General features: G+C 37.8%; 2 protein-coding genes and 1 non-coding gene across 17 annotated transcripts; 2 read left to right on the top strand and 1 right to left on the bottom strand.

Moving 5' to 3' along the window:
• Positions 1-8,185: 8,185 nt before the first annotated feature.
• On the bottom strand, positions 8,186-78,395 carry SGCE (sarcoglycan epsilon). Of its 15 annotated transcripts, XM_043588885.1 has the most exons (13): positions 78,182-78,357; positions 61,013-61,120; positions 50,259-50,381; positions 48,131-48,288; positions 42,342-42,414; positions 36,914-37,112; positions 26,341-26,503; positions 23,331-23,542; positions 22,369-22,395; positions 21,444-21,632; positions 11,339-11,382; positions 10,422-10,456; positions 8,186-8,472 (listed from the first exon to the last, which is right to left on the bottom strand). In XM_043588885.1, exons 1-13 carry the CDS (start codon positions 78,288-78,290, stop codon positions 8,422-8,424), a joined length of 1,491 nt encoding a protein of 496 aa, XP_043444820.1. In that variant the 5' UTR covers positions 78,291-78,357; the 3' UTR covers positions 8,186-8,421. The 15 variants fall into 15 exon arrangements, 14 of the variants coding, with proteins under 14 accessions (XP_043444820.1, XP_043444823.1, XP_043444821.1 ...); XM_043588888.1 differs by lacking the exon at positions 61,013-61,120 and having other exon boundaries at positions 78,182-78,376; XM_043588886.1 differs by lacking the exon at positions 22,369-22,395 and having other exon boundaries at positions 78,182-78,358.
• Positions 78,396-78,560: 165 nt separating this feature from the next.
• Positions 78,561-91,640, top strand: PEG10 (paternally expressed 10). The gene is given in 3 exon segments (XM_043588900.1): positions 78,561-78,798; positions 85,233-86,437; positions 86,440-91,640. Coding segments are annotated over 3 exon segments (2,382 nt in total). The 5' UTR covers positions 78,561-78,793; the 3' UTR covers positions 87,612-91,640.
• A 34,600-nt stretch (positions 91,641-126,240) lies between these two features.
• On the top strand, positions 126,241-126,347 carry LOC122488788. Its single transcript, XR_006298711.1, has one exon. It is a non-coding gene; the product is annotated as a U6 spliceosomal RNA (small nuclear RNA).
• Positions 126,348-144,179: the final 17,832 nt, after the last annotated feature.

The following is a 144,179-nucleotide window of genomic DNA, read 5'->3' on the forward strand; positions in this document are numbered from 1 at the left end:
GGCAGAGAGAAAGGGAGACACAGAATCCGAAGCAGGCTCCAGGCTCTGAGCTGTCAGCACAGAGCCCAATGTGGGGCTCGAACTCACAGACCATGAGATCATGACCTGAGCCGAAGTCGGACGCTCAACTGACTGAGCCACCCAGGCACCCCAATGCAATTTATTTTCTAAAAGAGCTGGGAATTCCAGTCCCATATCACACATTGCATTTGGTTGTAATGTCATTTAAGTCTCTTTAAGTCTGGAGTTCCTCAGTCTGTATCTCCATGAGTTTGATAGTTTTGAAGAGTAAGGCCAATTAGTTTGTAGAATGTCTCTAAGTTTTATATTGTCAGATTTAGATTCAGGATATGCATTTTCAGCAGGAATATCACAGAGATGGCGGTTCTTATTGGTACATCATATCAGGAAGCACATGTATCAGTTTGTCCCATTACTGGTGATGGTAACTTTGATCATTTGGTCAAAGTGGTGTTTTCCAGGTATCTTCACAGTAAAGTGTTTTCTCCTATGCCAGTGCTAAGATATGGTGATCAAGTAGATATCTCAAATAGATATTTGCACACCCATGTTCATTGCCCCATCACTTATAATAGCCAAGAGATGGAAGCAACCTAAATGTCCATTAATAGATGAATGGATAAAGAAAATGTGATATAGACATACGATTAAATATTATACCACCATAAATAGGAAGGGAATCCTGTCACAATCTATAATATGGTTGAACCTCAAAGACATTATGCTAAGTGAAATAAGCCAGTCATAGAAGGACAGCTACTGTATGATTTCCCTCATATAAAGTATCTAAAGTAAGTAGTCAAAGTCATAGAAACAGAAAGTCGAAAGATGGTTGCCAAGGGCTGGGGAAAGGGGGAGGATAAATTAGTGTTTAATGGGTATATACAATGTATATTACTGTATAATGGGTTCAATTTTGCAAGATGAAAAAGTTCTAGAGACCTGTTGCACAACAATGTGAATGTACTTAACATTCGTATGTGTACTTAAATATGGTTTAAATGATAAATTTAATGTTATTTTATTTATTTATTTTTACTGGAGTAAAAAAAAGATGGCCAGAACATTATGGGGAAAAAGTGTTTAACCTCAGTGGTAATCAAAGAAATATTGATTAGAACTAGTACCAGGAATGAATATTACTATTTTTGTCATCTTTACCAAACTGTCTTTGCATAAGTTAGGATGAAAATTGATATTACCTTCTTGAAAGCAGTTTGGCAATAAACCTATGAAACATGGGGAGTGGGGAAGGATATGTTGAAGTCCTAACTTCTAGTCCCTCAGAACGTGAACTAATTTGGAAATAGAGTTACTGTAGATGTAATTAGTTAAAATGTCATACTGGAACAGGGTGAGTCCTCAATCCAATTTGACTGCTGTCTTTTTAAGAAGAGGAGAAAGACACAGAGACACAGACATGAAAGGGGAGAATGCCATGTGATCACAGAGGCAGAGGCTGAAGGTCTGCCACCACAAGGCAAGGAATGCCAAGGATTGCCATCAAACCACCAGAAACGAGGAAGAAAAAAGGAAAGATTCTCCCCTGAGGTTGCCCTGCTTATGCATTGATTCCAGATTACTAGCTTCTAGGACTATGAGGCCACCCAGATTATGGTACTTTACTGCAGCAGCCATAGGAAACTAACATAGTAATTAATTATTACGTTGTAGGGAGATACTTTGAGGCTATGTAAATATCCTATTTTATTATAGAGACAGAGGATGTATACTTACACATATACATCTATCTATACATATATTTTTTATATTTATATTTTATATATATATTTTAACATTTATTAATTTTTGAAAGACAGAAGCAGAGCATGAGCAGGGGAGGGAGAGAGAGATACAGGAGAGAGAGAGACATAATTTTTGAGAGACAGAGAGCAGGAGAACATGAGAGAGAGAGATACAGAATCTGAAGCAGGCTTCAGGCTATGACTGTTTGTTAGCACAGAGCCCAATGTGGGGCTCAAACTCACGAACTGCAAGACCATGACCCGAGGTGAAGTTGGACCTGCAACCAACTGAGCCACCCAGGCATCCCATACATCTATATATTTTATAGCTCTGTCTCTGTCCATTGGATGACTTAGAAGCAATGACACCCTAGAATATCTAGCTCCCAGATCTTGGTTTCCATATAATTACATATGATTCTTGTGTGAAACAGTTATTTCTGTGGTGGTTGCAAAATGATTTCATCATATCGTTTGCATCAGTTGGCATTCTACCATAAGGAAGCACTTTTCATTCATTCATTCATTCATTCATTCATACATTCATTTGTATCACTATAGTTTCAGGGATCTTATTTAATCTAGAGATTATAATACATTACTATATTTTGTTAATCAAATTGTCCCATATCTGGCCACTGTGAGCTGAGCCCCTTCTAGCTGGCTCTTGAATTCTTTTGATAAATCTCCATTATTCTTTTTCCTACCTTCTGGTGCAAGAAGACGTTCTGGGCTCATCAGTGCCTTCTATTCCACAACCCTGACATTAGCGGTTTCCTCAAGGAGACTTGGCTCCTAGAAACCAAAATTTGAGTCCTAGGGTTTGTGAGGTATTATTGCTCTTAGGTCCTCTCAGTGGATAGAACTAGGAGATGTATTATATTATTCTCTTAGACCAGCTTGTCTCAATATTTTCTCATTATTTTACCACTTCATTTGCTTTAGGAATACACATGGAACCCCAAATTTAGGTAATAAGAAGAAGTTTATTGTAGAAACATAATAAAAATTTAAACATAATATTTATCAAATTAGTATAAGCCCACAGTACATTACTGGAAATTCTGAAGACCATGTATATTTTGGTATTCAGTTGTATTCAGATTTTATAAATGTAATCAATGTATGTTCCTTATGTTATGTAACATACTCAGTAGGGTAAAGACAATATCATGTAATGAAATGTTAATGTTTCTATAGCAAAGCATCACACCAAGTGGGATCAAGAAAGATAAAATAAGTCTCCTTTTTGTTCAGGTCATATTCTACCATTAGATTGATTTGCTATGAATTTTCAAGGAAATTGAAATCTTTGGATTTGGGAATTGCAGATAAGGGATTGTGAACCGATAATCATATATTTTTCGACCAGAATTTAATGCAATATTTCTCTAAAATTTATCTAGTTCTATTATTATATCCAGTCTGTTTCTTTGTAGTAGTAGTTGTTGTTGTTTTTATTTCCAGTTGAAAGTTCTAACTCACAATGTAGGTCATTGGGGATGATAGAACTACTTATTTGTGTAATTTTGTCTTCCATTGTTATATACACTTCTATTAGTCCATAATCACTAATCATATGTTTTGCCCAGTCCACATTTGTGGCAAAACAATGCTCACGTTTCCCACACCATTTCCTCCTCCTAAGTACACAGGAAGACAGCATCCACAGCAATACCTTTTGGAGACCATAGCATTACCAGATAATAGAGTATAGATGAAAGTGAGGGAAGCGGTTTTAAAGCCCAGCTCTGAAAAATATCTCATGTGACCCTTCAGCTCTCATTTCCTTTCCCATAGAAATCCTGGATACCACGTGTTCCAGATCATATAGTATACAAGATGGAGAAAGACTGACCTCATTGCACTGGACTATGATATGAGTGAACGGCACTTTTATTGTGTTAAGCTACTGTGATCTCAGGGATATTTTTGTCACATCAACACAGCTCACAAAGTAGTCTTTCCCCAAATGAAAATCCATCCTCTCATCGCATTGAGTTTTCAGTATAGAGCAAAAAACTCATCAAGAAATTCTCCTTTGTGTATGAATCTCATGTTTATCACAAGCTGACTTACAGGTTGTGTGTCAATGATTTCATCCCACTGCAAACTGAAATGTCATCTAATAAGTTCAGATGATAGTAACTGCCTTTTAACAATTTATAGCAATGATGTGGTGCAAAATCCAGCAGCATCCCTTGCTTGATCAAGATATCCTGCTGGTAGCTCATGTAGCTTTCTTTTCTCACCTCAAGTTTCCATAGCATCTCTCAGCTTCCCTGCCCCAGGGTTTTCTCCAGAGCCCCAGGATCTTGTTCTGCCCACTCACAGCCGAAGCCCAGAAGTGCAGGGGAGTTGATGCCCCCCTGGAGCAAGTCAGCTGCAGGATGATGAGTCTGTGGATGAAAGTCTAAAACTCTTATCACTTTGAAGGAAAATTTTGAGGTGTATTCTATATAGTTCATTAGATGACGCCCCAGGAGAACAGAGTTCTTCTTTCCAGAATAATAGCCAGATCAACGACATACTCTTTGTTGGTTTTCCTTCAAAACCTCCTAACCTCAATCTTTCTGCTTCCATAGTCTGGCTTCCTGGGATCATCCCCAAATATATGACCTGTTTTGGGGGAAACCAACTAATTCAGTATTTCTGTTGTATTGCTGCCTTTTGTGAATTTCTTCTACATGAGCGATCAATTTGATTCCCAGTTGATTAGAAAAGAATTACATATTGTTTGAAAATGGTGCAAAAACAGACAACACACTAGTTACTGAGGTGGCACTAGTGAACAGATTTCTGATTCAATAAAATCCACTTTTAAGATCATAGGACACATAGATTTATATTCTATATTTGTAATGGAGCTCTAATCAGTCTTTATTAATAAATTTTTTTAACATTTATTTGAGAGAGGGAGAGAGATACAATGCATGAGGGGCAGAGAGAGAGGGAGATAGAAAATCCAAAGCAGGCTCTGAGAAGAGCCCTACATGGGGCTGGAACTCACGTACTGTGATATGACCTGAGCCGAAATCAAGAGTCGGATGCTTGACTGACTGAACCACTCAGGCGCCCCATTATTATTTTGAATTGAAGGGAAATCTCCAGTCCATGATGGAGATCTGACCTCTCTAAAAGGAAAGCAAGTGGAGAGGAAGCAGGATTGGGCAAGGAGGTCATCCAACTGCAACGCAAACCTGAGGGTCTCAGCCAACCTACCATGAAATTCCAGAGTAAAGATTTCCCAACAGAGGAGTCCTAGGCCCTGGTGCTGATACCATGTTCAGCCATGGCTGGAGGGTGGCTGCCCAGGAAAACTGTTCCTCTGTTCAAAGGCCAAGGCAGATCCTGAAGGTGCTAACAGCTGGGAGCTGGGAGTTGACTGCCCTTTTTGCAGCTGAATGGCAAATTCTTTCCTGAAGGAAGATCCAAACAGCACCTCCCCATGGCCGCCCCAGTTTTACAAATATAAACACCAGTATGAAAACTACGTGGTTAATTACTTAAGATGAACTTCATGTAAAGTGAGATGATCTGACCACAGATGAGATGATCTGTGAGCCTACCTATAGCACTGGATTAAAATGTCTGCATTTCTTTATCCAGTTAATTTTAAAACTGTTGTCAAAGTGTAAACCAGCCCATGATAGTTTTTTGTACATGTGAAAGAACTTTATTCAGTTTTCATGATTATTGTGTAAGGAAGACTGATATAGATGTTCTGTGCTGTCCTGGACCATGTTAATTACACTTCTGATGTTTGGTTAATTACTTAAGATGACCTGCACTCTATTAACTGAATGTAAAGTGGGATGATCTGACCACAGGACCCCTTGTGGGTTAAAAATGTAAGATTTATTAATAAAGTAGTGAGATGTCTACAAAAATCATAATATTATATTTTAATTCTGTGAAATGTGTATAAATTAGATTCTCGCAAATACCCAACTTTATATACTTTATCCTTCTGCTAGCTACTGGAGGAATAGCTGTCACACAAACTTGAGCTGACCTGGGAACATTCAGGTGATACACTGAGGACCAGTTTTCTCATCAAATTTCCCAACTATACTGACTACCGAGATCCAGATGACTTACCAATTGTATCCTCAGTTCAGACCTCTACTTTGACCTTCAAATTCATAGATTCAACGGCCTATTTTGCTTGGCTTTCTAAAGGTACTTCATGTTCACTTTACCTAAAATTGAACTCATTATTTTCCTCAATGTTAGCTCTATCCATGATGGACAGCACCATCATTTGACAAACAAAACCCCGTCATCAGAATTAGCCCCTTTCCTTTACTTAACACTATTACTAAAGTATCAATGTACCAACTGCTTTTTACCTTCTAAATAGTTCTTGAATCTGTCCATTTCTTGCCACCTTTTGCACCGCTATCCTGATCACAGTTATTTCTCCAATTGTGTTTACAACACACCTATCCATACCCGCCCAACCCATCTACTCTATAGTATAGCTGGATTGATTGTATAAAAAGGCAAGATATGACCACATCACAGCCTTCCTTCTTAAAATTCTTCAGACTTTACTTTTCTGCCTTCAAGTCATGCATGGTTTGGTCCTATCTTTTGGATCTCACCCTGCACACTTTCCCAACATCTTCTTCCTATTGTCCCTACTCCAACTGCATTGAACTTTCTTGTAGAATTTTGTATTCACTAGGATCTCTTCTCCCAAAAGAATTCAGTTACTCTCTTTTCTCCATCTCAAATATTCTTTCTTACTCCACTTTATCTTATGAATTTATATTCATCCTTTTGATAGTACAAGCTTCCTTAGGAAACCTCTGACCTTGCTCACAAGGTCAAGTCCAACTTTTTATACCACCAATTATTTTCCTTCAAAGTATTTATTACAATTACAACTTGACATTTATTTGTATGATGACTTGATTAATCTGTCTTTTCTACTACAATGCAAATTCCATGAGGGCAGGGCCTGTGCTTTGTTTGGCTTACCACCATATTCTCAGAGCATGACTTGATTCATTTTAATACATTGGGCAATAACTAAGCAAATAAATAATGCAATATATAAGCAGCTAGTAAGGATGTTGTACAGGAAATTCCAAAATGCAAATTTGTGAAGCTACTCCATCTGAAAATGGCTTGTTGCAATGTTTTTATTCCTCCATTCAATTCAGGACAGTCAGGACATAGGAAGTGAGAGCTCTAATCCTGGATCATTCATTGATCCCAGAAGTCACACACCCCACCTACTTGCTATTTTTGCATTTGGAGGCTCTGGTCTTGGATGTTGTTTTTAAATTATTTTCTGAATATTCTCGTAGCCTCACATTTAGCCTAAACATTTTTGCCTAATATTCTTTTTTATCATCAGTGTAGACTTACAGATATGAACATTCCCAAAGAAAGATCATAATTTATTGGGTGACTATACCTTGGAAAAAGGAAAATTTACAGACTTTTAGGGGATATTTGGAATCCAGATCTGAGTTTTCTGGAATTCCTGAGGGTACTGATAACCACTGCAGTTATTTTGGTGGGGGCACGGGCTTACTGTGGCCAACTGAAAAAGGTGGTCTAATTTAAGGTCACCATTAAGATCCCAAATTTACCATATACTCATTTGCCCACTACAAGGGTGTTTAGTTGGGATAGAAATCCTCAGCATGTGGCAGAATCCCCATCTTTTTTGACCCATAAAGTAAGGACTATTAAGTTAGTAGTGACCACTGGGAAATTATTTTAACTCTTTCTTCCCATCAAAATATTAAGTCAGAGACAAGACCATTTTTTCAGAAGGAACTGCAGAGATTAAGCAATTAACAATTTGTGGAATGCTGGCCAATTTTTATCCCATGCAATTCCTTAATATGATCAGTGCAAAAACCAATGCTAACTCCAACTGCATTTCCCAATCCTCACAGTGGCCTCTGCTCAGAGAAGAGAAGGAGAAGGTTTTGTAGCTGGTCTAGTCTGCAACAAAAGTGGCCCCATGAGGTAGTCGGATAACCACATTGATCCAATAGTGTCCAACACATGAAGCAGACCACCATGGTATGAGGAAAGCCTTGAAAGTAGTGTTATCACAGTGGGGGCTCGGGGTTTTGGAGCTAATTCATGTCACCAAGAGCAGGTAACTATCTCTTTTGAGTAACAGCTCCCAGCTTGCTTCCAAAACCAAATATATGATTATGGAAACAGGTAATTATGCAGCCTGGACCATCCTTCATAAACGAGGTATCATCAGATCCATAATCCATAAAACCAGGTCTACCTTAAAGCACTTCAAGAAGTAGTATCTAAAAGAACAGATTAAATCTTGCCACAAGGATACAAACATTGAACCTCTTCCAAGCAACAGAAGATGCCAACTATACAGGAGGCAATCGAGTATTTTCTGAAATAAATTTCACCAGACATTAAGCTTCATTAATAATATTTATTTTAAAGGTAACTTTTTATTGTAACAAATATAAAGTCATCAATGTTTTACAAATTGTCAAAAATGCTTTAAGTACAAAAAAAATACATTAGTAAAATGAAAGTTATATTGTGTTATTTGGTACATACTTAATACTGTCGACATGCACACCATATGCCAGAAAAGCTCATGCATTATTGGGAAAGAGAAGAAATAAGATAGAACTGCTATATTGTCTGATTACAAATTCATTGCTTCAGTTAGTTTTCTTTCTTCAGGGATACCATTTACCTGCAAAGTGTAAGAATGAGCATAGGCACGAGTTAGGGCATGGACCCTTTTAGATTTCGAGCAAAACATATTATGAGCAGGAGTAATTTTCTATCTTCTTAACATAATCTAAAATAATTATGTTGCATTATATCTCTGCCCTAGGTTTTTCTTTTCTTTTTTTTTTTTTAAAGGAAAAATTCTAAATTAATCCTTTCTTTCTTGGGCCCAAACTATAATGGTTTGTACTTCTCAAAAGGTATGGTCTGAAAATTCCTCCCACAATAAACAAAAAGAATGAGGTTGACTGCGGGATGTATGACTGTACCTTTTAATCGTGACTTTTTAGAAAATATTGTGTGGGCTGGAAGGGCAAAGAAAATGAGAAAACCTAAAGGGGCATCAAACCTAATGGCTTGGGCCTCCTCCAAAAGGCAATGCTATTGTCAGCTTGTAACTGCTCTATTATCCCAGCTAGTGCTTAAGTCCAGGATTACAACACCAGCAGCTAGTTCATTTCTGAAACTTTTGGTGATCATTAAAAAAAAAAAAAAAAAAAAAAAAAGAAGAAGCACACACACAACTAAATAAAACAAACTTCAAAATATACTCCTCCCTAACAAATTCCATGTAAGAAGCTACAGATAAAATTACCCAGTATCCAAGAGACAAACAAACCCTGTGCTTAAATTATATTCATAAAGAAAACTATGACCTCACTTCATGCTTTGAGATACTTGGAAATGGCAGATTATTACTACACAATAATAATAATCACAAATGTGGCTGCCTCTTTGTGGTACCAGGATAAGCAGGAAGGAGTGACAGAAAAGCTGTTGAACCCATGAAAATACATAAATAGCACTAAATCCATGGATGTACATACAGAGCAGAATAACTCAGAAATTGAGAAACAAACTATTTTCTCATTCAAATGAACAGAATGGGAATAAGGAATGTAAGCTGCCCATTTAGCTCCTCTCTCTGGGAGGCATAACTCTATTTGATCATGCATTTAGTAGAGGCGGAAACACAACCATCCATCATAATTATAAAAAATGCTAGGGTGGTCTCTCTCCCTTTAGCACTTAGATACTTTGGGGACTCACTGAAAACAGCAATGACAAGAAGAAAACAACCAAGAGGAGATAGTGCACTTTAGTCAATAATGTGCTCCAAATTACAGAAAAATATAAGAAAACAAGAAGGTAATAGGCTAGAGTATTAACTAAAAAAGAGATCAAAGCTTCCTTGACTCAAGCAAAATGCATGCTCCCCAAAATCTATTTTAGAAAAAAATCTAGAAAATTGGGTTGAACAGCCTAAAATTCCCCTAGGGAAATTCTTTGGCTTTTATCCCATTTGCTCAGACACAAATTGTCCCTGTAGTTGGAAATACTGCCTGTTACTAAAATATAGCATACTAACAAGACTACTTGCTAAAAATCTATACAACTATCAAATCTCTCTCTCTAATATCATCTACTTAGGTTTCCTTATTTTCTCTAATGGAGGAATAAGTAAAATTTACCTGGGTTTTTAAAATATACAGATAAATTATTTACTGTTCTACTAGAAACAGTCTCCCTTCTACTCACTCCCTGCATTAAATAATGAAGAATCAGAGGAAAGACATCTTAGAGGAGTTAGAAGTTTAAGAATTTAATGAGGAAAATGTAGAAACAGTCCCTTACAAGTTTTTTTCTTAAAAAAAAAAAAGGCCATGCAATTAGTGTTAATAGGGATTCATTTTTTGCTTTGCTCTTTAGGTAACGCATATTTATAACCAAGTTTGTTCCTTCATCAATCTCCTGAATGCTTACACAGTAGCACCACCACATCAATATATTGAACATCTTTGTTGAGACATGTTAGCATTTAATTAAAACAAGTGGTCAAAATGGTGGGAGAAAATTCTGATAAACATTATCTCGTAATTAAAATCTAATGAACAACTTTATTATACTTGCCTCAAATCTTTGAAAAGTTGTCAAACGAAAATCTCCTTAAATTCCCGAAAGCAGTAATAGAGAAAATAATTTTTGAAGAAAAACATCCAATAAATTTCTATACGTGCCTAAAGTTTTTAAGAGACTTACTTAATAGCTTCCCTACCATAATAACACTATGCATACTCAGAATTCCACATCCAACTTACATTTTTAAAACTTCTCTTGCTTCTCCAAAAGAGCTACAAAAGGCATGACTGGTTGCCTGGCAATTAGAACTAGGAATCAACCACTAATTAGAAGACAATCATGAATAAGTTATCTACTCAGTGCTGAGATGAATGAAATAATTGGCTGTGGAAATTTTTTAGGGACACTTGAAAGAAATAAACTTAAAGAAAGCAAGTCTTAGGGAAATAGAATAGTCAAGGGAGAATCGTCTGCCATCTTGTTGTCACTGGTCATGTTATAACAGCTTTTTAAAGTGGCATTAAAACCAGGCCAACCATTTCTCATTTATCCCCCCTGAAGCCTCAATGATTAGTCACAATGGTTTCCTTTTGTAAGAGTCAGTTTCAAGCTGCTCACTTACTGAGACAAATCCTGGATGCATCCAAGCTAAGAATCTTTCATACCAAGGGGAAGAATAGGGAGCTTCACTGAAGGAAGGGGATTTTATTCAGTCTTCCTTAATTAGACAGGACCTCCATGGATGCTTTTGCTCTAAGATCATTTACCCAGTGTTTATCACTCCGATGCCAATCTATGCAATAATCTCAGCTATTATTCTGAGGTTCAAACTCTGATTAAGGAATGACACAACTGTTTTGCCTTACTTGGTGAGGCTAAAGCTTCATAAATTATATAGTACTATAATTCTCTTTTAATCTGTTAGCCTCATACATAAACATCATGACATTATTACTTTTAGTACTTACCTGTAGTCTGCTGTTGGGGAATCTGAGTCTGATGTGGCAAGTTCCTAGAAATGATTGACATTTTTGAGTAAAACTGTGTTTGTCTATACACTTGTAAACAGACAGCAGACATACTAGAATGAAAAACGTTATAGTTAAAAAGGGCCCCAGAAATCATCTAACCCAGCACACCCTCATGAGTTTACGGATGAGGAACCTGAGGTCTGAGGAAAATAAATAATAATATTTGGTAACATTCATAAAGTTCCTACTAAATGCTACATTCTACCTCACAACAACCCTAGGAGGTGGGTATTATTTTCTCCAACTTAGAGATGAGGAAACAGGCTTTAGAAGTCCAAGGCTACAGAGCTAAGAAGTGGTGGATAAAGATGTGAACACAGGGATTCCAGGCTTGTGCTTGTAACCTGTACACTTTCAGATCCAGGTCTAGAACATACATACACACTCACACAGAACAACATACATATCCATCTTCATTCACTGTGCCAAATCTGTGCTCTCGTATCTCTGTCCCAGGGAATGACACTGGCCATCCACCCAACTGCACTAGTGAAGATGTAGAAGTCATCATCAACCCTTCCTTCTCCTTCAGTCCCCACATCCCAATCTTGGGAACCCTTGATGATTCTCCTCAATCTCCTTTGAATCCGTCCTCTTCTTCCCCACCTGTGTTGCTAACCTGGTTGAAGCCATCACCATTTCTCACTTGATCTTTACAACTGGGCTGAACTATCTCCTTAGTCTTATTCTTGCTCCCTCATAATCCGCTGTGCACATTCTAAGACACAAATCTGGTTACGTCATTCAAACAACACACATTTCATGATTTCCTTACACCTACATGCAAATTAAGTTTCAAGTTCCTTAGTGTGGCCCAAAAGACCATCAGTATATCTTGTCCCTACATGGAGCAGCCCCTGACTGCTTGAAATAGAACCACCATCACACCATGGCCATTCCCATCTCTTGTACCCAACAAACTCCCATTTGTCCTTGCAAACTCAACTTAAAATTTGTTACAATGGAAACGAATTACTCTTATAATTTAAAAATATCCCACAAGGAATGCTAATTAAAATTTTTTAACTTATTATTTTTTAATTAAAAAATATCTCGAGTACCACTTCTTCTATGCCTCCTTACTCTCTAAGCATTCCCTTCCCATTACCACTGAGCATGGATTTACACACATGCTGCATTGTCATTGTGTTTCTCATCACATAATGTTTATTTGCCCCAAAGTGCCTTAACAGTAAGAATCCCTTATTTTGTTTAGCATCCTCAACAGTAAGCATGAGATAAATAATTTTTTAATGGGTATGGGCAAAAGTGAAGACACCCAGAAAGATTCACATCATACACATGTGTTCATTAACGTTCATACATACTTAGTTTCAAACATTGATATTCAAATTTGTTTGCAAAAATGTACAATTTAGATTCTGTGTGGAAGAGATTCTAGGAGTCAGCCCCTTGCTAGGAGTAGGGCTTGATCCATGCCAGGGGTTTTCAGAGTTTTTTTGTTTCTCTTCAGCAATAGAATTCCTTTTAATTGAAATCCTAAGCAGAACTCTTGACGTACAAAAGAGATAAATGTGAGGTTGCCTGGGTTGAAACAAGGGAGCCAGGAATCCCGCCTGCTTTGTTTCCTTTGCCCCACATGCTGGCCCCTAAGGCATTTCTAAGAAACCTCCAAGAAACAGAGTTTGAAAACCATTGATCTGAATCATTTCAGCCAGGGAAATATTATGTTCCAAATACAACAATCTAAAGTGGAAAGTTGTATATGCTAGTTAAATACTGTTTAAACTCTTAAATTAATCTATAGAAATGTTAATGACCTCAAGTAATTTCTTTTTTAATTTTCAGTTCCATTTTAAATACATTGTTAACAAAATCAATTCTAATTCAATTCGAGGAAGCTACTTAATAATTCATCCCAATAATTATATTCTTTTTTTTTTTTTGCTATTACCTATCAGCCCTACTTATCCTTGTGTGGTCTCCGGGAATATTTCGTTTGTTTGTTTATTCTTTCAGTATTTCACATGATATATTTATAGTGGTCTTCATCTCTAAAGTATCAAAAGATTAATCTATAAATCACAGAAAAAATAAGTTATAGATTTAAAGATGGAAAACAAACATCTGCAATTTCATGGGCATTTGGGAGGGGGATAGAAATTTTGTTTTAACTTATCAGGAACAACTAATTTGGGCTTACCTATTCTACAATAGAAGCTATTACACCATACCTTACACACACACACCTCATACACACACACACACACACACACACACTTCTTCATTTCTCACCACCTCTAGCTCTACCAAGCTTATTAATGGATTAAATCAATACATTTTGACAAAACAAAAATACTGCAGAGGACAAGAAAAGCCTTTCAAAATCCCTAAATCAAGGATACCCCCAATTCAAAATCAGTATTTGGCTAAAGCAGTTGGAACCCCCTTGCTCCTACTGGCCAGTAGGAGTCATCCTACTGGCCTGGCTCCAATTTACCCTTCTGTGGAACACAGTTTGAAAACCACTGATCAAAGTCAATCTCCACCCTGTTGTTTCTTCTCTAGCCTCTGATTCTTTTCCTCTTCGTCTATACTGCTAAACTTTTTAAGTACTAATGGGCTTGTCTAGGTTTGAGGAGAAACGGTTGAGAAAGTGCCACACAGAAAGTAGATCTGTGAGAAAACGGTTGTGCTACTTTGGTTTAGAGATTTAACATTACCTGTGGCGCACGCCCCACTTGGTTAAGTGTGAACAACGGACATGCACTACTTGCAACTTCAACTGAAACACAGATGAGTTACATAAAAGTGCTTATATGTGCAAAAAGGTGCTCAACAAGAAATCAGTGAAGATACAACCTGCCCAGAATCTCCAGGGTTGTGCACACCTGGCTCTGCTTTTGTGGGTGCCCAAACCTGTGATTGCATGTGAGCCTGTGAGTGTCAGGGTGTTAACATATCCAGGGTGGGCATACTTGAAGTGTGAATTACATTGAAGAGTTGAAAGGAGGTCCCTCCTAAGAGCATTGCTTCAGGTATACAGGAGAAATGCTGGAGTAACTCAGCTAAGTCAAGCAGACCAGGCATCGAGAAAACGGAAGCATTCCATCTTTGGTGAAAGCAGACTGCTAAAGGCAATTATACAGGAAAGTGTGGTTGACTTCAAATAGAAGCCCAATCATCCTTCAAAGAAGGACCTCTGTAAAGTCATAAAACTATTTAGAATAATTACGTTATTAATGGACCAACTGAAAGATTATTATGTGTAAACTGCATTACGTAGAAAAAAGATTTAAGAAAACTGTATTTCTCTAAATTATTAGCATTAATTATTTTCTAATGTTGCTACCATTAATTACATGCATTTAAATGGAAAATTATGTAAATTAGCCATTGCACAAACTTTATTCTTTAAGGAAGCAAAGGTAATAACTTGCAAACTAATAAATAAGTGATTGAGGGGAGTACACAATTATTTATTATTTGTACAACCATTTTAAGGTAATCTGACATTCTTGGATATCCTGTAGAGTAATTACATGAGTAAGGTTGATGATTATCAACCCATTATATTCCTACTTGCTTGAAGACTCAGAAGCAAAGAAAGGTTAAGTGATTTTCATTAAGCCACAGAATCTGTGCCAGAATTGAAAATAAATGACATTAGTTTGGCTATGTAGAATACAAAATACTTCTCTTTTGAATTAGTATGGAGCTATTTAGCAGTAAGTAACATATTTAATAATAGTAATATATTTTTGGAATTTCCCAATTATTTCAGCAAAATTGATGTTGCTCAACCCTTGAATTTTCTATAATTTTTTTCTAACAAAAATGCTGATTTGGACCCCTCACCTGCTTTTACTAAGGAACCAGGCCATTTGGATGGATTAAGGAAGAAAGGAAGGACACAGAGAAACGTCACTATAATTTTTAATTTCAAAACCTAATTTTAAATAAATCAATGTAGAATATATATGGAACATAAATGAGAAAGGAGAAATTCACTTATTTCTTTTAGTTAGTTTCCCTTGCTTGTACAAAGCCAAAAGCAAGCCTACCAAGCCCACCACAGCTTTAAACTGAAGCAGTACAAACCTACAGAACCAAAATTCATCACAGATATTGCATCCATTGCTGAATTAAAACAAAAAAAAGTCAATGGCTCTGAAATATCCCTGGCTGCTTGATACTTCTTGTCAACAGGAAACCATTATCTTGGTACCCTAATACATTCTCTTCAACTGATACTAACTTTCATTGAAACCTAATTTTTTATTCATGAAATTTTACCATCGCTACTTCTCATTATTACCAAAGGGAAGACAAACAGAAAAATACTTTAGATAAAAATTAAAATGATTAGTTACTATATCTCTCATTAGAAGACTGAATTCTAGATTTCTATTCATTAATCTATAGAAGATTAAGCACTACCTACCTCCTGTTTTGAGGGAGACCCGATTACTCTGCATTAGGCATTGTGTTTAGTATAATGAATAAGGAAAATTTCATATAGACAATTAAAACCTTTCTAGAAAATGTCTGGATACTTTTCCCTATTATTCATTACATAAAATCTCTTATGAGGATGCCTCCCACTCAGGAAAAGTCCATTGATATTGTGTTGGGATGAGAAAAGGATTAATAAGGAGGCAGATCTACCCCCTAGAAAAACATGTACTACATTATAAATTTTAGAATAAATCCTTTTTTAGAAAACTGAATGTCTGAAATTCCCCAGCAAATGCCTCCTATAAAATTGCAAAATGACAATTTCCCAGTGTTTTTTAGTTTTTCAAGGTTCAGCATTTCTCTGTCCCAGTCAGTACTAATCAGTACTCATTTCTCACTTCTCTACACCATTTCCTCAGGCAGCAGAAGGAGGTGTGAAAAGGATAGCAGCTGATAAACAGAAACCCACAAACAGTCCCAACACTATATCAGGCACCTGAACTGCCCCCTTTCACATTTTTCTTTTGTACATCACCTCTTAGTGGGGAATCAGGAGAAACTGCTCCCCTTTTAAAACTCTAGGAGAAGGACTATGAATAATAGCCCCTTCCCCACCTCCACCCCCAAACACCACCCCAAGCTGGTGTTCCCAAATTCTAAAGCCTAGCCCTTTTAAGTATTTTAATTGGGAATTGTCAATGCTTTTTCCTCCTCCACCTAACTTACAGCTCCACCAGATTCCAAATCCACAGAAGTAGGGCCCTGGGATCTGCATTGCAAAAGCTCCACAGGTTAATGTGATCTGCAATGTGGCTGGGAAACAACCAGGCTGGACTATCTCTCAACATCCCTTCTAGGACCTAAAATTCTATGACTTGGAATTTGATTTTCCTCATTTAAATCATTACAAAGGTTTGTTTTTGAGGTACATCAACCTGTAATATATTTTTATTCTTAATATATTAAGTCTTTGGTCAAAAACATACCCCTTAATCACAACGATTCTTTGGGCAAAGCAACATTTACTTTTAAGAATTACTTTATAGGGGCAGCTACGTGGCTCAGTCAGTTGACTGACTCTTGATTTCAAATCAGGTCATGATCACAGGGCCATGGGATCAAGCCCTGCATCAGGTTCCACACTGACCATGGAGCTTGCTTAAGATTCTCTCTCCTTCTGCCCTTCTACCCTGCTCTCTCTCTCTAATAAAAAAAAATTAAAATTAAAATTAAAAATAAAGAACTACTTTATAATGCAATCTCCAGCAATGAATGGTAATAAGTAAGTAAGGGGACAGCCTGCAGAGAGAAAAGTTTTTCTTACTATTAATGGTAACATGTATTCACTCCACTGCAAAGATAAATACAGATGCAGAAAGGCTGACTGTATTAGGGGATGAGGAACATTCTTCAGAATATGTGGCTAGTGTTCTTCAAGACCATCAAGGTCATGGGAAAAGAGGAAGGTCTAAAAAACTGCTCTGATCAGAGGAGACTAAAGAGACATGCCAATTATTGTGTCCTCAACAGAATCCTGGAACAGAAGGACATTAAAGGAAAAACTAGTGAAATCTCAAATTATTAAAAAAAAAAATCTGAAGTCTGCTTAATAGTCAATGTTGGTTTCTTAGCTGTGACAAATATACAATGGGAGAAACTGGGTGAGGGGTCTCTGGAAACTATATTGTCTTTGCACCTTTTCTGAACCTCGAAAATCATTCCAAAATAAAACATTAATTAATAAATATATTAGCAAAGACAAAACTAAATTGCCCTGGCATTTCCATACCATGTGATCATTTTTTTTTTTTTTTAATTTTTTTTTCCAACGTTTATTTATTTTTGGGACAGAGAGAGACAGAGCATGAACGGGGGAGGGGCAGAGAGAGAGGGAGACACAGAATCGGAAACAGGCTCCAGGCTCTGAGCCATCAGCCCAGAGCCTGATGCGGGGCTCGAACTCACGGACCGCGAGATCGTGACCTGGCTGAAGTCGGACGCTTAACCGACTGCGCCACCCAGGCGCCCCCCATGTGATCATTTTAACAGCCTGTTTATATTGTCTCTGTAACCTGAAATGTAGAAGGAACGCTGTGCAAAATGAAATCGTCCTTCCTGAGCATGTACTCCATCTTCTGGTCCCTGTCCAGGTCTCCTTTCCACTACTTGTTCAATCACTTTGCCTGTTATCTGGATGAGAGATCCCTCTGAGGTCAATGACTACATTATCTTTGCCTTAAAATCAAGATAGGTAAATAATCTAATTTCAGTTTTGACCTAATTCAGTGTTGTCTCTTATCCATGTTCCAATTTCATCAATTGAAAATGATTAAACATTTTTTTACTAATGAACGGTGTCAGTCTAGAGTCCTGCAAAGCACTGTACCAAGAAGAAAATATTACTATGTTACTGACATGTTACTGGGACAGCCCCTCATCATACAACTGTTAGGAGTTCTCTTTACCTCACACTGTTATAAGGTTCTCTAGATCCTGGACTGACTTGTTTAAGAGACCCAAGCAAATTTCCGTGCAGCTCTGAAGAAAAATTTGGAATGTTCTCAAGTCTTACTCAGAAGCCAACATAAACTTTCAGCCATTTCCTTATGCCTGAATATTTCCGGTGTCAAGCCTGACGAATCAACATGAAATCCTGTCGCTAGCCAAATTATTTATGAATGATAAAATCAGTAAAGTTAGTATGAATACGTGAAGATGAAACACATGCCCTTTTAGGAAGGGTTAATTAATAAATACCAGGGAGCATTATCCAAGCTTTGGACTTGGTTATCAAGTACTGTAATACCTCATCTAATGTAATATCTCATTTTAATGTTGAGAATTCAGTTCAATCCAAATGACCAAACTATTTATGTATATATGTACTTGGTGCTGAAATAAAACTTGAAAAACATGCTTTTTAAGGTAAGGAGTAAAAGCTGAATTTGCGTAAAGGACAGCTGTGACGAACCTGATACAATGAATTCCCTATTATCTGGCATGGTTGGAAAATGAGGTTAATCACATATTCTGGCTTATAGGCAGTTACCATAGAGACAGTGCACATATTATCCATTTCCAAGAATAAAAGAAAGATAATATACACTCAACACTGAAACTACACCAAATGTAATTTAATTTTCCTCTGATGAGTCAGACGTACTTGATGATCTCGCAGTGCCTCAGAATAATCATTGTGAACATCATCAATTATCTATGTACCCTATTTATATAGAAGTGCTAGTTAATGGAGTTTTTCCATTAGCAGAAATCTGAATAATGTGAAAGTTTTCTGGACTTAAAAATACGTATATGGCCAAACTGTCGCAAGTTCAAGAAAATAACCTATTGCATTTGCAAATAGATCGGATCAACATAATGATAGTCAATGGGGTTACGGAAGGACTGGGAAGATGTATTTGGTTGTAAACTAGACAGAAATTTTATTGTTTTTGTATATTAGTAGCAACATTGCAAAATCCTAACCACAGAAAATCAAAATAATTTTTAAGGAGCTATTCTTAGTCTCAATATATATGGTCAGGAAGTGTCTCTAACAAATGACACAGCCTTTTTCTTTCCCTTAAACTTCACTAGCAATAGTTTTGCTGACTTGCAAACATATTTAAGTTCCCCTACTCATTATAACAAATATTTCTTTTTTAAAATGTGATAGCATTGTTATTTTTATCACTAGGAACATGTGGTCTTTGAAGAGTTATGTCTGACCTTTTTTCATGGATTCATAAAGCATATCAATATACTCAAGGCCTCTGAAAAATCTTATGGTTTTAAAACAAACAAACAAACAAAAGGACTGTTTCTCAAGTATATTTGACCATTTCATTTTTTTGAGATTATATATCAACATTTGAAGAATATATACCCAGATTTCACTGGCACTCTTAGGTAAAGAAAATACAAAATGGTAGCCTTAAAGACTTTTAAAAATTCTTTCCATTTGGAAATGAATGATAAGTCTGTTCATAATCTTCATCTAAAAAAAGCAAGAAAGATTGCTTACATTGTGAGCTATTATAATACTCTTGAAATTATACTCATTTTTCCCATCAGTATCTAATCCTGGTAAAGTGGGTTTTAGGATGACCCATGAACCAACCATCAGAGAACATAGAAATCTATCCCTTCCATTCAGTACAACTAAATTTTTTGAGACTTTAATATTCACATCCCTGACAAAATATTAATATTTCCAAAACTCAAAAATTTTAAATGTATGCAAGTTTCTCCATTGTCTATCAGACTTGAATCAATTACTGTACACACACACATGCACACATAAACACATACCTTAGCCTATTCACCACTAAGTAGATAATGTTAGAGCAGTTCAGGAAAATACAATACTTTTAGATTTCTGAAGTATTTTGGACAAATTCATCAAATCTATCTAAATTACTCTTATTAATTACCGTTTAATTTTCAAATTACCACATACATTTTACATGATTACAAAAAAAGCACTTGCAATGGGAAACTGTACCCAGTATGGTTCCCAGAGAAATCTTTAATCAGTATTACCTGTTGATCATACACTAAGGTTTATGTGGGGAGAGGGAGGTAGATTTTTCTCTATATCCATCATATTATATTCACAAAAGTAAAGTGAAGAAGAGGAGGATCTCAAAAGCAAACTTGTGACTTCCTTGGGAAACTGAATTTACAGGGGAACCCCATGTTGTTAAAAATAAATTACAATTTTACCTACCATCCCCTTATATCAAAATTGATCTTCTAGGCATATAAGGTGGGTTCTCAAAGAGCAACTGGGAAATTTCCTTAATTAACCCCTTGTCCCCAAAGGTACCCTTTACAAAGGTTTCTTCCAGGCTTTCTAATCATAGTCCTTCCAGTACTACAAAGGTTGGCACTAATAAATTATGCTTATAGTCAAAATTGGAACTACTCATTTTTATATATGAGTATATAAAAGAAACATATCATAAGAAACAACGTAAAAACTTTTTACCCTGAGGCACAAAAAATTAGATTAAATAGATCTCTGGTAATAACATTAAAAAATGGGTTAACGAGATGACTGTGTGGCTCAGTTAAGCATCCGACTCTTGATTTCGGCTCAGGTCACTATCTCACGTTTGTGAGTTTGAGCCCCACGTTGGCACTGACAGCATGGAACTTGCTTGAGATTCTCTCTCTCCCTCTCTCTCTTTCCCCTCTCCTGCTTGCACTCTCTCTCTCCAAAAATAAATAAATAAACTTAAAAAAATAGGTTAACAGAACCCAATAATTCTAATAATAGCTCTAAAAAATAATTTGTTATGTTTTAGGATATGCTTCTCTTTTCACAATTAACTCATCTTTGAGCAAACATGATTGGTCTGTTAGCAGTGTCAGTTTCTTAACTATTAAGGTGGATGTCATCTTCTTTCAATTAGTGAAGAAGAAAAGTGCATTTCCTGAAAGTAATTCTTTATATTTGGGTCAGCACAGTGGGGTCAGTATCTATACCATCAATGTCCTATTGGTATTTTCTCTTAGAGTTACAAACAAACAAATGCAAAGCGAAAAGTTCTGGTCTTTATAGAAATTAAGTAGATATATTCATGCATACTAATAATTATACTACCAAGCGGATACTTACTGCTGTGTTTGCATCAGAGGCATATTGGTGCTCTCATAACTGTCCGTGTGCAGAGGGGGTATGATTTCCCCAGTCACAGGGTGGAACACAGGGAGTGTTGACAGGGGCCATGCTATCTCTCTATTCTTGGACATGTCACGAAGTTCTTTGGTAGATTTCTGAATAGCACTATGATGGACCAGCTGGATGCTAGATCAAAAAGAAATAAAACAACATCTGTTTAAAATCACATATTAGCCCAATGGGTCTTCAAATTTGAAAAACGTTAAGAATTTTTTTCGTCTTTTTAAAACAAGGCATTATTGCACTTTTGGGCATTCTACAAGTTATCTCTGAAAGAGGTACATTTCACATACTTTTAACACAGCAACGCAGAAAGTTGCAAACCAATTTTTAAATAAATGTGTCTTTCATTAAACTAAGCTATAAAGCATTTTGTTAATATCACAGCCCTAAGTAACAAGCTAGTGCTCTATTTAATTTCTACGATTAAGATTAGACTACCATAGCTTTTATATTGTTGCTTCTGATGGGGCATTTATAAATACTCACAGAAGTTTCATTTTATGGTAGGTTATTACTGTAGATTCAGGAAAACGTGTATGAAGGGCCTTTTCATCTGTTATCTGGTTTATAGAAATGCAGGTTGGGAAATCACATAATATAAATGGCAAGTTAATATTCTGAATCTGAAATTTTAGGTTTAATTTTTACTTATGTCGTCTTAGTTTTCAAACCCTTTTTATTTTTTAGTTTCTACCCCTCCTAAATATCTCTATTTAGAAAGCAGCTTTCACATTCATGAAATAAACCGTGAACGATGACAAATGAAAAAATAAAAGCATGACACACATGTATGGAGCATGATGAGCAACTGAGAAGTGAAAGAAATGATAAAGAAAATAACAGGAAAGAAGACACTTACTCTGGTGTTTGCATGTTTCTCTTTTCCCTAGAAACAAAACAAAATTTATGAATTAAATAATAGCATTGATATTTGGAACATTAAGACTATATGTTCATGGGATCTTGCATGATGTGGAAATGCTGACATTGTTACTATTAAATGCAACCAGGAAGCATTTGCCACCAGGTTGATGACATTACTTAGATGAGTACACATACAGAGATGGAATACTGATGAGAAACACACAGAAAAATGAAAAAAAAAAATGGAGATTAAGAATCAAGCTCTTGGAAATAAATTCTATGACATAATGAAATCAGGCTACATGTAAAAAATGGAAGAATTTGTTACTTGCTGCTTCATTAATTTTTTATCCTTTGCTTTGTTACCCTGACGTCTAGATAATCTCAGGAGATTCTTTTAATTGACATAGATGTCCTGAAAGTGCTAACTGTTCATGAAGTGAACACTCATTACTCAAATTATACTCTTATTTTCATGAATTTACTCCTAGGTTTATATGTATAGATACATATTTTCTTAAACATTTAGATTGTGCCACCCGTTTGACAGCAGAACAATTTCAAGAAGAATTCTGACCATCACTTCCGATCGAACTCAGACTATTTATTTAAAGTGCAATCACCATATCAGTAGATCCCACAGTCTCTGCACAAAATGGCTTATATAACCAAAAGAAGTAGCCTCAATTATTCTTGGGACTGTTTTGCCAGCATGAATTTACATCTAGCCTTAATGATTGTTGAATAAAGTAATTATATCCCCTAATTTGATTTACTAGACTCAAACTATTTTAATTCATTTTAAAGGAATAAAGTACTGTAGTTTGACTTGAACACAATCTCAATTAATTTATAAAGTGTTTTATGAACCAAATGAAACTTGGCTTTTAATGGAATCTTATGTGTTGTTAACCTAGTAGGCTCTATAATTTTGTATTAGTGCTTTAAAGTACTCACACTCCTTCCCGTCGGCAGCACATGATATAAGCAAGTATTAGAAAAAGGACCAGTGCTACTGCCGAGGGCACAGCCAGTGTAATTAGGAAATCCGTGTAATAGTCTCTGCTTTTCAAAGAATCAGAAGGGGGTTTGTACTCTCCACCATCAGGTAAAATCCCCTCTCCTCGAATCACCTCCTGATAGGTGGACACTTGCTTTGTTTTATCAACCTGATATAAAAGAAGACAATTACACATCAAATTAATAGCTACAAACATGACAAGAGTTGAAGATCTAGACATATCAAAACATTCTTTGACACATTTCTCAAAAGCAATTTCTTCCAATTCCTTTATCATCTTGAACTTGCAGTTGTTTATGGCAGCTAGGAAGAAGTAATGAGCAAAAATAATTAAGGGTTGGGGCGCCTGGGTGGCTCAGTCGGTTAAGCCTTTGACTTTAGCTCAGGTCATGAGGTCACAGTTAGCGAATTCAAGCCCCATGTCGGGCTCCGAGCTGACAGCTCAGAGCCTGGAGCCTGCCTCGGATTCTGTGTCTCCTGCTCTCTCTGCCCCTCCCCCACTCACGCGGTCTCTCTCAAAAATCATCACTTAAAAAAAGGAACAAAGGGTTTATGTTGGCCTAGTTTTTATGTCCTTTCCACAACATATAGACATATGTACGGGAATCCCTAAGTAATAAAGCTATGTGTGTATGCAGATGTTCTTTCCTAGTTTCCCTCCCCCAAAACAAAGTATGTTCCCACTACTGTGTACATTTCTTGTCTCCTAGTGACAAACCTCTAGTGCAGATGCCAACAAACCATGAACTAGCTGATAACAGGGGTGTGTGTGTGGTTTCTAAGGTTAATGAAAGAGAAAAGACAAAATGAGAGACAATTTCTAAGTGACTACAATCTTGATCTTTCTTTCTGCCATCTAGCAGACAGAAGTAACTTTTAGGAAAGATAGCCGAAGGCACATGTCACTCATTTAATGCTACAGTTTTACTACATTCTATCCCAGAATCAAAAAAAGCACATTTGCACTATATTAATTTACCTCCACATTAACTGAACCGCTTTCACGGAGTTGCATTTAATTGTTACAGGACTCTAAAAATAGTCATGTGAACTTGGTCATTACATTTGCTCCCCTCGCCCTTCCCCCTCCCCCCAAAATGCTGGGGAGAATGATTTGTGGCTTTTCTCAGCATCCTCTCAAAACAAAACAAAACAAAACAAAACACTTGAACAACTTTGTGAAGAACACAGTGCTAGAAAAACTTTTTTTTTTTTGCCAAAGAATTGATGGTCTGCCTCCTTTAAGAAGGAGTGAACTGGGGCACCTGGGTGGCTCAGTCGGTTAAGCGGCCGACTTTGGCTCAGGTCATGATCTCGCGGTCAGTGAGTTCAAGCCCTGCGTGGGGCTCTGTGCTGACAGCTCAGAGCCTGGAGCCTGTTTAGGATTCTGTGTCTCCCTCTCTCTGACCCTCCCCCGTTCATGCTCTGTCTCTCTCTGTCTCAAAAATAAATAAACGTTAAAAAAAAATTAAAAAAAAAAAAAAGGAGTGAACTAAGTAACTGATGAATTTCCTCTTTCAATCTCCAGTGTAGGAAGCTTGTTGTCAAACTTGACCTTAAGCTTATTTTTTTTAATAAAGTTCAGGTCCTGATCTTCCATTTCTTTGATATCTTATTTATTATATTTATTGTTACATTATTACATTTAAGCCTCCCGAAATCTTCTGGGATGAGATGTGACATATAAATAAATGCATGTAGAATAAAAAATGAAAATCCCAATATTGCCATATATAAAGTCTTACCACAGAAACTAAAATCTTCAAAGCCTAAGTCATCTTTAAACCTTTAGAAATTAGATAATATTCCTAAGCAGAAACCATTTACAGCAGGACCACAAGTAAAATGGCACTGCTGGGGCCTGCCATCCACGGACTTTGATTACAGGTACCCCCTCAAGTTATGATTGTGGCCTCTTCGTCTCTGGCACCCTTGCTCTGCAAATTCAACGTTTACCTATAATACACATAAACCACAGAATCTTCATAATTTTACTTGACTTAAAAAGATAAAGAAAGAAACTTATTTTCCTCAGACACAGCCACATACAAAGAGGAGTCTAGGGCCAAGGGCCACAGGTGCTAAGTGCTACAATGTGAATACTATGTTCTCCCTTACTGGATCCGGGCAAGTTGCCTGCAGTTGGTTCTCTAAGACATGAAGTGACAGTTGTGTTTATGTGTCAATAACTTTGTTCAAATGTCAACTTTAAACTTAGATCGACTTCACTCACCACCAATCATCAAGAGTTGACAGAAGTTAAATCTAAAGGTCACTAAAGAAGTAAAACAACTTACCTATCTTCCAGAAAGCAAGATAAAAAAATACAAGTTTTATATAAAATATTATACATATCAAGTGTAGAGGAAACCTTACCTACATTTTCTTTAGTCTTTTAGAATGCTAATTAAAAGGTAATTTAAAAAGAGATATTTAATATTTGTGGGGTTGTGGGTAAGATTCTAATTTTGCACACTTGGAATTATTTCTTATTCCTTGAACTCTCCCTACAATTTGAATTTCTAGGACACTGACTCATAGCACAATATTGGTTTATTTTCAGATTTATTATTGTGCTATAGTCTCTCCTTCCAAAGTGGGTAGTGGCAGCATATTTGAGACTTTCTTCATATGTCACACACACTCCATATTTATTCCGACTTAGCAGCCACCTGGATGTCCAGGGGGATCATTGGGACCACCTGCCAAGCTAATGTAGCCCCAACTAATCAACGGCAGACTGAGGACAAAAGTGGAGATACTCTTCCCTAAATGGATACACTGTCAACGAGCTTGCCAAATCCTTAAAGTAGAGGGAAGTGAATTGTGTTAACAAAGTAAACCTAGGATTTGTTCCCAAAAGCCATTCAGGTTTCAGTCAAATGTTATCTCCAGGCACATCACTTATAATTACATTTGCAAAAATGAGATAAAATAAAAACTCACCAATGAAATTTTGCACCAGTCAATGTAAAATTGGGTACGAAACTTTTTATCACATGTTATCACAGGCTCCATTTCTTGACTGCATCTCAATTGATTCTGTGGATTTTCAACTTCTCGTAAACAAGAAGAAAATGGTACATCGGCACCAACCATGACATAAACGCTGCAAAAATGTGAAACTCTCAGGTTATCCTTTGAGAAAATTGGAAACACTGAAAAACAATCTACGCTGAAAGCAGGATTTATCCTTTTGAATTGAGGGATTATCTAGAATCATCCCTAAGGTAGGGGCCTGGGCTTTAAAAACAGTGATTCATGTAGGGGCTGCCTTCCATTCTTTCCTTTATTCAACCAATATTTACTGAGTGCCTTGGTGTTCCAGATACTCTCTTGATTCTGTGTTAATTTCTAAAAAAAAAAATTTTTTTTTCATCCTATTTATTTTAATTCCAAGTAAGCATGTGTCTGTCACCTTATGATTACTGTTTGATAGATTATTTACATTTAAAAATTATTCTTAAATTATTTAAAAATAACACTATTGCTAAAATAATAAATAATTGTTAGTAATAAATCTCACTCAATTTCATTTTAATAAGACTCTGACATTACATCTCTGGAGGTGTGGACATGTAGCTATTCTACCCAAGAATTCTGTCAGCTTTCCTATTGCATAGACCCCTACTGTTAAGTTTCTTATTATACTCTTTTATCCAAGAAGTCAATCTAAGAGAAAGCTATGATTTGATAAGCACAAATTCAGCAAGCAAACTTTATTTTCTTGGTGCATATCTTAGCAATTAGGGGGAAAAACTCTACTTAATTGGTCAATAAGAGTTTCACACACACAAAGAGAGACACACACAAAGAGAGACACAGAGAGAGAGAGAGGATAGTGTTAAGAGCATTTAAATAATCTTGAAGCTGCTTGAGAAAAGGGCATCTCATAGGTCTTTCAAAAGAAGAGAGAAAACCAGGAAATTACTCTAAATAAATACTTCCTTTTCTAATGCTAATGCTAATGCTGTAGCTACTTATAAAATGAAATAAACCCATCAAAATTCCAGCCCTTTGCAGAAATTGACAAGCTAACCCTAAAATTTATACTGGAAATTCAAGGAGCCTAAATAAATAAATAAAAAATTCTTAAAAGAAAATAACAAAGTTGGAAGACTCACAATTACCAATTTTAAAATTTACTACAAACCAACAGTAATCAAAACAATCAGCAATAGTAATCTAGCATAAGGACAGACATGTAGATCAATGGAATAAAATTCAGAGTTCCAGAATAAACTCTTACATTTAGTAAACTGATTTTTGTCACAAGTGCCAAGATAATTCAATGGAGGAAAGAATAGTCTTCATAGCAAATGGTACTGGTACAACAGGGTATCCACATACAAAAGAATAAAGTTGGACCCTTTCCTCATATGATATAAAAAATAAACTCAAAACAGATCAGAGACTTAAATGTTAGAGCTAAAACTATTAAACTCTGAGAAGAAAAAGTCATACATTTTTATGACCTTGGATTAGGCAGTGGTTTCTTAGATACGACACCAAAAGTAATAACAGAAAAAAATCAGATAATTTGGACTTCATCAAAATTAAAAATTGCGTGCTTCAAAGGTCCCCATCAAGAAAGTGAAAAGGCAACCCATGAAATGAGAGAACGTATTTGTAAATCATATATCTAATAAGGGAATTGTATCTACAATATATAAAGGACTCTTACAACTCAATAACAAAAAGACATATAATCCAATTTAAAAATGGCAAGGGAGCTGGGATGCCTGAATGGCTCAGCTGGATAAACATCGGACTCTTGGGGCACCGGGGTGGCTCAGTCAGTTGAGCATCAGACTTTGGCTCAGGTCATGATCTCATGGTTCGTGAGTTCGAGCCCTGCATCGGGCTCTGTGCTGACAGCTTGGAGCCTGAAGTCTGCTTTGGATTCTGTGTCTCCCTCTCTCTCTGCCTCATCCCCACTCATGCTCTGTCCATCTTAAAGATAAATAAAACATTTTTAAAAATTTAAAAAAAATCAGATTCTTGATTTTGGCTTAGGTCATGATCTCACAATCGTGGGAACAAGTCCCATGTTAGGCTCCATGCTGACAGTGCAGAGCCTGCTAGGGATTCTCTCTCTTCTCTCTCTCCCTGCCCTTCTCCCCCACTCATGCTCTCTCTCTCTCTCTCAAAAGAAGTAAATATTTTTTAAAATAAAAACAAAAATGGCAAGGGATCTGAATAGACATTTCTCCAAAGAAGTATACAAATGTCCAATAAGTGTATGAAAAGATGCCCAACATCATTAGTCCTCAGCAAAATAGAAATCAAAAGCACAATAAGATAATGCTTCACATCCATTAGGATGGCTCTAATAAAAACACAGATAATAAGTGCTGGTAAGGATGTGGAGAAATTTGAACTCTCCCACTCTGCTGGTGGTAATGTAAAATAGTGCAACCACTCTGAAAAATAGTCTTGAAGTTCCTCAAAAGGTTGAATACAGAGTTACCATATGATCCAGAAATTCCACTCCTAAGTATATACCCTAAGAGAAACGAAAATAGATCTCTTGTAACAAACATTTGCACACGAATGTTCATAGCAACGTTATTCACAGTAGTCAAGAGGAACAATCCAAATGCTCATTGATGAATGGATAAAAGGTGGAATATTCATACAATAGAATATTACTCAACCATAAAAAGAAACAAAGTACTGTTACAGGCTACAACATGGATGAATCCTGAACACAATATTGTGGATAAGTGAAAGAAGCCAGTCACGAAAGACCACATATTACATGATCCCATTCATATGAAATGTCCACAATAGGAAAAGTTCTAAAGATATCAAGTAAATAGCGGTTGCCCAGGGCTGGGGCTGGTGGTGGTAGTAAGTGGTTGCCAATGGGTCTGGAAGGAAGGTGTTACGATGATGAAAATGTTCTAAAATTGATTGTGGTAATGATTATACAACTTTGTGAATAAGCTAAAATCCATTGAGTTATAGGTTTTATTTTTAAATGTTTATGTATTTTGAGAAAGAGAGAGTACAAGTGAGGGAGGACAGAGAGAGAGAGAGAGAGAGAGAGAGAGAGGAAGAGAATGTGAAGCAGGCTCTGTGCTGTCAGAGCAGAGCCTGATGTGGAGCTCAAACTTGTGAACCGTGAAGTCATGACCTGAGCCAAAATCAAGAGGTGGATGCTTAACCGACTGAACTACCCAGTGGCCCTGAGTTGTATGTTTTAAATAGGTGAGTTGCCCAGTGTGTGAATTACGTCTCAAAAAAGCTGTTATTTTTAGGAATGAAATTAAATGAAAGTGCAGCACAAAAATTCAAAGCTGTGTCAATGGAAGTACGAACTCACACCCTGAGTTGACAACTGTGCCCCAGAATTTGATTATACAAACTCATTTGGTTGCTCTTTGTGTCAAATTTATATTTGGACTTAAGATTCACTTGAAGGAACATTTTTTAAAAACCATGGTGCCTTTGGGAGACAAATAGTATATAATGGGCTAAAATTACAGATGAAAATAAAAATCAAAAATTCTGTACAAAAGTAGGTAGAAGAAACCACTGTGGAGTATTGAGATGATCAGTAATTATAAATATATTCTATTTAAAACAAGTTCTTACTTTTAAGCTTATAAAAAGCCAATTTCTATTCCCTTACTAACTGCTTAGTTAAGGCCAAGATCTTATTTCTCCTTAATAATTATGAAATGTACTTATAAATACAGAAATAAAATGAGTGTTTTTATAACTGTTAACTTGCTTTAACATGACATTGATTTGCATTTATAATTGGTAAGAGTTTAAACTAATCCAAGATAACATAAATGGGCATAAGTTTTCGGTGCTTTGAAATGTTTTTCCCTCAAATTATAAAAGCAATATAAAAACATTACATAAAAACTAGGATAAAAAAAACAGAATTAATTTATATTACCAAGATAACTATTTTCATTTTCCAATGTACCTTGCAGAGTATTTTTCAAATGCATACATTTTAACCTAACTGCAATCATCTCTAAAATATAATTTTGCACCCTGCTTTTTTTCCTTAATGCATCATAACCATTTTCCACATTGTACAGGCTTTATAATTATAGATTTATGGCAATATATTTTTTTAAGCACATGATTTATTCAACAATTATTTCAGAGTCGGACATGTAAGTTGCTTCCAAAGTTTTGATTTTATAAATAATATTGCAAAGACTATCTCTGTGCATATTCTTTAATGTTACTATCTTAAAAGAGATGCCTAGAAGTAGAAACATTTTTATGACAGTTGACACATACTGCCAAATTACTTTCATCTCTACTTGGATGATCCATAAGCTTCACAGACTTAATATGTTCCGAACTGAGCTCATCGTCACCCCACCCCACCTCCACCTGTTCCTCCTTTTCCATCTTCTTCTCTCTCGATGATTGGCATGGCCAGATGCTCAAGCACCATCATCTTTGACTCCTGTCCTTCTTTCCACATATTCAATCCATCATCAGTCTCTGACATTTACCCTGAAAGAACTCTCCCATACACCTGTCCACTTTGTTCCATCTCACTGTTACAACCCTCCTTCTGATCACCATCACTTTCCACAGACCGTGGAGCAACAGCCCCTTAACGATTCTCCTTGAACCCAGTCTTTCTCACTGTCCTCAGGGAGCCTCTTTGCAGAACAAATGAATGAATAAAAAGCATTATACCAGTTTTAAAACACAGGCAACTGCTTATTTAAAAGTTGCTAAGAGAGTAGATCTTATGAGTTCTTTCTCATCACAAGAAAAAAAACTTGTTACTAAGTGAGGTGACGGATGTTAACTAAATTTATTATGGTAATCGTTTTGCAATATATACATACATCAAATCATTAATGCTGTACACCTTAAACCTGTACAGTGTTACATGTCGATTAAATATCAATAGTGGAAAAATAAATAAGTTAATAAATAAAATGCAAACAGACTACAAATGTCATGCTTGAGAGAAGGAGATATTAGATTTGCCTTGCAGGTCCAGAAAATGTGTATTTATTGTTTCCTTTGCAGAGCCTATAAGCTTCAACATGTTGGCTTTTTACAAAAAAAAATTTAGTATAAGGCCATGGATAATAACTCTATGCTATACATGCTAAAATTACATTTTTCATAATCTGTTTTCCTTTCGGCTCACTTTTTGATATGCAGAAACAAAATTTTTACGAAGTGAAACAAAAAAAGATCATTACACCTTTATGACCTCAGTCACGTGTTTTCAAGCTTTAAAATGTGTAAACAGCTGAGATGGTAACATATTGTCAAGTATAAGGCTCTCAAGCAAGGTTACCAAAACCTCAGAATCTTGAGAATTGATTTACACAGAAGGAATTTGTTCCTTCTAAAGGAATCTTTTCTTCCAGTTTGAACAACTCAGTTTCCCTTGAGGTAGAACATATTCACTGTGCCTTTACACATACAATGTTTTAAACCAAGTAACAGGTAAAAAAAAAAAAAATTAAGCCCAAACTCTGCCTTTTTCAGCCAGATTTCTGTTAGCTAAATGGATCCAATGAATGCATACTTTACCTATTTGTCCAAGAAACGAATGTGCCTTATTCTTTATTTTGTGTATACAGGAAATAAAAGACAGTTTAGGGAAGAATGTGTCCACATGTTACATGTTGCCTGGGAACTTGAGCTCTTAAAAGAAAATGCACTATGATTCCTGCCTCTGTCCCCCACACTATATCTTTGTTCTGTGCATATCTGCAACCAACCAATCAATAAATAAGATGAACAATAAAGGGTAAGTTAAACTAAATAAAAGATGTAATACAGAATAAGAAATACACTAAAGGGCACTTCCAGACTCTGTTCTACTGTTCACTTGCTCCTCTCCTTTGGAGAAAGAATAAATCATCAGAAGAGGGAACTGGCACACACTGAAGGGTCAGACCCTTCTAGTTCTGTGTGTTGGGGGGAGACTTTCCTGCGTGCCGAAGGGAGGCATTCGGGTTCAGTCTACTCTACCACTCTTCACCATGTGTTATATTTTGCAAATGTCCCTAATGCTTCAGGATAAAACAGAAACAATTTTTCTTGGTATACAGGGCTTTATCCAGTCTGGGTTTTGCCTCCTTGGAAACTACCACTTCTGGATCCCTGTCCCCCAAATCCATTTGAAATAGGTTGCCAAATCCACCAGGGTTTCTCTTACCTAAAGGCTTTTGCTCAAGCTGACCCCTCTATCTAGAATCCCTCTTTGCTACTTTTGGGGGCAGGTTAATTTGTATTTTAAACTGCGATCATGCTTCCCCCTCCTCTATGAACCCTTTCCAGGCATGGAGCTGAAGTGAAGGAGATACACTCTCTGTGAATATCTCAGCAGTGGTGTGTATGACACTGTTTTCTAATTATCTGATTACTCACCTGGTCCCTACTAGATTGTGAGCGTAGATTTTTTAAAAATCACTGTACATTAAAGATTAATATAGTATTCCTGAATACAAATACTTAGTAAGTGTTTAACTACAAAAGAAAAAATGAATCTATATGTGGAACGTAGAATAGACTCAAAAAAATACTTAATGTTTATTTATTTTTGAGAGAGAGAGACAGACAGTGTGTGAGTGAGGAGGGGCAGAGAGAGAGAAGGAGACGCAGAATCCGAAGCATGCTCCAGGCACTCCAGAGCCTGATGCGGGGCTCGAACTCACGGACTGAGCCAAAGTCAAACGCTTAACCAACCGAGACACCCAGGCACCCCGAACAGACTTTAGGCATATAGCTATACTGACTTATACTTACAAAAATAGATTTATATGGACTTCCAATTTTTACATTACTAAGGCTCTATTTTAGAATTTCCCATCAGGTTATCAGCATCATTCCACAAAAGAATGTTTGCACCAAAAATGTAGGAGGCACGTTACTTAAGAATACAGGACAATCTCATAAATCAGAAAACACGGGGACAAAGTCAGCAGAGCACTACAGACTGGCCCAGGATCATGACCTTGCATCAGAGCAGTATTTGGCAGCCACTGACTTACATTCTCTTCCCCAAGTGTAACTTCTCACTGAGGCCTTCATAGGGCAGAAAGCAAACAATTAATTAGAGGGAGTATTTTGTGAGATTGTCTAACGAATAAACTAGGATTCTCTGTTGCTGATTGAGGCTAGATCCACATGCTTTGGTAACCAGAGGAAATAGTGGTGGGTTTGACAATCTCTTATGAAAAGTGAGTATATTCTTTAATCCTCACACCCCATCATTCCCTTCATAGCCGCCATTTACACCACATCACTCACCCCGGGCTGGCAGCTATGCCATGCCTAGAATGAAATATGAACCCACTCCTCTTTCCACGAGCTTTATCCCAGGCTAAATGCACCCACGAGTCCTTAGCCTCTGGCTCCCTATCAGGAGCAAAAGCAGCAGCAAGACCACACCCAGAGCCAGCACAGTTGCCCGGGGTTATGGGTCTGGCAAGGGAAAGAAAATCTTTTCAGGAGGCTCAGCCTTCCTTCGCAGGAGCTTATTTACTTTGAAGTAAATCTTTGTAATTGTTTTCTGCTAGAGTTAGGAGAAGTTTGAAAGCTGTCAGTGAGCCTCGAGAGGTGCACAAATGTACATCAGGAAGGATGAGGAGCCAGGATGCTGCAGAGGGGGTTCTTGGTGATTGACATTTAACAGCACTTGGGGCTGCAGAAGGGCAGTGGGTTTCCTCTGATGGGTCTACTGCGGAGAACTTTTATTCATCTGCTGTTTATCTGACTCCATCTATCAAATATGGAAAAACTTGCCATTAGCAGATTGTGGCTGCCATGAGTAATAGGAAAAAGTTTCATGGAGATATCATTTGTGTGTATGTTTAACAGTCTGAGACTTTTGCTACTAAATATTAAGCAGAACTCATTTATCAGGTGCTCAATTAATACTTCAGAAGTATATGACTACATCTTTAAATAAAATCTTAAAACAGAAAGGGACTGGGACGCCCAGGTGTCTCAGTTGGTAAAGCATCTGACTTCAGCTCAGGTCACGAATTCTCGGTCTGTGACCTCGAGCCCCGCATCGGTCTCTGTGCTGACAGCTCAGAGCCTGGAGCCTGTTTCAGATTCTGTGTCTCCCTCGCTCTCTGCCCCTCCTCCACTCATGCTCCCTTTCTCTCTCTTTCTCTCAAAAACTAAATAAATGTAAAACAAGTTTTAAAAAAAAGAAAGGGATGGAATTCTTTTGCTATACTGACCTTACTTCTTGAACTTTTCAAAATTTCACTTTTAAAAGGGATTTATAGCCCAGGTTACTTTCAAAAGAAAGTATGGAGGCAAAAAGTTTATTAGGTAAATTAAGAATTATGATTCTTACATCAGCAAAAAGGAAGAACGGTACAAGAGAGGAGTTAGTCAAGCATAGGATTTATTTCTAAGTTTCAGGCAACAGGGTAAAAAATTATTTGTGTTACCAAGGCATTATATAACAACTAAAGAAGATACGCAAAATCATTCCAGGGACAATTTTTTCTTCTGGAATGATACTCAAGTATGATCTTGTTTCACTGGTGTTCATATAGGGACACTGGAGTAGTAGAGTTGGCATTGCATACAATTTATAGAAATGCTATTTTAAAAGACTTATCATATGAATACTTTGTAAAGGTTATGGCTTAACATTAAATTAAAACTCATGGAAAGCATTTCAAGTTGGGAAGGGATCTGAGACAACAGGGTCCAAATAAATGCCATGGGACTGACTCTCTCAAATATCTGACAGCACATGCCTCCCTCTAGCAGGTGCTAGGGGGTCAGTCAGCTAATGACTGAATTCTCTAACAAGTACTTATAGGACAAAAATTCTGTTCTTAATTTAGAGTCACATGCTCAGGCCCAGCCCTAGACTCCAAGACTCAGAATCTCCAAGGGGAAGCAGGAGCCAGGAACCTATCCATATTTTTATTAAAGCTCTACTGGCAATTCTTAGGCTAGACATGGTTGAGAAGCACCATTTTTTTTTTTTTTTTTTTTGGTCAGCGTTTGGTTTAGATAGTCGTTCAGTGTTCAGTTCAATTTAGGGTCGTTGTTTCTAAAAGAGCCTCTGTGGGCGGGGCCTGCACTACCGATTATGGAAGAGTGAGCCCAGATGAAAGCACAACCAGGGAAAACCCTACCAATGCCTGTTTTTCAGGTTGCTTCTTCTAACATCTTGTGGTCATTGTTTTAACAATCATTGCAAACACATCACTTTAAGAAACTGTTGAAAAGACTCCAGCTTTGGAGAATGTTTTCAGGGGAGATTCTCTGTTCATCATTTTCCATGGTTCTACTTTAAATACTCAGTGGGAAACAGAATCATGCTGGAACTCTGAAGTAAAAAAATTTAAGCTCTAAAATTATGGTTTCATATAGAAAGCCAACCAATAGATAGACAAGAGATAAAGCAGCTATTTTTCTCAAAGCACTTCTATGTGTGCTTGACTGACTTCAAAATCCATTACTGTAACATACAAGCTACAATTTAATTCTGAAATTTGTAAGTTGGACTTCACAGCTCACTGCTTATCCCTTATCCCCCTTCTACCTACTCTCCCATACTTCATCTGTGTCTATTTGTGATCTCTTCCCTTATTTCCAACAAAGTTCTCTGTTAAAGCTGCCCTTAAATTTAATTCTTATTAATCCAGGTATTTTAGTTAATTCCAGATATCATCTGTATAAAAATGTTACCATGAATATGGATAAAGGAGGAGTTGGAAAGGCATATGCTATATAAACTGTGATTTATTCCATATCTCGTATATTTATAGAATGGTTTAAAAAAAAAGGTAGATCTGCTTCAACCTACAGGTTAAAAATTAAAGACCAAATTTGATTTGATGTTGACATTCAATCATTTCAATTTATCCAGGCATAAAAAGTGTTTCTTAAACTATACAGGTATAAGTCATTGTTTGCAAGGCATGACAATAGACGAATCCCTCTCAAATGCACTCTCATTTAGACACTATAACAACTCTGAAGGAAGAAAGAGTACAATGCCCATTGGAGCAAATGGGGAAACCGAGGCACAGAGGAGTGCTGCATTTTGCCCAATGTCACCCAGCTTATGAGTGACAAGGCCAGGCTTTAGGAATAGGTTTCAAATCCATTCCAGCTATCCATCACCGACACATGGTGGAAAGAATGTTAAAGCGAAGAAATAGTTTCCTAGAATAAAGTTACAGCAGTCTGAGTGTCCTGCAGCTGATAACTGGGGCATCAATTTCCTTTGAAATTCAGGACCCTAAATACTCAGCTCCTCTATGGAAGGTACAAAAGATTATAGTGCTATAATCTATGATGCTGATCCTGATCTACAATTAGAATTCACAGGACCTGGAACATCAGATATAAAGAACCATTAATGTAACCTCTTTGTCAATATAGAAAATTGCTAGTGTTTTCATATCTGTATAATACCTACTTATTAAAAAAAATGCAATAGGCCATCCTTTATCTATAATAAGTTTGATAAGATCACCATATTTAACAATGCATATTTAAGGCAACGAGATAAAGGTCTGCTTACCCCTCCTTCATGTCATTAATGGGCAGTGGGACCCTGCCGCCCCGGTCTAGGGCTGACGTGATGTTTATGGCGTTCAGACGCTCTGGCTGCCACACATTTTTCACCGCCCCAAGAAAGTCTCCAAGAACCTCGCTGGCCAACATTTCTTCTACATTCATATTTTTAATGAAGAATTCTGCTTGATATGGTAACGGGAAGTCTAATTTTGGTGAAAAAGGATATGTGTATCTTTAATAAAATAGTCTTTCGAAAGAGAAACAGATGAACAATTTGAGATTTGTTGATTTCTGTCATAATCCTGGCTTTGGGGAATAATACTAATATTGACTTTAAAGACTTTCTGCATAACGGAGGACATATCTAAAAACATAACATACATCTGACACAGAATTTTACCTACAATGTAATCAAATCCAAGGGATAGCAGGGCAATTTGTAATTGTAGGATCTGACCAAAAAAGATAAAAATGCCACACCTGCCTCAAATTTCCCAGTGACTTGCCAGTCTCCTCCCCTGCCAATATGCAAGGAGCATTTCCAGAAAACTCTACGTGGGTAGGAATAATATTTTGTATTTGTAGTGTTTTAAAATCGACAGATCTTTTTCAAGTACATGGTCTTATTTAATCATTACAACCCTATGTACTTCACTGCCCATTTGAACAGAGGACAAGGTTGAAGCACAGAGCAACGTTCTTTCCAAATAGAGATGTTACAAAATATCTGTAATTGTTTGTGAGTTATTTACATATAATTTGAAATACCATAATTTTAATTTGCAGTATTCCTGATCTTTTTAGAGCATGCTGAAACATTACTTTTACTAAAATAAATACTGGTTATATTTTCAAAAAGAAATCTGAAACCATAGTAATTTCTCTTTTGATCACTCCATAATTAAATATTCTAGGGAATTATATTTTAAATTTCTCACAAAATTCCCTACCTCATGTTGTTAGAGATTCACTTAGCTTTTTTCCTTTTCAACATCTCATCAAAATTTCCCTCTAAAAATTTTTAAATTAATATTTTTAAGTAGCCAATGTCCAATTCAGACTTTCAGTGTAACTAAGTAGAATAGATAGAAATAAATAAAATTTACAGTTGACTCTTGAGCAACATGAGTTTGAGCTACACAGGTCCACTTACATGTGGATTTTTTTTTATATAGTGAGTACTGTAAATGTATCTTCTCTTATGCTTTTTTCAATAACATTTTCTTTTCTGTAGCTCACTTTATGGTAAGAATACAGTATATAACACATATAACATATAAAATATGTGTAATAGACTTATTTATGTTATCATTGGTAAGACTTCTGGTCAACAGTAAGCTATTAGCTATTGCTAGTTATGTCTTTTGGGAGCCAGAAGATATAAACAGATTTTCAACTGCTCAAGGGTCAGCACCCTAACCCCTGCATTGTTCAAGGGTCAACTGTATTTCAGTTCCTCAAATGTTACTCTTGAATTAAAAAACATCATTTCCTATATTCAGATTGTTCTGTTAAGATAAAGAATAGCTTTGGGGTGCCAGGCTGGCTCAGTCAATAGAGCATTCAACTCCATCTCAGGGTCATGAGCTCAAGCCCCATGTTAGACATGGAGCCTACTTAAAAAAATTAAGATAAAGAATAGCTTTTTATGTTTAATAATATTTCTGTAGTAATAAAGGCTACTTTTTTGGGAATACTTACTATGAGGTAAGCCAAGCTAAGGGACTGCGGTGAATTATCACATTTAATACTCACGACCAGGGGGTGAGTAGGTACTTGCTCTGCATTGTCAGAAGGGGAAAATGATCTTTAGAGAGGCCCAGAATTTTGCCATCATTTGAACTTGCCTCATATATTTTTTATCTAAGCTAAAGGAGACCGTGTATATAAAGTGCTCAGTGGAGCTCCTAGCATAGAGTAAGAACTTATAAAATAGTAAACTTTAGCAATTATTATAAATAATATGAACAAGCTGTTTACCTGAATTCTCCCCTTAGAAGGAAAAGAAATTGTTTCTGGACTATATACACATTTAAAGTCCTCAGTAGTAATTACACTACATATATTCTCTGATTTACTTCATTAAAACTCATACATCTGTTAAGTATTCCACTCTTACTCAATAATTAAATAAAAACTAAAAATTACACAATAAATAACTGAAATCTTGATGACCTCACTTCTTATGAAGCCTCTTTAATATTAAAAGACATTTGAAGCCAGAGGAAGATGTTCAGGGGAAGATGTTCAGGGGAAGATGTTCAGGGAAGATGTTCAGGCTTTAGAATTTTCAAGGGGGTTTTCTAGACTATGGTGTCTCTTCCTAAAGACTGAGTTTTTCGAGGCTTTAATCATGGAAGGTTCTTTATTCATCTTCTACACTGCCATTTATTCTGCTTGTGATTTTGTTAGATTTGTTTGATGTATAGCCCATCTGCAATCTTCTAAAATATGATTTATTTATTCTATTTTATGTAGATAAGTTTCCTGTTTTATACAGATACATTTCCTGTTTTATACAGATAAACAGTAGTTTAATCATGCCACATTTTTCTCCATAGTGAAAAACAGCCATGCATAAATATGTCATGAAGAACAGTTTCTTGGCAATAAATAATATTTATAAATAATACCAAATATAGTTTTTGAGTGTGCTAGAAGTCTATCATCCATTAATTTTACTCCGTGTTTTTATATCCACTTTTCCAAAAAAGCGTGCAAAACATTTTTCTTATTATCAATGCCACTTTTTGGAGAACTGTTACTTGGTTTTTCCTAATCCACGTGACCCTGTTTCGTGGCTCCTGAGACCCACTGCCGCCACACCCCTTGGAGGCTCTGGGCCCTGCAGCTGCCTGCTGTCCACCGAGCCAAGAGCTACTGCCAGACCTTCCAAAGATGAGTCATGGGAGCTTTCTAACTTTGGGGAAATCCCATGCCTGCTATATTTGGACATCACAGAGGCCAAGGGAACGGCAGGCCAACAAATTGGTGGCAGGCCCCTGAGGCACTAGACCCAATTTAGAGAATCACTCTATGTACTCTCCTTGAGCTCCAAGCTCTGTGATTCTACATGACTAATTTCCCATTAGGTCTCTCAGAGGAGGAGACAGCTGGGCAGAGAGTCAGACTGAGCATGATTATCCTGATATGCGACTCCTGCTATTTCTCTTCCTAACCTTATCTGGGAGACACGGCACGTGTGTAGGCCCTGATCAAAGATGTACATCCTAGTGCCCACATGCACTCCATCGAGACCAGTGAAGATAAACACATGCTATTTGGTTCACTGGTTTTCACAGTTTGGGGCCACTGAACCCTATGTAAAAGACAGTGGGGCAGCTCCGCCCAAAATAAAAGTGGAGGCTTCCAAAATCTATCTACTCTTCCTCCTTCACCAACACACCTTTAAAACCCCCGATACAGGGGCACCTGGGTGGCTCGTTGGTTAAGCATCCGACTCCTGATTTTGGCTCAGGTCATGATCTCACATTTTGTGAGCTTGAGACCTGTGTCAGGCTCTGTACTGACAGTGCGGAGCCTGCTTGGGATTCTCTGTCTCCCTCTCTCTCTGTCCCTCCCCTGCTCATGCTCTCTCTCTAAAATAAATACACATTAGGGGCGCCTGGGTGGCACAGTCGGTTAAGCGTCCGACTTCAACCAGGTCACGATCTCGCGGTCCGTGAGTTCGAGCCCCGCGTCAGGCTCTGGGCTGATGGCTCAGAGCCTGGAGCCTGTTTCCGATTCTGTGTCTCCCTCTCTCTCTGCCCCTGCCCCGTTCATGCTCTGTCTCTCTCTGTCCCAAAAATAAATAAACGTTGAAAAAAATTTTTTTAAATAAATACACATTAAATAAAATAAATAGCCTGTAAAGCCAACTTTCAATCCTACAGATGTATCTGCTTGAGCATAGGTCTCTACATATCAAACACACAGAGGACGGATGCCCGTGTATTCTGTATCTACCAGTCCTGAGACCAGACTTGAGGAGGAAGTTCAAACTGTATACCAGACTGTCTTTCAATCTGTAGGGACTTCTGTACCTGAGAAAGGGGAGCCCCTCTGGGAGCATAATGGTGAGGTTAGTGGTCCAAGCCCACTGTAATGTAACTACATCACTACACTGATGAATTCCCAAGGAGAAAGGGAATTTTGTGATTATTCTGACCATTAATGGTATTTCAATTCTATAAGGATAGCTTAGACTGGATGCGAGCATCCAATTACAATTGCAAAAGTCTTCCGGATCCAAACAGGAATACCTACCAAAAGCCCTTGGGAAGTAGAAAAGGGGACAGGGAATCTTCTGTCCAGGCCCACAGAACTGGCATTTGAACTTGCCTTTCATATATGAAAGTCACGTTAAGTTTTAAACTAGCACACTGTTGTGTGCAATTGACACTGCTAAAACACGTGGGAAAAAACTCATGTATAGGGGTTTAAAATCTTTAAGCAATCTCCCCAATTATGTTTTGCAGCATCAATTCTATAAATATTGCTTTCTTTCAAATAGTGTAGAGGTATTTTTCAACTCAATTATCAAGAATTGCAAATTAGTAGGTTCTAATAAAATATTTTGTTTGCTCATTTAATTGTACTGGTAAATAGAACTATGAATTCCCTATTTAAGATGCACAATTGCTTTTACTAATTTTATGGGTAAAAATGCTGTGTCAGTTCTTCTGTTACCCTCATAAATGATATCTAGCATAGAGAGGAGTATCCCATGATTTACAAATTTTAACTACAAAGTTTTTAGTGGCATGAATTTTTTCCCAACTGAATGCCAGAAAAGGGTCAGAATACTTGAGAGTGCAACTCTTAGAATATTTCCTGTGTCCCTAACCTTCCAAATCCTTGGGAGTAACTTACAGTGTGACTATATGTAACTCCAAATTGCTGATAGGCTCCAGCAATGCGTGATTTGCTATTTAGGAAGGAGACTGCGACCCAAACTCCAGTGTTTTCCCATCAACAACTCTCCATCTTCACACACAATTAAACCACTACCTATGATCAGTTTTAAAGTAAAGTAATAAAACTAGCTAATAATTACTGACTGTACACTCTGAGCTCAGCCCCATGTTAAGTACATTTCAATCCTTAACTCAGAGACTCCTTCCTTACCCCAGACTTGGGAGAGAAATGCTGGTCTTAGTCTCATTTTACAGATGATGGAACCAAGGCTTGGAGAGATAAGTGGCCCATGTGTTTGGCCCCCTATTCTGAGCTTTTCAGCATCATCACACATCATAATATTTTATAACCAGTTAAATATTGCTTCACTTTCTTTTCTACACTTTACTACTTTATTGGTAACATTAGGTATGTGGTACCTTAAAATCTTGAATTGTGTTTTACATAGATATAAAACATAATGAAATACTTCTGGTAAATAAGAAAACAATCAGCAACATATCCTTCGTACCTACCTTCTGCTGACATTATATTAATTATCAAATTATGCCTTGCAGTCTCAAAGGTACGCCTATTGTAGGCAGTTATCTATTAGAAAAAGAAAATCATATTAAAGAAGTGAAATGTTATTTGGGAAATGAAATTCATTAAGGACGAAATGAAAACAAATTGTCGTTCTTTCCATTTTCGTTATTTGTTTATATACTTACAAAATGTGCCTTCTCCGGGCAATAACGACTCAGAGCTTTTAGCAATGTTATGGGAAAATAAATAATTAGTCAAGTCTATTTAACATGCAAAAACAAAAAGTTAAAATCGGAAAGACCCTTTTATAGAACACCATTAAGTGCTAGTACCAACGAAGATGCATCATTAGTAAATGGATTAACCATTAGAAATTACTTACCAGTGCCGGTCTAAGATTTCAAAAAAGCCAAAACAATGTATTTTTGCACTTTTAAATGGAGCTTAAGGATCATACTAAAAAGTACACTTTGAAAAAAAGCACATCTCTGTGTTCTTTTTATTCAGTAATAAACTGCACACCAACCAGTCAAAAAAATGCATGAATAACCCCTTGGACCTCGTATCTCCCAATGGGAGCAGAAGAATAATAAGGATCATAGTCTGTAAAGCTTATGGCACATGCTCAAAAACACAAATCAATCCCTTTGTAGAGTCAAATATTAGTAAACATTTGCAGAGCCAATGAACTTACATCAAAGTCAACCGCGAAATGGCCAGTGCAAACACCAAACAAAGCAAAGGCCAACAACAAGATAGGGCCTCAAAAATTAAGGAATAATTAACTTTATAACAGATATTAAATCATTCAGACAGGTGTGCAGTACCTCAAAAACAACAAATGATTGTGCAATCGTCTTAGAATCCCAGCACTAGCCTTCTGGCAGTGACAAGCTGTAGTGCACATTGAGACAAAAAGAGCAGGACAAAACTGACTCAAACGAAAAGAACAATCTGGCTCATTTAAAAATAAATATCAAAGACTGTTATAGCATCATACGTGAGCTTTAAAGGAAAGAAATTACACTCACCAGAAATATTATTTGAGAGAACAATAAAAAAAAGAATTTTGGAATAAGTAAGTCCAAACCTTTAACACTATTTGAAAGTACATATTCTGAAAAGCATATTATTGCACGAAGTTAAAAGGATTTCTCTGTCCCCAATTTGTCAAATTTCTGTTGGGTTTAATGACTTCCTTGTTGCTGTCTGTTGGGACACATAATCAACAAGTTTCCCACGGGACACTAAAATTAAGACGAGTCATTAAAATAAGTTAGGAACTATTGCTCACAAAGAAGCAAATGAAAAAATGCAAAAAAGACTTGAGGATTTTAAAAGTTTACCCTGTGAAATAATTTAATCATGTTCTCAATGGGAAAAAAAAGTATCAATTTTCTACTATTTGTTAGAGTATCTCAAAGCTAAAACTCAGAAAGATCAGACATTTTCAAGTTTGTGGCAAGATTTTTTATGGCTAACCTTCCCATAATTATCACAAATTTCATTATTATAAATTTCATAAATTCTAATACTTTTTTTTTAAGTCACAGGCTACTGAAGAGAATGAAGGACCTTTCATAAACCAGGGAGAGAATTTTATCTGAATTTATATTTAATGTTTAATTTTAACAGCTATAACAGAATGCAGTCTATCACTTCTAATGAGGTATTTAAATAAAGTAACATTTTAACGTTCTCAAATTTTACTTCTCATGATGATGTGAAGCCCTTCATAGCAGAGAGGTATGCATGAGTTCAGGCTTTTTTGATCCCCTATTTCTAGAACAGTAGCTGATCTATTTTAGATGCTTAACAAATATCTAATGAATAAATTAATCAGTGGGTTTATATGTTTAAATATTAGCTTAAGATATGCAAGCCTCTTTTTGACTATGTTAATAGAATATTTTAAAATACTGCAAATATGTTACTATATACAAATATAGATATGTTATTTACAGATAAATCACTACTTGTGTTAAATGAAAGATATGCTAAATTTTCATCATTACCTTTTTAGCATATTATTTGATACATATTTGTAACATTATGTTAGTAGTAAGGTATGAGTGAGAACATCATGAACCCTTGAGAATCCTGGCTCAAGACATGTGTTTCTCTCCCATCCCTCTCTGCAACCAGCAGTAGCCATTTTGAATTTTACGTTTATCATCCCATTCATTTTTAAATAGAGTCTTATTATAAATGCATGTATGCTTAAAATATGTTAGTTTGCTTATTTCCGAGTTCTATAACAGTGTTTAACTATATGTAGTCTTCTGGGGCTGGTTGTTTCATTCAACATTATGTTTAAAACATTTGTCCATGTTGCTGGGCAAGCTTACATTCATTGTTGCTGTAAACATTCAATAATATTATAATAGAGTTGTATGGTGACAGATGGTAGTTACACTTGTGGTGAGCATTGCATAACTAGAGAGTTATCAAGTCACTATGTTGTACACCTGAAACTATGTAACACTGTGTGTCCACTCTACTTAAAAAACATTTTTTTTTAATTCACTGAATGAAAACTCCACAATTTATTTCTCTATTCTTCTCATAGACTTTTGTTATCTATTCTCTTGCTGACAGGCTTTTGGGTCTCCATTGCTCTGTGCGTTTCCAGTGTTTTGCTATACAAACATCGTTCAATAAGCATGATTGGCCACACCTCCAGTGGACATTTGCAAGTGTTTCTTTTGGGTATATGCCTAGAAGTGGGACTATAGGATTATAGGGTACAGTGACACTCATCTATGTGAAATATTCAATACTGTTTTCCAAAGTGCTTATCTAATCCCCATATCCACCCTCAGTGACTTTTACCAAGGGTAAAATTCTCATTGTGGTCTTAATCTGAACATTTTTCATTACTGATCAGAGTAAGTTTCTTTACCTAATTGTCATTTTTGTCTCCTCTTTAGTGAGATGTCTGTTCATGCCTTATTACTTATTTTCATGTTTTTTTCTTATTACCAAGTCCTTTTTTTATATTTTAGATACATATCATTAGTCAGCTATATATTTTTAAAATATCTTCTCCCAGCTTGTGGGTTGCCTATTTTTTAATGATTTTGATGAACACCAGTTGACAAGTGTAGCACAGTAAAATTTATCAGTCTTTTCTCTTAAGTAAAAATGTGTAGGTATTGTTTAAGAAATCCTTCCCTACCCCAAACTCAGAAAGATATTCTTCAACCTTTTCATATAACAGTTTAAAATTTTGCTTCTCATATTTAAATCCTTAAACTACCTAAACTCAAGTTTTGTATTTCTTATGAAGTAAGAATTTAATTTTGTGTTTGCCATATGGCTAACCAATTCTCTGAGCACCATTCACTGACATCCTTTCCCCCAGTCAGCTGTGGTACCATCTCTTCAGACGTACATCATTGTTCCTTATGTAGATGTATCCGTTTCTGGGCTCTCCATTCTATTAACTGGTTAATTTGTCTATCCCTATATCAATACAACCTTATGACAATTACTAGCGATTTATAATAAATCTTGATATCTGGAAGGGAAAGAAACCTTCCTCCCCTCTATTTTTTTTTCCTTAGGAGTGCCTTGATTGTTCTTGGCACTAAAATTTATCTTCTTTATAAATTTTAGAATTAGTTGACATTAGTTTCATGAAAAAAACCTATTGCAATTTTTCTTGGAATGGCACTGAATCTATAGGTCAATTGGGGGGAAATGATGCCTTCATGATTTTGAGTCTTCCTGTCACTGAATGGACTACCTTCTCACTTATATAATCTTAGTATCAATTAAGTTTTATAAATTTCTCCATATAGACTTTGCACACCTTCTGTTATATTTATTCTAAGTGCCTTACAATTTTTGCTGTTATTATAAATGGTATCTTTTTAAAACATATATTTTCTCAATACTTGTGTTTCATGTATAGAAACAGGACCAGATTTTTCATATTGATCCTATAGTTTACTCCTAGGCTTTCTTAAAATTTTAATAGTCTATAGACTATTTATACCATTGAGTATTCTATTTCTTCCCTTAAATACTTACAGACTTAATGGTCTTTTTTCTTTCTTTACTGCAATGGCTAGGATTTCTAATATATTCTGTAATGAATGTGATGGAAGGGTTCACTCTTGTTTTGCTCTTTAATTTAAATGCAATTCCTTTAGTGTTTTCCAATTAAAAAATGACATTTAACATTATTTTAGGTAAATAACCTATATAACTTTACTGAAAATTTTAAAAAACTATTTTGACAATAACTCAAAATAACCTTTTTCTTATATCTACATATATATCTATGTAGGTACTTATATGTTCTATTTCTGTATCTTATATCTACATTGTCTGCTGGAAGGAGATTTATTGATAGAAGTCACTGGAAAGTCATATTAATTCAAACTTCAATTCAAAAGAAGAAACACCTTCTCTTTGCCAACACAGAAGTTCATATCCACAGTCTATGGCTGATTAAAACTTTGGAGAAAAACTCAAAGCATGTGATCCCCTGAGAGTTTATACCAGATAGAAAACATGCCATTCAGGACCTGTACAAGCTCCTGGCAATTCCATTTAGTAGCTCCTATGATGCTGCTCTGGTCACTACCACTAAACCCTTATGGAATTAATAAGTTAAATTAGAAATCTAAGCTCCTGAGGCATCAGGGTATAAAACTATAGTAGGACTCTCTTGCCACTGACTGCCATCATAATTCTGATTTTGTTGGGTATGGCAGGGAAACCTTACTAGCTTTTATATCCATTTAGTTTTTATAGTGTTAATTCCCATTCAATGTCAATATTGCTTTTGTTATTGTTTTAATTTCTTTTTTTTTTTCAATGTTTATTAACCTTTGAGAGACTGAGAGAGACAGAGTGTGAGCAGGGTAAGGGCAGAGAGGGGGAGACACAGAATCCCAAGCAGGCTCCAGGCTCTGAGTTGCCAGCACAGAGCCTGAAGCGGGGCTCGAACGAACAAACCGGGAGATCATGACTTAAGCCAAAGTTGGGACGCTCAACTGACTGAGCCACCCAGGCACCCCTATTGTTTTAATTTCTAATGTCTTCCAGGTATGATGTTAGGTACTGGTGAAAATCTGATGGATTATAATAGCATCCATTCCTTCCAGAATAAAGGCCAAACATATCACCCTGGCTTATGGAGCCCTCAAAGATCTACCCCTACCAACATCAACATCTCTATTCCCATCATCCGCCCTCTGGAGTGCATCCTGCCTTCTAGCCACACTTAGAGTTCTCTAGATCGTGTGGTTTTGCTTACACCTCCAAGATTTTGATGTGCTGTTTCTTCTAAGATAGCCTTCCTTCTACTTGTGAAGTGAATTCCTATTTACCCTTTTACAACTCGGTATCAAGCAGTACCTTCTTATTAAAATAGTTATGACAGTGTTGGCTAACAATGGATTTCCATTCCAGTGCTTCAACTCCTGGAAGACATAGCAGGACTCACCTCTTACTCATCTTCTACTACCAGCAGTTATCATAATACTTAGCACATGATAGGAGCATATGTCTGTTTAAAGACTGTATTTCAATGAACATGCAATTTGAAATTAATATATAAAGCAAATAAGTGTTTTAAGTTTGTGTTTATTTTCTTACATAGAATTCATATTATAGTAATCTATCATTTTTAAATGTCTTTTAATTTTTTCCCACTAATTTAGACTGCTCCCTTTTTTATATACAAAGCTGAAACAAAGACCTTGGTAGATAAACAGAAAGGAATGGCATATTTGCAAATTAAAAAAAAAAGTTCTAAGTAAATTACCTCAATTATTGTTGGTTTCCCCACATTTTCAGCTGTTGGAGACCCATACAGGACGCCATCGCTATATGGTGTCCTTTGGATATATCGAAGCCATCCAGGTCGGTCTGGGTAACCCATTAAATTTGTGTTAAATGTTATAGGATCATTACTAATCTCGCCTAGATAAGAAACACACAATTAAGATATAAGACAGTTATTTTCACACATGTTGCTTTGGTAATTTCAATCAAAATATTTCTAAAAATTTTTCTTACATTTGTAGCAAACTAAATACACACCAAAAAAACAAAACAAACAAACAAACAAACAAACAAAAACCCAACCCATCTGGGAATTTCAATTAGAGCCTCACGTAAAGAAAACGTCTTTTTGGTTATTTAGTTTGCCTGGAAATCTTATGCAACAAAGAAATGCAGTCATACAATGTTTTTGGAAATTTGCTTTCTTTTCTTTTTTTCTTTTTTTTTTTCTTTTTTTTTTTTTTTGTCACATAGGAGTGTGAAAGTTCTGCCAAGGAGACAACAATCTTTCAGGAAAATCCTCTAATCATGCTGATGCACATATTCTCTTGAGAAGCCTTTCTTTCATGACACTCTGGATACTATCAAACTAATCATAATGGACATCTCAAAATGATAAAAGTATCATCAAAACAAAAATAATGTAATTTTAAAACTTTGGAGAATGTTATAAATCCAAAAAGAACTGTAATTAATAAATAATAATAATAGCACCATTTGTTAGAATGTGCCTGGTCTCTATAGGCACTATTTCACCTGATTTTCAAACACACCTATAAAAATGTTGCTAATAATATTAGCCCTAATTTTATTCATGGGATATGTAATTTTCCATGTTAAGTAACTTCTCCATGGTCCTATTAAATGGTGAAATTAGAATTTAATCCTGGCAGATTCCAGCAACTATGCTCTTAACTACACATTTTCTTCACAAACATTGGAGCTACTGCTCAAAAGGCTCAGCTATGTTGTTTTGCAAACACAGAATGTCACATAAAAACCTTTTTTTGGGGGGGGTGCCTGGGTGGCTTAGTCGGTTAAGCAACCATCTCTTGATCTCAGCTCAGGTCATGATCTCATGGTTTGTGAGTCCGAGCCCCGCATCGGACTCAGGGCTGACAGTGTGGAGCCTGTCTGGGATTCTCTCCCTCTCTCAAAATAAATAAATAAACATTAAAAAAAAATTTTTTTTTAAATAACTTATAAAAAGATTATTTTTTTAATGCTGGTGAGAACATGAGTAACTATTTTCTATGACTGTTTTCAGGTATGTTATTCATCACATAATTTACAAAAATAACATCTATATTAATTCTAATGCTACAATTCTCAGAAAGTTCATTGTTTGTTACTTAGGAGTCATAGTAACAAATATATTTTTGCTTGCTACCCTTTCTATATTTTAATTAATTTGATGGTATTCATCAAATGGGGCAGAGAGAGAATGAGACACAGATTCTGAAGTAGGCTCCAGGCTCTGAGCTGTTACCACAGAGCCCGACATGGGGCTCGAACGCACTAATTGTGGGATTATGAGCTTAGCCAAAGTCAGATGCTTAACTGACTGAGCCATCCAGGTGGCGTTAAACCAACAGTGAATTAAATAAGGTTTCACAATTAGTATTATTTTGAAGGAAAAATTAATCTTCATTATATTATGAAGTTATATAAAATTATCTCATATTGTAAAAGCTTTCTTGAGAACTCTTTCTAAATACCATATTTAATTCTCTTCTACAACATATGTATAGTCTTCCAAAGATCAATATGCTACATAAGAATCGAAGTCTTAATACGGAAAATCATAACTGTACAGCTATAATTATTTCTACACGAATACAGGTAGGTCATTTGTCAGAAGCACAAAACTCAACATTGGAAAACTAGAAACAAGCTTTTTTTTTTTAATTCAAAAATGAATTATTTCCTTCTGTGATTAAATTTTTAATCTTAAAACAGGAAATATCCCTACAACAGCCAATTTATCACATTTACAGACCATTTTGAATAATGTTAATAATATCTGATCATAGACCTTGCGAGTCATATACACTGAACAAAAAGGAAAATTTAGTAAATTACCCACTTGTTTCCCACTGAGAACATACCAGGCTTGGGGTAAGGTGGAAATTCCCCCTTAAAATACTCTCTTTCCAAAACATGAACAAAGAGGACACCTGCAGATGGGTACACATTCCGATCAGAGTGCACCTTCGAGAAAATAGTGTACACTGAAAACAAAGGAAAGATAAGAGATCGAAAGACAGATAATGAGAAACGCTCATAGTCTGCTTACACTGCAAAGAAGGGTTTTGCTTCTTTAGAAATTTCTGGGAGAACTGAAGCAGCATGCAAGATATTGTTAAGAAGTTTGTTTTAAAGGGAAGTGACTTCAGGACAAAACATGGAACAACTCTTTCAACATGGTGTGTTTAGACACTCTCAAATATTATGTAAACAAAAGTAGGCACATTTAATAATTAAAGCTGTTATTAAATAGGAAGACATTCATAATATTTTTTTGGTAATTTCTTTTTATGGAAATTATTACCAACAAAATATATGATGAGAACTGACCCACCACATAATTATGATTAGTTTCTTTTTTCTTTTTTCTTTTTTGAAAGTGAAGTATAAAGAGTAATTTTTAAGTGGTAAAAATCTAAACCATATTAACTATTTGCCTGACAAAGCGTAGCAGACTATATAATATCAAATGTATATAATAGGTGACTTTCATACACGCTTATAAAAATGCATTGGATACTTTTTCCTCGTATTTATCCTAGAAATGATTTACTCCATTTTACCTGATCTTGACTTTTAATAATTCTATTAATCTATTCTAGTATGCTACATCCCAAATAAACATAACAATCACATAATAAAATTCAGCGCAAATAATTTCTTTAAATGAAATGGGGCAGATTTCATGAGTTACCAATTACTTATGTGATGTGAGTACATTAAAATGGCTAAATTGGTTTAATTAGTTCCCACCTATTCTTTTTCCTGTGATATCATCATCTCCACCAACACATTACTGCCATTACACTTGTCACCTCTACAATCTCTTTTAGTTTTTTATCTTCCTGATTGGCTAGTGGTGGCAATTTTTAAACAGATAAATCCTATCAGGTCAGTTCTTTCTCTTAGTCACTGATGGATTTGTGAATGTAGTAATTAACCTTGAGAACCTCAAGGCTGCTTGCCCTATGCTCACAACTAAAAGCCCTAGATAGCAAAATCACTGACAGTAAATTTTTCACCATAAAAATACAAACTCTCACAAAATGCTTCTTTATCTGTGAAAACTTGTCCCTGCAGTTCTATGGATGGCTGACAAAAATGGAGAACTGAATGAAAATATTGTAGCTTCATGTACCCATAGCTTTGCTACTAAAAACACAACTTCAAAGGCTATATAACAGATGGAAGGAAGCTGCAAGTTATGTTTAAACTAGGTACGTAGAGAGACTCCTCCTTTCCTCACTTGATTTGCTAGTATTCATAAGTACTCTGCACGTGGCCCTTAGAATACCCAACTTCTTCCCCCCAAGAACAATTTACTCACCTGTGGAAATGGTCCCATTCCAAAAAACAAAACAAAACAAAACAAAACAAAACAAAACAAAAGAATGAGCAAGTCACAGAAAAATAGAGAGGATGAGAATGTGAAATTTTTCATCAGTTGGATTCCACAGCCTCCCCTGAATGCCAGGTGCTGTGGAGAATGTGAAAATGGAGGAGGCCCAGTCCCTGCCTTCCATGAGTTCACCATTTGGTTTGGGAGACCAATGCCCACCGAATTAGGTATGTTCCCAGACGTATGGACTGCTCTGGCAATACATAGTAAGATGGTGAGGAGCAATGGAAGCTGGAAAAGATCTGGAAAAGATTTATGTAAGAAGCAGAGTTCCATATGGTTCATAAAATACTAACAAGATTCTGAAACTCATAGATGGGGATTCGGGCATTTCAGTGGTGAAAACTTGTAAGATACAGTCGTGGGATACTGGGGGGACCTTTCAAGGAAAAACAAATTAAGTTGTGATCTTGAGATATATTTAAGGCAAAAGGAGAAAAACTAGGAAGAAGAGTCAAATTATGGAGATTTGTGAACCCCTACTGAGAAGTTACTTCATTCTGTATGTCAAGGTGGTTAAATTCTAGATCACAATCCTACCCTCAAAGCACAGGAGTACTTTAAAGAATCTAAAGGAATCTCTCTAGAGTTTACGTAATTTATTCTTTCTAGAGATTAAAACACCTTGAAGTCCAGCACTGAATTTTACTTACCATTGTTATTTTCTTGGCACTTAGAAGGTGTCTGACATATTTGAATAATTTTATCAATGCCTGTTGAATGGATGAAAACCTTCTACTTAAAAAGCACTGTGGAGGTAAACACAGGTGTTATGTTTGTGGACTAAATGTATACATAATACTTAACTTAAATTTCAGCTTTTTAACGAATTAATTCTCACATGTGTGTAGCAGTTTATGGGTTATCATCCTCCATTTACATTATAAACTAAGAGTCTCCCTTAGTTTTTGCCGCCATCAAGTAATAAAAGCTAGCTTCTAAAGCCAAAAGAAACGTTGTTCATATTAAACAATATTGAAATGATTCTATTTACTATATAGCCCTTGGCAAGGCCTGAAGGGGAACCACGAAGGGGTACCTGCCACTGCACATCACCTCACTACAAGGACTAGTATGGAACATCTCAGTTTCCGCTTTCATAAAAACCATTTCTGTGATCTACAGAGCCAAACCACAATTTACCATGGCCCTCGTGGGTTTTAAGATGACATGCACATTTCTTTATTCACATGTACTCAATTGCCTTTCTGCAATGTGCTGAACTGCATACTTGCTGGTCAGTTACCTTGGCAACTCTGCAGTAAAGGCTGCTTCATTGTAAGTATAGTACGCCATTCACTCTGAGAAAAACATGATATGGATGTATGGCACATTCATCATCTAGAAATGGAAAATGACTAAGCCACTATGTTTTGTTTGTGAAAATGATACTTCCTTTCTGCAGCATCAGTTTAAATTATGGGCACCCACACAACATTTTAGAGAAGGGCCCTTTACCCTTCCCTTTCCCATTTGTTACCTGCAAAACAAATCACTCTTCAACAGAGGCTATCTGGGCGGTATTTACACCTAGCTTCCTTTTGGAAACAACACGGGACACAGAATTCCAAGTTACAGGCTCTTGTTCTAAGCATGAGCTATATAAATAACGCTGATTTGGTCTGCACCGACACCAACAATGGCTGTGACTCAGTTAACACGTGTTGCATCCACATGTACCTATGCAGTACTCACAAACAGAAAGCCTGAAGTGTATTGCTTTCCTTAAAAACAAATCTTAAAAATCAAATTTAAACACTAAGAATCCACAGTACTAAAATCTAATGATCTCTGAAATATACATGTGTACAGTGTCATGCTAATCAAGCTGAGGTCACAGGCTCTGGTCTCTCTGTGTATCACATGGCTTTGCAATTGTCTATGGCTGCAAATCCATTACCTCTGCAAACACATGCCACTGGAAACAAATGAAACTGAAAACCAGTGTGTGGCTAAATCCCGTGCAAATCCATCACCATTAATGGGAAAAACAATTAAACCAAAAATTCAACCCACAGGGGGTCAAAAACAGCATCTTCAAACAGCAAGGGTAGCTAGATTTGCAAAGATTAAAAACTGAGGACAGTCACAGAGAGCAGATTTTTTTTAGGAAAAATTACATATCTAAGAAGAGCAAAAGGGTGTGTGGGCAAGGGGCCAGGGTCCCTAAACTCAGTTCAATGTTCTTCATTACCATGCTACCGAAAACTTTACAAAACTGTTCTCTGTACATTTTAGTCATAAGGTACAGAAAACTACAGATCATGTCAACAATCATGTGACAGCAGAGAGCCAAGAATCAAGTAACAGACGGTGATGGCAGTAACAATAAAGTGGGGCCTCATGCTAGCTAAATAGCATCCTGTCTTCCTTTATTAATAGTCCATTTGAAATTTCTCCCTAAGGGAGCCACATCGTGATGAGGGTGTGCATTTGAGTGCTTATGTACAATTACTTAAAAACAAAAGCAAATTTGGATGTATTTAGTAAACATGAAATTTTGAAAGGATTATGGTGGTGCATTGCTAGAATTTATAGCATATAACTTCACAATTATCACAAGGATTATTTTTAATGGCATATGCGTGTGTACAGGCACGTACAAAGTCCCTTCTCTACAAAAAAAGTCCAAAGAACACTTACCAGACCTTTTTCTGCATCACCAAGAACAAGTGCACGGTTATAAAATAAACTAGCTGCTGAGTGTGAGACCCTGCAAGTCCCAGCGAGATTTAAATCTGAAAGCTGTCTCTCCACTGAAATCTCTGAGAAGAAAGTCATAAAGTATTGTCAGTGTTCACGTCCAGGTGGCCTCTGTTAGGCACCTATTTTGTGTATATCTCTCTCATAGATGCTTTATCAACAAATTAATCATTCTAAAGGGTCCACTTATATCATCACTTTCTAACTTTTAAGGTTTAATAAGACACAGTAAATTCTCACTTTACCAGGAGACCCAAGGAAGGAAACAGTTCAGAGAGCTGAGTTTTCTAAAGGATGGAGTCCATCCTTTTTCATGATGGTACAGCATCATCATTTGGCACATCAATTACTGCACTCTGCTATATTATACAATGACGTCCTTATGGACCGTTTGGTTGCCTTGTCATTTACTGATCACACACCTCCGCTAGTGGGTCCCAGTCTGCTAATGCTTTTTAAGGTTGTGTGTTTTATAGATTTTCTGTTTTCTCATCTGCAGACAAGTTGTCAGCTGTCATTTCTCATTGCTATCAGTATGTTTCCTATAGCAGCTTCTCTATCCCTTCTAATTTGCTGCTATTAATCTGCTGCATGCACGTTTAGAAACCAGACTACCAAATGAGGTGGCGTTGTGTGTTAAAGTAAGAACAAATTTGTTCTGTCTTAACGCACGCGGGGCTCTGCTAGATGTGAAAAACAGGAGCCTGCATTTGCCGCATCGATTTTGGCCACCTTTTGTGGCAGATTTCCTGGTCCTTAGTTGATGTGGTATACTTCTGAATAGATGATCTTACTATAATTGGGACACAGCCATTATTTGAGATGGCAGCGTAAATTCCATGTATTAAATGCATTCAGAAATAAATAAGTGTACCATAGAAAGTCTTAATTCAACCCATACATTATGTAAACACGAACTGTCAAATCAAAATGAATGGATTTAATGTGTTGTATAAAATAATTTCTTACATATCTGCTGTGTGGGAAATATACTGCATAATTTAAACAAAGAGATCTATTGATTAAGTGATCTATTACCTTCAGCAATAGCTAAATCAGCCTAAGAATATTATAACGCACTATAATTAATAAGTAATTTATTATTAAGAAATTAAAGTCTACTTCTAAAAGCATTTCAATTTTGTTAATTTGCCTCTCATGTTCAGAGAGTTTTAAGACATAAGCTGTTCAATGGGAAGCACGACAAGAGTGCTTTGAGTGAAAATTACTTAAATAAGATGGTGCATATTTCTCAACTGTTCATAGCACTGCCTGAAAAAAAACTGGGGGTAAAAATGATGAAGAAGACTTTTAAGTACGTGTAAGATGAATGGTAATACTGAACAGCCATTTATCTGGCACAGCTTTGAAAATAAACTTTTGCCTAAGCAATGAGACATTCCGATTCCTCAAAATCCTCTTTACCTTAAATCCTTATGCTAATCCTAATGTTAAGAACCAGGATATCATTTTAAAAGAAAGTTACGTAAAAAATACAGTTGCTAAACTTATTATATGGCCATCCCTGGTAATTAAAACTTGTAAGTACTGTCAGGAAAAAAAATTAAGTTTGGTCTTACACTTTACGGCTTTACCAGCTAAAAGGCTTGGAGCCCCTGAACACACAGCACCACAAGAAGCTGCTACCAATGAATCGGGATGGATTCTAAGAGATGAAACTCATTTGCTGTCTCTGCCTCAAGAGAACTCATTTCAGGGTTTCAGAGTCCTATATATTTATTGTTTCCTTCCCAATTTATTTTTTTAATGTATTATTTCTATAGCCAAATTGAAATTTAATTACTAACCTAGATAATTGCTGTAGAAAACTATTCTGAGGAACATCAGTATCCAGCTAGGTACACGACCTTTCTGTGGGGTTTCTTTTCCCCCTCTCACTAAGATTTACCTTATATTTGATCAATCTAGGTTTATAAATCCTGGCTTGGTATCAAAAGTTTTTCTCAGCAGTCTGCCCTTCACCTTTGAGTTTACTCAACATCAAAGTACTGCAGGCCATTCATTTGGCGGTGGTCAGCTACTGTTTTTATTTCAGTCACAGACCATGCCTAGGCTGTAGAATTCATCACAGGGAAGGCATTAAATTGCTTTTTTAACTTCATTCCTTTAAGAGATAAGGCCACTTTTCTTTACATGAGGTAGAAGAGAAACACTGCATCTTTTTCTACAAAAAGCAAAAGGTTTTTTTTTTCCTCCTGACCAAAGCCACTTACCAAGACTATTTTTCTACACTGGAGTGAAACGTCTTGATTTTCCCTATAATGATCACATGTTTTTGTTTTGTCCTGTTGTTTTTTTCTTAAATGTCAGTTGGAAAGTGGTTGCAAAACATTGTTAATTGGTGATCGATGAACTTAGTCTCGTGAACGCTGCTGTTGAGAAGGGCTTTAGATGTCATCCTGCCTGAGCATGCCAAATATATTTCTCTACTAAAGACAGATCATAGCATTACTTCCTACTTGGATATGGCCTCAGCATTGTTCTCAACCCAGAATTCCTGACAGACACTATCAATCGGAATTGGCATGCACTTGCCCCCCTGGAGAGTTCAGTCCTTCATTTTATAGATAACAAAATTGAACCCAGACAGACAAAATGATAGGTCCAAGCCTACAGGAGAAGTAAGAGGAAAGGCTGGGACTTGAACCCAGTAAGTCATGTATTTTGTTGATTTGGAAGCATCAGGTAATACATTTGGTGGTTGTCTGTACCTTGTATTATTACGATCTACTACAGCAAGCTAATTATGTTGCATAATGCCTGCACTTTCTTAACCTTTTGTTTGATGACAAACCAGAATTTGTCCGAGTTCATTCTTCTATTTTGTGAAGTTACCGTAATAACACTGCACAACGGGAAGAAGTGAGTTGACAGTCACAACTCCAAGAAAGAAACAGACCTGAAGGTTCTTTTGTTTAAAGAAAGAAACACACTTGAAGTTTAAAAGGAGACATTTCAGCTGGCATTACCTGAGCCTAGAAGGAGAAACTCATATCCCTGATAGATGGTCTTTTGAAGTCCTGGAACTTTGTGACTCTTCCTCCTAAATTTGCCACCTTTCAGAGGCAAAGAAGAATATATATTTTCAGCCATAGGAGCACTTCCTGCTCCTCTCCAACCACAGAGGAAAAGAAGTCATCTAGAGAGATATTTCCATCTTCAAGGCATGCCAGTCCTTGACTGTCAGTAAGCTAAGGAGGAGCTCCTTTAAGACAGCAGAAGAGAATTCTAACGAATTATTCAGAGTACATATTACTTTATTCCCAAGAAGGTCAAATTAAAGTTTAAGTTTAATATTAAATAATTAGGAAATCAGTACATGATTATTTCGACTTTCTCTAAGGAGAAAGTTTGTTTCTTAGGGGAAAAAATAATAAAAGTTTATCAGTAAACCTAAGGCTCACCCATTTTGGAAAGTGAATTGTGTTAAGAAAGAAAGGAGAATTTGAAAACATTTATCTAAGTGAAGTATATGAATGAGTAATGTGAAGGCTTATTCCTTTTTTATTTAAATTATTCTGGGATAAATTTTAAGTTCCTCTACCTCCACCCTAGGGGAAAAAAAAGGGAATCTATATTTAGAATGCTCTTTATGATTTTGTAATTTGTGCCAAGATAGAATGATGCCAACTGTGTGACTCTGAGACTTCAAATTCCTCAAAATCCTATTTACAGAAGAGATACCATCCCACTGCTAAAATTTAGGACAGAGCATTATTTTAAAAGGTATAGAAAAAATACAATCACTAAACTTACTTTATAAATGCTCTTAGAATGTTTTGTGCTCTCTTGAAATTGTCAAAAAGAGATGATTGGAATTCATGGTCAAGAACATCTCAAAGAACATTTGATACCTGAGGTAGCATTTAAAACGGCCTTGCTCTATGAACCACTAGAAACAATTCTCTTCGTACAGTTGATAAGGCATCATTCTCTGTATATTTTGATAATACAGAACTATAGTGATAGTATTTAAATGGGATGAGAAGACCAGGAAGGGAAAAAAAAGCTAAAGGGTGAGTTCAAAGAAACTGAGGATGTGGTATCTCAGTAGATTTAGGATGTATTGATCACTTCTATTTTGAGAACTGTAATTATCACTCAAGTTCCAAGGAGAAAATCAGTTTGGGATCCAATGAGAGCATGAAGTTTAAAAGAGGAGGAGACAAGTATCTCTTGAAGATTCTGGAGAATGCTGCATGCAAAGATCTTGGAGTCACATATTTTACTAAGAAAGCACCACAGCAGGGGCACCTGGGTGGCTCAGTCGGTTGACCCTCCGTCCAACTTCGGCTCAGGTCATGATCTCGTGGTTCGTGAGTTCGAGCCCCTCATTGGGCTCTGTGCTGACAGCGGGGAGCCTGGAGCCTGCTTCTGATTCTGTGTCTCCCTCACTCTCTGCCCCTCCCCCACTCATGCTCCGTGTCTCTCTCTCTCTCTCTCTCTCAAAAATAAATAAACATTAAAAAAAGAAAGAAAGAAAGAAAGCACCACAGCAGATGACTCATCGGGGCTCAACAGCTTATTGTGGAACACCTTTTTGGCAAATCAAGTAGGAAATGGAGGGACATGCTCAAAGATAACAGGAGTTCTAGAGATCAAAGTGAAAGAGAAGAAACTGAAGAAAAAAAGAATGGATGAGGGGCGCCTGGGAGGCGCAGTCGGTTAAGCGTCCCACTTCAGCCAGGTCACGATCTCGCGGTCCGTGAGTTCGAGCCCCGCGTCAGGCTCTGGGCTGATGGCTCAGAGCCTGGAGCCTGTTTCCGATTCTGTGTCTCCCTCTCTCTCTGCCCCTCCCCCGTTCATGCTCTGTCTCTCTCTGTCCCAAAAATAAATAAACGTTGAAAAAAAAAATTAAAAAAAAAAAAAAAGAATGGATGACTGTAAATTTAGTGCAGAATGGTGTGAAGTCCAAAGGGAGAGTTTTTGGTGATCTCATGTCGGGCACCAGGAAGCAGAGCAAGTCCCAAGGCCTCGGGAGATGAAGAGATTTAGTACATTGCAGATGGCAACACCGAGAGTCAACTGGGGCCATAACTAGGAAGATCAGAAAACAGGAAGAGGGGATATGCCTAAGAAGCTGAGGGCCCTCAGCTTGAATAAGGAAGCAGCCAGATACTGATGATCATCATGGGTAATTCCCTTGAAGAAACCAGGAGGGATCCCTTGAGAATATCTAAGGAAGGTGTGGGGAAAGGACTCTGAGATGATGGGCTTCGGTCCTGGAACAAATGCATTTTTTAGTGCTTTTTAAAACAAAGTTTTGTGATCTTCTCATGGGAAGTTATTGTTATAAAACTCTATGTTTTATTATGGATATTACCAATCAAAATTCCTTTAAAAATGCAAAGATACTTGCGGGTTTGTTTCAAAAACAGCAGAGTAGAAAATTGGAAGCCTCTGTCTTACTGTGAAACAGACCTGGAAGTGGATGATTCCAGCTAAGGGATAATTTGGCGCTAGCTGGAATAAAGCTAGTGACCTCTAATTTTAGAGCTGTATGAAGAGAGTGAGGTAAGCCAGGAATCATTCCTACAAGGTACCCAGGATTTGTTATATGGCAGTAAAGCCATTTTTATCACATAAAATTACTTCTCTTCTAAACACATTTTTAAATTGCTATTTTTATAGACACTTTGGTTGCCCAAAAGTCATGGAAACCAGGCTACATGCAAACATGCAGGAGCACATATAGCCAAAATTGTGTATGTGCATATGTGTGGTTGGGGTGGGGGGTGGTGGGCAGAGATCTTAAAGGCAAATAATCAAGAAATGTTAAGTGAAAGCTTATGATGATAATCAGCATTTTGAAAACAACTCACCTTTTGGTTATTAAGTAAGTCTTTTTCTCCCTGATGAAATGCATTATTTCAAAGGTCCTGGCATATTGCTAATGGACACATTTATGATAGGGAAGAAAAAATTTAGGAAAAAAAAATCATCCAAGGGTCAGGTCATCTTTCCAATAGAAAGTAAGTGCCATCTAATTATTTAATAGCAAAACATATCAATTTGGTTTTGCAACAACAAAAAAATCAGTCAAAAAACCATCCACAATTAGCCAAAATATTTTATGACCATTTTTCTAAGGTTGAATAAATACTGTTTTTAAAATGATTTATGTTAAATGTGCTTCTTAATGTTTTTCAATGTTGTAAATAAATTGTTATAATAACCACACTGGAACAATTTTTATAAGTGGCAAGGTAATGACTGGATAAGGGTCACAATAGGTTAAAAACAAGAATTATTTTTAGTTAAAAAAAAAAGGCAAACTACAGCAAAGGAAAAAAAATTTAGAAAATAATGGATTAAGAACATAGAGGATCAGAAGTTTTAGAAGATTAGGAAAACAAAATCTGATTTTTTTCAGACTGACTTACCAAAAAAAAAAAAAAAAATCCACACATGACTGAAAAAGCAAATGGGATACTGGAAGCGAACATTTAATTGACCCCCCAAAGGGGATTTAGATTTACCACCTAAACTCACCATCTTTCTTCCCACCAGTCATTTTTCTGCTGAAAATATAATTGTTGGCCTGTTTGGTCTTCCAGTTAACTGTTCCATTTATGCCATCAGCACAGCTTAATAAAAAAGCTTTTCAGAATAAAACAAACGCACAAAAAATGAAATTAATGTCACATTAAAATGACTATCACAGATCAGCTACTATTAACTGGGATTAGATTCCTTTCAGCCCACTAGCTTTTTAATTCCATTTACTAAATATTTGTTGTGTGTCACTACAAGGAATATGTAAGGATATAAGGTAAACAAGATACAGGTTCTGCAACTCAATAAGTCCACAATCTTCAGGGATTGATCATTCATGTACACAAATATGAATGAAATATATATGCATATAATCATTACACATATACACAGTGGTAGAGAGAGAAGTACTACAAAACCCTCAGGGGGGAGCCATAATCCCTGGATATGGATGTTGTGATAACTTTAAAGTATGTTTTACATTTTACAGTTGAGGGGGTGCCTGGGTGGCTCAGTCAGTTAAGCATCCCACCCTTGGTGTCAGCTCAGGTCATGATCTCACGGTTTTGTGGGTTCAAGCCCCACACTGGGCCTGTGCAGCTGCCAGCACAGAGCCTGCCTGGGATTCTCTCTCTCCCTCTTTCTCTGCTCCTCCCCCACTCACACTGCAAAAGCTCTCTCTCTCAAAATAAACAAACATTTAAAAAAAAAAAAGAAATTTTACAGTTGAGTTTTTTGGAAACATTACATTGGCAGAAATGAGCAGAATTGGGATTAGGGGCTAATAAATAGGAGGCTATCTCTGGAGTGCAGGGTAGCAGTGAGCCCATAAATCGGTGGTTGAAGCAAAAGGAAAATAAAGCAGGGGCCAGTTACATGACATCATGCAGATAATACTGACAACGTTTTCAAATTGCCGCATGTGGGTTAGTTAAAAGGGGAGTCAAAGATGGTTTTGACTTTTTGAACCAGAATGACACAAAATAGTGATACATTAGGAATCCCCCCAAAAGGAGTCAGTTTTAGGAGGAAGATGATAAATTTAATTAGAGATATATTAAGTCTGGGGTATCACTTGGAATATCCAGGTGAAACCGTCTAAGAGAAAGATCGAAATAGAACTCTGGTTCATTAGAGAACTTAATGGGGTTTCAGATACAGATTGGAAATTCATCCCCAGAGGAATGATTATTGAAGCCAAAACCCCAGCGTAATTCTTTAAAGAGACCATGCTCCCAGGTCACATGCACTAGGCACCCTCATATACCAGGTGATCTGGAGAAGACACACCTTCGTGTTTTTGAGCCATTCATCTATTCTATTTCCCATCATCGAACCACCACTCTTACTGCTTACTCCCTCATTTTTCATCCTTACCTTTTTTTAAATTTTTTTAACGTTTATTTATTTTTGAGACAGGGAGAGACAGCATGAACGGGGGAGGGTCAGAGCAAGAGGGAGACACAGAATCTGAAACAGGCTTCAGGCTCTGAGCTGTCAGCACAGAGCCTGACGCGGGGCTCAAACTCACGGACCGCGAGATCATGACCTGAGCCGAAGTCGGATGCTTAACCGACTGAGCCACCCAGGCGCCCCTCATCCTTACCTTTTAGACATAATATTCGGGTACGATTTTCCTAACTACAACATTGGGTCTCCAACACATTCTCCCTTCCTCTAACCATCTCAGGTATGTTCCCTCTGGGTTCAGCTCAGTCCAGGAATCCCCCAGGGTATAACCTACAATTTTGTCCTAGCTTCTGGAGCTGAAATATAGCAAGAAGGAACGCACAAAGAAGTGGCAGGGACAGCAAAGGCAGAAGAACATGGTAATAAATACATTTATATAGCAAGCACAGAGGATGATTCAGCAAAGAGCAGCAGAGGCAGAGAGGTTGGACAACTGAGCCTGAAGTGTCACATATGTCAACACAAGAGATATCAAGGAGACTGGAATCAACATCCTCACATACTGCAAAAAGGTCAAAGAGAATGAGAGTTTAGAAAAGACTGCTAGCCTGTGTAAAATGAGAAGTTACCGGGGACTCCTTGAAAGTGGAGTTGCAACAAAGTGACAAGAATAGAAACCAAACCGCAAAAGGTCAAGATATAGATGCAGCAAATATAGTTAATCTTAAGAACATTGGCAGGGATAGGGGAGCAAAGAGATTAAATGATATGATAGATAGACGGTGACATAGCAAGGCGGAGAGAGGGCAGGTTATCTGAGTGTGGGAAAACAGATTTTGTTCAGCTCGGGAAAAGACGCAAGGAGACAGGCAGACTAAGGGTAAAGAAAGGGAGCAAACCTGATGAGACACAATGCAAGAGAAACTAGAATGGGCGAAACCAGCATTTACAAGTAAAGAAAATACCTCACGAATCAGAAACTAAGGACAAGTGAAGATAAAAACATCAGCAGGAGTACAGGAAGCTTCATGTTGAAAGGGGTTCCATACCCTAAGAGATGAAATGTGTATTTCCTTTTAAACTGAATTTTGAATACAATTCTGAACTTTAATTAAATGATGAGAAATACTGAGTTCCCTTCCAAAATGGAAAAAAAGAATACAATTCAACACCCAAGTTATTAAAAACTAACAAAGAGGCAAACAAAACCTCAGGTGAACATTTCAGTGATGCCTGCAGGTGGAAATCAAAGGCCCTAGCACCCCAAGCAAATAAATGACTTGATGGGTATTTAATTTTTAAAATATGCAAACTTAAGTGTACTAATTTTATATCTACTGAAAGACCAATCTTCTGGATGATCCTTCTAAGAAATGGTTGATTTGCTTAATAACTGAAGTTATGTTCTTTTATTTATTTTTATTTTTTTTTTAGGCAGGCTTCACGCCCAGCACAGAGCCCAATGCGGGGCTTGAACTCATGACCCTGAGATCAAGACCTGAGCTGAGATCAAGAGTCAGACCCTTACCTGACCCTGCCACCCAGGAGTCCCAAATTGTTTCCTTTTAAATCTAGGTGAAAAACACAGTCGTTACTCCCTAAATCATTTAAGCTCAAATAGGATCAGAAATGTCCATGGCCTCTTGTGGCCAAATATCTCCCCCACCCCCACTGCATTCTCTTGATCACTGGGTTCCAAAGACTACATTCTGGTCACAGAAGAATCATTTGGGCAACTCTCTAAAAATACATATTCATACCCCCAAAAATTCGTAACAAAAAAATGTTTTAAGCACATATTCATAACTCCAACGTGGAGAGTGTAGGTACGTGGGTTACACAGTTTTATCAGGTAATTCTCATATACAATATGAACTCTAGAAGACTGAGAGAAGACCTACAGAACCCAAGGGTATATAGGATATTCACTGAGTCACATCATATGTGCCAAATGTAAGGCTGGCCATAGAACTGAAAACTTTATCCACTCCTACCTCCACTTTCCCATGGATTGGAGAGTTACCATAAAGAACAGTTTGGAGTGACTGGGTCAGTTAAGCGTCTAACTTCACCTCAGGTCATGATCTCACAGTTGATGAGTGTGAGGGCTGTCTGCTGTCAGTGCTGAGCCTGCTTTGGATGATCTGTCCCTCTCCCTCTCTGCCCCTCCCCTGCTCACTCATGCTCTCTCTCTCAAAAATAAATTAGCATGAAAAAATTTTTTTAAAAAAAGAATGGCTTGAATATCCAGACAGCACCCCTTTTGTTCCCTCCTTTATTCTAGCCCAGTAGTTCTCAGACTATGTATGCATAAGAATTGTTGTTCAGTAAGGGAAGGGAAACAAAAATAACATAAAAACAGGGAGGCGGACAAAACATGAAAGACTCTTAAATATAGAGAACAAACAGAGTTACTGGAGGGGTTCTAGGAGAGGGGATGGGCTAAATGGGTAAGGGGCATTAAGGAATCTACTTCTGAAATTATTATTGGATTATATGCTAACTAACTTGGATGTAAGTTAAAAAATTTTAAATAAAAATACAAAAAAAATAATTGTTCAGGGTTATACACACAAAACTACATATATTGGACTTTATGGGTGATTTAAAGAATTTACTAAGATAACTTAAATCTATGGGATTTTTTTTTTTCTTCCACTCTGTCACGTCCTTGCCAGGTGAACAAGTTATCATTGCTCATACGTTCTAGGTCCTATATAAGGGTAGTCCAGTTGGCTTTTACAAGATTCAAAAGGCAAATTTGATTGGTGCCTCAATCATTAAAAAATAGAAGCAGTGTAAGAGTTTAAACACATTCCACCAGCATCATTCTATTTTAAAGCCAGCATTGCTTTGAGCATATTCATTTTTTTTAAAAGTTCAGAGTAATCCATTTAAAGTTCCACTCTGACCACAGAAGACAGTAGTCCAATAAATCTAAATAAAAAGACAACTTTTATATGACTTACTCGCCACACAGTGTCACTAAAGGCAAGACACAACGCCACGGATGGTGTGCCTGCTTCCACATTCAAGTCTCACACCTTGAGGAAGAAATCTCAATAACATGGAAATAAGTATTTGTTTTTAATTGTGTGTCCAAGACCATGGATCCAGTTGACTAGCTTCTTGTATAGAAAATTACTATAATCTGTGCAATGACAAATGCAGATATTCGCTGAAAAAAGCTACCATTTTAAAGTTTGATTTTTGTTAGAAAAGGACCAAAGCATTTCTTTTTCTGTGAGAACAAATTTCCTTAGTTAGCATGGGAAAACACAACTCAATTTAAGAATATTTACTCTATACATAACTTATCAAGATTAAATCGAATATGCAAAAAAATTTCAACCTGTATGGACCGGTTCTTGGACTCTTTCCAAAGATAACAGACCATCCTCAGAAATCTTGAAAGAAACTCCACTGTGTTCACTGGGTTCATGATAATCTCTACAACAATTGTACCTGGATGTGAGTTTTGCTCTGATGCATAAACACAAAAGCAAAGAATAACATGCTTACTGCGTTTACACTGCCCAAACTAAGATTATTCACATGATTAGCTGGCATACACAATTTAACCAATTCCTCAACAGCTCTCTCTCAAAAATCATCAAAGTCTGAATTAATCCAAAGGTGGCTGGCATGCCCTTAAATTCCCTTGAAACTATATAATACTTAAAGTTCGTCTTAAGATTCCATGATTTATTCTGAGTCTTGTAGCACCGTGACTGACTACATTTCATCTGGCCTGGAGCAAGCACTCTCCAAAGAGACATTACTCTTTCCCAAACCTGAATAATTTGCAGACTTGAGGAGGTGGGGTTTGTTATTTAATAAAAGCAATTGAAGAGCTGTGAATGGTGACTGATTGCTGATGAGCTAATCAGAATGTCAAGGGAAAGAAATAATAAATAACGATTTACTCTGCCATTGCTGTCCAAGTAAACAGCAGGGAATGCCAAATGAAATTTAATCTGATTAACACACTCACCTTAGAACCAAACTGTCATGTCTTTCTCTGTCCACTGTCTCCTCTGTCTCTTTTCATATTTCACTTGAAGGGGGCACAGACTTTGTTTTCATAAAGTAGATAGATAGCTCATGTCCCTGACATCTGTCTGCTTTCCCCACGTCGCTATGCTGCTTCCTGGCCCTCTATATCTTTTCTTCCCTTCTTTTATGCAACATCCTTAATACTTTTAAAATTGTCTCTTATATTAAGATGTTTTCATATTCTTCTCTCTAGAAATGTGCATTGACATTATCATTAGCTACTGCGTTTTGAATAATAAGTGAGAGGCACTACACTGAGAGTTTATACATATTAACTGATAATCATTACATTATCAACTATGGGAAGTAGGTATTATTAGTTCCATTTTTCACTGAGGATAAAAAGACTTGGGAAATTATGGAACATACCCTGGATCATAAGTTTACTAAGTGGCAGAGTTGGACTTTGAACTTATTTCTTGGCTTACTGCAAAGTCCGTATCATCTACTCCATCAATACTAACCCCAAATGGTTAAATGGAAAAGCAATTTATAAACTACATACTTTTACATGTATTTTGAAATATTATTACTAGTACATCATCTTCAACTTATTTTTCTTTCTAGAAAAAGTAAGTTTCCCTTGACTGCTGGATTAGAAATAACTAGCAATGAGGCAATGCCCATAAAAATTAATTCCATGCATTATGTGCACGATTGCACACATGGGCATGCATGCGCGCGCGCGCGCGCACACACACACACGATTCATTAAAAGAGGAAAATTAAAAAGTTGGAAACTATGGGGGAAAAAGGCTTTGCTGAGAAGGACTATCCACTCCAACCTCAGGAAAAGATCCTCTAAAGAGAAGTGTAACAGCAGGATTTTAAACCTAGGAATGCCAAAATAAGAAGCCTCCAAACTTTGTTAAAATAGGAGTCCAGCAGGGCAAAACATAAGTAATTATCAAATATGTTTGAAAATTATATGAATTTTATAATTTTATCACAAGCAAGGTAAGATACTAGTCTTTGGAGTAAAATAAAGTTGGAATACAGAAAGGTAGTGTTTTGCATCAGAGTCTCTGAAGGTAAGAGTGGGTTGAAATCCCGGTTTTTGTCCACTGAGCAAGTTATGCAATATCTCTGTACCTCAGTCTCCTCATCTGGTAGGGACAGTATAGTGCCCGCTTCATAAGGATGTTGTTAGTATTAAACAATACATTTAAAACCCTCAAAAGAGTGCTGTGCACATAATGATGTTCTCAGAAAAATGTGAGCTATTATTACATTTAATCTTCAACTAATATGCAGGAAATCTGATTTTTTAAAAATTTGTTTAAAGTTTATTTTTGAGAGACAGAGTGAGAGACAGAGCAGGAGTCGGGGAGGGGCAGAGAGAGAGGGAGACACAGGATCCAAAGCAGGCTCCAGGCTCTGAGCTCAGCACAGAGCCTGACGCAGGGCTCAAACTCACAGCTGTGAGATCATGACCTGAGCCGAAGTCAGTGCTCAACTGACTGAGCCACCTAGGCGCAGTGAAGGAAATTTTGGATGCCTTTAAACGTGATTTCTTAAAAAGTAGACACTTAAATGAAAAAAAAATGTGAGGGGCACCTGGGTGGCCCAGTCGGTTAAGCGTCCGACTTCAGCCAGGTCACGATCTCGCGGTCTGTGAGTTCGAGCCCCGCGTCAGGCTCTGGGCTGATGGCTCAGAGCCTGGAGCCTGTTTCCGATTCTGTGTCTCCCTCTCTCTCTGCCCCTCCCCTGTTCATGCTCTGTCTCTCTCTGTCCCAAAAATAAATAAAACGTTGAAAAAAAAATTAAAAAAAAAGTGACAATTGGCATTACAGACTTAAGCTTCTCTTTTTTGTTCTCATGGTCATAAGACACATGAAAAGTGATATTTCTATAGCTGCATGTAGTAAATGCTGGAGGCTGATGATGAGCAGAGCCAACAGCCCAGGGGCTCCAATGACCCCCCAACTCCACATGGCCTCCCAGAGGACTAAGATGATGGCATTGGCCATGGTATGATGGACGAGAGCTGTAGCCTAATCCTTCAGAGGAAAGCCAGATGTAATTAGAAGCGAGTTCTACTGATACATGCTAGCTCTGACTCTCATAAACTCTTAGGTGTTTTGTTTTGTTTTGTTTTTCTGAGCAAATAATACAACAGAAGCAAAATCTGCACAGGCACAAGAATCAACTTTGCATCATACATATCAAAATTGGGGCAAAAATTAAATACCCAATAAAAGAAGTGTTGATTTGATAGAATAATGGAGAAGGGACAGTTGCCCACTTCTCTTAGTAGTTTTACTCCTTTGCTCAAATAGCCTGACCAAAGCACATACTGGGTTTCCACTGCCCGAAAACAGGACTATCTGTGTTCCATCTCAGAAACGTTAGATGGATAAGGAGCACCAGTGGGACCCTTAACAAAAGGGATGCATAATAAATGCACTAGTTATATGCAGCATTATAATTTAATGTCCTGATCTACAAAATGTTAGATTATTTTGAAATTAATAAAATTAGCGAAAGGCAGAATACAAAATAGTATGTAGGCTATGTGAAATCTAGTGTAATAGTGCAATCTAGTGGAAAAGGATTAAAAGGCAGAGTGTAAGAGCTACCAGGTTAGGGAAGTCAAACTGTCAGGAAAATGCTGTTAAAAACACAAAAAGTACAATGCTTACAAGATTTTCCAATTAAGAAACCTCTGAAGGAGAAAGACTCTCATATCAGTTGTTTACTTGGAACTGTCATTACTTTTCTTTATTGTACAAGCCCTGTATCGCCATTGCAACGTATTCAAATAGTATAACCAGGAGGGTATAAAAAATCAAAATCCCCTCTCCCCTATCTGTGGCCTCCCTCCAGTGCCTAGGGCATCCATTCCCAAAGGGCTTTACACCTTTTCACATCTATGCATATACAGACGTACGTCTGTGCACATACACACGTGCATATACACACTGTACTCTTTTTCACATAATGTGATCACACTGTCTTCCTTTAGCATAGATCTTGAATGTGTTTACGTGACATCGCATCTGAAGCCTGCATAGATAGCTTTATGCCGGTGCGGCTCAATCATAATTTACGCATCAGCACCTCGCACTCAGCCGTCCAAACTAGAACTCCTGATCTTTCCTTTAAAGCCTGGGCCTCTTACCGTGTTCCTCATCCCATGAATGGCACCCTCATTCATCCTCCTAAATATGACAGAAATCTAGAAATTGTCCCTGACATCTCCTCCTGCTGATCCCCGCGGCCAATTCAATCCACGACCCACTCCCATTGCTATTTACTCCTCAAAGTGTCCCTCCCAGGCTTCATCCCCCATAGCCACACCAGCTCAGGAGGTCTCCAACTCCAGCCTAGATTACAAAAGTAGCCTTGGATGGAGTGTGCTGCAAGCCGTTCTGACCCCTCCAACCCCTTCTTCACAAAGCAGCCAAAATGCTCTTTGTGAAATGCAAATCTGATCGTGTCCTGCTTAAACCCCTCCGACGACTTCCCCTAGGTTTTAGGCTGAAGATTACACTCTTAAATGCAGTCTAACAGGTCCTGCAAACTCTGCTCCTTGACCTGCTAGCTCGCCTCCTTTTGCGTTGGGCTCCCTCTTCTCTGTCAGCTCCAACTCCTCTGGGCTTCTTCCAGCACCTTTTATTTGCCAAGTCAACCTGCCCCAGGGCCTCTACAGAGCTCTTCTTTTACCTCAAATACACCTTTCCTCTTCACCTCACTAACATTTACTCACCCTTCAGATCTGAATACTTCCTCAGAGAAGCCTTCCTTAATCCCCCTGCCTGGCTAAATCCGTTACTTAGAAATTCTAGTAGTGTTTGTAGCACTTATCACAGATCGAAGGGCACATTTATATGTGTGATTATTTGATTTATCTCTGTCAGCCCCACTAGTGTAAAAGATCCTTAATGGTTGGGACCCTATAATCCCCAGCATCTCAGAGGGGACTCAAAACCAGTTGACACCCCCAGAAAATAAATAAATAAAAGAATTTTTAGTAAAGATAACCACTCCTTTTTCTAATTTTTCATTATTGCTATCAACCCTACAATCAACATCCTTATACTTTTACTTTTGAGCACTTTCACAAGTGTACCTATAAGCTAAACTCTTAGAAGTAAAACGGCCAGATAAAAAATAACCTTTCAGATTTTGATAAGCACATGTAGCAACCTGTTCTGTTTCCACTTCTGCGGTACCGGCCTTTGATTAGAATCAACTCTATAGCTAGAGAAAATGACAAATGTTAAAGGTGCTACACTGATTAACTAATTCATAAGAGAGAAAAACCAGCATCATTTAACCACATATCTTACCAATTTGCTAAGGAGGAAAAAAAAAGAAAGAAAGAAACAGAGAAAAACCCCAAAAGAACATTGGGGCTATTTTTTTCTTTTCTCCTGCATTCCAAGGTAAAAGATCAACTTTACATCTATGACTCTTGCTGAAGAAACCGGAAGCTAAAATATTTCACTTTAACTACTATAGGAAAATTAACTGTGATCTCTCCTTTCAAATTCACAATAAACCCCAAATCTCCATAATAATCAGAGTGGTGACCAGATGAATGAGTGAAACACTGAAGAATGGGGAAGAATTTACACCAGGGCTGCCTAACTCCTAAGCATTTTTGAAATGAACAGCTTCATTTGTCAGAAAAGAAAGTCTTCCTTCCGAAGTCACAACAGATGCCCTGGCAATTCCCGGGGTACAGAATGATGAGGATCTATTCTAAAAATCTGATTAGTCCAAGGCAATTAAGTAGAAAGTGAGACATGCTAAAGATGAGCGCTCTGTAAGCAATAAAGCACATTTAAACCGCTATTGCATACATATTGCATAACGATTCTCAGATGCAGATCAAAAAAAAAAAATTGTGCCCAAGTGACTCTAGAAGAAAACAGCACTTTAGCTTTACCCACATTATTTTTCTCCAGGAACATGACATTAATAATCATGCCAACAACTTAATGTGTTGAGACTACCTATTTATTTCCTGAGACAACTTCTTCAACTTTTAAAATTTAACTTTGAGGATTATTTACTTCCGCGGCGCAGGAGCGATCACTGCATTCAAGGAATCGCAAATAGCCGCCCGTGGGTCAGGTGAACGAGCGTTGACAAGCCAGAAGCTCATCTCTGAGCATTTCTCTCTCAGAAATATGAGCTCAGCACAGGACCGCCTGTGGCATCTTCAACAACTGGGAAGTGAGCCATTACAAGTTGCCCTGTGCCTTATTACAATCCCACAAAAGTGCATGGCACTTTTATAAAAGATACAGAATATAAGAACAAACTTGTTTAACATGAAAAATATACTTAACACGGTCAGTTAGAGTGACCATGGTTCTGACCTAACAATTGGAGTGAGAAAGTTCTGGGTATGGGGCTGGGGGTGTTGGGAAGAGACAGGAGTGAAAAAAGTAGGAAAAAGTTGGTTAAAAAAGATGACTGAAGGATATTTTCTTCTTTCTTTACATCGCTCATCACAGTCACCCTTAGTTTTCAAGGCTCTGGAGCATAAAAATAGTTTCCATGGAGTCAGATGTAATACAGGTTATCATGCCTCAGAAGGGGGGGGGGGGTCCTGTGTGCATACTCTATAAATTAATTTAGAGCAATCAGGTTTTCAAAGTTAGATATGGTAATCAAAATAAACGATCAACAGGCAGATGGATAGGAAAGAAAAATCTGCCACAAGACATGTTCGAGACACTGAGAGTGTGCTCCTGAGATGGTCAGAATCCAGGCTAACCTGAAATGGAGAAGTTAAAAGGCCACAGGGTAGGAAATTACTTTTGATTGAAAGGTTTTATTTTCAATTGAAAAGCTAAAAATTATAACTAAGTCTTGCAAGGTCATATAAGAGGGGTGAAAACTGCGGAAGGGACAACTGCCCCCCATTTCCCCCAGGGTAAGAGGATCCAGCAGCCAAGGGCTTAGCTGTCCTGCACCAGCAGCCAATGGCGGTTGCTCCCCCTTAACCCTGGGCTCCCCATCATCCATGGCCACTCTGCCCGGGGAAGCCAGCTCCCAGCCAGCAAGAAACACCAGGAAAGGAATAACTATAGGAAACAAGTTAAGGTCAGAACACTTTGCAGGGGGAAATAAAAAGGGCACAAATAAACAAACAAACAAACCCTTTAATTCTCTTCTCAGATATTCAAGTTTGAAATACAATGAAAGGGGAGGAAGGAATGTGTTAAACTGCCCTGTTTCAGCTACTTTCCAGTTGTAAGAGATCAACTTGCAACACAGAGGATTATTCTTTTCAGACAGTTTATCAGAAAAAAAATAAAATGTTTCCATCACAAGTATCTCTGCTGCCCTAGGCAAAAATGTTAGCATGGCCTTCAGATTAAATATTCACTGAAACAAAGGTGAATAGTTCTGAGATTTTAAAAGAAGAGACCAAGTAAAGGTGTTAAGTTGATTCCCTGGCTGAGCTGCACCGTTAGAAAGGTCTGGAGTTGAAATCCAGCTCTACTTTTCATCCACTGATGCTAGTTCTGTTTTCCGAAACAAACAGGAAAGAGTTTATGTCTACTTTTAGTCTTCAAGCTAAACATTTCCAGACCCTTTGAGGATACCTCCTGTGACAGGATTGCCAGACCCCTCATCATCCCCACGGACTGTTCTGGAAGTTGTCTAATTTGTCAACGTCTCTCTTTAAATGTGACAGCCAGAAATGGACGCAATACTACAGATGTGGTTAATTAGAGTGGGATACTATTAGTTTTTGTGACATATGGACACTATACTATTATCAGAATCTAAATTTGATTTTTTTTTCTCTTTTACAGAGACATCATGCTGCTGGTTCATATTAACCTTTTTCCTCAAAGATTGCCACCACATTAAGTCACCTTCTTCCTTATACACTGATGAATTATGGTGCATTTACTGCTATTAAGTATCTTTTCACATAACATCGCAGCCTATTTAAACCACATTAAACTCTAAATTCTTGTTATCTACTTGTAACAGTTCCCCCTTTTCGAGTCATTCCTGGATTTTAAAGCAAGCATCCTAGATCTTCATCAAAGTCATTCATAAAAATGCTGGAAAAACAAAAGACCCAGGGCAAAGGGTTAGATCTTTCTCCAGGGACTACTCTTGGACCCAAACCCAGTACCCCACACACCTGGAGGGTGCTAGTTCAGCCCGTCTCATGCCCACAAAGCAATCCCGCTAGTCAACACACCATCTCACCCACAAGAGCATCTCAAGCCTTAACAAATGCTTTGCTGAAAGTAAGATTCACTTATGTTTCAAAACAACGTGTAAAAAAACTATACATATTAAAATTATAGTCTTTGAAAACTACATATGCACACAGAACAAAGACTAAAAGGAAAGGAGCCTCAATGGAAATGTCTGTTCGGGCGTCAGACTGTGGAGACTGTTTTTTATTCAATACTGTGTTTACTATAGTTACATTGTTTAAAAAATTGAAGACACCAGGAATTCTTCTTAGAGAGAATGTTGCTTGGAGGCAGTTCATGTAAAACAGCTTTAAGAGACTTGAGACTCTATCTGATCCTACCAACTTGAAAACCCCAATCAAAAAATATTCAGTTAAAAAGACTTGTTGATCCTTAGGAACACTAGCTTCTTCTTTTTTTTTTTTTTTAATTTTGCTTTCCTGTTTTTGGCATAATATTTCTGGAAATCAGAGAGATAGCAAACCAGAGAACAGTATTCTAAAGTTTAGAAAAAGCCTGAATGGGGTATATATATGTGTGTGTGTGTGTGTGTGTGTGTATGTGTGTGTGTGTGTGTGAGAGAGAGAGAGAGAGACAGAGAGAGAGACAGAGAGAGAGACAGAGAGAGAGACAGAGAGAGGCAGACAGAGACAGAGACAGAGAGACAGAGAGTGAATGACTCAGTCTGTTCATGTCTGTCTGTCTGTTATGTCTGTCTCTTTATCTATGCTGGAGAAGTTCAAAAGGATGAAAAGGAAAAAAAAAGTCACCATGTTTAATAGTTCTGTGAAGATTTGGACTAAAACAGACCTCCAGCCCAAGAATCTCTAATGGACACATAAACTCATATCATCTATTCACCTAGAGTCCTCTTTTACACTAAGAGCAGGAAATAAGATCAGCAGTAGGATTTGCACTTTGGTGTTTAGAGCTGAGGCAAGGGTAAGATTTAAGAAAAGGAGTCAGTAAGAGTAAGTGTACAGTTATCAAAAAAGAAAAAGAAATAAAGTGGCTGGTTATTTTGGAGAAAATATCCATAAATCCTGCCCTTATTGGAATCCCAAACAATCTGAATATTTGATGGAGAATTTTTTAACATGTCAGGGTTTCTTTACTGCCTCAGCATTTGTTTAGAGCATGGTTTTCTCAGTGGAAAACCAGCGTTAGAAAATGAATACATGTTACCCTTATCTCTTTGAGATGGTCTCTCACTAGGTTTCTCTGGTGCTGTCTCTTGCTATTTTTAATGTCTGAGAGCAAGACAAGTGAATATTCCACTTTGCTTAGAAATACAATTTGTCCATTGTCCTAGAAGCTAAGCTAAATACATCAGGTAAACCAACAGCTTTTAGATTTATGGAAAACCCTTATAATAAAGAGGTAAGATGAGCAAATACTAAGTCCAGTTGACAACTGAAAATTTTACTTTGCTTAGAAATAAATTTTGTCTACCACCCTAAAAGTGAAGCCAAAAGTATCTGGTAATTCAGCAGGTTCACAGATCTATAGCAAATTTTCATTTAAAATACATAAAATGTCCAACTAGAAAGTCTAGTTATTATTTGACAAGTGAAAATTCCACTTTGTTTTGAAATACAATTTTCCCGCCACCCTAGAAATTAGGCTAAATACTTGAGGTAAGTCAACAGTTTCACAGATGGAAAATTGTCATAAAATAGGTTAAATGTCCAAAGAGAAGTCTAGCTAGTATTTGACAAGGGAAAATGCTACTTTGTTTTGAAATGCAATTTTCCCATTGCACTAGAAGTTAAATACAGGTGGTCAATCAACAGCTTCATGGATCCACAGCAAATGCTCATCAAAATGAATTAAAATGTCCAAATATAATGCCCAGTTATTATTTGATAAAATAAATATGCTCAGTAACACCTTTTTTTTTGCTTTACATGTAACCGTGTGCAAAATGGGTAAGAAATAGTCAACACTGAGAATATCTGAGAAAATCCAAAATTCACTTAGGAATAATAAATGTCAAAAAAGTGTTTTAAATTCTTGTCTATTAATTGGAGGGAGGCTAATGTTTTGTAAGATAACACAAATGTTATCTAAGGTATTTGTCAATGTTATATTTTTGTATTTATTTTTAATATTGTTTTGCTGTTTCAGATTTGAAAAGTCTTATCACAATTACTTATCAATGTTGTTTTTTTTTGCTCAGAAAAGTATTTCTAAGCAAAATAAAAATTATTTAATATGAAGAGAAATAAAAAACACAAGGAAATACACCAAAATGATATGCGTATGTTACAATAGTGAGATCAGAGGAAATTATCAGTTATCCAGTTTTAAATATTTATGTACTAACGTTGTTCATTTACATTTTAATTAGAAAAAGCAATTAATATTATTTCCTTTAAAAAAATCTCTGTAAATTTAATGTTGTTTAACAGTTAGGTCTCTTTGGAAAGAAAATAATGAAGGAAAATTAATTTGATCTGATTTTTAATTTTTAGGAATCATACATATGTAGCTCTATGAGAAATATATGTTATTTTGGTACATGTAAATGCATAAAGAAAGTCTGAAAAAGTAAACTACATAATGTGTATGGGGATTAGCTTAGGATGAAGAAGTTACAGGTGATCTTGATTTTCTTCTTGATTTTTGTCCCCAGTTTTCTGTAGTTTTATTCTCCTGAATTTTGCACAGTGAATAAAAATTCAGTATGATAAAAAATAATACTAAAGATGTTTTTATACAAAAAATTCTGGTTAACATTTTGAAATAAAAAATGAAATTGGTTCAAAGTTATTCAAACTTTAAAAGTCTTGGGATAGATTTTTAAACTTTTATTTTCCCTACCATCTATCCTGGTTTTTAATCTCACTGTTTAGATAAAGAATATCTATCAGTTAACAAATAGGCAAACTAAATTTTCTAGATTGAAAAAAAACATCTAAGGGGTTGACAGTTCGGCAGTCAGAATGGTACTCTGGCAAACATAAGACATCTTAAAATTTTATCTTGCAGAAAAGGATGAACATCTTAAGATTAAAGGCACTTCTAAAAAGTATAATTGTGTTCACCCAACTTCCTAGCAAAACATCTTCCACTGTTGGAAATTTTCACTTCATTCATTCATAGATCTGATGCTCAACATTTTATTTCTGATAAAAAGTAAAATCCCAGTAATTGTGTTCCACTTTTGTTTATTCCTAGAAAAGCTAGCTTTAATTGCGATCCCTGACACCCTGTCACGTACAATGGGTCGAATTCTTATTTATCCTATATGTATAAATAATCTGTAGCAATGTTATTAAAATATACTCAATTTTAGCCTTTAAATACAAATGTGGTCATCCGCATTTCAGAAACCTCACTCAGCTGTAGACAACTGGCTTTCCATTTTAACTTAAACTTCTTTTTCTAAGATTATCAACAAATTGTCTTTTTTCTCAGACCCTGACACTTTGAGGCGCTTAAATGGAAATCCTCGTTATGGCTCTTTTTTTTTTTTTTTTTTAAGCATCCTTCTTCATCAGTATTTCAGAGGTTTGCAACTCATTGCACTTTTATCTAAAGTAAAACATGTATATTTATATGCATAAATACACACAAACATTTGTGGCCGAATCTCAGCAACACGCTTGAAAGGATTAAACATGCGGTTACCGTGACTAAATGCATTCATTCACTCTACAAGACTTAGAAAAACGTAACGTTGCAGAGAGAGCTAGGTCTCTGTGTAAACCTTGTAATCACCACTAAAAGGCCACAGCTGGGAGCCTCCGAAGCCTCCAAGCACACTGGAGGCATCCACAGCTGTTTTTAATTGTTTTTGCTTTTCAAAATAGTGCACTTGGTGGGGCAAACGGGGCTGTTTGCAGCGTCTCTGGCCCCCAGCCGGGGTTAACCCTGACCTGAACGCCCTGTTTAGCTCCCAGCATTTCACGATTCTGCTTCCCTGCTCCGTAAAACCTTAGAAAAACGAGATTTCCGCCGCCAAGAAATGCTCTTAGGAGGAAGGGGAATTCGGTGTTTCAAATGCACATTTTTGTGTTCCCTCCCGATCGGATTCAAGGAAAGAAAAAAAAAGGATATTTATGTGGAAGGGTATGCAGCTTGACACCCATTTCCTATGGCTTGTCTCCGGGCCGCAGAGCCCCATTCGTGTGGTAACGACCCCCAGAAAAATGGGCAACAACCCCCAAGTCTTTGCTTCAGGGATGGGGAGAGGTCCACCACCAGGGCTGGTAATTAGGGGTAGGGGGTGCGGTGGGAATGGAAATTGGAGACAGAATTTCTGCGCGCTCTGGGCAGGGAGGGGCCCGCGGGGGCGCGGAGAAAAAGAAAAGGCCAGGGGTCAAGGCTGAGAAGGGACTCACAGGGCCCAGGAATTGGGGTGCGGGGTGTTCTGGACGAGGGGTGTCGTGAGGATGCGGGTAGAAAGAGGGGCTGGCGCCCAGAAAATGCCCCCAGGTACCCAAAACCCGGGCGGGGGATGGGGAGGCAGCGGCCTGTTGGCCCCAGGACCTCCCGTCGCGCGCGGGCCACTAACCTGTCAGCAAGAAGGTGCCAGTGGTCGCGGGGCTCATCCTGCGTGTCCCCCGACCCTGTCCCGTCCAAGCACAAGGGTCTCCCAGCTCCCACCACCGGGACAATTGCATTCTTGGCCTGACTAGGCCGGCCGTCCTCGATTCTCCCCTCCCCTCCCTTTCTTCTTTCCTCCCAGCTTGGCCAGTTCAGCATCAGCATCCTGCACCCCCTCCTTAATCCCGTACTCCCCCTAGCGGCGGGCCAGTGTAGCGTGGCCATCGCCCCCACCCCCATCCCCCAATCCCCCCCAACCCCCGCCCCCGCTCCCCTCCGCCCCCCTAACCCGCAGAGCACGCTGGGATTTGGCGCCCCCCTCCTCTGTTCAGCCTATATAAGGCTCCCGGTCGGCGCTCCCGGTACACGCGCTTCAACTTCGGTTGGTGTGTGTCGAAGAAACCTGACTACGACCTGGGGAGAACAGCGAAGAGGGTCCACCGAGCCTTGCGAAAGGTCCGCTGAGCGGGCTCGCGTCCGGGGCCACTCCGGGCTGCGGAGCACCCAGCGGAACCCACGCCTGGCACAGGTGTGGGACCCCGTCCTCCTGTCTTCGCAGAGGAGTCCTCGCGTGGTGAGTATGCGGTGAGGATGTTTCTTTTTTTAAGATCACATTCATTCCCTGTCCTTTTCGGGAGCTGCGGGAGATAGAGTAGTGCCCCTAAGTGTCTCCACGAAAATCTTGTCACGCCTTCACTGGCTGTACCCCAAAACAGAGTGGAGAGAGAAACCAAGCCTTCAGGGCTTTGATTTCCAGGACCCAAGTCCAGATAAGAGGTGTAGACAGACATGAGCTGCGGACAAACATGAGCTGCAGACGGATAAGAGCTACAGACCAATTTGCAATTTGTTCTTCAAATGCGCTACATAGTGATAGGCGCTACAAACTAATTGGCGCTTCAATGCGCTATAAACTGATAAGCGCTTCAAATGCGCTGTAGACTGGCGCTTCAAATGCGCTACTAGCTGATGGGTGCTTCAATGCGCTACAAACTGATAAGCGCGTCAGATGCGCTACAGATGGATGGACGCTTCAATGCGCTTACAAACCATTATGGACTGCAGCAATATATGAGCTGCAGACTGATGATTGATTTGCGCTTTAAATGCGCTACAAAATCTGAGCTGCAGAAGATTAGCGCTACAAAAATGATACCATTAGCACTACAACAGCGCTTCATTGTGTTACAAGGCACAGGAACTGCAGAGGTACATGAGCTGCAGAGAATTTACACCTAAAATGCGCTACAAAGTAATAACAGCTGCAGAGATATACAAGCTGCACTGTTTTATGCTATAAAGAAACCTGCTAAAAAGGGACAAGAGCTGTAGAGTAAGATTACTCCGTCTTCTTGGAGGGGGACCCCACCCTTTGTCTCTAACACACCTTTTGGAATGGCTCCCACTATGTTTTTCTGCAGGACGGTTGTCTGCATGATGGTGCTGTTACACAAAATGGAGCCCCGGGCAAAAATTAGTGTTTAACATTCTGCCCACACCATTCCTGCTATAGCAGTGGAGTGGAGGGGCGCTGACTTGAGTGTAAAAGGGAATCTTTTGGTGGTGGCAGAGCGAGCTGCCTTGCCTAGTTGCGCTTGATTGAAGTGGCAGTGTAGTTGTAGTGGTGGCGCGAATGGGCGTCCAGCAACAGTTTGTGGAAACTGTTGGTTTGCTTAGTATGGGCGGCGGGGGGGGGGGGGGGGTTGGATCTGGGGATGATTGCTCTTGTTGCATGAAATGAATCTGGCTGTTGGAGGCTGGTGGGAGGGGTTTTGGGAAGGGGGGATCGTGGGAGAGGCAAACAGCCAGTCTCAGACCTGCCCCGCCCATTCTAGCGCGCCTTCTCTGCAGTATCTGCTCAGAGCGGGCTTAGCGCCTCCCAGCGCCTACTCAGTGCGCGCCTCCTCTGCAGCGCGCCTTCCTAGAGCGCGCCTTCTAGACCATTTCTCCCCAACCCCGCCCCTCCCTAGCCTCCTCCTCTGGGTGTCTCCCCCCAGACCCCGCCTCTCCCTGAGCCCGCCTCCTCTGAGGCCTGTCCCCCAGGCCCCGCCTCCCCGTGAGCCCGCCTCCTTTGAGGCCGCTCCCCCAGGCCCCGCCTCTCTCTGAGCCCTCCCCTGAGGCCACTCCCCCAGGCCCCGCCTCTCCCTGAGCCCTTCTCCTCTGAGGTGGCTCCCCCAGACCCCACCTCCCCCTGTGAGCCCACCTCCTCTGAGGTGGCACCCCCCTGAAACCTCCCTCCCTAGGCCCGCCTCCTCTGAGGTGGCTTGCTCAGACCCCGCCTCTCCAAAGCTTGGCCCCTCCCTGAGCCAGCCTCTTCTGAGCTGGCCTACGGCCCCGCCTCCCCGGAACCCGCCTGCGCCTGCGCAGTGTGAGCCCCCAGCCCCTCCCATCAGGCCCACCTCCTCTGCGCCTGCGTACTGCCTTCACTGCCTGAGCCTGGCTGCACAGCCCCTCCCTTCTGCGGTTTCTGTGGCGCCGGTTTTGCTTTTTATCCAGCAGTGTCTAATAAATATAAGAGCAATAAACAAGAACAATTAGCAACAATGATAATTATACCTGGAATTTACAAGCACTTTTTACAAGTGCTTTGCATATATTAAATAACATAATCCACAATTTAAACTTGACAGTGGGTTATGAAAGGTGCTTCTGAGCATACATGGCTGGTGCCTCTAAGGGCAATCCAGCTAAATGTTTTTACTATAAATGAGAAATAAGTTGTTTTAAATACTTTCAAGGTTTTTTTAAGACACTAATGGGCATTTATGGTGGCTTACTGGAATAGGATTCTTTGGTGGATACAAAATAAGGAACAATTTGAACTGTGTTTCCTAGGAGTTTAGTGGCTTATTGGCATTGTTGGCCTTGGAGCAAGGATGAGGTGTTTATGTGTATGCCTGTGAAGCTAGGTTTTTTTTTTTCTTGGAACCCTAGGGTATTAGCCCTGACTAACTTGCCTGCATATTTATTAATTGTGCCTGGCACATGGTAGGCATTCATTAAATATGTGTTAAATGACCAGAGTAAATTGGTTTATTCAGTGCCTTCTTTGGTGTCTGCAGGTGTTTTCTGGTTTTTTTTCTATGGTGCTTTGCTGTGCTGGATTGTCCAAGGCATTGCTAGCCTTATTTCTCACACTTAATAGGATCTTTAAAAAAAAAAAAAAGCGTGTATGTATGTGTACATATATATATATACTTTAAACTCCAATAATGTAAGCTGTAATTATAATAAAAAAACTATTTTAATTTAAAATATTCAGAAGAATTAGCTTTTTTAAAATAAAAAGCAAAAACTGTTTAAATATTTAAATTTGGGGTGAGTGGATTACTTACTGGTGGTACATAATTTTCATTTAAAATTTGTATAATGTAAAAACATTTTGAACATAGTTGAACATTTTAGCTGGCATTGTTAAACTTTTTTATTAAACCAATTTATGCCTTACTTTTATTCATATGTACCATGTTTATGTTTCTAACTAAATGAAGAAATTTTAAAACCTCATTTATCTTGATACTTTTATACATACTTATAATTACAGCTTTCAGTAAGTCCCCATGCCCACCTTGCCACCCTGACCCTCCCCTCCCCCCAACTCCTCTTAGGAAATTCTGTGTCTGCATTTTTTTAAAGTTCAAAACAATGGTAAAAATGTGCATATTAATATAATTTGCATTTCACAAATAGTACACAGAGTACTAAAAAAGAAATTGGGACTTTTGAAAATGTAAAGCAATTAAGAGTTGCTTAATGAAGTGTTATTTCCTAATGAGGTGTTTAATGTGTGACAGTTTTGGGCCACTATTACTCTTTGATATGTTTGGGGAACGGAAGTTTTTAGAAGTCATCCTGAATAGTCAGAAATGAATTAAATGCATTTTATTCCTATATAGACTAGCAATTAATTCTTTTTCATATGTAAAGGTGACATCTGTCCCATGTGGCTCGGCTCTATGCTATGTATCCTTTCAGGTTTTCCTAAAACCTGACTGCACCTCCCCAGTCCAGCCCCTCATAAGGGGGGTTTAAAGAGCCATAGTTCTGTAATTCAAATCAAGTCATAATGCTCCTGTTTCTGTGTTAACTGGTGCTCTAGTTACTGTTTAAATATTTTAAAACTTTATTTACACAAATGTTAACCTGCCTGCCCACTATCCTATCACTTTTAAAGTTGAAACCGCTCTTCTCTGGACAGTCATCTCCTTTAGGATATAGAACCCCACCCCAAAATTTAAAACCCCAGAGGTGGGCACCTGAAACCTGATCTTGGTAAAGGTCAGGGGTCTCAAACTGGTGACCTTGCAGGCCAAATAAGACCCTTAATTTGTTTGACCAGCACTGGAATACAATTTTTTTTAAAGAATTGAATGTCGTTGGGGAGGGGGGGGCATGCATCCCCAAATTACAGTCACAGCCTCCTCCTTACTGTCTTAACTTCAGGTCCTTTTCACTTTTATGGTACCTTCCTGTCTACTAAAAGCATTTGAATTTTAAACCCTTATTGATCTTCTGATTCCCTAAACAATACAATGATTGCTGATTTCTGAACATGTTGTTATATCTGTCCTATTATTGTGTTTTGCAGATATTAAAACCCATCAGATCTGGGCCTCAATAAAACTCATCTCAGTGACTGTGATTGACATGTAGGTTGTTAACCTTCCTGACCTGGGTCAGGCAGCGCCAGGCCATGCTCTGAATGCCTTTCCAGAATTTTGAAAGTATTGTCTGGATGACAGAAGTGGCACCCGAGTCACCTGACTTGTGCTTATTAGTTGTTATTTAATGGGACACTAAAACTCTTAATTTTGTAAATAAAAAGTCCACTATTTTGTAACCTTATATTCTGAGTGTCACCAATACAGTTATCTCCAAGGAGTTGGAAATGAAACAGTGTCACAGGTTATGATGTATTGCATCTTCTAGTTTTTCTACATTTTTAGACTATTTAGAATATTTAATCTTAAATGTCAATTAAAACTATTAAAATGGCACAGTAATTCTGTCTCTTAAAGATTCTGCTTGGGGGGAGATTCTGCTTGCTGTATAGCCACTCCTTGGAGTAGGGCGGGGGAGGGCAGAGGAGGGGCCTAAAGGATTATGAGGGGTCTTAAGGAAGAGGAAGGAAAGGGTATTTCTCTACACCCAGGGTCAAGGCTGAAGTGTACAGCCATCATTTTTGATTATCACGTTGTTGTTTTTTTTTTTTTATGCCCTATTGATTTAAATGTTAGCTATTTTTCACCTAACTTCTTTGAATAACACATGTTTATCTTTGTGGGTTGTAAATAATATAATTAATTTAGTGTCCATTTTGCCTTGATGAGTCAGAGAGGAAAAGGTGGCCAGGACTGCCAAGTTAAAATTGTAGTGAATAGGCAGTCTGCCTGCTTTGTATATTATATTTTTAAACTTTTAAGCACTTTTCTAAAGTTGTCCAGATATGAGAATTTAATGCTCATTGTAAAGTTATTAAAAAAATTACTCTAAATGCACTTAGCCCTATTTTTAGGAAGTACATAGGCACTGTTGGATCATTTATTTTAGGTGTGATTTATTGTCCCCATACCCATAATTAGGACCTTTAATCCCCCAGCCCCCCCATGTGCCATATATCCACTCACCACCTAGGAGTGCAGCCCTATCCTGCTCTAAATTACAAACTTTTTGGTGGGACTGTGCTGACAAATTTTGTTTAAAAACCAGAAATTGCAAACTGGTGACCTGAAAGTCAAATGAGGCCCTGGATTTGTTCAACCTACGGTATATACAAAAATAACTTAAAAATTTAGGTGGAAAATGTATGCTTAGGTTGCTATAGTTGCAGCCCCTCCCTGTTTTAATCTTAGTCTCTTTACACAGAACGTTACATTTCTATTTTCTTATTAATAACTTTATTAATAACTATCAATAACTTTTATTATTAATAACTTTAATAACTATTAAAATGTCATAACTAACAGTTATTAAATATTCACACTGTGCCTTATCTGCATTGTTTAATTAAATCTATACTGTAAGTTTTTGAGTGTCCAATTTGATAGCTCAGCTCCTCCTAAGAGGCATCAATTAATATTTGTTGATTGATCGCATAATAAGGAGGGAAACTGATATACACATGTTGCTGCTCAGTGCCACTTCTGTCCCACAGGGAATTCTCTTTGGGAAGTCAAATCGTGGTCAGAAAAGTAATTTAGATAATCCTGTGGGTTTTGTGGCAGTTGTTGTTGTTTGTTTTGATAATCATTTACCTTCTGCATGGAGGTAGACCACATGACAGTTGGCCAAAGTGCCCCCTTCCCCCAGAGTTGATGAATATAGGCATTGTGATTTTAAGCCCCCACCTTTTTTTTTTTTTTTTGGTTCCCTATTAGCTGGAATATTAGCTGTGTTTCAGGTAACTTGTCTAATAACAGTTAATCATTTTGGCTTTACTTTGTGGTTTTATTCTGGCTGGGTCTTTGACTTGAGAGGTTTTTGCTGTGCTCTCTTGATACAGGGTTGTTTGTTTACAATGTCTCAGTGTTCTTTTCTAGTCGGTGAAGGTAAGCTTGCTGTTGATATAGTTATGTGTTGTTGAGTCATAATGAACAGGTGACATTTGAGGAGGAAAAGGTCATTTGGATTTTTAAAAAATGGGGTGCTTTTTGTTATGCTTTGTTTAATTGATTAATTTCTTTCTCCCCTTTTCAAGGTTTGCATTTCTTTACTAATTACTGATGTAAACAAGTAGGGAAAGAGATACTTTAAATACTCATGTATTTGAAGTATTTTTGGTGGATACTTTAAATACTCATGTATTTAAAGTATTTTTGGTGGATACTTTAAATACTCATGTATTTGAAGTATTTTTGGTGGATACTTTAAATACTCATGTATTTAAAGTATTTTGGTGCATACTTTAAGTACTCATGTATTTAAAGTATTTTGGTGGACACTCTAAATGCTAAATTCTTTTTTGTAATGTGCTGCTTTGAATGTACATGTTAAATTTATGCTTTTGTCTTCCTTTACAGAAACAAAAAGCTTTTGAAAACAAAAAGAAGAAAGGGTGGAAGAGGAGGCCAGGACCCAGGCCTCCATCCCCACAGGAGCGAAGCTGCACCTGGGAGGTCTCCTCCCACTCCAACTCTCACCCTGGGGCCCGACTGCCCACCTCCTCCTCCTCCTCCTCCCCCCAACGGCCCTTCCTCCTCCTCTTCCTCCTGCTCCTCCTCCTCTTCTTCTTCTTCCTCCTCGCGCAGCGGCCAAAGAGGCCAGTACATCCCCAACCTGGCCGAACGAAGGCGGGACGATCTCTCTGAAGAGATCAACAACCTCAGAGAGAAGGTCATGAAGCAGTCAGAGGAGAACAACAACCTGCAGAACCAGGTGCAGAAACTCACGGAGGAGAACACCTCCCTCCGTGAGCAAGTGGAGCCCGCCCCTCAGGATGAGGAGGATGACCTCGAGCTCCGAGGTGCTGCAGCAGCCGCTGCCCCGCCCACTCCCATAGAGGAAGAGTGCCCAGATGACCTTCCCGAGAAGTTTGACGGCAACCCAGACATGCTGGTCCCTTTCATGGCCCAGTGCCAGCTCTTCATGGAAAAGAGCACCCGAGATTTCTCAGTCGATCGCGTCCGCGTCTGCTTCGTGACCAGCATGATGACCGGCCGTGCCGCCCGCTGGGCCTCCGCGAAGCTGGAGCGATCCCACTACCTGATGCACAACTACCCAGCCTTCATGACCGAGATGAAGCACGTCTTTGAAGACCCTCAGAGGCGGGAGGCTGCCAAACGCAAGATCAGACGTCTGCGCCAAGGCATGGGGTCAGTCATCGACTATTCCAACGCCTTCCAAATGATTGCCCAGGACCTGGATTGGAATGAGCCCGCCCTGATTGACCAGTACCACGAGGGCCTCAGCGACCACATCCAGGCGGAGCTGTCGCGCCTTGAAGTGGCCAAGTCACTGTCCGCACTGATAGGCCAGTGCATCCACATCGAGAGGAGGCTGGCCAGAGCGGCCGCGGCGCGCAAGCCTCGCTCCCCGCCGCGCGCGCTCGTTCTGCCGCACATCACCAGCCACCACCAGGTAGATCCCACCGAGCCTGTGGGAGGTGCCCGCATGCGCCTGACCCAGGAAGAAAAGGAACGACGCAGAAAGCTGAACCTTTGCCTCTACTGTGGGAATGGAGGTCACTACGCCGACAACTGTCCTGCCAAGGCCTCAAAGGCTTCGCCGGCGGGAAACTCCCCGGCCCCGCTGTAGAGGGACCTTCAGCGACCGGGCCAGAATTAATAAGGTCCCCACAAGATGATGCTTCATCTCCACACTTGCAAGTGATGCTCCAGATTCATCTCCCGGGCAGACACACCCTGTTCGTCCGAGCCATGATCGATTCTGGTGCTTCTGGCAACTTCATCGATCACGAGTACGTTGCCCAAAATGGGATTCCTCTGAGAGTCAAGGACTGGCCGATACTTGTGGAAGCAATTGACGGACGTCCCATAGCATCGGGCCCCGTTGTCCACGAAACGCACGACCTGATCGTTGACCTGGGAGATCACCGCGAGGTGCTGTCATTCGACGTGACTCAGTCTCCGTTCTTCCCCGTTGTCCTCGGGGTGCGCTGGCTGAGCACACACGACCCCAACATCACGTGGAGCACCCGATCTATCGTCTTTGATTCTGAATATTGCCGATACCACTGCCGGATGTACTCTCCGATACCACCGTCGCTCCCCCCACCAGCGCAGCCGTCTTTCTACTACCCGGTGGATGGATACAGAGTTTACCAACCAGTGAGGTACTACTATGTCCAGAACGTGTACACTCCGGTGGATGAAAACGTCTACCCAGATCACCGCCTGGTTGACCCGACCATAGAGATGATCCCTGGAGCACACAGTATCCCCAGCGGACACGTGTACTCGCTGTCCGAGCCTGAAATGGCAGCTCTGCGAGATTTCGTGGCCAGAAATGTGAAAGATGGGCTGATCACCCCAACGATCGCCCCCAACGGAGCCCAAGTTCTCCAGGTGAAAAGGGGGTGGAAACTGCAAGTTTCCTACGACTGCCGAGCTCCCAACAACTTCACCATCCAGAATCAGTATCCTCGACTCTCTATTCCAAATTTGGATGACCAGGCTCACCTGGCGACGTATACTGAATACGTACCTCAGATACCTGGATACCAAACGTACCCCACCTATGCCACGTACCCGACCTACCCGGTAGGATTCGCCTGGTACCCGGTGGGGCGAGACGGACACGGGCGATCGCTCTATGTCCCCGTGATGATCACCTGGAATCCGCATTGGTACCGCCAGCCTCCGGTACCCCAGTATCCGCCGCCGCAGCCGCCGCCGCCGCCGCCGCCTCCGCCGCCGCCGCCGTCTTACAGCACCATGTAAACACTTGTCGTGTCCTTCCAGATCTCTGCCCTCAGATTTACTCCTGTTCAGCTTCTCAACCAATGACTGTGTGCCAAATTGGGCTACTGCGTCTTCAGGCCAAACCTGAGGCACGGTCCTCTCTGAAACGGCTACAGAAAGGTCAGGGCCACCCTGGACGGGCACACATCCTGAAAAGCACCAAAAGAGCGACAGAGCATTTACCAACAAATTATCTCTCGGTTTTCCACCGTAACTGCCAATGTAACGAAAATTCGTTGAAATCTCTGTCACCATCTGAATTAATAGGCTGCCAGATTCCACCTTTAACATTTACAGAGAAGCTGATGCAAACACAGGAAATGCTGATTTCTCTATGGAGGGGGAGATACAGAGGAGGAGGAGGAGGACATGACTTTTCTTGCAGTTTCGGTACCCTCTTTACATCATTGGAGGACCGACGCCTTATTAAGGAAGCCAGAATTGTTGGTGCAGTGTAAAACGGCTTCCGTGATCTTTTTGCTGCACCCTTAGAAACTTCACCATCTTCAGACTCCACATTCATGGTTCCGTTAATTCTCAAGGAGCAGCAACGAGACTGGTTCTCCCAGGAGCAGGCAAACCCCCTGCAACAGCAACACCTCAGGCCTCAGAAGGAAGTGCTCTCTCAGAAGGGACTCTGGCATGTTTAGAGTGTGCCTTCACACCCTGGTGCAAATCACATGTACCCAAGAACTCTGGCTTTCTCACAACACCTTACCATCATCATGCCAGTAATGGCTTCCATGAAGTGTTAAACCCGGTAATTAGAGACTGTTGGTGATTACGTTTTGGTCACGCACGAGGGTTAATGAGTAGCAGCAAATCAAAAGGATTCTTAACCCATACCCACCTCTTAAGAGACTCTGAGTTAATGCTACCAACTTGTCCATCAGAAGAAATTTCACGGGTGGTGTTAACTGGCTGGAAGAGCCTCATCTGAAGTCTTGGAAGCATCTCTCCATGTGTCTGCCTCCATTTGCATCTGGGCATTTCATCAGCAGTCCCCTCACTAGACTATAGCATTAGGATGCTTAGAGAGGGGACACGAATTTAGCACCCAGACCCACACTCCTATGCCTGCGAGGGATATCTTTGAAGAAGAGGGATTGAGGCACTGGACATGGCCTTGAAGATACAGACTTCTTTTGTGAGCTTTAAATCCAGAGAGTGACCTGATGGGTAACCACTTTAAAAGGATCAAGAGTTCACACAACAGAAAGCGGTCCCCTCTAGGGGATGGAGAGGATAATAAGCTGCCAATGAATGAAAGGCCTCGAAGCAACTCAAATGACTCAAAGTAACGGACAACACAAGCGTTGTCTTCAGTCTGGTGATGACGTCTAGTCTCCTGGATGCTTTGTGCTAACCTGGGACTGCCTGACTTCTTTAGCCTGGTCTTTTGCTACTACCTTGAACTGTTTGTCTAACCTTTCTCTTTCTGTTTAATTCTTTACTACTGCCATTAACCCTGCTGCAGGATTCGTGTCATCTTTCCTGCCTGGTTGCTGAGACTCCATTTTGCTGCCATGCACGGAGGAGAAAGAGGCAGGCTTCGAGGGGCATGTGTTTCAATACACAACGTCCAATTGCCAAAACACAGTTTGAGCAGTAGACCGTGTGGTATATATTTCCAGTTGCTTATCATGAAGAGGAGTCCAACGGTGAAGTTTCATTTTTCATCCACATCATCTTTCATACATTCATTATCGTCCCCCCCCCATTCTTGCATGTTTAAATACTTAAAAGTTTTAGCTGTAGGTTAGTGGTGTCTTTTAACAGTGTTTTAAAGTGGTGACTGCTTTCAGAAGTTATTTCCATTGAATTACAAAGTTCTATCCAATTCTTACTGTTAAACTAATTAAAATGGATAAGTTAACATAGTATAAAATATTTTACTGTGAACTTCTCTTACAACACTGTGAATGAGAGTCCTCAGAACTGGAGTATTTGTATAGTGGTTCATCCCGTTAACCTTCAATCTTCTATTTTAACATATACAAGTTCAGTTTTATCAATTGGGCCTTTAACAAGTCACACAAAAAGATCTACAAATCCAAAGAAGATAACTAATTGGCTAGTTAATTCCAAAAACGTTTCCTCCCCCCCCCCCCCTTCAGTGGAATCAGAAAGCTTGTCAGTCACCCATGTGTATTAGAGTAATTACTTTTAAAATGGTGCGTTTGTGCTTCTGGACTATTTTGAAGCGTCACTTCAGTTTACCTCAGATCAATCCATCATCCATACATTTGATTCAAGTTGTTTTGTGTCAAACTTACAGTTGTCAATTGATCTTCAAGCTGCAGAGGACCTAGAAGTAGGTCATTTGTCTGCAGCCCTGTGGCATGTGCACACGGACATTTGCCATCACTGCAAGCAAACGTCTGGAGATGTTGACCAACGAAAGCAGCGGTCAGGGAGAGCATGGTGATGGGGATGAAGACCCTGACGCACATTTGGCTGTTTAGTAAAGCTTGTGGAAAACTTTGGGCAGTGTGTACTATGCTTTATTGCTATATATACTCTCTATTATACTATCTATAAATGTAGGTGTTAAGAATAAGTAATTTCAAATTTATTCTATAGTATCAGGATTTAATAAGTTTCCTTTCACTGAATTTATTTTGTTGCTGTTGATTATGTTAATTGGACACTTTTTTTTGGCATTTTTCCCACAAAAATGCCTTTATTCATTAGAAAGGAAAGAGCAAAGGAATTAAATCTCTAAGGGAGTTAGAAAGGGAGCAAAATAAAGCATAAAGGACATAAATAAATCAGCATATCAGCGTTATTAAGCAAAGCCGGTAGTCGACCTTTTTGAAACAAATTGGCAAACGTGATTAACTTTTGACCCAAATTGTCAGTGTTCATGAAATCAAGGAAGAAGAAGATATGAGCTCCCATTGTTGGGCGACCCTGGAGAGAACTAGTGAAGGTCATCACACTAGGACATTGAGATGGAGGAAGTTTACATACATTTCTGAAGGGTCAATTTAGTTTGAGCAATGAGGTATTTGTATTGGATGCTGGAAAACAGAGAATTAGTTTGATTCAATCATGCAAGGTGGCACAATGGATAAAGAGGGCACATCTGTGTCGTGTGGTCTGGATTTGTTTTTAAGTTTGCAGGTACCTCTTGGGCTCCTGGATTGATCTGGTTGTCATCCACCACAGACATCGAACATCAGATGCAGTTCCAAGATTGGCAACAGAGAACACTGCTGGAAAGACCCGGACAAAAATGAAGGATCACCTGCCGTGATGAAGAGCTGGGTGGGAACCGTTTATCTAAAGAATGAACACCTAGTGGGGTTGAAAGTTCTTTGTTGTCTCGGATTGTAGAAAACGATCGATTGAATTGGTCTGTGGAAATTGCGTTGTTTTTATTTCTTTATGTAATCATTTAAGTAATAGGGGATATATATAATGATAAGTATTTTAGGGTGGGAGGGACTATTAAGTAATCTTAAGTGGGTGGGGTTAGTTTAAAAGTTAGCATGATATTATGTATTAGATAACTCTATAAGTGGACATGTGTACTTACTTGTGATCCTTTACCCTATGATTGTTACCCTTAAAGATTTCAAATAAACTCAGAGGGACCTGCAGAGAGATCAACCTATTTAGGGCAGATTGGACATGGACAAAACTCTAGTGGGAAAAAGTTCAAAGATGATTAGATAAATCATTTAGAAGAGGCTCTTTGCCCTGGGTGTTAACTCCAGGGGTCCAGATTGTGAGCAAAGCCTTTGGAGAGTTACAGGATGAGTAGGTACTCTTTGAAAAATTCTTGCTGGAATGAAACTGGTAATGATGGAAGGTAAATATTTATGGAAGTTACCGGAAAGTGATGATGCCCCTGTCAGTGGCCCTCCTACTTACCCCTGCCTCCTCTCCCTACCACCTCCCTACCCTTCCCCATTTTATTGCTGTATTTCTCTCTATTTACTAATATTGTATTGATGTTATAATAAAAATTCAATTAATAAAGATTTAGTGGTTAAGTGCAAACTGTGTCCTGATCATTTCAGCGTCCACCGACATTAAAGGAACAGGGTGAGGGTGTGGAGTGGGGGAGGGGGAGGAAGGGAGATGGGAGGGTAGGGCAATGGGGGTGGGGAAGTGGAGAGGGTGAGGGGAGGAAAGGAGAGGGGAGGGTGAAGCAATGGGGGTGGGGCAAGGGGGAGGGTCTGGGAGCCTAGAGGGAAGGTGGGGGTAAGTTTGGAAGTGGGGGGGTCGTATAAAGAACACATTAAACAACCCAGTATCAATTACCCAGAATACTCCAGGAAATCAACTAAATTATTCCCAGATGCAAAACTTTAACATATAAAGTAAAAATAAAGCACCACCATTAATGCTTTATGAATGTAATATAAAAACATTAAGATGCAAAACTTTAACGTATAAAGCCACATAATGGTGTTCTATTAAGAAAATAAACTTTTAATATGAATCCCTCATGGAATACTTGATATTTATTAATAGAAAAATTATAAAATCATTAAGGACTGAAAGGAAGACATACTAATGAAATAAAATGGAGATGAATAATAAGGTAATAATAAGATGGGAAATGAACACATGGATTTTTAAAATACCAATTAACATTAACAGTGATCATGAAAGTCATATGAAGAAAAGGGACAAATGGGGTCCATGAGGCACTCATCCAATCATATTTCAAAACCTAATGACATCAGAGTTGTAATAGTTTGCATACAAAACACTGACAAAGGGACTCTTAATGTGCCAGTTTCAAAGGGTTGCTGGATTCATATGACACGGTGGTCACATAAACAATGGTTTATTGGGAAGGATACATGAAAAGAGCTGGGACTAATGATGAAAACACACAATTAAAAACTCTCACCTTGGAAGCAGGCTACCCTGGATAGTTGTCCACTCAGCCCAGAGTACACAAACTTTCACAGGTATGTAGAGTGATGGGTGGAACTGGGGAAACTGGGAGTGGGGGCACAATCAAATGCCTATCAAATGCCTGCATAGGGGTTACTTATAATTTACACAATATGATGTAAAAACTATCAACCAAATCAGTTTGAAAGAAAATGGAGGGAAACAAGTCATAGAAAGATAGATACCACATGTTTTCGCTCTTATGTGGATCCTGAGAAACTTAAGACCATGGGGGAGGGGAAGGGAAAAAAAAGAGGTTAGACAGGAAGGGAGCCAAGACATAAAAGACTTAAAAACTGAGAACAAACTGAGGGTTGATGGGGGGTGGGTGATGGGTATTGAGGAGGGCACCTGTTGGGATGAGCACTGGGTGTTGTATGGAAACCAATTTGACAATAAATTTCATATTTAAAAAAAAAAGAATGGAAATATCCTATTCACCCTTGTTTTATGACACCTAGGCTCCTTCCCATCCTGACCTCCCCCTCTCTCCATAAACCATGTAATTAGAGGGGCCTGGGTGGCTCAGGTCATGATCCCAGAGTGGTGGGTTTGAGCCCCCTGTTTGGCTCTGTAATGAGTGTGGAGCCTGCTTAGGGTTCTCTCTCTGTCCCCCTCCCCCACTCGCATGCTCACATGCTCTCTCTCTCTCTCCCTCTCAAGAGACAAAATTAAAAAAAAAAACATGTAGGGACACTTGGGTGGCTCAGTCAGTTGAGCGTCTGACTTTGGCTCAGGTCATGATCACCTGGTTCTTGAATTCAAGCCCCCCATCTGGCTCACTGCTGTCAGCACAAAGCCTACTCGGATCCTCTGTACCCACCCCCCTCTCAAAAATGAACAAACTTTCAAAGAAAACCCATATAATTAAACAAAGCTTAAGTGAAACAAACAAAAAGTTGCTGAACCTCAACATTGTATTAAGTCAGATTATGCAACTGTATCACAAGGCAAGTCTAGATCATTAAACTTATTTCATTTAGCAAAGGCAATATTTGTTAAAATACATTAACAGTTTTATAAAAGAAGTGGCTTCTCCGAGTGGTATCAACAAGGTCTGTTTTGTAGCTATACAAATTACATAAAGAATCCCTTTTATCCAGCATAGTTGAGGCAAATAATTAGTCAAAAGCAATTGTTTAAAATGATGACTACATTGTTTAACTTAACACATACAAATATACTTTCATTGGTCAATCTTGATAGAGACCTGTGTCTCACTCATTGGATGTCTTACCTTTCTTGAATAAATTATATTAGTAATACAAAACAAGTTACACAGCAATGAGAAAATACACACCTTTTAAAAACATAAAATTAATCAAATATGAGCGTGGAGAAGAATCACTTTTGACCCATACATCAAAAAATACACTATAGGCACCTAGGTGGCTCAGTTGGTTGAGTGCCTGACTTTTGATATCGGCTCAGGTGATGATCCCAGGGTTGTGGGATGGAACCCAATTTCCTAATATTTTCTTGAAGAAATAAACACCCACCCCCCACCCTTAACTCCTTTTCCATCTTCTTTGAATATATGTAGAAAAGAATCTGGATGAAAATAAATACATATGTGTATGTCTGTGTGACTGTGTATGTGTCTGTGTCTGTATATTTATTGATTTCCAGCTTCTTTAAATATATGTAAAAGAGAATCCAAATGCAAGTAAATAAATAAATGTGTGTGTGTCTTTTTGTGTCCATATATTTATTGATTTCTGGCTTCTTTAAATACATATAGGAATGTATTTGGAAAATAAATAAATAAATAAATGTGTGTGTGTCTGTGTGTGTGTGTGTGTGTGTGTGTTTAAATATATATAGAAATGTCTCTGGAAATCAATCAATTAATCAATCAACCATGTGACCTTTGTGTGCCTGTATATTTATTGATCTGGCTTCTTTAAATATATACAGCGGGGCCCCTGGGTGAAGTCAGTTGGTGAAGCATCTGACTTCAGGTCATTATCTCCTGGTTCTTGAGTTTGAGCCTTGCATCAGGCTCTCTGCTGTTAGCATAGAGCCTACTTCAGATCCTCTGTCCCACTCTCTGCCCCTCCCCTGCTTGCACTCTCTCTCTCTCTCTCTCAAAAATAAATAAACATTAAAAAAATGTTTAAATATATATAGAAAAGAATGTGGATGGAAATAAATAGATAAGGTATATATATATCTGTGTATGTGTGTGTCTGCGTCTGTATAATAATTGACTTATGGGCTCTTTGAATACATGTAGAAAAGAAACTTGATGAAAATTAATTAATTAATTAATTAATTAAATGCATGTGTGTGTACATTTATTGATTGCTGCCTTCTTTAAATATATATGGAAATGAATCTACATATAAATAAATAAATACGTGTGTGTGTGTGTGTGTGTGTGTGTGTATTTATTGAGTTCCGGATTCTTTGAATATGTAGAAAAGAGTCTGGATGGAAATAAATAAATGAATAGTGATTGTATGTGTTTGTGTGTGTATGCATGTGTATGTTTATTAATTTCCGGCTCCTTTAAATATGATATAGAAAAGAATCTGGATATAAATAAATAAATAAATGTGTGTCTGTGTGTCTGTGTGTCTGTGTGTGTCTGTGTGTGTCTGTGTGTATGTGTGCCTGAGTATTCACTGATTTCTTTCATTGTGCCAGACACTAGACCAGGATTTGGGGGACACAGTACTGGGCACAGACACTGGGCTAGTACAGTTGAAGGATGAGCACCCAAGGATTCTCCAGCTAGAATACCCCAACTGCTCTTGGGCACCATAGTTGCCCAAGTCTTCTTTGAACAGGTATTACGTAATCATCATTCAGTGCAAACAAAGGATCTCTATTAATTTGGGGCGTTTAAGTTATTTCTTTAGTTATGCCAAATTTCTTAAATGGTTTTTATTTTGATTAGTGTTTAATTGAGAATTAGGAAGTATCAATAAGAGAAAAGGAGGCTACATGGCTCTTTCCTCCCAAAGAGTTCCCAAGGAACGAACTCTTTTAGCACACAGTAGAGCTCCCTAATTATGTTGCCAGATAATCCCTCGAGACAGGTGACACAGGTGCATCTAGAATGCTGCTTTCTGGCAAATCAGTAGAGTTTACAGAATACCATGTGCACCCATGACAATAACTCCAAGAGAAAGCAAGAGAACCTCTGGAAGATCATTAATTACTGTTTTATATCTGGCCTTAGATAAGAAAATCACTGAATTCGAATTAATTATTACTTGTATAACTTTGTATCCTTGTTCTTCTCAAGCTGTTCATGTCATGCCAAGAAAAAACTAGGGGCATTATACTCAAAAACAGATCCTTATGAAAATTCATTATAGGTAAAAATTATTTTTTAAAATAATAAAACCACTTTTTCTCTTCTATTTCTAAGAGGTTTCAACTTTATTTAAATCTTATTTACATCAACCTTGTGTTAGAGTAAGTCTAATAAGGTAGCACAACAGCCTACATTCTAGGCCAAAATATATTTTAAGACTGTGCTTTACTCATTTCTGTAACTTTGAGTCATCTGAGTACCACCCCAAGTTTCAACAGTACCCACAGTTCTTAAGATTAATCACAGTAGGGTGATGGCATTTTACTAGATTTAGGACCACAAAATTGGCATATCAAATTACCCCATCAGTCCAGCACTGAAATAATGCCCATTTCTGAGAATTAGGTTTAAGCCTTGTTAGCAGGGGGCTAAACCTCATCAAATTCCAATGTTGGGGTTGGGAAAGTGTTCACTGATTACCCCTCTCCCTTTTGGAACTTACTCGAAAATGAACACGGGAAGTTAGTGTGAATTAAAAAATTGTTTTTAAATTGAGATATAATTGACATATAACATATTAGCTTCAAGTGTACAAGATAATAATTCAATATGTGTATATATCATGAAATGATCACCACAAGAAATCTAGCTAACATCCATCACCAGTTTAAAATTTTTTTTGTTATAATGAGGCTTTTAAAGATATACTCATTTAGCAACTTTCCAATATACAATAAATACAATATTATTAACTACAGACACCATGCTGTACATTACATCTTCAGGACTTATTTATTTAATAACAAGAATTTTTACCTTTTGGCTGCATTCATGTATTTTTCCTACCTCCCTTATCCCCCACCTATAGTAACCACCAATCTGTTCTTTGCATCCATGAGTTTGGTTTTGTTTTTGTGTTTGTTTGTTTGTTTGTTTGTTTGTTTGTTTAGATTCCACATGTCACTTAGATGATATGATATTTGTCTTTTTCTGTCTGGCTTATTTCACTTAGCATAATGCCTTCAAGGTCCATCCATGTTGTGGCAATGGCAAAATTTTCTTTTTTTTATAGCTGAATAATATCCCATGTATATGTATGTGTATGTGTGTATGTATCCATGCTTTCATTCATCAATGGACACTTAGGCTATTTCCATGTCTTGGCTATTGTAAATTGTGCTGCAATGAACATAGGGATGCACTTTTTTTTTCAGGTTTTATCTTTGTTTCCACTGGATAAATACTCAGAAGTGGAATTGTGGAATCATAACGTAGTTATATTTTTAACTTTTTGGGGAACCTACATACACTATTTTCCATAGTGGCTGCACAAATTTGCATTCCCTACAACAGTGCAACAAAGGTTCCTTTTTCTTTACCTCCTCACCAACATTTGTTATTTCTTGTCTTTTTGATGATAGCCATTCTAACAGATGTTGAGATGATCTCATTATGGTTTTGATTTTCATTTCCTACAAATCAAAACCACACTGAGATTCACCTCACACCAGTCAGGGTGGCTAAAATGAACAAATCAGGAGACTATACATGCTGGAGAGGATGTGGAGAAATGGCAACCCTCTTGCACTGTTGGTGGGAATGCAAACTGGTGCAGCTGCTCTGGAAAACAGTGTGGAGTTTCTCAAAAAATTAGGAATAGATCTACCCTACGACACAGCAATTGCACTGCTAGGAATTTACCCAAGGGCTACAGGAGTGCTGATGCATAGGGACACTTGTACCCCAATGTTTATAGCAGCACTTTCAACAGTAGCCAAATTATGGAAAGAGCCTAAATGTCCATCAACTGATGAATGGATAAAGAAGTTGTGGTTTATATATACAATGGAATACTACTTGGTGATGAGAAAGAATGAAATATGGCCTTTTGTAGCAACAGGATGGAACTGGAGAGTGTTATGCTAAGTGAAGTAAGTCAAGCAGAGAAAGACAGATACCATATGTTTTCACTCTTATGTGGCTCCTGAGAAACTTAACAGAAGACTATGGGGGAGGGGAAGGGGAAAAAAAAGTTAGAGAGGGAGGGAGCCAAACCATAAGAGACTCTTAAAAACTGAGAATAAACTGAGGGTTGATGGGGGGTGGGAGGGAGGGGAAAGTGGGTGATGGGCATTGAGGAAGGCACCTGTTGGGATGAGCACTGGGTGTTGTATGGAAACCAATTTGACAATAAATTTCATATTAAAAAAATGATTTGCATTTCCCTGATGATTACTGATGTTAAGCATCTTTTCATGTACCTGTTAGCCATCTGTATGTCTTCTGTGGAAAAATGTCTATTTAGATCCTCTGCCTGTTTTTTAATCAGATGGTTCTTCCTTCCTTCCTCTCTCTCTCTCCCCCTTCTGGTCTTCCTTCCTTCCTCCTTCCTTCCTTCCTTCCTTCCTTCCTTCCTTCCTTCCTTCCTTTTTCTTTCTTTCTTTCTTTCTTTCTTTCTTTCTTTCTTTCTTTCTTTCTTTCTTTCCTATCGAGTTGTATGAGTTCTTTATATATTTTGGATTTTAACTACTTATTAGACATACAATTGACAAATATTTTCTCCCCTTCAGTTGGTTGCTTTTCATTTTATTATTTCTTTTGCTGTGCAGAAGTTTTTTGGCTTGATGTAGTCCCACTTTTTAAGTTTTCCTTTCATTGGTGTACAATCCAGAAAATCATTGTCAAGGATGAGGTCAGGAAGCTTACTGGTTGTTTTTTCTAATTTCAGTCTTTAATCCATTTTGAGTAGATTTTTGTGTGTGGTATGGTAGTCGTCAAATTTCATTCCTTTGCATGTGACTGTCCAGTTTTCTTAGCATCATTTATTGAAAAGACTGTCCTTTCCCCATTGTATATCCCTGCTTCCTTTGTAGTAAATTAATTGACCGCATGTGCATGAGTTTATTTCTGGGTTCTCTGTTCTGTTTCACTGATCTTTGTGTCTGTTTATGCAAATACCATACAATTTTGATTCTATAGCTTTGTAATATAGTTTGAAATCAGGGACTGTGATGTGTTTAGCTTTGTTCTTTCTCAAAACTGTTTTGGCTATTTGGGGTCTTTTGTAGGCCCATACAGATTTTAGGTTTATTTGCTCTGTTACTGTGAAAAATGCCATTGGAATTTTGACAGGGATTGCACTGAATCTGTAGACTGCTTTGGATAGTATCGACATTTTCATGGTATTTATTCTTCCAAACCTTAAGCAGGGAATATCTTTCCACTTATTTGTGTCTTTTTCAGGTTCTTTCTTTTTTTTTTTAACTTTATTTATTTTTGAGACAGAGAGAGAGAGGGAGAGAGAGAGAGAGGATCACAGAGTAGGGGCAGAGAGACAGGGAGAGAGAGAATCCTAATGAGGCTCCACAGCAAAAGCACAGAGCCCAGTGCAGGGCTTGAATTCATAAACCATGAGATCATGACCTGAGTTGAAATCAAGAGTCTGAGTCTCACCTGACTGTGCCACCCAGATGTACCTTCTTCAGTTTCTTTCATCTATGTTTTATAATGTTCAATGTACAGGTCTTTCACCTCTTTGGTTAAGTTTATTCCTAGGTATTTTATTCTTTTTGATGCAATTGTAAATGATATTGTTTTCTTAATTTCTCTTTCTGATAGTTTGTTAATAGTGTATAGAAGTGCAACTGATTTTCATATATTATTTCGTATTTTTTAACTTTACTAAATTTGTTTATTATTACTAACAGCTTTTAGTGGAGTCACTAAGGTTTTCTATATATACTATCATGTCATCTGTAAATAGAGATAGCTTTCTTTCTTTCTTTCCTATTTGATTGCCTTTTATTTCTTTTTCTTCTTTGATTGCTATGACTAGGTGTTCTAGTACTATGTTGAATTAAAATAGTGAGAGTGGGCATCCAAAAGCTTTCAGTTTTTAACCATTGAGTGTAATGTTAACTATGGGCTCGTCTTATTATTTTGAGGTATGTTCCCTCTATATTCACTTTGTTGAGAGTTTTTATCATGAATAGATGTTAAATTTTGTCAAATGTTTCTTTTCCACCTATTGAGATGGTCGTGACTTTTTCCCCTTCATTTTGTTAATGTGGTGTATCACATTGATTTGTGGATGTTAAACCATCTTTCCATCACTGGAATAAATCCCACTTGGTCACGTTGTATGATCTTTTTAATGTATTGTTGAATTCAGTTAATGAATATTGTGTTGAGGATTGTTACATACATGATTATCGGGGCTATTAGTCTATAATTTTCTGTTTTTGTATGTCCTTTTCTGGTTTTGGTATCACAGTAATATTTGCCTTGTAAAATGAGTTTGGAAGTGCTCCCTCTTATTTTTTGAAAGAGTTTGAGAAGAATTGCTGTTACTTCTTTTTTAAGTATTAGAATCCACCAGTGAAGTCATCTGATCCTGGACTTTTGTTTGTTGGGAGGTTTTTTATATTACTGATTCAGTCTCCTTACTAGTGATCAGTCTGTTCAGATTTTCTGTTTTTCTCCATGACTCGGTCTTGGTATATTATGTTTCTACAAATTTATCCATTTCTCCTAGGTTGTTTAATTTTTTATGTATAATTGTTCAGATAGTCTTTCATGATCCTTTGTATTTCTGTGGTATCAGTTAAAATGTCTCCTCTTTCATTTCTGATTTTATTCATTTGAGTCCTTTATCTTTTTTTCTTGTTGAATCTAGCTAAAGATTTGTCTTTAGCTTAAAAAACAACTTAGTTTCATTGGTATAAAATGCATCTTTCTTATGATAAAGCTAAGTTGTAGAATGCAGTTTGGGCCTTAGGTTAAAATTATCCTTCTACTTCTCCCCCATTTCAGTTGTGCCTTCCTTTGTAGGACAAGTCTGCGTAGACTGCATAAGTGAACAGAATGTAGAACTTAAGCTCCAGTTTGTCCTCAGGACAATATCGATACCAATGTATTAGAGATGTCTCCATTCCAGTGATAGCTCCTATCAGGAAAACTAACCATATCTAGGACCAACATATCAGGGTTCACTAAGTATACAAATCGAGGCACCTAGGCTGCTCAGTTTCTTGAGCATCCAACTTTGGCTCAGGTCGTGATCTCACGGTTCATGAGTTCGAGCCCCACGTCAGGCTCTGTGCTGACAGCTCAGAGCTTCCAATTCTGTGTCTCCCTCTTTCTCTGCCCTTCCCCAACTTGTGCTCTGTTTCTCTCTCAAAAATAAATAAATATTAAAAAAATTTTTTAATCCTTGTTATTTAGAACTTGATGACATCTACTTCTGCTGCATAGTATCTGCTGTCACTTTTTTTTCTCTCATATTGAAAGATCAAATCTCTGGGCAGAAGCTCTGAAAGCCAATGTGACAAAGGCCTGCATAGTGATTCCGATACACAGTGATGGACTAGAGGGCCACTTTGAAGAGAGAGAGGTCCCTACCACAAGATGATTACTGGACCATCACAGACACACACCTAGAGGTTAAGAGGTGGCCTTCTATACCTACTACAAAGATGTGTGTGTATGTGTGTGTGTGCGCGCGCATGTGTGGTGTTTGTTCATTTAAAAATGTAGTTTAGGTGGATTAGATAGTTTTATCTTGGATTTTTTTTAATGTTGATTAATTCTACACTTACATATTCCATAAATGGTTAGTACATAAAATCTATATAAAATATTTGTTACGTGATGAATTTTGTCCCCCCCAAATCCATGTGTTGAAGCCCTAACTTCCAATTTGGAGACAGCACATACACATAGAGGAAAGACCATGTGAAGACAGGGAGAAGATTATCATCTGCAACCACTCTTATTGGCACCTTCATCTTGGACTGCCAACCTCCAGAATTGTGAAAAAATAAATCGCTGTGTTTAAGTCACCCAGCTTGTGGTTGTATTTTTATGGCAGCCCTAGTAGACCAATATAATATTCTATGTTATTCTATAAATGTTATACTTATCATAATTTTAGAGTAGTATAATATAATAAATGTAAGCATAATATAGTAAGTCATTAACAGGACATATTATGTGTCATATTATATAATTATTTTGATGTGTTCTACATTATAGTATACATGTAGAATACTAAAATAAATGTAAATATAATATAATATGAATATAGGTATGGCAAGTATAAATATATGCACATATTTGGTATTTATTATGCTAAAATAAATATAAGTAATATGAAGACACTCTTTATGGTTGATGTTTGCATTTTTATTTGTTTTTAACATTTATTTTTGAGAGACAGAGAGAGACAGAGCATGAGTAGGAGAAGGGCAGAGAGAGAGCGAGACACAGAATCTGAAGCAGGCTCCAGGCTCTGAGCTGTCAGCATGGAGCCCGATGCAGGGCTCGGTCCCACAAACTGCAAGGTCATGACCTGAACCAAAGTTGATGCTCAACTGACTGAGCCACCCAGGCACCCTGATGTTTGCATTTTTATAACAAAACCAGTGGAATATCTATAGTACAGTTCACCATAGGTCATAGAATCCCCCATAGTTTTACAACCTTGCGTTTCACTTCAACGCAAGTGGGCTTCTGGAATTCAAGAGCTAGAGCAAAGAAATAGATAGCATTCTGTTGTCAGCAGTCCTCAGCAAGAAAGAGCAAATGCAGTGTGTTGGGCCATGAGGAAGCAATGGCCTTCACCTCCATTTTTCGAATGCTACAGGGGAGAGATTCCTCACCAGAATGCCCTAAAGAAAGCAAGCTCTTGTTAAATGAGCCACTATATGAAGTGGGGTAAGATAGAGAATGGTTTCCCTCTACTCTCCTCAGCTTCTCATTCTATTATCTGGTTAGGTTTTACAATCACACCTATGGGGTGGCTGTCACACTTGAGAAGGGGCCACCAACAGCTTGATAAGATAAACCTATAATTATCCTTGGGAGTCTCCCCAACAACACACACTGCTACTTTATTTTATGCCCAGTGATGGGCAGTTTAGTTTTTATTCGTAGAAATTTCTGAAATAGGTCGTAATAGGTTGTTAATTCTAAAACACTCTATATCTTAGGTCAAAATTTCATCCCATTTATTATTTTAATCTCCAATTATGCCCAAGAAAGCACACTTGAGGTTGTACAGACAAATTTAGAAATCCATGATATGGGAGCCAAGTTAGAATGTATGAACCCCCCCACCCACCCTGCTACTTCTAGGAGGAGTTAAAGTGAAAAGAAATGCCCTTCCAAATTAGGTCAAAATTCACAATTTTCCCCTCTAGTTTCTTATTCCATTCAGTCTATTCAGTGGGATTTCACTGCCCTCTGGGTGAATAGGGTTCCCTTAAGTTTGGACTGTCTGGTCCTGAAGGGATGCTGGTACTTTCTTTGGCATCCTTCAAACTCAATCCCAGTCTCTCACGTGTCCCTTTAAAAAAACAGTCAACAGAACACATAAGAAGACAGACATACCTCATTCTATTGCACTTCACTTTATTGCACTTCACAGATACTATGTTTTTTAAAAATTGGAGATTTGTGGCAACCCCGCACCAAGCAAGTCTACGGGTGCCATTTTCCCAAGAGCATCTGCTCGCTTTGTGTATCTGTGCCACATTGTAGTAATTCTTGCAATCTTTCCATTTTTTTCATTAATATTGTATTTGCTATGGTGATGTGTGGTAAATGATCTTTGATGTTATTATCAGAGACTGAAGATGTGAGTGAATTGCTGCAATCTCAGATGAGTAGTTGATTCTTATGGATGAGCAAAGAAAGTGTTTCTTAAGATGGAATCTACTCTGGTTGAAGATGCTGCGAAGATGGTTGAAATGACAATGAAGGATTTCAAATATTACATAAACTTAGTTGATAAAACAGTGGCAAGATTTGAGAGGACTGGCTTCAATTTTGGAACAAATTCTACTGTGGGTCAAATGCTATCAAACAGCATCACAAGATGCAGAGAAATCGTTTGTGAAAGGAAGAGTCAATCAGTGTGTCAAACTTCACTGGTGTCTTATTTTAAGAAACTGCCACAACTGTCCCAACCATCAGCGATCACCATCCTGATCAGCCAGAAGCTATAAACATTGAGGCAAGACACTCTGCCAACAAAATGATTATGTATGACTCACCGAAAGCTCGGATGATGGTTAGCATTTTTTGGCAATAAGGTATTTTTAAATTAAGGTATGTACATTGCTTTATTAGTCATAATGTTATTGCACACATAATAGACTACAGTATAACGTAAGCATAGGTTTTATATGCACTGGGAAACCAAAAAAATTATTTGACTCGCTTTATTGTGATATTCGCTTTATTGTGGTGGTCTGGAACTGAACCCACAATATCTCTGAGGTATACCTGTATTACAGTTACACACATATACACCCCACACCCCCAACCCCTTAAAGACTTTAACCGAGCTGTTCTTAGGCCTTGGTGTATGAGGTGCATCAGTCAGTATTAGTTTTAGCTGCATGTAAAAGAAAACTCCTAGGTAACAGTAGCTAAAGCAATATAGAAGTTATTTCTCTCCCAAATGAAAGACCAAAAAGAAATACTCCAGGGTTGGTGAAGTGACTCCATAGTATCAATAGAGACATAGACTCCATTCTGTTGTTCCACCATCTTCCAGTCTTAGATGACCACTGGCCAGAAGGAGGAAAGGCAGAAAAACAAAAGGGGTCCTTCTCTGCTGAGTCATCTCCCTTTAAGCTAAATCCCACACATTTTTACTAATATTTCATTGGTCTGAACGTGGTTACATTTGGGGTGAAGGTGTAGGAGGATAGAAAAACAATGTTTCATTCCACATGTTTCACCCCCAGCTGAAACTCTGGGATCTGCTTCTAAGGAAGAAGAAAATAACTGATGAAGTTAGAGTAGACAACTTAGTTTCTAACATATAGTACAATCCGGATCCACATTGCTTCTGATCTACTTGTAGTAAGAGAAGAGAGGTGCCAGGGTGGCTCAGTCGTTTAAGTGTCCAACTTTCACTCAGGTCATGATCTCATAGTTGGTGAGTTTGAACCCTGTGTTGGGCTCTGTGCTGACAACTCAGCCTGGAGTCTGCTTTAGATTCTGTGTCTCCCTCTCTTTCTGCTCCTCCACTCTCTCTCTCTCTCTCTCTCTCTCTCTCTCTCTGTCTCTCTCAAAAATAAGTAAACATTAAAAAATTATAATAAAAAGAGAAGAAAGGTAAGCAAAGACAATCATGAACAAAATAAGAGAAAACAGTTTGGTTTGAGCCTTGCCTATACGGCAGTAGTTAATTCAGAACCAGCTATTCTGAGTCCAAAACCTATCAAATTCAACTCAATTAAAAGTAGTCTTCTATTAAGCTATTAATTCTACTGCCATGTTTTCAACATATTTGGGGGATAATATCCAGCTATGCACATGGTTTTATTGTCCAGAAATTTCATTTGACCCATTCTTGTCTTTGAAAAATTAAAAAAATTTGCAATGTGGTCTCTTCATGTGGCCTATCATGAATAGTTAAAACACTTATTCCCAGCCCCCTCTTTTGTACTTTCTGCTGGCACCCAGGAGTGAACTGAGCATAGGGTTTAAATCATGGCAATGTTCCATGCCGTGTTTTGAACATATTTCTCCACATCTGTATCAAGAAATTATTTAAGTACAATTCATTTCATGGCATCCTTCATTCTCCAAATCTCCTACTGTCTGTATTTCTTCATTTCCTTCAAAGTCCCAAGGCATTTGTGGTTCTTTTTTTATTGCTCTGGAAATTCTTAAACCTTTGAGTCTGGTGTTCTTACTTGTCTCATGTATATTCAACCAGAGAATCCAACTCAGAATTGTGAACTGTAGCTGCTGGTGATACATCCAAAGCCTATCCTCAAAGATCCAATAAGGATCAATATGATCTGTCCTCTGCACCCTTCTAAGCCTTATTTTTCCAAGCCTAGAGTAACTGTTGTTGCTTTGATTGCATCAAAGATACTCCCTTTAAACACCCCTTTGCAGCATCAATTGGGATAAACTTTACTGATCCATTTTGTTTTCCCTGTCATTTACTCATTCTTTTTGACTGCCCTAGTTGAGTTTTTACATTTTTTACCTGCTTCTAAGTTTGCTGCATTTTCTTTTCTATCAAGAGGAAACCTAGCACTGATGGGTAAAGCTTAACATTTCTCTTCTAACATATTCATCTAGATTTTCTTGGTGGGGGCCCATGGCAGGAGACCCACAGTGAGAGACATGAAGTCAAAGATTCTGGGTCTTCAAAAAGCGTCTATTGTTCAAACAAATTTTGTGGAGTCTCATCAACTCAAGCTGAATAATTTCACAAAGGAAATATCTTCCCACCATTCCCAAACATAACCGAGGACTAAACTCAAACTATTGTCACCCAGCTTGTTTATGATGTTCTTTGTCTTCCCAGTGCTCTTCTTAAGAATCCTGACTCTTACATGTCATTTATGCCTTACACTCACAATAATTCTATCACCTTAAAACTCATATGCTCTTAACTTTGATGCTTTGAAGTATATTTTTTATGCTGATCTTGTCTCAAATATGTTCAAATCTTATATAACCACTTGGTATAACTGACTCAGTTCTCAAAGCATCAGTAGTAGAATTCCACTTGTTCATTGCTGGTCAAAAAAGAAAACTATTACCTTTTGTACATTAACCGTGTATCTCAAAACCTTTCTATAATTGTGTATTGGTGGCATGGGTCCTTTTGTCAATTCTTTCTAATTTTCCACATAGATGACTGTGTTATCTGTTAAGAAAAACAGTTTTATTTCTTGCTTCCAAATCTGTATACATTGTATTTTCTTTTCATGTCTTATTTCATTAACTAGGAGGTTCAGTACAATGCTAAAAAAGAGTTGGGATAGGGGACAGCCTTGCTTTGTGCCTGATCTTAGTAGAAAAGCTTCAAGTTTCTTACCATTAAGTGTGATGTTAACTGTAGGATTTTTGTAGGTGTTCTGTATCAAGTTGAGAAAGTTCCCTTCTAATCCTCTGTTGAAAGTTTTTGTCACAGATGCACTTTGGATTTTATCAAATACTTTTTCTACATCTATTGATATGATCATGTGACTTTTCTTTTTTAACCCATGGGTATCATGGATTACATTAATTGATTTTTGAATGTTAAGCCAGACTTGCATAATTGGGATAAATCCGACTTGGTCATGGTGTATAATTCTTTCTATAAATTTTGTTGAGGTTTTTTGCACCTATGTCCATGAGACAAATTTATAATTTCTTTTCTTGTAATGTCTTTGTCTGATTTTGATGTTAGAGTAATGCTAACATAAAACAAATTTAGAATTATTCTCTCTGCTTCTATCTTCTGAAAGAGAATGCAGAGAATTGGTATGCTTTTTTTCTTTAAACGTTTGGTATAATTCACCAATGAACCCATCTGGACCTGGTGTATTCTGTTGGGGATGGAAAGTTATTAATTGTTGATAAAATGTCTTTAATAGATATAAATATTGTCTTTTTTTGTGTAAGTTTTGGCAAATTGTGTCTTCCAAGGAATTGGTCCATTTCATCTGAATTATCAAATTTATGAGCATAGAGTTTTTCATAGTATTCCTTTATTATCTTTTTAATGTCCATGGGATCTGTAGTGATGACCCCTCTTTTGTATCTGATGTTGATAAGTTGTATCTCCTCTTTTTTATTTTTCTTGTTTTAATTTTTTTAAATATTTATTTATTTTGAGAGAGAGAGAGAGAAAGACAGACAAGAGGCAGGGCCAAAGGAAAGAGAGAATCCTAAGCAGACTCCACGCTGTCAGTGCAGGCCCCATCTTTCAAAGAGGGAGATCATGACCCGAGCCAGACACTTAAGCAACTGAGCCACCCAGGCACCCCTCTTCTCTTTTTCTTAGCCAAACTGGCCACAGCTTTATCAATTTATTAATTTTTTTAAGGCAACTTTTGGTTTTGCCAATTTGTCCTACTAGTTTCTTCTTTCCAGTGTCATTAATTTCTGTTTTAATTTTTATTTCCTTTCTTCTGCTTGTTTTAGGTATAAATTGTTCTTCTCTCTCTAGTTTCCTAAGCTAGATTATTGATTTTAGATTTTCTTCTTTGCTAATATAAACATTTAGTGCTATAAATTTCCTGCTAAGCACTGTTTTTCCTGCATTCCACAAATTTTGCTGTCATTTTTTTCATTTTCTTTCAGTTCAAAATTTTTATATTCTTATGAGGTTTCTTCATTGACCCATGTATTATATAGATGTATGTTGTTTAATCTCCAAATATTTGGGAATTTTTCAGATCTATGATTATATTGATCTAACTTAATTCCATTGTGATCTGAGACCATACTTTGTATGATTTCTATTCTTTAAAATTTTTAAAGGTGACCTTTATGACCCAGAGTGTAGTCTACCTTCATGAATGCTCCAGGTGGACTTGAGAAGAATGTGCATTCAGCTCTTATTGTACAGAGTATTCTATAAATGTCAATTCAATCAAGTTGATTGATAGTACTGTTGTAGTCAATTATATTCTCATTGATTTTCTGCCTGTTTGATCTATGCATGACCTACAGAGGGGTGTTGAAGTCTCCACATATAACACTGGTTTTATCTATTTCCCCTAACAGTTCTATCAGTTTTGCTTCATGTGTTTTGAAGTCCTGTTGTTAGGTACACATACATCAATTGTTAGGTCTTCTTGGAGAACTGATATCTTTATCCTTAGGTAATGTATGTCTTTATCCCTAAAAATTTTTTTTCTGATGTTTGCTTTTTTCTGAAATTAATACAGCTACTCCAGCTTTCTTTTTTATTAATGTTAGTATAGTATATGTCTCTCCATATCTTTATTTTTAATCCATTTGTGTATTTATATTTAAAGTGGCTTTTTTGTAAACAGCATATGTTTAGTTTGAATTTTTGTATCCACTCTGAAATCTTTGTCTTCTAATTGGTATATTTAGGCTATTCACATTTAAAGTGATTATTGATATAGTTTGATGAATATCTACTTGTTTATAACTGTTTTCTATTCACTGAACTTGTTATTTTGCTCCCTTCTCCTTCCCCTTTTTCTGTTTTCTGTGTTTCAGCTGGGCATTTTGTGATTCCATTTATCTTTTAGCATACAAATTATGCCTCTTTAAAAAATAATTTAGTATAGTTTGCAGTATTCATTTTTATTAATCAAATTTTACCTTCAAATAACAAGGGAGGCTGGGAAAGAAAGTGGCTTCTGTCCTGGTGATGCTCATAAGGTGGGAAATTCCTCAAATATTGGAAGGTTGTTCAAAATTGCTGAGTAGCTAGAAAGAATTACAAATGGCTACTACATATTTTCTCATACTTTCCACCTCTTTGCTTAGTGCCTAAAACAGTGAATTTCTTCCTACTTTATCTTTCAGTTATTAGGTTGTTGTAAAAATATTTTATTGCCCTTCAGTCCTACAATGGAGTTTTCTTTTCTTTTTTAAAAATATCATAGGGCTTTTAAATTCCAAAATCCTCTTATTCTGATAGTTTCAGTTTTTGACTGCAATAACCTTTCAAATCTATTTGAAGGTATGAATTATAAATTTTTAGAAGATTATCTTTTTTCTCAATATTTGTGTACTGATTTTGGTGTCTCTTTTACTATTCATTTTCCTCAAAATGCCTTGTAACTCATTTTTTTTTGGTATTCATATTTATAAATGAAATATTTGGTTCATCAGTATAGTAGTCATGAACCTTGGCCATTTTCAAGCTTTCTATTCTGTTGAGAACTGCCACACAGGAAGAAGTGATTTAGGTTCCATAAATGTGGTAGAGAAAAGCTTAAGGAATGCTTCTTTCCAGGAGATAAAAGGCAACTTTTCTGAAGGGGCTGTAGATAACCAGACAACCTACTGAATTACCTGAGATGGTGAGATAAAGAAAGGATCACTTGGTCCAACTCATTTTAACTTAAAGCTACATGTCCTTGTTGTTTTCTTCATGGCCACTCATGCCCATTTGAGGGTCAGATTTTGCTTTTTTACCTTATTCGAGCCACGAGGCTCATAGTAGATTTTCATTTCCCATAAGTCAGAATTTCCACCTTAGTTAGCTCTTCTAACGGGAATTAGCCTGTGAGATGAAGATCATTCAAGTTGGGACTGCCCCAACTATTGCACAATTCTTTAATGAACTGGTTTACTAACTGGCCTGTGGCCAGCTCACATTACCAACCCTGCTGGCTCAGTGCTTTGCATTCCTCTGAGGTTTCTAGCACTCACCCCACTATCTACTGTATATTTTCAAGAAATTCCTCAAATTTTCTGTATGATAAGGACACCCTGCTTTGTCTTCAGTTCTGTTAGATTTGTTCCTTTTCTTATATAACTCCTATTTTTCAAGGAGACTTTACAGATGAAAATGTCTGTCATCTCAGAGTGGTGGTGGCATTTGGTTTTTTCCATTTCACATGGGTAAATATATCAATGGATAAAATCAGAATGAACAGGTTAGCTTAGACTAAATATGCATTGGTCTGATTAAAAATTCAGCTTTAAAAAAAATAAAGAAAATTTAGCTTTTCCATTGGTACTTTGGAATTTGTACTTGTGCCAAAATTCTTAGACTTAGGCTTTTTTACTATATTACTGTAAAATGCAAAGTATTACTTGATGTTTTCACAATTCATTTCAATACTTCAGAGAATTTTTTCTTAGCTCTTTCCTGAGCCATAGATATGTCTGTTAACATAAATATATTTTCCATACACTGATTAAAATATTTATTATGTTTATTCTGGAAAGTGGAATTTTGAGTGATGCCATTTTTGCTTTTAGATTGTGTTTTGCAAATTTTCTACAATAAACATACATATAATTAAAAAGGGACATTAAAAATAAGTGTATTTCTTTCATTTTCCTTCAGTTTGCTAGATACCATCCATGCCTGTGGCTACATAGAGAACTGATCACATTTTTGAGCAGTATATTTAAGGTATGGAAAAATCTAAAAGCATGAACAGTCTTATCTGTACCAGTTGCATAGAGATTTTTGGGTATACTATGAAGTTTCAAATTTCATGCATTATTTCTTTTCTACTTTTTCCTGCCAGCTGCTGTCCTTCAAAACAACATATTATTGAGATGACTCATGAGAATCAGCGTGAAATAGAACGTGTTATCGCTGGAAGTTTCTTCCTCCAGAGACTGGTTAGAACTGCTTCAGAGCATTGTATTAAGGAAGAACAAAGTTTTAAAAACTGAGATTGGAAATTAGTCTTGTCAGCACACCTAAAAAGAACTATAATTTTGTTAGGAATGTGCAACAAAAGAATCAATGTTAACTATTCATTTAACAATAACATTTATTATGCAGAAGAACTAATACATTACCAACCTTATAACATGAGATTTTTTCTAAGGTCTACTGTGGCAAATACAAAGCTTTGTAGATTTCGTTATAATTTGGCTAACAACCCATATCTCTCAAATTTTCCCATAAATTATATGAAATTATGTGCACAAAGATTATTTTATTTAAATATTATAACATTAGCCTTTCACTTTATTTAATATTTGGGCCTCATCCTATAAAAAGCTCTGAGGAGTAAGAGACAGAAGATGACCCTAAATGTGAAAGTGACATTGGGAGGCATTTTCAAAACCTCAGAAAAGTAAAGAGTACAAAGTATTAACATTTTTATTTGCTATGAAAAAAATAGGCAAAATTTGAAAGTGAGGTGAAAAGTTGGGTACAATGTCCCTTCAGTGTCATACTGAGGTGACAACCACCAAAGCATTATCTAGCGAAAAGCTTCTCATATCTCAGTGTCTGTCAAAATCATCCAAAGGGCTTTGTAAAAATACTTTAATACAGATAAATGAATCAATTTCGCCTGAATTTTGGTGCTTTTCTGGACTTTGTTACATAATTTTAATCAAGCACTGTACACACACCATCTTTTATATTGAAAGTTACAGGGACATCCGGGTGTCTTAGTCAGTTGAGTGTCCAACCGACTCTTGGTTTGGGCTCAGATGGTGATCTCATGGTTCGTGATCTCACGGTTTGTGAGCTTGCCCCATGGGCGAGAGCCTGCTTGGGATTTCTCTCTCTCTCTCAAAAAGTAAATAAATAAACATAAAAATTTTTAAATTGAAAATTACATATTTTGTGAAACATAAAACTACTTCAAAATTTCTTGTGTTATTTTAACAGATTTCCTTTTGTTGCCTCAGATTTATGTGCTTTTACATTTTCTTAAAGCTGTATCAAAAAGTTGTGTTAGGGGTGCCTGGCTGGCTCAGTCGGTGGAGTATGTGACTCTTGATTTCAGGGTTGTGAACCTCTGTAGAAATTACTTAAAAGTAAAATCTTTTATTTTATTTTTTTAATTTACATCCAAGTTAGTTAGCATATGGTGCAACAATGACTTCAGGAGTAGATTCCTTAATGCCCCTTACCCATTTAGCCCATCCCACCTCCCACAATCCCTCCAGTAGCCCTCTGTTTGTTCTCCATATTTAAGAGTCTCATGTTTTGTCCCCCTCCCTGTTTTTGTATTATTTTTGCTTCCCTTCCCTTATGTTCATCTGTTCTGTGTCTTAAAGTCCTCATATGAGTGAAGTCATATGATATTTGTCTTTCTCTGACTAATTTCACTTAACATACTACCCTCTAGTTCCATCCACGTAGTTGGAAGTGACAAGATTTCATTCTTTTTGATTGCTGAGTAATACTCCACTGTATATATATATACCACATCTTCTTTATCCATTCACCCATCAGTGGACATTGGGGCACTTTCCATACTTTGGCTATTGTTGACAGTACTGCTATAAACATTGGAGTGCATGTGTCCCATCAAAACAGCATACTTATATCTCTTGAATAAATACCTAGTAGTGAAATTTCTGGGTCGTAGGGGAGTTCTATTTTTAATTTTCTGAGGAACCTCCATACTTTTTTCCAGAGTGGCTGCACCAGCTTCCATTTCCACCAGCAATGCAAAAAAGATCCTCTTTCTCCACATCCTCACCAACATCTATTGTTGCCTGAGTTGTTCATGTTAGCCATTCTGACAGATGTGAGATGATATCTCATTGTGGTTTTGATTTGTATTTCCCTGATGATGAGTGATGTTGAACATTTTTTCAGGTGTCGGTTGGCCATCTGGATGCCTTCTTTAGAGAAGTGTCTGTTCATGTCTTTTGCCCATTTCTTCACTGGATTCTTTGTTTTTTGGGTGTTGAGTTTGGTAAGTTCTTTATAGATTTTGTATACTAACCCTTTATCTGATATGTCGTTTGCAAATATCTTCTCCCATTATGTCGGTTGCCTTTTATTTGCCGATTGTTTCCTTTTTATTTTGATGAGGTCCCAGTTGTTCATTTTTGCTATTGTTTCCCTTGCCTCTGGAGACATGTTGAGTAAGAAGTTGCTGAGGGCAAGATCAAAGAGGTTTTTGCCTGCATTCTCCTCCAGGATTTTGATGGCTTCCTGTCTTACATTTAGGTCTTTCATCCATTTTGAGTTTATTTTTGTGTACGGTGTAAAAAAGTGGTCCAGGTTCATTCTTCTGCATGTTGCTGTCCAGTTTTCCCAACACCACTTGCTGAAGAGACTGCCTCTATTCTATTGGATATTTTTCCTGCTTTGTCAAAGATTAGTTGGCCATAAGTGTGTGGGTCAATTTCTAGGTTCTCTATTCTGTTCTACTGATTTGAGTGTCTGTTCTTGTGCCAGTACCATACTGTCTTGATGATGACAGCTTTGTAGTATAGCTGAAAGTCTGGGATTGTGATGCCTCCTGCTTTGGTTTTCGTTTTCAAGATCGCTTTGGCTATTCGGGTCTTTTCTGGTTCCATACAAATTTTAGGATTCTTTGTTCTAGCTCTGTGAAGAATGCTGGTGTTACTTTGATAGGGATTGCATTGAATATGTAGATTGCTTTGGGTAGTGTCAACATTTTAACAATATTTCTTCTTCCTATCCAGGAGGATGGAATCTTTTTCCATTTTTTTTTTTGTGTCTTCTTCAATTTCTTTCAAAGCTTTCTATAGTGTTCAGTGTATAGATTTTTCACCCCTTTGGTTAGATTTATTCCTAGGTATTTTATGGTTTTTGGTGCAATTGTACATAGGATCTATTCCTTGATTTCTCTTTCTGTTGCTTCATTGTTGGTGTCTAGGAATGCAACCGATTTCTGTGCATTGATTTTATATCCTGCAACTTTGCTGAATTCATGAATCAATTCTAGCAGTTTTTTGGTGGAATTTTTTGGGTTTTCCATATAGAGTATCATATGATCTGGGAAGAATGAAACTTTGACCTCCTCCTGGTCGATTTGGATGCCTTTTATTTCTTTGTGTTGTCTGATTGCAGAGGCTAAGACTTCCAATACTATGTTGAATAACACTGGCAACAGTGGACATCCCTGTCTTGTTCCCGACTTTAAGGGGAAAGCTCTCAGTTTTTCCCCATTGAGGATGGTATTAGTATTTTGTCTTTCATATATGGTTTTTATGATCTTGAGGTATGCTCCTTCTATCCCTACTTTCTTGAGGGTTTTTATCAAGAAAGGATGCTGTATTTTGTCAAATACTTTCTCTGCATCTATTGAGAGGATCATGTGGTTCTTGCCCTTTCTTTTATTGATGGGAAGAATCACATTGATTGTTTTGCAGATATTGAACCAGCCCTGCATTCCAAGTAAATCCCGCTTGGTCATGGTGAATAATTTTTTAATGCATTGTTGGATCCAGTTGGCTAATATCTTGTTGAGGATTTTTGCATCCATGTTCATCAGGGAAATTGGTCTGTAGTTCTCCTTTTTAGTGGGGTCTTTTTCTGGTTTTGGAATGAAGGTAATGCTGGCTTCATAGAAAGAGTTTGGAAGTTTTCCTTCTATTTCTATTTTTTGGAACAGCTTCAAGAGAATAGGTGTTAACTCTTCCTTAAATGTTTGGTAGAATTCCCCTGGAAAGTATCTGGCCCAGGACTCTTGTTTTTTCGGAGATTTTTGATTACTAATTCAATTTCTTTATTGGTTATGGGTATTCAAGTTTTCTGTTTCTTCCTATTTCAGTTTTGGTCATGTATGTTTCTAGGAATTTGTCCATTTCTTCCAGATTGCCCATTTTATTGGCATATAATTGTTCATAATATTCTCTTATTATTGTTTTTATTTCTGTTGTGTTGGTTGTGATCTCTCCTCCTTCATTCTTGATTTTATTTATTTGGGTCCTTTCCTTTTTCTTTTTGATCAAACTGGCTAGTGGTTTATTAATTTTGTTAATTCTTTCAAAGAACAAGCTTCTGGTTTCATTTGTCTGTTCTACTGTTTTTGGTTTCAATAGCATTAATTTCTGCTCTAATCTTTATTATTTCCTGTCTTCTGCTGGTTTGGGGTTTTATTTGCTGTTCTTTTTCCAGCTCCTTAAGACGTAAGGTTAGGTTGTGAATCTGAGATCTTTCTTCCTTCTTTAGGAAGGCCTGGATTGCTATATACTCTCCTCTTATGACCGCCTTTGCTGCATCCCAGAGCTTTTGGGTTGTGATTTTATCATTTTCATTGACTTCCATATACTTTTTAATTTCCTCTTTAACTGCTTGGTTAGCCCATTCATTCTTTAGTAGGATGTTCTTCAGTTTCCAAGTATTTGTTACCTTTCCAAATTTTTTCTTGCGATTGATTTCGAGTTTCATAGCATTGTGGTCTGAAAATATGCATGGTATGATCTCGATCTTTTTGTACTTACTTAGGGCTGATTTGTGTCCCAGTATATGGTCTATTCTGGATAATGTTCCATGTGCACTGGAGAAGAATGTATATTCTGCTGCTTTAGGATGAAATGTTCTGAATATATCTGTTAAGTCCATCTGGTCCAGTGTGTCCTTCAAAGCCATTGTTTCTGATTGATTTTTTTTGATTAGATGATCTGTCAGTTGTTGTAATTGGAGTGTTAAAGTCTCTTACTATTGTGGTCTTACTATTGATATGTTTCTTTATGTTTGTGATTAATTGATATAAATGTTTGGGTACTGATTTAAACATTTGGCACATAAATGTTTACAATTGTTAGTCTTCTTGGTGGATAGACCCCTTAAGTATGATATAATCCCTTTCTGCATCTCTTGTTACAGTCTTTATTTTAAAGTCTAGATTGTCTGATGTAAGTATGGCTACTACGGCTTTCTTGTGTTGACCATTAGCATGATAGATGGTTCTCTGTCCCCTTATTTTCAATCTGCAGGTGTCTTTAGGTCTAAAGTGGATCTCTTGTAAACAGCATATAGATGGATCTTATTTTCTTATCCATTCTGTTACCCTATGTCTTTTGATTGGAGCAATGAGTCCATTGGCGTTTAGAATGAGTACTGAAAGATATGAATTTATTGCCATTATGTTGCTTGTAGAGTTGGAATTTCTGGTGGTGTCCTCTGGTCCTTTGTGGTCTTGTTGCCTTTGGTCTTTGTTTATAATTTTTTATTTTTTTATCTTTTCCCCCCACAGAGAGTCCCCCTTAAAATTTCTTGCAGGGCTGGTTTAGTGGTCACAAACTCCTTTAATTTTTGTTTGTTGGAAAAATTTCTATCTCTCCTTCTATTTTGAATGACAGCCTTGCTGGATAAAGAATTCTTGGCTGCATATTTTTCCCATTCAGCACATTGAATATTTCCTGCCACTCCTTTCTGGCCTGCCAAGTTTCTGTGGATAGGTCTGCTGAAAACCTGATCTGCCTTCCTTTGTAGGTTAAGGAGTTTTTTTCCCCTTGCTGCTTTCATAATTCTCTCCTTGCCTGAGTAGTTTGTGAATTTGACTATGATATGCCTTGTTGATGGTCAATTTTTGTGTAATCTAATGGGAGTCCTCTGTTTTTCCTGGGATTTTGATGTCTGTGTCTTTCCCCAGGTTAGGAAATTTTCCCGTATGATATGGTCACATAACCCTTCTACCCCTATTTCTCTCTCTTCCTCTTCTGAGACCCCTATGATTCTGATGTTCTTCCTTTTCAATGAGTCACTGATTTCTGTAATTCTTAAATGGTGTTCTTTTGCCTTAACCTCTCTCTTTTTTACTGCTTCATTATTCTGCATAACTTTGTCCTCTATATTACTGATTCTCTGTTCTGCCTCATCTATCCTTACTGCCGCATCCATTCAAGATTGCAGCTCAGTTATAGCATTTTTTATTTCATCCTGACTAGCTTTACTTCTTTTATCTCCACAGAAAGGAATACTAATCTATTTTCAACTCCAGCTAGTATTCTTATTATCAGGATTCTAAATTCTGGTTCAGACATCTTGCTTGTATTTGTGTTGGTTAAGTCCCTGGCAGTTGTTTCTTCCTCCTCTTTCTTTTGGGTGAATTCCTTTGTTTATCATTTTGAATGCAGAAAAGGAATTAATGAGGTAAAAAATTAAAATTAAAAAAATTAAAATTAAAAAACATTAAAATTAAAAATTAAAAACAAATACACACACACAAAATCGCGTAAGTGATGCTAGATCCTAGGTGTGTTTTGGTCTGAGTGTTGAAAGGGGCTTGATGGATTAGAGAAAAAAGGGGAAAGAAAAAAAGAAAACAAAAAAAGGAAATCGTTTGAAAATTTGAAAAAATGAATACACTGAAGTAGACTAAAATGATGGAAGTATAATAGAATTTTAAAAAAATTACACAAAAGTAAAAAGTATAGTAGAAAAAAACTAAAGAGAAATATTTTTTATAAAAATTGAAGATAAAAATGAAGTTTTTCTCTTTCTGTATTCAAGAAAAAGAAAAGAAACAAAAAAGAGAAGAAAGAAAAAAGAAAGAAAGAAAATTGAATAGATGGACCAGCGAACAAACTGAAATATGACTGAAATTACTTCGTTTTCCCCTAGAAGTAAAACTATGAAGCGCTTTGTAGTCCATAAACTAAGCAAGCAGAGAGACTGTGTTCCTGAAGAGGGAGGTTGGCCCAGTTGGGTGGGACTTAGTGTAATGGCTCTGTTCTCCACTAGATGGAGCTGCTTAGCTTACTGGGGTGGATTGTTGTGGTGCATGTAGGTGCGAATGTACAGGTGGCGGAGCGGTGAAAATGGCATCATCCATCTACTCAGTCTCTATTATCAGAACTCTGGTCTCCCCAAACAGCAATCGCACACCTGGTCTTTGTCTTTGGACTCTGTCCACTCCCTGCTTTCACACAGTTCGTGACCAAGCCCCAGGCAGCACCTCCCTCCTGAGTTTTGTCTCCAATGCGGCTGTTTTCCCGACCCCTTACTTCTAAGGGACTACAGCTTTGACCCGTTCTGCCCCTCTGTGGAAGATCTCACTGAGCAATGGCTGGGTGCCGGCTGCACCCAGGAACATTTGCAGGTCCATGCTGCTGCCAACACCCAGAGAATGCAGCTGGGTGCCAGCCTGCCCCAGAGAAAGTTCACAAGATAGTGTAGCCACAGCATTTCAGGGATTATGGAAAATCACAACACACATCTGGCACCAGGCTTCACCTTCAATGACTTTGTTCCAGCACCAGCAAAGTGGTTGTTTTCCCATGTCCACTGGAGCCTTGTCTTTGGGGGACCCACATAGCCTCTACCAGGCGTCCTTGCAGCAGGGAAACCGCCTCTCTCCTGTGAGGCCTGAAGAAACCCAGACTCCACTCTGCTCCCGGGGATTCGCCCCTCCCAGCAGAGCACCACCAGGTATTGAGCTGCAGAGTTTCAGACTCTCCACTCCCACTGTTTGTAGTCTTAATGGAATTTAAACCCTCTCGTTTCTCCTTTCTTCCGTTTTAGTTCAGTCCCTGGGGCTGTTTCCACTTTTCCACTTTCTCTCCAGCTGCTTTTGGTGGGGGGTTGGGAGTGCTTTTCCCGTATTCTCTCCTCTTTCCCCCACCCCCCCTTCACGCAAAAGCAGCTCCCTGCCCTCCGTAGTTACTCTCTCCCCCAATTTACCTTTCCACGCCATGTGCCTGCTGAATTCTGTAGTTCAGGTTGTGCAGATTGTGTTAATCCTCAGATGAATTTTTTTAGGTGCACAGAATGGTTTAGTGTTGGTCTGGCTGTATTTCATGGATTTGAGACACACAAAAAACTTCCATGCTGTTCTACCATCTTGGCTTCTCCCACAAAAGTAAAATCTTTAAAAAAAAAGTTGTGTTATGGTTACTATTAATCAGAAATTATTTTCTCTTCATTTTCATGTAAATAATTTATTGAAAAGAGTCCTTTTTATGTTAACATGTAGAAAAATACATAACTTTGTGTATGTTCTTCATAAAAATTTGGTGGCATCAATATTAATGTAAAAAAAGTACATATTTAGCAAAGAGAAATAATACCAGAACATAGAAACCAGAAGTTTATGTATACCTTCAGGAATTAAGTAAATAACTGGGGGATTTATAGTTTCAAATTCAACTCCCAAATTATCACCAATTTCTTGTGAGTATTGCAAAATCACAAAGCTTTTAAATTCTTGTGTATCATTACTTGCCAAGTATTGTAATATTTGTAGGCTCACAATATTATAATTTAGTGAAATTATAGGCACCGTTTATAAATTGGAAAAAAAGTAGTATCAAAAATACAAGTCTTCAAAACCACCATGAGATATTATTTTACTCTTACTAAGACGGCTACTCTAAGAAACCCCAGAAAATAACAAGTGTTGGCAAGAATGTTGGAACCTCTGTACACCATTTGTGGAAATGCAAAATGTTGCATTTGCTATAGAAAACAGTATGGAGGTGCCTCAAAATATTAAAAATAGAGTTAACATATGATCCAGCAATCCCACTTGGGGCAGGTATCTAAAGAATTGAAAGAGGATCTTGAAGAGCTATTTGTCCACCCATGTTCATAGTAGTGTTATTCATAATAGCAAGGAGGTGGTATATGCCTAACAATGGAATATGATTCAGCCCTAACAAGGAAGGAAATCATGTCACAAGCTACAACGTGGGTGACACTTGAAGACATTGTGCTAAGTGAAATTAGCCAGTCATAAAAAGACAAACACTGTATGATTCCACTTATAGAAAGTATCTAAAGTAGTCAAATTCATAGAACAGTAGAATAGTGGTTGCCAAGGGGTGTGAGCAGGGAGAAATGGGGAGTTTTTGTGCAATGGGTATAGAATTTGTTCTGCAGCATAAAAAAGTTCTGAAGATGCATTGCACCACAACGTGAATATACTTAACCCTACTGCACTGTATTCTTCCAAAAGGTTAAGATAATAAATTGTATGTGTTTTTTATTACAATTAAGAATAAGAAATACAGGGGCGCCTGGGTGGCGCAGTCAGTTAAGCGTCCGACTTCAGCCAGGTCACGATCTCGCGGTCCGGGAGTTCGAGCCCCGCGTCAGGCTCTGGGCTGATGGCTCAGAGCCTGGAGTCTGTTTCCAATTCTGTGTCTCCCTCTCTCTCTGCCCCTCCCCCATTCATGCTCTGTCTCTCTCTGTCCCAAAAATAAAATAAAACGTTAAAAAAAATTTTAAAAAGAAAAAGAAATACATAAATCTTTCTGGATAGGCCTAATTTTATGGCTTTATAAGAAGGCAGCTATAGGAATGTAATTTAAGGCTCACCGGAGGATTCTTTTCTCTCTAACCTGCGCTTATGTCTTAGATGCCAACCTTAGAGCATCATTCCTTGTGGTTTTGAACATATTTCCTATTGTGAGTAAATATCTCAAATAATGACCTACTTTTTAAAGAACATTAAAATATTATTATAATTATATATATAAATTGTATTATTAAAATATTTACTTTTTAAAGAACATTTATCCAGATTGTAAAGAGTAAGCTTTGATACAATAAGGGAGGAAGACAGCATACAATACAATAAAAAAAGGTACAATAAAAAAAGAGCAAGACAGCATAGGGTCCTTGGTGGCAAGAGAGTTGGAGCTAGTGAAGTCTGATTATTTACTAAAAAATTATATTTAACTTCACCTCAGACCTGCAGAAACATTTTCCTTTCCTATTTCCTGTTGCCCTGGGGAAAGTTGCTGTTACCATAGAAAAAGGGATTTTATGTGCATAACCTATGCATTCCTTTCTGGGGGCCAGCAGAAAAACATTGTGAGGGACTCACTTTCACAGCCCATTAGCATGCTCTCTTAAGCAGTATTTTTTTTTCCTGTTTTTGAAGTTAAATCCCTATTGATTGTTTCTTCTCATTTCCACATCTTCTTTTAGTTTGACGGAGGAGAATTATGTTATGATCCTTACAAAGGGACCAGAAGTGCCGATCTATTTTAAGGTCCATTCAAACACAGACCACCCACCTCTCCTCTTGGTGCTGTGGAAGTTTCTGGAAGAAACTCCATTCTTAATTTTGTGATTCTTACACATGTACCAAAAAAAAAGGAGTTACAATGGAAACTGGGGGAGTAAGTAAGTTGGTAACTTTAACAGAAGTGCTCACTTGCTATTGCTAAAGCTGGAATAACAAGTGTGCATTTACCAGGGGAATACAGAACTTTCTATCATAAAGTTGGCTACTTTTCTTTGCCAGGTGCTCCATACCTCTTCAAGTGTATTCCCAATACAGGAGCAATATTTTCTGTATTAACGATGTAGGGAAATGTTCATTATTGACATAGCAGTATGGCAGTTAGTAAAAAAAAAAAATTAAAATAATTAAGACAATTTATATTACTTTCTGTGTCTTTATTTCTCCCTTCTCTTCTGTCTGAGGCTTCAAAAGGGCATCCTTGAGGGTTTTGTGGGTCTTGGTTTCCTTTACTTTTAAACATTGAAGTGATTCATTATATAAAATTTGGATAGCAAATTAAAATGTAAACTAAGTAAAAAAAAAAAAAGGCAATGAACTCCTTATCCTGACTCAATTTTAGCTAATAATTTGATGCGTGTTCTTCCAGGATTTTTTCCCTAAGCATTTTTTTTTAATTTTTTTTTTCAACGTTTATTTATTTTTGGGACAGAGAGAGACAGAGCATGAACGGGGGAGGGCCAGAGAGAGAGGGAGACACAGAATCGGAAACAGGCTCCAGGCTCTGAGCCATCAGCCCAGAGCCTGACGCGGGGCTTGAACTCCCGGACCGCGAGATCGTGACCTGGCTGAAGTCGGACGCTTAACCGACTGCGCCACCCAGGCGCCCCTCCCTAAGCATTTTTTTTAAACATAGCTGCAATTATTGAAGGCTTTACTTGAAATTATAAAAGGTAATTGGGGAGTCCTTGTTTAAGTGGCTGGGGCACATGTGTAACACTGCTTTGCTCAGTATTTATTTTCCTTTATTTTCTAGCAGTAGGATTTATCCAAGCCACCGGTCATTCAGCCTTTCCTACTAATATGTCTTACTTTTGCTTTAGAATGCTTATTTTACCTAGTTGACATGTACGGTTTATATAATTTGGGAATTTTTAACCTGATTAAAAACAACTTATTTGATTGATGAATACTTGCTATGGGGAAAGATACCACGCAATAGTTTTGGGGCCACAGTGTTAGAGTTTGGATTTATCTGCAAAATACTCACTGCTGACAGGTGAGTGCCATGGGACTTTAGATGCCCAGAGGACATTAGTGATGGTGGGATTGAGACTTTGTGGCTGTAGTCATGAAGTGATTGTTCCTTCCCTCTCTCATGATAATGCTCTTACCTGCATCTCATGGGGTTGGCTCTGAAGGTGTTAGGGCTGAGGAGGTGTGCGAATGGAAATTTCAGGGAATTGGAAAATGCTGTAATCAGAGAAGGGATTTTGAACTCATTTAAGTTTCCATCAAAATATACTCTTTATAAAAAGCCTGGTGATATTAATAGCCTTTCTCTCAGGATACTAATAGATAGCATTTACTGAGTGGTTACCATATGTCAGGTACCTGACATTTATTATCTAATGAAATCTTCTCAACGGTCCTATAAATTAAATCTTGTTACTGTTCTCATTTAAGCAATGAAGAAACTGAGTTATAGAGAAAATACATAACTTGCCCAAAGTCAGTAGCTAGTTAGTAATGAAGTCAGAATGTGAACTTTGGCAATCCAACCAGAGTCCATTTTCTTAACAGTGTTTTACTGTGATCCTTCTGATAGATTTAGATAAATAAACCTTCTCAAGAATATGAGCCTTGTTATTACTTTTTCCTGAAAAAGTAACACCAATTGCCAAATGCCAAATATAGAGAGCACCTGTCAGTATTTATTTTTAAGTCTCTGAAAAAGATATATTCTTAAAAAATTTTGTTAATTAAAATCATTACGTTTTCGGGGTGCCTGGGTGGCGCAGTCGGTTAAGCATCCGACTTCAGCCAGGTCATGATCTCGCGGTCCGGGAGTTCGAGCCCCGCATCAGGCTCTGGGCTGATGGCTCAGAGCCTGGAGCCTGTTTCCGATTCTGTGTCTCCCTCTCTCTCTGCCCCTCCCCCGTTCATGCTCTGTCTCTCTCTGTCCCAAAAATAAATTAAAAAAAAAAAAAATCATTACGTTTTGTCTTTTGAAATGGATGTCTTCAATGGAAACTTAAACAATTGTTTGGGGCACCTGGGTGGCTCAGTCATTTGGGTGTCTGATTCTTGATTTCGGTTCAGGTAACGATCCCAGGGTCATAAGATCAAGCCCTATGTCAGGTTCCTTGCTGAGCATGAAGCCTGTTTGGGATTCTCTCTCTCTCTTTCTCTCTCTCCCCCCACCTCAACTCCTCTCCACCTTTCACACGGTCTCTCTCTAAAAAAACAAAACACACAAAAAAAACAGTTGCCTAAGCACACCATTATACGTTCTCTGTACTTTTCATTGTCTTTGAGCTTCTTTACCATTTTTATAAGTTGTAGATAACTAATAGCTAGTACAAATGATTGCTGTCCAAAATCATGCATATGAATTTCATCTGGAATAAATGCAACTGATTTCTCTCTACCTCCTGGGTAGAGAATAAAACTGGAATGAGCCAGTTTTGCAACTATTTGCGAATTAATTTTAGCATACTTAATCTTAATATATGTGTGATTCTGTAAATCTCATTTGAATCAATTGTAACATCTATGACTTCCTCATTAGTTAATGAATGCAATAAGATCTTGGGCAGGTGTCCAATTTACTTTTGTATGAGAGTCATGATTATATCCTCTTTTATTTTTTTATTTTTTTATTTTTAATTTTTTTTTCAACGTTTTTTATTTATTTTTGGGACAGAGAGAAACAGAGCATGAACGGGGGAGGGGCAGAGAGAGAGGGAGACACAGCATCGGAAACAGGCTCCAGGCTCCGAGCCATCAGCCCAGAGCCTGACGCGGGGCTCGAACTCCCGGACCGCGAGATCGTGACCTGGCTGAAGTCGGACGCTTAACTGACTGCGCCACCCAGGCGCCCCGATTATATCCTCTTTTAAAATCTCAAACTTTCTGTGGCACCTGGGTGGCTCAGTCAGTTAAGCATCCAACGACAGCTCAGGTCATGATCTCACAGTTTGTGACTTCGAGCCCAAATCAGGCTCTGTGCTGACAGCTCAGAGCCTGGAGCCTGCTTCAGATATTGTGTCTCATTCTCTCTCTGCCCCTCTGCCACTCATGCTCAGTCTCTCTCTGTCTCTCAAAAATAAATAAATGTTTAAAAAAATTTTTTAAATAAAATCTCAAACTTCCTTTTCTTATTTTATTCCAATCAGTCTCCATATTCTATACATTTTACCTCAGATGTATTTTAAGCCTCTCTTTCTGTTCCTTTTGCCTGATCTAGACCCTCATCTCATCAGTGCACTCTAGCAGCAGTATAAGTGATATATAAATGTTTGCTGGATAAATGCATGAACACCCAGGTTTGGGATTAGGATCGTAATATTATTGTGGATGATAAGAACAGCTGCAGTGGAAATAGCAAGAGATACCAACACTGTAGAAAGGCTGTTTTTTCAAAAATGTTTCTGAAGTATGGTTTTGTTGATACTCTTTTTTCTGATAAGGCATTTTAGTGCAATATGCACAATAATATAATTGTTCTTGCACTCAAAATTCAACCAGCTTTCTGGTGGCTTGGTGCCTGGTTCTATTTCTTCTTCCATCTCTTCCGTTTCTTTGAGCATGGCTAGGTAACACCAAATAGTTGTTCATCACCTAGAGCTTATACCATTGGGATATTCAAATTAACAATAATCCATTCAGTTGCTTCTTGTATCTTAGGCTTAATAATAAGTTGGGTTTGACTGGTGGTAGTAGGAGATGGAGAAGGGGACATCTTCAACATGCAAAATATCCTTTGTTATTCAGAGTATAAAATAGGTGATGGGAATGAAGGAGTGCACTTATCATGATGAGCACCAGGTGTTTATGGAACTGTTGAAACATCGTATGAGACACATGAAACCAATATTACACTGCATATTAACTAACTGGAATTTATTTTTTTATAACTTTTTTAATGTTTATTTTTGAGAGAGAGAGAGGGACAGGGTGTGAGCGGGGGAAGGGCAGAGAGAGAGACACGCACAGAAGCCGAAGCAGGCTCCAGGCTCTGAGCGTCCGTACAGAGCCCAACGTGGGGCCTGAACCCATGAAACATGAGATCACGACCTGAGCCAAAGTCGTACACTTAACCGACTGAGCCACTCAGGCTCCCTGAGAAGTATTGTTTAGAGGAAGAGGAGCTTAAGGAATTTTTTAAAGCTTTTATGCAAGTTCCAGTTACTTAGTGGCACCTGGGTGGCTCAGTCCATTAAGCGTCAGACTTTAGCTCAGGTCATGATCTCACAGTTCATAAGTTGAGCCCCAAGTCAAGCTGTACAGATAGCTTGGGCCTGAAGCCTGCTTTGGATTCTGTGTCTCCCTCTTTCTCTGCCCCTTCCCTGCTCATGCTCTGTATCTCTCTGTCTCTCTCTCAAAAGTATTAAGCATTAAAAAAAAATTAAAAAAATGTTTTTTTCCATTGATGAGGCAAAAATGGTGTTTTCAGGCTATTTCTGAAAGTCTTTCCACAAATAAAGTAACTACTTTGGGGTATAGTAATTATGTCACAATTCATGGGTTACAAATTGTGCTTTTGAAGTCTTTCTCTTGAAGAACTATTTAATAATATGGCTTCTGGATCTGGTAAAGAATACTTTTTTTATTATAACTACCAAAGAAGCAGAACTGCCTGCTAATTGGACTATGATAAGATTGATATATTACAGTAATGAACAATAACAAAATTGAGGAGAGTAAACTTCTCCATTGCACTATAATACATAACTCTTTCAAAGAATTGCAACAAAACTTTTCTACAGTTAAGATCATATCATGGACAATGAAAGCATTAACAAATCTCTTGAGGCTGTCAATTTGTTTGGTGCAATGTACAGTCTCAGAAAATTTTATATGGATAATATTTTATCTGTAGAAAATTATCCTTTCACTTGACAGTTCTTCCCAGGATTTTTTTATAATAGTGACAAGCTAATTCAGAAATATAAATTATATCAGGGCAACCTAAAATATTTCTGGCATCTCTGTTTTTATAAGGTAAATATATAAATCATTGTGATTTTCCAGGGGCTCCTTGAGAAATCTCAAAGATAATTTTAATTTTAATTTTAATTTAAAAAAATATCTAGTGGTTGTTTGGGGAGCACATACACTAAAATTGGAATGATATAGAGAAGATTAGCATGGCTTCTGTGCAAGGAGGACATGTGAATTTTTAAAGCATTCAATATTTATTCAGCAAATGGTGCTGGGAAAAGTAAACATTCACATGCAAAGAATGAAGATGGACTCTAACATTATACTATCTACAAGAGATTGGCTTAAAGTGAACCCAAACTCTTAAAAGAAAATATATGAGAAAAGCTTCATGACATTGGATTTGGCAATGGCTTCTTGGATATGACTTCAAAAGCACAGACAACAAAAGAAAAAATAAATAAATTGGACTATATCAAAATTAAAAACTTTTGTACTTCAAAGCACACTATCAACAGGAACCCATGAAATGGGAGAAAATATTTGCAAATCATATATCTCATTAGGGTTTAATACACAGAAATATATAAAGATTCCTACTATTCAACAAACAAATAAACAACCAGATTTTAAAATGGGCCAAGAGAGGCGCCTGGGTGGCTCAGTTGGTTAGGCATCCAACTCTTGATCTCAGCTCATGTTTTAATCTCAGAGTTGTTGAGTTCAAGCCCCACATTAGATTCCACACTAGGTGTGAAGCCTATTTAAAAATTTTTTTAAATAAATAAATAAATAAATAATTACAATGAAATTGAATTAATAATTCTCTAAAGAAAATATACAGATGGCCAATAAGCACAAGAAAAATATGTTCAAATCACTAATCAATAGAGAAAAATGAAAATTAAACCCACAATGAAATATCATCTCACAACCATTGGGACAACTGTTTTCAAAAAACACAAAGTAACAAGTGTTGTCAAGGATGTGGAGAAAATGGAACACTTGACATTCCTGGTATAAATATAAAATGGTGCAGCCACTATGAAGACTGGTATGGTGGCTCCTAAAAAAAAAAAAATTAAACATAGAATTACCATATGATTCAGCAATTCTACTTCTCAGTATATACCCCAAAGATTTCAAAGCAACTTCTCGAAAAAGTATTTGTACACACATGTTCATAGCAGCATTATCCACAATAGCTGAATAATGAAAGCAATCCATGAGTCCATTGCAGGATGAAGGGGATAAAAACAAAACATGGAATTTACATGTAGTGGAACGTTATCCAACGTTAAAAAGCAAGAAAATTCTGGGGCACCTGGGTGGCTCAGTCAGTTGAGTATGCGAGTTCAGCTCAGGTCATGATCTCATGGTTCATGAATTCAATCTCCATGTCAGGCTCTCTGCTGTCAGCTCAGAGCCCACTTTGGATCCTCTGTCTCCCTCTCTCTGCCCCTCCTCTGCTTGCACTCTCTCAAAAATAAATAAAACATTTTTTAAAAAGCAAGAAACTTCTGATACGTGCTACACATGGATGAAGCTTAAACACATTTTAAGTGAAATAAACCAGTCACAATATGACAACTACTCAACGATTCCACTCACATGAGCTATTTAGAGTGGTGAAATTCATGGAGACAGAGAGCAGAATTGTGGTTGCCAGGAGCTGCAGGGGAGGGAGGAACAGGGAGATATTGTTTAATGGGTATGAGGTTTCAAGTGGGGAAGATGAAACAGTTCCGGATGGTGGTGATAGTTGCACAACGTGAAAGTACTTATTGTGCTTAATGCTACAGAACTGCCCACTTAAAAATGGTTATGATGGAGCCTTTTATGTTATACATATTTTACCACAATTTAGAAAATGAAAAAGACATCCTAAACATTTATTTTCCTGAATTTAGGATCTGATCTTGAGGAAACAAAATAAAGAATTGTAAGAAAAAATTTGGTCATGGGCTCCTGGGTGGCCCAGTTGTTAAGCATCTGACTTGGGCTCAGGTCATGATCTCATGGTCTGTGAATTTGAGTCCCACATGGGGTGAGCACGAGCCCTGCTTCAGGTGAACATGAGCCCCAGGTAAGCCCCGCTTCTCTCTCTCTCTCTCTCTCTCTCTCTGCCCCTTGCTCAATTTCACCCCCTCTCTCTCTCAAAAAAAAAAAAGAGAACAAAATGATTTGGTCATTTGTTTGAGACAGGAGCACAGTTACCTATGGACAATGACAAGTTATAGCTTAACTATACATAAATAAAAGTTCCAACAATATACAATGAAAACAGAAGAAGGTAACAAACTTGTAAGGAACTGAATTTTAGCTGTTCTGAAAAGATGTACTTTTTTTGAAGTCATCAAGCATATAATAAAGTCAGCACAAATGACAGGAAATTATTCTGATGATACATGGAATTTCTGCTACATTTTCAGATTACACTGAAGATAAAGAACAATCTTTTATTATGCTTGTTAAAAGCAGACTAAATATTTCAAGATAATTTATATTTTCATAGGGAGAAAATAAAATTCTAATATTACATTAATTTAGTCTTGGGCAGTAAAGAATATTAACATATCTTATTAAAAAACACATCAAAATTTTGCCAAAATCTTAATATATTTTGTCTGTTTTCCTTCAGACTCAGATATAAAGTATGGCAAATAAAATTCATTTTCCTCAAACCTCCTATAACTTGCTATACACACTCAAGTTTTATCCTTTACAATGTTCTTTAATATTCTGGAACAAACTCAACGTTACAATAAATCTATTCTGTTTTTCCTCAAAAAACATGCTAGGCTACCTGTCCTGACTGTCAAGGGTTGTATTTCTTTCCTTTTTTTTTTTTTCATTTTGTATGATTTCATTTTTTCTTAGTTTTTTGAGGTTTGTTATATGACCCATAGTATGGTCTATTAGGAGAATGATCCATGTTCATTTGAATGATTATTATATATCTTTCTTTATCCTGGGTAATATTTCCTTGGTTTGAGGTTTCCATTATATGGTATTCATATATCACACTAAGTTTGTGGGGGTTTTATTGTCTACATAGTATATCTTTCAAGTCATTTTAACCTACCTATTGCAGGGAGGTAAGAAATTGCAAAAGAGCATGAGGAAATCTGGCGGTTGATGTAGTAATTCAACATGTTGCTTGGCAGTGATATCATGAGAGTTGCAGATCTATTAAAACTCATCAAATTGTATACTTGAATTGAATGCAGTATTTGGTACAAAAATTATACCTCAACAAAGTTGATTAAAGGCAGAGTATACTAACAAAAAATATCTAGGAACTCTCCAAGTATTTGGAAATTACATGTCTAAATAAACCATGGGTCAAAGAAGAAATCACAATAAAAATCTAAAATATTTTGAGCTGAATAATAATGAAAAGACCTCATATTAAAATATTCAAGATACAACTAGAGCAATGTTTAGAGGGGAATCTATAATTTTAAATGTTTATATTAGACATGCAGAAATATTGAACAACATTGACTTAAGTTTCTACCTCAGAAGCCTTAAAACAAGAATTAAATCCAAAGTAAGTCAAACAAAAGAAACAATAAAGAGGAGATCAGAAATCAATGAAATTGAAAATGACCAACAATAGAGAAAAGTAACAAAGCAAAAAGTTTGTTCTTTGAAAATATTCATACAATTGATAAATCCCTGGATAGGAGACATGCTGTTTTTTTTCCTTCTGGGATATGAGCAAACTTATCAAAGAAAATTGGATATCTCAGTGTTCTAGATATTATATTTTACTCTGAATATTACCACGACAACTATGACCATTAGTCTTTGTTAACAACTTTGGGTAAGATTTTGAAGGATGTAAAAGTGTTTACTGTGTAAGCAGTGAAGGTAAGTATATCCTCAGTATCCATGCAAAGACATGAAATGATGAACAAGCAGGTTATGTTCACAGTTTATGAAAAATTATCCAGAACTGGGAAATAAAGCCAAGAAAGTACAGATATATTTTCAATGTCATATTGGATCACTATTAAATTTTTAAAAATAAATATTATGTAATTCTTTAAAAAAATTTTTTTTCAACGTTTATTTATTTTTGGGACAGAGAGAGACAGAGTATGAACGGGGGAGGGGCAGAGAGAGAGGGAGACACAGAATCGGAAACAGGCTCCAGGCTCTGAGCCATCAGCCCAGAGCCTGACGCGGGGCTTGAACTCCCCGACCGCGAGATCGTGACCTGGCTGAAGTCGGACGCTTAACCGACTGCGCCACCCAGGCGCCCCTAAAAATAAATATTATGTAATTCTTTAAGAAAATTAAACTAGCACTTTTACTTGTATTTTATTGTTCTTTTTTCTGTTTGATTAGAGCCTAGACACCATGAAATTCATGTTATCTTATAGATTTCTGTGTGAAAGAAAAGTTAACTTCCAAAGTTGTGTTGCATTTTTTTGTTTCTTACTGTGAAGTAACCAGTTTTATATCTAACCCAGCAATTTTATACTAACATTACTTTACTCAAGTGCCAATGAATAGTTTTTCAGAATGTTTTTTGAATTAGGTTTAGCATTTTAATTGTTAATGTTAGGAGACAATTCTCCGTGGGTCTCTCACATATCTGTATGTCTTATGGGTAGAAGTACTAACTGCCTTTGTTCTGAATTATCATTCCAAAAATGTTTATACAGCAACAGCCTTGGATGATACATTTACTTGCTTCTAGGATGAAGTGCAGTTTTGCTTACAGCCTTGGAAGGTAGAGATAGACCCCCCTCCTGAGCTGGGGGTCAGTCATGCTTAGTGTGTATACCTAAGCTCTAGAGTTCCTCTTCTGGAATGCAACCCACTACATGTGGAAGTGGCACCTGGCCATCTTCATATCACTATGTAGAAATTAGGGTTTGAAGAACCGGCACCAAATATGCTTATGCTCATGCTGCTTGCTGTGCCGTAAGTAATAAATGTCTTTTTGCTTCTGTCCCAGGAAACTTGTGTCTTCTTCCAGCATCCACGAATCCACTGCAACTAACTTTTTTGCCTGCAAATAGTGTAAACTCTCAGATCCTTCACAGTACTTTTTTTTTTTTTGAAAGAGAGAGAGAGAGAGTGTGCATGCACAAATGGGGAGGGGCAGAGAGAGAGAGAGAGAGAGAGGAGAAAGAATCACACGCAGGTTCCATGCTGCCAGCACAGAGCCCCATATGGGGCTAGATCTCACAAACTGTGAGATCAGGACCTGAGCTAAAATTAAGAGTCGGACTCTTTTTTTTTTTTTTTTCTTCTTTCAACGTTTATTTTTTATTTTTGGGACAGAGAGAGACAGAGCATGAACGGGGAGGGGCAGAGAGAGAGGGAGACACAGAATCGGAAACAGGCTCCAGGCTCCGAGCCATCAGCCCAGAGCCTGACGCGGGGCTCGAACTCACGGACTGTGAGATCGTGACCTGGCTGAAGTCGGACGCTTAACCGACTGCGCCACCTAGGCGCCCCTAAGAGTCGGACTCTTAACCAACTGAGCCACCCAGGTGCCCCAGATCCTTCACAATTCCTGACAATTTAATATTTTGAAAATGGACAAAATGGGTGCCTGGCGGGCTCAGTTGGCAGAGCATGTGACTTTTGATCTTGAGGTCATGAGTTTGAGCCGCATGTTGGGTATGGAGATTACTTTTTTAAAAATATAAATAAATAAACAGTTGGACAAAATATTTGACTTGTGTTCACTTTATATTTGTATGAGAACTATATTTCAATTCTGTGTTATACTGTACTTTAACATGTTGATAGGTCATCCACTGAGATACCCAAGTGGATTTATCTGCTGGATTCAATAGAATGTCATTGTCCAGGAAGTGATTTCAATGAGCCACTAAGCCAAGCCATGTTTTTTCTTGGCTCCCCAGGGTTTCCCAATCAACTGTGGAAACTTATCTTTGCTGACTCACAGTTTCTACTTTTTTCTTTCCTTTCCTTTTTTTTTTCCCCCATTCTGAGTTTTGCTTTATTTTTGGTGTTTGGCCAAGTCTGTTGGTTGCTTTCTATAACCAAGAGCAGGGAGGAATGATATAGTAGGCTATCTTGACTGTGCAGTCAGTTGAGCACCTTGTGTTTATGTGAACTTGGTTTGTGTGTGGCCAATAAATGTCTCCTAATTGATTGGAAAAACGACTGGTAGCCTGTTTGTATGGTCTTGCCATTTAGTAATCTTCAAGGGGCGATGGAGATCTGTTCCTTGTCAGGTAAGAGACAATAGAGAATCTAGCTTGTTTTTCTGTTTGACTATTTGTGAACTCATATCAATTAAGAAAATATTTTTCTGTTCATTGGAGAGAATAGCCCTTTGATATCTGAACTCTGGAGTTTTTGTGTTGTGTTTACTTTTACTTGAGATTATAGACTCAAAGCTGCAAGCTCTCTCTGTGTTTTTGTGATTGAGTAAAGTCTTCAGCTTTTTGGGGGTGATTTTAAATATTTTCTTATTCCAGAAGATATTAATAAATTAGATTGTAAAGTCTTACAAAAGAAAAGAGCTCTATGCTGATTGGTTTATACAAGTTAATAAGTTACAATAATATAATGTGTTCCCAGAATTTCTAGAAATTAAAGAAACTAAATTTTAATATTTTATACATATTAGTCTTTAAAAAAAACCTTTCTAGAGGACTTAGTTCAGAAGCATTTTTATATAAGAATCCACATCCACATTATCAAGGTGAAATCTTGGACAAATTAAACTAGATTCATAAAATTGGGTTTCTCCACTTTGGCACTGTTGACATTTTGGGCCAGAAAATAAAAATTTCAAAGCTTAAGCTCTTTCCAAAGACATCTCTCATTACATTTTCATTGAAAAACAGCTTTATTTATTTTCTTAATCCTAAAAAATTTGTGGAAACAAAGATAACTTACTGGATTCATGGAGCTAATGTAGGAAATCTTAAATATTTAAATGATTAAAAATTAAACTCATCTTGTACTAACTAAAATATTTTGCTAAATATTTTTACATGTTGATAAAATTAGTAAGAAGACAATGTTGATTTTAAGCTACAATTATTCTGATTTGTCCAAAGAATTGTCTATTTAAGAAGAATATAATTTCCGGATTTTTCAAATATAAATAAATCTCTATATTAAAAATATCAAAAAATTTAAAGACTGGAGTTTTGCCAAAACATTTCAGTGTTGAATTTTTCTTTCTAGCTCTGAACCGTGTCTATTACTTGAATTCACAGTTAACTTTTTTTCTGAGTTTCACTCTTGGCAAGGGAAAACATACAGAAGAAGCACAATTTAGTATCTCCCCTGCCCTTCCCTTTTTTTGGAAAGACTTCACTTTATAGCTGCACTATATAGTCCTAGTATTTGCACATAATTACAGAGCATGTGTATGAACAGATTCATTTCCAAATTTCCAAAGGGGAAAAAAAAGTAAAAGAAAGGAGGGGGGTGGGGTTAGAAGCAAGGGGAAGCCAGCTTAAGACAGTTACAAAATTTCACTGTAAGAGTCTAATTACCTAAACTCTACAAGGAAAGGAGAAGGATTGGATGACAGAGACCCTATTTTTACATGTATACACACCAGAGAAAAAGCATTACAGCTTATTGAAACAGTAACTAGGGTCTTTAATGATTCAGTCAAACCATATGATTAAAAAGTTGGTACCCACTCAACACCAAAGTAGGAAAATCTGAGAAGGTTATCTCTTATGAGAAAAAGTGATCTGTCATTTAGACAAGTCAGAGAATGTCTTCCCAAGGTTTTCTTCTACTTGTTCTAAATGGTCCCTTAAATGATTTATCCGGTTCATGTCAGGAATACCCCAAAGTGGTCACAAAACTTCTAAATTCTCCTTGGTGACATTAGGCCAGTTAAAGAAATATGCACCTGCATGAAAGTGTGAAGGTGGCACAGGTATTGTCCAGGGTGTCAAAGAAGACCCTGGAATTCCTGCAGCACCTGTAGGAATCTGGCTGATGAGCTAGTCTCACAGCTTTGAGACTTCTGGCTCCAAGCAAAAGAAACCAAATTAAGTAATTATCAAAGAACCTGAGGCGAAACAGAAGGAAGGTCTTACTAGGTTTGGATAGGTGGCCCATGGCAAAACTTGTCCAGTAAGGATGCTGGTCTGATGGGACCCTCTGAACCTATCAGCCTTAGAGGATGCGTTGAAAGACTATTGAAGTTATGTTCATCCCTTCCCCTCCAAACTTTCTCTCATGGACTCATGACAAAAAGTGACAAGGACAAAAAAAGAACCAAGACATTGTTTTATTGATAACAAACTAGCTTTCCCTTCAAATATAAGAGTTTTCAAAGCTGACCAGATAACCAAAGTGTTCCTGAGAGGAATCCTCATTTCCAGGACACAAAAACTGTTTTAGAGAGGACTTCACATAAATCTGATGGTCTTGAGCACCAATGCAGGACCTACCTCACTGCTGTGGTGGGAGAGACCCCTGAGCATGAAGTTCAAACCTCAAGGGTACATGTGGTTTCAGAGCTGAGGACCTTGGGCAGTGTCCGCCAGGGGCTCTCCATCAGATCTTTTCCTGGTCTCCAGGATTGTCAATGTCAATCCTCCAAAAGAACATCAGAAAAGACTGTTGATCAAGCAAAACTAAGCTTATTAGACTTAGTGTGATAAGAGAGTATCACTTTCAAAGAAAGTCCCATCTCAGAAGGGAGATTTCAAGAAAGAGTATTTGTAGGGCTTAGGTGACTAGGTTTATAAGGTTTAGAGCTAATCTTTCATGGCAAATAACTGACCGTGATAGTTTTGACACAATAATTTGTGATGGATGGACACAGCAAGGTGTTTTAATGAGTAAACCGTTAAAGGATAAACAAGCTGTTTGCTCAAGCCAGCTACCTACTGTCCTAAAACGAGAGTCGTTTATCCGAATGAACCAAGTATTTGCTGGGACAAAATTAGTTCGCCGAAATTCTTGGACAAAGAGTAAACTTTACTGATTTATCATCTTCTCTCCCTGGACCAGACTTCTCTGGAACAAACAGCGTGTCGTGATGGCACAGGGAGCCTGAGGTCTCAGAACATTTCTAGTCTGTGAGCTCTGCTACAGCTTGCCAAGGGGTATACCTGCAAGGCATCTTTGTCTTAAGATGATGTCCCACATAAAAATCAGTTAATATTTTTCAGAGGAATAATTTTCTTCTGTCTCCTTATAATATACCCTTTTTTCAGAATGGCATTATCTTTCATTTATCTAGTAATAGTTCTGTTTCCATTTTCTGGCAAGGAAGATACTGGTTGTTAATACATTAAAGTGGAAAGAGGTTTCATCAGAGTATGGATCTCAGGTTCTTTCAGGCTTCCTGGGCACACTGGTCTCTCCTTCCTGAACTTGCTCCCATTTGCATCTAGCAAAAATTCACCAAACTTCTTCTGTTTTTTTTTTCTTTTTTGAGAGAGAGAGAGAAAGAGAGAGAGAGTTTGTGAGTGGGTGGGGAAGTGCAGAGGGCCAGGGAGAGAGAGAATTTTAAGCAGACTCCACATGTAGCTTGGAGTCCATCACCAGGCTCAATCTCATGACTGTCAGATCATGACCTGAGCCGAAATCAAGAGTCATATGCTTAACCAACTGAGCCACCCCAGACACCCTCAAAAAATTCACCAAACTTCTTTTCTTTAAACAAATTTTTTTTAAATGTTTATTTATTATTGAGAGACAGAGAGACGTAGCATGAGCAGGGGAGGGGCAGAGAGAGGAGGCACAGAATCTGAAGCAGGCTCCAGGATCTGAGCTGTCAGCACAGAGCCCGATACAGGGCTCAAACTCACAAACTACGAGATCATGACCTGAGCTGAAGTCGAACGCTCAACTGACTGAGCCATCCAGGCACCCCAAAATTCACCAAACTTCTAAGGCTAGTAACAATTTCTTCTAACTTTAATATTTTCAGGTTTAAAAAAATTTTTTTTAATGTTTATTTTTGAGAGAGAGAGACAGAGACAGAGGGTGAGTGGGGGAGGGGCACAGAGAGAGGAAGAGACAGAATCTTAAGCCGTCTCTAGACTCTAAGCTGTCAGCACAGACCCTGAAGTGGAGCTCAAATTCATGAACTATGATATCATGACCTGAGCAGAAGTCAGACGCTTAACTGACTGAGCCACCCAGGTGCCCCTATTTCGCAGTTATTTACATAAAAAATTTAGGTTAAGAAAAATTAGCAGCTTGCCCTTATGACTCTTTTGTAAAGCAAACAGTTGGACATTTTCCTTCCAACATGACTGGTAAATTAAAAAATAAGATTATAGATGACAGAATGACTCAGGTTACTTTGTAATAAGAACTCTTTCATCATTTTGGACTAAAGCAAAAATGTCTGTCAATCGTAATTCAGTGAAGCAGTTTGGATTGGAAGCCTAATACACATATTTTACTGCTTACATTTATTAAAACAGAGAAATTAAAACATAATTTGATGCAGCAAATATCAAAAACATGTCTATAACCCTTCCAAAAGAGCTTTTTAGTGCGACAACCAGATTAAGAGGCAGACATAGGCAAGCAATATAGATCTATAAAGAAAATGATCATAGTGCACGTACAAATGTCACTAGAAAGATCTTAAAAGTCAGGAGTGTGCTCAGTGATCAAAAAGAATGAAATCTTGCCATGCAAGAATGTGGATGGAACTAGAGTATATTATGCAAGGCAAAATAAGTCAGTCAGAGAATGACAAATATCATGATTTCACTCATATGGGGAATTTAAGAAACACAACAGATGAACATAGGGGAAGGGAAGGAAAAATAAGATAAAAAACAGAGAGGGAGACAAACCACAGGAGACTCTTAAATAGAGAGAACAAACTGAGGGTTGCTGAAGGGAGATGGGTGGGGGGATGGGCTAAATGGGTGATGGGCATTAGAGAGGGCACTCACTGGGATGAGCACTGGGTGTTACACGTAAGTGGTGAATCACCAGGTTCTACTCCTAAAACCAATGCTACATTGTATGTTAACTAACTTGAATTCAAATAAATAATTTTTTTAAAAAGTCAAAAGTGTGGAAACCAGACAATGCCATAGGGATGCCTGGTTTTTAAAATTTATTTTATGGGGGAGCCTGGGTGGCTCAGTCAGTTAAGCATCCGACTTCGGCTCAGGTCATGATCTCGCCATTCATGAGTTTGAACCCTGTGTGGGGCTCTGTGCTGACAGCTCAGAGCCTGGAGCCTGCTTCGGAATTTGCGTCTTCCTCTCTTTCTCTCCGCCCTCCTCCACTCACACTCTGTCTGTCTCTCTCTCTCTCTCTCTCAAAAATAAGTAAATATTAAAATTTATTTTATAAATATCCTCTAATATTTATAAAAATTATAGTCCTAGAAGATAAACCGTGAAAAGAATGCAAGATATGGTCAAGTCAAAGATTTATGAAAGTGGACAGGAAGATCTTTAAATATCCAAGGAGACGAAGAAGTGAAAATCCACCCGAAATGATGAAGCAAGGGGCAACAATCCTAGTGCGGCTCTTCTAGAACAAAAGTTCAGGCATTACCTGACCAATGTCAGTGAACTGTTCCTGACAATCAGCACTTACACACACAGTTGTTAACAGAGACCCATGCCCGATTATTTTAAACTGAAAACTTTTAATATGTTAACCATCAACTCAATGCCTCCAAACAATTTTTTTTTAAATACAGGAAACCAATGCATATGAGTAACAGCCTCTATTATTAGGATGTGAAACTATTACAACTAAGTGTTTTATCATATGCAGTAATGCTGTAATGTCTCTCTTTACACTATAGATATGCTAAAAGTCACATCTCTTTTATTGGCATGATGTTATGCTTGTCAAGGCTTCTACATGGACCCTGTCATTCTGTCAATTGTGTTTGGATCTCAACCCAAGGCTTTTCCCTCTCATCATTTTGATTAAAAAAAAATATTGCATTGAGTTTTGGGGACATAAATATACTCTCCCCCACCCCGTAAACAACAGCTTAAAATATTGTTTTGAGAGAGAAAGTTCAGGGTATTACAAGCCAAGAGGCATCCTAGTGGAAAGATCTTAACTCAGGAAAGAATGGCAGCTTATGTCTATATTAGGAAATCTGTTACTTATTTGTGACTTAAATTCACGGACATGAACTCTGTGAAACTCTTCTCCATCCTCCTTTAAAGGTATAGTGATTATAATTAAGACTTAGTTTGTCACTGTTGTCATTAAGAATTCTGCCTGAAAAAGGAAGGAAATTCTGACATATGGATGAACCTCCAGGACATTATGCTAAGTAAAATAAGCCAGTCACACAAAGAGAAACACTGTAACTGTATGATGCTGCTTATGTGAGGTATCTAAAGTGGTTAAATCCATTGTAAGAGAAAGTAGAATGCTGGCTGTCAATAGTTGGGGGACGGGAGAAATGGGGAATTATTTAACGGATACAGAGTTTCAGCTTTTTCAAAATGAAAAAGTTGTAGAGATTGATTGTACAACAATATGAAAATACTTAACATTTCTGTAATGTACACTTGGAAAAGGTAAAGATGGTAAATTTTATGTTATGTATTTTTTACTGCAATAAGAAAGAACAAAAGAGGGGGGGAAAGAATCGTTCTAGAACTTCACCTTATTCAGAAGGCATCTCCAACAATTTTTTGGTATGATATTACTATCTCTTTAGTGATGATGCATCTTTTCACCCAGGGAGAATAAGGAGTTTATATAAAAATCTTAACAGAATAAAATCCACGGTGTTGATATTTTGCATTAAGGAATCTTGCATATTTGCTACTATATTTTATTATAATGTTTGCTTATTAGCCTCATAATTCCATTTTCTAAAGTGTATCTGTGTAGTGATATTAAATTCAATTCTTAGTAAATTTGTGTACTTTCTTCAACAATTTAAGATAACTTAATGTATTTATAAGTCTAGTTTATGACACTGAGTTAAGTCATGAGGAAGACTATTTAACTTAGGCAATTGTATTACTGAAAAGAAAATTGAACATTTTAATGTAAAATGTTAAACATAAAAGGAAATTTAATAAGTTGCAATGTTTAAGGGAATTTAATAAGGTTCTAAAAACCCCCTTAAAAGTTAATTGTAAAAATTTGCTAAACTTTTAAAAAGAATTCAGGGAGATAAATTAAAAGCTTAAGAAAGAAGCAAATGAATAAAATAATCATTTAAAACATACCTAAGTAAACTTCTAAGTGGTCTTTTCCCCACATAAAAGTTGTTATTGAGGGCATCAAAGATTCACTTTCAAAAACAACAACAACAACAACAACAACAAAAAACCCAGCAAACCTCACTTTCATACTAGTAATGATATTTTACTGTAAAGAAGAGAACTGGGTTGTAGCAAGTTAACAAGTAGTTAACTACCAGTGACAAAGCGTAAGCAAGTCAGGCTGGTATCCTATAGAAGAGAAATAGAACTACATTCAATGATTGCAGAGAACCATGGCTAAAAATGTAGACGTGGAGTATTTGTCTTCCTATTTGAACTATAGCGACCCTTCTTGGTAATTTTTAACCTCAGAACCTTTACTCAGTTCTTTATTCATTAACTGCCTCACCAGCAGGCAATTTGTGAGTTCCAGGGTCAGACTGAACCTGTGGGGCCAAGACTACCAGGAGCCTTGATAATGAGCAACCTAATTCTCTCTTCCTCCCCGGGACAGAGTAACTTATAATTCTGCTCAGGTGCAAAAGCAGTTTGAAACTGACTATGTCTCCGATTCTCAAAGATTTTCTCACAATCAAAAATAGATTTTCTTTGCTTTTTAAGTAATCTGCAAAGCACCCTGCTCAGTAACATGTACATTTAATAATTTGGGGGGAAGATAATAAGGATGACCTGGTGTGATACCATTTTAATGAGCCAGTTTTCTCTCTGAGCTGTGGGCTTCGGTGAATCCGAGGCACATTTTTAAATGACTCTGAACCACTTATTGATCACCCTCTGTGTGTAGATGACTATGTTAGCATTATTGACAATTTAAAAGAATAACAAAAGGAAAAGCCTTGGACTTCAAAGAGTTTCTAACAGCCTTTTTGGAATATGGAACACTTCTGGGCGGGCAAGGCCAGGGCAACATGCTGTAGCCATATGTCAGCTTCAGGGCACTAGGTCACACAGCAGGATAAGAGGAAAGGAAATGAGAACCAGAAGTACGCTACAAAAATGAAAGTGCCTCCAAAGAAATCCTCAGACCAATGGCCCAATGGAACATGTCAAGCAGGGGCTAGAGAAATCCGTCCCAAATTATACCTCTTACTAACCACAAGACCTTCTCCTGTTCCAACTATCTGTTCAGTGAAGATTTTTCAGATTAAAAAAAAAAAAATCACTGCTCTCCTTGAGAGAGTGAAAAGACAAACGGGCAATGTCAGACCACGTATGACAATATAACTCTGCTCACAACCTCTGCAGCAATCAGGCCCAAATGAACAGGACTTAATCAATGACTGCCAGCTTCCTCTAATTATTGCCCTAGCTCCTGGCTCAGGACCAACCAGAAAAATTCAGGTACATTTACCAAATCAAGCACGTCAAATACCCCACATCTAGCTAGCCCCTCTGGCTTCCCCATGCCAACAACTTCCAATCAGAGCATAGCTGACGCCTACCCCATCTTTTTTTTTTTTTTTTAAGTTAAGCTTCCTTGTCTTGGAGTCTCTGCCAAAGTCAAGTGATGGTGGCTGACCCACACACCCATCCCCATTTGGGTGGTATTCATTTATTTCCACAGTTTCATGGGGAGCTCCACCTGTATGTGATCAGCACCACCTGTTGCCACAGACCCCAGGTTTTGACCACTTGCATTACCCATGGAGGCCCCTAGTGCCTTGCTGCCCTTGACCTACAGAATACCAGCCCACATGGTAAGTCAGCCCCAGGTCTGAACTCTGCTGTCTTCACAATGAGTTCCCCGCTATTCTTCCTCCATTTGATGCACAGACTTTGCTATTGGTTTCCATCTACTTGGCATTCTTGGTGGGATCAGATCACCTGTTTTCACCCCTCGTGCTGTGTTTTGTGCTTCTGCTTTGGGTTGTGCTGCCTGGAAGCGTTGTTTGTTTTAAGAAGGAAAATCATGGGTGAAAACACAGGCCCTATAAGCCTGTTGCTCCAGCTGACCTCACAGAGTCATGAATTTCCTGTTCTTACTGGACAGGTGTCCATTTGGACAAACTCTGCAGAGGGTCACCAAAAAACAAAAAGTTGCCCCTCCCGCCTTGACTTTTGGTCTTGAAAGCTTGCCCTTGATCCAGAGAGAGTGTTTTCTCTGGTTTTATCCTGCCAGTGGGGAGTTCTGGGGTGCAGATTAGTGACTCTACAGTTGAAGGCCAACCTTCAGGTTAGAGGCCTGAAATATTAAGTGCACGAGAATCATGTTTCTATTGACCACTGCCAGCTATCAAGGAGTCCTCTAAGCCGAAAACTTCTTCTTCCGGGAACAGTCTTCTTATGTATTCCCTCATTGCAATCCTCACTCGTGTGTCTACCTTTCAAAATGGCATAATTGGGTCTTCAGTGGCTCTGCTTTGCAACATTTGATGTGAACAAAACCGTTCACTTGAGAGGTACATGAGAAAAGAGAGGTAATAAGATTTCTTGGGTCTAATGAGCAGCAAGTTTTTTGGGTTTTTTGTTTTTAATTTTTATTTATTTCTATTTTTTTTAATTTACATACAAATTAGTTAGCATATAGTGCAACAATGATTTCAGGAGTAGATTTCTTAGTGCCCCTTACCCATTTAGCCCATTACCCCTCCCACAACACCTCCAGTAACCTTCAGTTTGTTCTCCATATTTATGAGTCTCTTCTGTTTTGCCCCCCTCCCTGTTTTTATTATCTTTGTTTCCCTTCCCTTATGTTCATCTCTTTTGTTTCTTAAAGTCTTCATATGAGTGAAGTCATATGACTTTTATCTTTCTCTGACTAATTTCACTTAGCATAATACCCTCCAGTTCCATGCACGTCGTTGCAAATGGCAAGATTTCATTCTTTTCCATTGCTGAGTAATACTCCATCGTATATATATGCCACATCTTCTTTATCCATTCATCCATCGATGGACATTTGGACTCTTTCCATACTTTGGCTATTGTTGATAGTGCTGCTATAAACATGGGGGTGCAAGTGTCCCTTCGAAATAGCACACCTGTATCCCGTGGATAAATGCCTAGTAGTGTAATGGCTGGGTCGTAGGGTAGTTCTATTTTTAGTTTTTTGAGGAACGTCCATACTGTTTTCCAGAGTGGCTGCACCAGCTTCCATTTCCACCAGCAATGCAAAAGAGATCCTCTTTCTCCACATTCTCTCCAACATCTGTTGTTGCCTGAGTTGTTCCTGTTAGCCATTCTGACAGGTGTCAGGTGGTATCTCACCGTGGTTTTGATTTGTATTTCCCTGATGACGAGTGATGTTGAACATTTTTTCATGTGTCGTTTGGCCATCTGGATGTCTTGTTTGGAGAAGTGTCTATTCATCTCTTTTGACCATTTCTTCACTGGATTCTTTGTTTTTTGGGTATTGTGTTTGATCTTTATAGATTTTGGATACTAGCTCTTTATCTGATATGTCATTTGCAAATATCTTCTCCCATTCTGTCGGTTGCCTTTTAGTTTTGCTGATTGTTTCCTTCGCTGTGCAGAAGCTTTTTATTTTGATGAGGTCCCAGTTGTTCAGTTTTGCTATTGTTTCCCTTGCCTCTGGAGACATGTTGAGTAAGAAGTTGCTGAGGGCAAGATAAAAGAGGTTTTTGCCTGCTTTCTCCTCCAGGATTTTGATGGCTTCCTGTTTTACATTTAGGTCTTTCATCCATTTTGAGTTTATTTTTGTGTACGGTGTAAAAAAGTGGTCCAGGTTCATTCTTCTGCATGTTGCTGTCCAGTTTTCCCAACACCACTTGCTGAAGAGACTGCCTCTATTCTATTGGATATTTTTCCTGCTTTGTCAAAGATTAGTTGGCCATAAGTGTGTGGGTCAATTTCTAGGTTCTCTATTCTGTTCTACTGATTTGAGTGTCTGTTCTTGTGCCAGTACCATACTGTCTTGATGATGACAGCTTTGTAGTATAGCTGAAAGTCTGGGATTGTGATGCCTCCTGCTTTGGTTTTCGTTTTCAAGATCGCTTTGGCTATTCGGGGTCTTTTCTGGTTCCATACAAATTTTAGGATTCTTTGTTCTAGCTCTGTGAAGAATGCTGGTGTTACTTTGATAGGGATTGCATTGAATATGTAGATTGCTTTGGGTAGTGTCAACATTTTAACAATATTTCTTCTTCCTATCCAGGAGCATGGAATCTTTTTCCATTTTTTTTTTGTGTCTTCTTCAATTTCTTTCAAAGCTTTCTATAGTGTTCAGTGTATAGATTTTTCACCCCTTTGGTTAGATTTATTCCTAGGTATTTTATGGTTTTTGGTGCAACTGTACATAGGATCTATTCCTTGATTTCTCTTTCTGTTGCTTCATTGTTGGTGTCTAGGAATGCAACCGATTTCTGTGCATTGATTTTATATCCTGCAACTTTGCTGAATTCATGAATCAATTCTAGCAGTTTTTTGGTGGAATTTTTTGGGTTTTCCATATAGAGTATCATATGATCTGGGAAGAATGAAACTTTGACCTCCTCCTGGTCGATTTGGATGCCTTTTATTTCTTTGTGTTGTCTGATTGCAGAGGCTAAGACTTCCAATACTATGTTGAATAACACTGGCAACAGTGGACATCCCTGTCTTGTTCCCGACTTTAAGGGGAAAGCTCTCAGTTTTTCCCCATTGAGGATGGTATTAGTATTTTGTCTTTCATATATGGTTTTTATGATCTTGAGGTATGCTCCTTCTATCCCTACTTTCTTGAGGGTTTTTATCAAGAAAGATGCTGTATTTTGTCAAATACTTTCTCTGCATCTATTGAGAGGATCATGTGGTTCTTGCCCTTTCTTTTATTGATGGGAAGAATCACATTGATTGTTTTGCAGATATTGAACCAGCCCTGCATTCCAAGTAAATCCCGCTTGGTCATGGTGAATAATTTTTTAATGCATTGTTGGATCCAGTTGGCTAATATCTTGTTGAGGATTTTTGCATCCATGTTCATCAG

This window comes from Prionailurus bengalensis, chromosome A2 (genome assembly GCF_016509475.1).
Source record: "Prionailurus bengalensis isolate Pbe53 chromosome A2, Fcat_Pben_1.1_paternal_pri, whole genome shotgun sequence".
NCBI lineage: Eukaryota > Metazoa > Chordata > Mammalia > Carnivora > Felidae > Prionailurus > Prionailurus bengalensis.

Coding starts and splice junctions, on each gene's coding strand:
- SGCE (XM_043588885.1), bottom strand. CDS start 78,290: ATGCAATTGTCCCGGTGGTGGGAGCTGGGAGACCCTTGTGCTTGGACG. Junction 61,121..78,181: donor TGGCACCTTCTTGCTGACAG/GTTAGTGGCCCG, acceptor TATTCTGAAAAG/CTTTTTTATTAAGCTGTGCT. Junction 26,504..36,913: donor ATTAATGACATGAAGGAGGG/GTAAGCAGACCT, acceptor ACATTTTTGCAG/CGTTTATGTCATGGTTGGTG.